General features: G+C 40.6%; 12 protein-coding genes, 1 long non-coding RNA gene and 1 other non-coding gene across 18 annotated transcripts; 3 read left to right on the plus strand and 11 right to left on the minus strand.

Moving 5' to 3' along the window:
• Positions 1–15,503: 15,503 nt before the first annotated feature.
• LOC110755200 (protein LATERAL BRANCHING OXIDOREDUCTASE 1-like) lies at positions 15,504–17,876 on the minus strand. 2 transcript variants are annotated; one of them, XM_021956372.2, is made up of 5 exons: positions 17,769–17,876; positions 17,213–17,605; positions 16,787–17,034; positions 16,363–16,690; positions 15,504–15,980 (listed from the first exon to the last, which is right to left on the minus strand). In XM_021956372.2, the coding sequence occupies exons 2-5, from the start codon at positions 17,486–17,488 to the stop codon at positions 15,741–15,743; spliced, it is 1,092 nt and encodes a 363-aa protein (XP_021812064.1). In that variant the 5' UTR covers positions 17,489–17,605; positions 17,769–17,876; the 3' UTR covers positions 15,504–15,740. The 2 variants fall into 2 exon arrangements, with proteins under 2 accessions (XP_021812064.1, XP_088107464.1); XM_088251338.1 differs by lacking the exon at positions 17,769–17,876 and having other exon boundaries at positions 17,213–17,670.
• Positions 17,877–42,591: 24,715 nt separating this feature from the next.
• Positions 42,592–43,541, plus strand: LOC148294946 (uncharacterized). The gene is made up of 2 exons (XM_088251704.1): positions 42,592–43,210; positions 43,498–43,541. The coding sequence occupies exons 1-2, from the start codon at positions 42,592–42,594 to the stop codon at positions 43,539–43,541; spliced, it is 663 nt and encodes a 220-aa protein (XP_088107830.1).
• Positions 43,542–57,302: 13,761 nt separating this feature from the next.
• On the minus strand, positions 57,303–59,188 carry LOC148294947 (uncharacterized). The gene is made up of 4 exons (XM_088252318.1): positions 59,011–59,188; positions 58,784–58,866; positions 57,866–58,135; positions 57,303–57,821 (listed from the first exon to the last, which is right to left on the minus strand). The coding sequence occupies exons 1-4, from the start codon at positions 59,186–59,188 to the stop codon at positions 57,303–57,305; spliced, it is 1,050 nt and encodes a 349-aa protein (XP_088108444.1).
• An 18-nt stretch (positions 59,189–59,206) lies between these two features.
• On the minus strand, positions 59,207–59,986 carry LOC148294948 (uncharacterized). The gene has a single exon (XM_088252319.1). It carries the CDS (start codon positions 59,984–59,986, stop codon positions 59,207–59,209), a length of 780 nt encoding a protein of 259 aa, XP_088108445.1.
• A 3,393-nt stretch (positions 59,987–63,379) lies between these two features.
• LOC110755215 (protein LATERAL BRANCHING OXIDOREDUCTASE 1) lies at positions 63,380–65,781 on the minus strand. 3 transcript variants are annotated; one of them, XM_021956394.2, is made up of 5 exons: positions 65,640–65,781; positions 65,139–65,548; positions 64,557–64,810; positions 64,137–64,464; positions 63,380–63,742 (listed from the first exon to the last, which is right to left on the minus strand). In XM_021956394.2, exons 2-5 carry the CDS (start codon positions 65,394–65,396, stop codon positions 63,506–63,508), a joined length of 1,077 nt encoding a protein of 358 aa, XP_021812086.1. In that variant the 5' UTR covers positions 65,397–65,548; positions 65,640–65,781; the 3' UTR covers positions 63,380–63,505. The 3 variants fall into 3 exon arrangements, with proteins under 3 accessions (XP_021812086.1, XP_021812087.1, XP_088108697.1); XM_021956395.2 differs by having other exon boundaries at positions 65,139–65,505; positions 65,640–65,779; XM_088252571.1 differs by lacking the exon at positions 65,640–65,781 and having other exon boundaries at positions 65,139–65,628.
• A 1,341-nt stretch (positions 65,782–67,122) lies between these two features.
• Positions 67,123–68,455, minus strand: LOC110755217 (uncharacterized). Its single transcript, XR_002526459.2, has 3 exons — positions 68,317–68,455; positions 67,458–67,694; positions 67,123–67,368 (listed from the first exon to the last, which is right to left on the minus strand). It is a non-coding gene; the product is annotated as an uncharacterized LOC110755217 (long non-coding RNA).
• A 4,716-nt stretch (positions 68,456–73,171) lies between these two features.
• On the plus strand, positions 73,172–74,182 carry LOC148294949 (uncharacterized). Its single transcript, XM_088252320.1, has 2 exons — positions 73,172–73,346; positions 73,434–74,182. Exons 1-2 carry the CDS (start codon positions 73,172–73,174, stop codon positions 74,180–74,182), a joined length of 924 nt encoding a protein of 307 aa, XP_088108446.1.
• Positions 74,183–80,723: 6,541 nt separating this feature from the next.
• LOC110755198 (protein LATERAL BRANCHING OXIDOREDUCTASE 1-like) lies at positions 80,724–82,916 on the minus strand. 2 transcript variants are annotated; one of them, XM_021956369.2, is made up of 4 exons: positions 82,378–82,916; positions 81,996–82,243; positions 81,548–81,875; positions 80,724–81,130 (listed from the first exon to the last, which is right to left on the minus strand). In XM_021956369.2, the coding sequence occupies exons 1-4, from the start codon at positions 82,636–82,638 to the stop codon at positions 80,894–80,896; spliced, it is 1,074 nt and encodes a 357-aa protein (XP_021812061.2). In that variant the 5' UTR covers positions 82,639–82,916; the 3' UTR covers positions 80,724–80,893. The 2 variants fall into 2 exon arrangements, with proteins under 2 accessions (XP_021812061.2, XP_021812062.2); XM_021956370.2 differs by having other exon boundaries at positions 81,996–82,269; positions 82,378–82,543.
• A 934-nt stretch (positions 82,917–83,850) lies between these two features.
• Positions 83,851–87,568, minus strand: DIT1 (dicarboxylate transporter 1). The gene is made up of 3 exons (XM_021956368.2): positions 86,200–87,568; positions 85,060–85,281; positions 83,851–84,516 (listed from the first exon to the last, which is right to left on the minus strand). The coding sequence occupies exons 1-3, from the start codon at positions 87,313–87,315 to the stop codon at positions 84,154–84,156; spliced, it is 1,701 nt and encodes a 566-aa protein (XP_021812060.1). The 5' UTR covers positions 87,316–87,568; the 3' UTR covers positions 83,851–84,153.
• A 494-nt stretch (positions 87,569–88,062) lies between these two features.
• TRNAS-GCU (transfer RNA serine (anticodon GCU)) lies at positions 88,063–88,144 on the plus strand. Its single transcript has one exon. It is a non-coding gene; the product is annotated as a tRNA-Ser (tRNA).
• Positions 88,145–88,478: 334 nt separating this feature from the next.
• Positions 88,479–91,830, minus strand: LOC148294950 (uncharacterized). Its single transcript, XM_088252321.1, has 9 exons — positions 91,260–91,830; positions 91,102–91,175; positions 90,522–90,744; positions 90,274–90,392; positions 89,801–90,126; positions 89,693–89,753; positions 89,545–89,644; positions 88,860–89,040; positions 88,479–88,776 (listed from the first exon to the last, which is right to left on the minus strand). The coding sequence occupies exons 1-9, from the start codon at positions 91,828–91,830 to the stop codon at positions 88,479–88,481; spliced, it is 1,953 nt and encodes a 650-aa protein (XP_088108447.1).
• A 14,647-nt stretch (positions 91,831–106,477) lies between these two features.
• LOC110747146 (uncharacterized) lies at positions 106,478–106,963 on the minus strand. Its single transcript, XM_021947345.2, has one exon. It carries the CDS (start codon positions 106,961–106,963, stop codon positions 106,478–106,480), a length of 486 nt encoding a protein of 161 aa, XP_021803037.2.
• A 3,289-nt stretch (positions 106,964–110,252) lies between these two features.
• Positions 110,253–111,233, minus strand: LOC110755227 (uncharacterized). Its single transcript, XM_021956406.1, has one exon. The coding sequence runs from the start codon at positions 111,231–111,233 to the stop codon at positions 110,253–110,255; it is 981 nt and encodes a 326-aa protein (XP_021812098.1).
• Positions 111,234–117,334: 6,101 nt separating this feature from the next.
• Positions 117,335–120,142, minus strand: MYB46 (myb domain protein 46). The gene is made up of 2 exons (XM_021956419.2): positions 119,709–120,142; positions 117,335–118,549 (listed from the first exon to the last, which is right to left on the minus strand). The coding sequence occupies exons 1-2, from the start codon at positions 120,014–120,016 to the stop codon at positions 117,838–117,840; spliced, it is 1,020 nt and encodes a 339-aa protein (XP_021812111.2). The 5' UTR covers positions 120,017–120,142; the 3' UTR covers positions 117,335–117,837.
• Positions 120,143–142,439: the final 22,297 nt, after the last annotated feature.

Below are 142,439 nucleotides of genomic sequence, written 5' to 3' on the forward strand. Positions count from 1 at the left end.
TAAACGTCTTTGGGCTTCTCGTGAATTTTTTGGGCCTCAACATTAGCCCCCTTGATTATTGGGGCCATGAAGTGGCAACGAGATGGGCCAAATAATCAATTTCAGCCCAGAATAATTGGCAGTGGCATGGCATGGCATGGCTGGTTCTTCAATATGCATGAAATATCCATGCTTGCTTGCTTGGCTGTAGTCGTTTTGTTTTTCTCAGCATGAAGATTAGCATGGTTTCGGCAACTATTAGCTTGAGTTTAAACGTAACGATAAGCAACTCAAGGATAACCAGTTAAGAGTCTTCGAAATCACAGCCAGGTCTTTTCCGGGAAGGTTGGAGGGGTCGCAATGGTCCCACTTAAAACCCAATCTTCTTAGACACCGAGGGTGTCGCCTTGAAGAACTTTCCTAGACACTGTAATGTCGGAGTTTACTTACTGAGGTTACCAAAAGTTGACTTATTTTGCGGCATGACATAGGAGATAAGGCTTGGTTGAATTTTAACCCAAAATAAGTTAGCTTGCATGATTGATGTGCTTGAGTGACTAGTGATGCTTGATTTGGCATGGTTGTGGTTTGCAAGAGTTGCTTAGTTTTGTATGCTTGATATTGGCTTGCATGCTTGGTTTTGATGTGTATATTTGGTATTGGCATGTATGCTTGATGTTGGCATGTATGCTTGATATTTGGCTTGGATGCTTGGCATTTGCATGTATGCTTGATATTTGGCTTGGATGCTTGGCATTTGCATGTATGCTTGATATTTGGCTTGGATGCTTTGGCATTTGCATGTACGCTTGTATGCTTGTGCTTGGCATTGGCGTGTGCGCTTGGCATTGGCATGTACGCTTGGCATTGGCATGTATGCTTGGCATTGGCATTGGCTTGTATGCTTGGTATTGGCTAAGGTGACATGGTTTAATATAGCTTTTGGGCTATTTAGCATGGTGGATGTGCTTGAGTGTTTGGGTTTTGGCATTTAGGAATAGGCTTTTTTTGTTCCGGCAGCTACTAACGGGCCTAGGCTGTTGTAAAGAGACTAATGTGTGAAAGTACCACCTTGTATCTGAGTTCGAGAACTGGGCCCCGGGAATGTTTCGAAAGGATAGTAGAGCCTTAGGAAACATCCTGGTTATCTTCACCAACAAAAATAACAACTGCTTACAGGTAGATTCTTAGCTTGGCATGAGAGGCTTGTGGCATGGAAGCAAAATCATCATGAGTTTAGCATAAACAGAGAAAGGGCTGTGAATCTTTAGGAGAAACATGGGGTTTTAAGATAAGGGGGAATGGATCCTAGGAGGGTTTGTTGAAGAGAGAGATGGATGGGGGATAACGGGTGTGTTGAGTAGTTTTCGGCAGCTTGACGAAAAGTCTATCAAGCTTTGGAATGACTTAGCAGAGCAGAAAATGGGGAGAGATGGAGGAATATGGCACGATTGCAGAGGTTTCAGATATGAGAGGTGCAGCTTGCTCTCCGAATGTGGGTTGTGTTGGTCTGCCTTGGGAAAGCCAATAACCCTTTCATTCTTCAGTAAGAGGTGATGGCATGTTAGTTTGGCAATATTTATTGGCCTGTTGTCTCTATTTTTTTTTTTGGCATGAGGTGATCCCACATGTTTTTTTCTTTTTCTTCTTCTTCTTTATCTCAGCACCCGTGCCCCTCATTTTTCTTCTTCTCCTTCGACTCTTTCTTCTCTCTTCAAGATTCAAACCCGTGGGTACTGTACATCAGTACATAAGTCATATTTTGGAAGCTCGGATCAGAAAACTTCCTTGATGAAAGTTGTTCATCTGCTCGAGTACTATAGCATGTAAAATTTGTAGAATTTTTTGAATTTTTCTGATGCCTCAAAGTCGGTCTGCAACTTCTGTATTCACCCATGGCTGGTGAGTTTATGCAGAGTGGCATGTGACAAATGGCATGGATTAGTTAGGCCCATAATCCAGCATGCCTTGGATAAGAACAATGCTGCTAAACAGTTATGTGAGGCATTCAACAGTTGCATTTTACCTACGAGAATTAAGCCAGTCTTGGCAATGCTGGAGAGGATCATAATGTACTTAATGTTATTAATGGCATCAAGAAGAGTGGCATGTGACAGATGACATGGATTAGTTAGGCCCATAATCCAGCAGGCCTTGGATAAGAACAAGCTGAATAGGCAAATGTGTATTCCTAAACCTGCAGGGTATGATAAGTTCCAAGTTTTGCATTGCAGTGGGAGGTCTTTTATGGTTGATTTGAAAGCAAGCACTTGCTCATGCAAATCATGGGACATTAGCAGGATCCCTTGCCCTTATGCATGTTATGCAATCAATTGGTCTAATGGAAATCCAGAAGAATATGTTCATAATTGGTTGAAGAAGCCTGCTTATGTAAGAACATACAAGCACATGATAAGTCCTATGGCAAGCCAAGATCAGTGGCCAAAGACTGGATTACCACCATTGATGCCTCCTTTGTATTATAAGCAGCCAGGAAGGCCAAGAAATAATAGGAAGAAAGCACCTGATGAACCAAAGAAAAACCACAATCTCACAAGCTTCCTAGATACCACACAACCCTTCACTACATCAACTGTGGTGTAGAAGGTCATAATAGATTGAAATGCAATGTAGCTTATTAATTTTTTGTGAGTTTGATGTATGTTAAATTGTGCTGTACCTAATGTACTTTTTCTTCATATTATAAGAGCCTCTAAGAACTGCCTTAACTGTAAAAACCAAAATCTTATATGTTTTTTGGTTCTAAGAACATATGTATTCCCATATTGAACTGCATGTTATTTTGAAAATGTGAGGAAACTAAGATCTAAAGGTGGGACCAAATCGAGTGCAGTCAGAAGCTGGACCAAGTTAAGTGTAGTCACAATCTGCTCCAAGTCAAGTGCATTCACAAGCTGCTCCAGGTCAAGTGCACTCACAGCCTACTCCAAGTCAAGTGTTCTCTCAAGCTACTCCAACTCAAGTGCACTCACAACCTACTCCACAAGTTCTTCACTCACAACAATCTCCATCTATTAAAAAAAAGATTCAAGTATCCAACAAATAGAAAGAAATAAGCACATAATAAGTTTTGGAGATTTATCAATGCAAGGTTGTAATTTCCTTTCACTGCTTGTTATGTATTAAGTTGCTTAGGGAGAAAATGACCAAACTGTTATGCAAGGTTGTAATTTACCAAATTGCTTCCAATGTTTCATTTCCATTTCTTTAACAACTAACATTACAAATGAGATCTACCACAAAACACATGAGATCTACAACAAAACACATGTGCTTCCAATGTTTCATTTACATTCATTCCACTGAAACACCTAAGATCTACCACAAAATGCATGTGCTTCAGATGTTTCATTGCCATTCCTTTCATTGAAACACATGAGAATCTACCACAAAACCCAAGCAAAAACCAGAAACCAACTAACAACCAAAACAACCCACAATTTTTTCTGCTTTGCTCGAAGAACAACCACTTCTTCTTCCAATTTTTTACGATTCCTCAGCAACCCTGGTATGATGGCCTTAGAACAGGGGCAAATATCAGGATTGTACCACTCAAAATGCCCACATCTGGTTTCCTCCCCTATATCAACATTGGAAAAACACACATTCAAACTGAAAAATCAACAAAAAAAAGAAGTCAATTCCTCACCCTTTGACATAATTGAAACCTCCTTCCTGGGTTAGCTTCAGTCCACGATGTCTCCACCTGACATGGATTCCCACACTAGCAAATAACCCTTTAAGTCCCCTCTTTAAGACAACACTAGCACATCGCCATATCAGCACCACCACGTGTGTGAATTGGCCTAATTTCCTTGCCACGCAAGCTCGTTTAACGGGTCAATGGGACCGTGTTGAGCGGAGGGGGTAATTTTTAGACGAAATGAGAGAATGGGTGGTTAAGTGTGGAAACTTCAATTCAAGGGGGTTAAGTGAGACCGAGCTCGAGTTCCAAGGGTGAAACAGTAAATAAGCCTTCATTTTAATCCCTTATTGTAACTTTCAGACAAAAACAGCTCGAGCTACTTTGGTAGAGACTTTGTCTATTGTTGCTTTTAGAAAGACAAGTTGATTTTGATATTTTGTAAGGCTATATATTATTAGCTTTTACTTTAGTTGGTAAGGGTTGGTGTGTGTGAAATGGGTGTACTACACACAACTCCTTTATATATAAATCAAAGAGAGGGAAATGCTTTTATCTAACAAAACTAAGCAAACAAAAAATCTGAAAAATATATCTGAGAACCAACTCTAAGTCTTAGACCTCAAAGTTCATTTTGTCTCTATTATTCTCTTCTCTCATCTTGCATAAAATCCAAAATGGTATCAGAGTAAGTTTGATCAAGAATAGAGAGATTGAGTGGGGCGTTGTCTCTACTATTCTCTTCTTTCATCTTGCATAAAATCCAAAATGGTATCAAAGTAAGTTTGGTCAAGAAGATAGAGATTAGTGGGGCATTGTTGCTTACGAAAAAGGAGAAATTTCCAGGTGAAACTCTAGAATTAAAATCTTCAAATCAATGGCTAGCTTAAGTAGCAATGGTGATATTCGAATTCCGATCTTCAATGAAGTGAACTATGACTTCTAGAGGATCAAGATGAGAACAATACTTGTGTCTTAGTAGTTATGGAGTCTAATTGAAGATGGCTATGAAGAACCAGAGAAAACTGAAGCTTTGTTAGAAGCTCAAAAACAAGAACTGGAGAACACCATCAAGAAAGATGCTAAAGCTCTTAGTCTCATCCAAAGTGCCATATCAGATGAAATCTTTCCTAGAATCTCATATGAAATAGTTGCAAAGTCAACTTGGGAGATACTTGAGAAGGTATACAGTGGTTCTGAAAAGGGTAAGAAGTGTTAAACTCCAATCTTAGAGAAAGGATTTTGAATACATAAGGATGAAAGATGATGAGTTGCTAGATGCTTACTTTAGTAGGTTATCATATGTAATTAATTAGACGAAAACCTATGGAGAACACCTTACCTGATGAAAGCATATTGCAAAACACCTCATTAGCTTTCCACAAAAGTATGATCCTATAGTTTCAATCATAGAAGAAACCAAGGATTTGTCAACCTTGAGTATTGGAGAAGTGATTGGTTCACTAAAAGGTTTTGATCAAAAGTTAAATAGGCATGCTAATGATGCTGTTGAGACTGCTTTCCAAACACTTAGCCTAAGTTCTGCAAAATCAGAACATCCTAGTTCTAGTCAAGGCTAACAAGAATGAGAAAGACAAAAACAAGAAGTGGGAGGGAAATAGTAACGTTGAAGAGAAGAACAAGGTGGAGATGTTTCAATGTAATAGGTTTGGGCATATATTTTACACTTTGTATAAGTGTAAAATATGTGATAAACCTCATTCTAGTGAGAGTTGGTTAAAGGGAAAAGTGAAAATTTTCAATGTAATAGGTTTGGGCATATGTGATAACACTTTATATAAGTGTAAAATATGTGATAAACCTCATTCTAGTGAGTGTTGGTTAAAGGGAAAAGTGAAAATTTTCAATGTAATAGGTTTGGGCATATGCAATTGGATGGCACCTACAAGGGCAATGAACAAGCTCACTATGCTGAGGAACATGGTGGAGATGGTAACACATTTTATGTGTGTCATGCTACAACTGAACAAGAAGAAGACAATGTTTGGTTTGTTGACAATGGCTGCAGCAACCATATGAAAGCAAATAAGAAGCTTCTGTGTGATATTGACACTTCCAAGACTACCCAAGTAAAGATGGGAGATGGAGATTTAGTTGATACAAAGGGAATGGGAAGCGTTGTTGTATAAAGACAAAGAAGGGAAGAATGTTCATCTGAGATGTCATGCTAGTACCTTATTTGTAGTAGAATCTTCTAAGTCTTGGACAACTCATTGAACATGGGTATCATTTAAACTTTGGTGAAAAAACTTGCAAGATATATGGATACTCTGAACCTACAAAAACAACTACAAAAGTTGAAGCACAAAGCTCAATTCCCTAACCCAGGTGATGGGCATTCAAATGAAGATTGCAATGATGAGGAATTCACGCTTCGCACAAGATGATTCAAGAGCTTTCTCAAGAATCAGAATTCAAGGAGTCATGATTCAAAGAATAATTCAGGTATAAATTCTAAAAATAGGAATGTTGACTATACTAATGATATGTCTATATCTCACAAGTAAAATGAATGAAAGAACCAAAGAGAAAATGACAAATGTTTTGAATGCGAAGGTTATGGTCATATTATAGCTTCCGAATGTGTCAACACACAAAAGAAGCAAAATAGCAAAGCTAAGGCACTGAATATAACATGGAGTGACAATTAATCGGAGTCTGAAAAAGACTAAAAGACTATTGCATTCATAACCACTGTAAGCACGGATGAATCACCAAAGAGTGATAATGATGATGAAGATTTGGATATTGAATATGTCTTGAAGAAATATGATGACTTGCTAGTTGCCTCACAAAAGCTCTTATTAGTCTCTAATTACATATCATTTTGCACCATCCTAACTTATCATTTGATCATAGTGTTGGATGAAACTTGTCCTTTTAACCATCATTTGGCTTTTCAGTTCATTAAGCTTTAGAACTCATTTAATGCGTTTTGAGTCAAGATAGCTCAAAAGTGTCTTTGCAGATCAGTTAAATTTACGGATTGAGCTGTACGTTATTTGGAAGAACCAGCTAGTGACCATACACCGTTGGAAAGATGAGAAAGTCTAGTTTCTGGAGCATTTTACAGTTCATAATTCTGAGTATGGTAGAAGAAGTTAACACAAGTTCGGTGCAGGATTGTTTCTTTAACCATTAGTGCAAAAAAATAAAAAAAAATAAAATTGTTGACAAGATGATTAGTATGGGAAGAAGAAATGGTGACAAACAAGGCTTGGGATTTGAACCAAGTAATAAGTCTTCCGTTGTGTCTAAAACAAAGTTTGTCAAATCCCCTTTACTTGTTGAACCTGCATATACTAAAAAAGTCAATAAATTTCCCCAATTTGTCACTTTTGTGGCAATAAGACCAAGATGCAATAAGCTTCAGAACGGATTTGTAAGTTCAAATTCTCATGTCATGGGTGGAAAGGTAAATATCCAACATAAGATTTGAAATCTTATGAAAAAGGTAAAACGCTTATCCAAATTATATTCTTCTCAATTCTTTGTCCTTAACAAAGACAAGGTTAGTTTGGACGATAAAAAGGAGGACGCAAAATGCATGCCTACTCTTTCTAATGTTGTGTGTGAACCTGTTGCTGCAAAAAATCTAAACTTTAAATGTCTTGTTGCTTCTACTGCTCTTTAGGATTGTAAAATGGACATTTTCACCAAACCTCTAGACAATCTTCGATTTGACACTCTTAGAAAGTCATTAGGTATTTGCTCTTTTGAATAATTGTTTGTGTTATAATGCATGCCAAAAGGTCCTCATTATTTTGGTTTTTCTTTTCGAATTTGCTTTTGTTTATGTTCTAAGTACCTTGTCCAACACGTGCAAGGATTCCTAAGGGCTTTCACTCCTACTGACGTTTGGGAGCTTTTGCTAATCCTAGATTAGATTTTTGGCGTTGGATCACTTTGAGAATATCAATATTGGGTTTATGTGAATGGTTTTTGACTGTCTTTGTCTTTGCTAAAGTCCTGTAAATGCTCATTGTATCAAATCCATATCTCAATTTTGGCACATACACTTAAATCTTGCTTAATAATCTTGAATGAATCCTCGCCTTTTCTTTGTTTGGATACTAGATTTTGCATTGTACTTCTTGGAATTGAGCTCATTACAAATTCATAATATCTCTTTAATTAAAGAATAATGCTACTCTTACCACCTTTGTGTACCACATTCTCATACCACATTATATGGCAAATGAGGTATACAACCACATCAATTAAAATTAATTTAACATTTGCTTTTCTTTTATGATTTATTGACACTTTTTAATTGTGAAAAGTTTTCTTGTTACATGCCTATTAGTTGGATTACTTGTGAATTTGATATTGAATAGGAATGATATCTTGGTTCTTTTGTTAGCCTTCAATGAAGCTGATTTTGTTTCGAATGTAGGACATTCTTCCTTGAGAAGAAAAACTTCTATAATATTAGGCTTTATGTTTTTTTTCTTCGACTCAACTTTCAAAAGAACATTTTTTTGGGTGCTTTAATGTTTAAGAAAGCTGCGTTTTTGTTTGAGATAAATCATCAAGTGTTCCATGTTTACTTGGTCATTTATCAAACACTTTTATCATTCATATTTGCATAGTTCGGTGACTCATACGGTTGAGGGCACCAAGACTGTGGTCGCGGTTTTTCTCATGCGAGTTTGAATTGATCACGACTAGTATCAGATTCAACAAAAGGAGAGTTGGAAGAACTCCGACGAGCTTTAATTAATTGTGACCAGTATTGCGTTAAACATAAAGAGTGTTGAAAGATCATCCCACGAGAAGTTGAGTTACGAAGAAGTTGGTAAACATTATTTAGAATGTCTCTAGGATAAGTCTGTGAGTACGTCTTGTAATCATCATTCTATAATGGATTTTTTTTACTGATTCTAGTGGATTTTCCCAAGAGGTGTGGTTTTACCATGTAAAATAATTATCTGCATGTTCATTTATTCATCTTAGCACAGTTAAGGATTGATACTATATCAATCCTGCTGGCGTTTTATTTCTTGTGTTTAATTTTTAAACACACTATTCACCCATTCTATTGCTTATTAGTTGTTATACAGGTATTTTCAAGGTGTCATGAGGGTTCGAACTTGACTACTGGTTTGCAAGTCAAGGATCTTTTCGAGTTGGCTAGACCGTTGGCAAAATATGTCATTTTAATTGTTCATGTTTGAGTTATATTTTAAGCTTGTTTGCGGATATTGAAGTACATATATTCATTTTCCACATCTTGTGTCACAAATTTGAAAACTTCTATTCCTCTTACTTGCAACACATACAATAATCTTTTTTTTACTACTTTAACAAAGAGTCATAGATCAAGACTCCGGTCTTCATCGAATCATGTTGCCATCACTTATAGAACTCATTTGACCGTCATTCATCTATCTTTTTTTAGCATCCCTACGCCCTTCTCTCGTTGGCATATGTTTGTACCAAATTTTGTACTTTTTGGCCAAATTCTTTATTCTAACCAAAATACATGGTTTAGAGGCCAAATCATGAAATATACAGTTTTGCCCAACATTATACAGAGGTTGGAGATCAATTTTAACAGGGAAAATTGGTGTGAGACAAAGGCATCATGGTGTGCATGGAAATTATTTGACATTCTTTGTGAGAAAGAATATTAAAATGAAGGAAAGATGGTAGTTTAAAGGCAAGATGGTAGTTTAGAGGAAAGCACGTGAATTGCTACACAAAAGAGAAGATGAAGGAGAGAGAAGGCAAGTGGAGAATAAAAGAATGATTAAACAAATGGGAAAGCACGCAAATGCATGCTTACGTTTGATACATTCCCTTCACTCATCAAGAATTTGTGGGTTATCCTTCTAGCTTTTTGAGAGTCAACATTCACCGTTGATTCATCCAAAAACAGGTTGGACAAGTACTATTTGATGTCCAAGTAACAGGTTGGACAAGTACTATAAGGAACCAACAGTGAAATGCATGGTAAAACACAGTTCTGCTTAGGTTCAATGGTTTTCTGCTGATCCCAATCCCAATTCTCAAAAGGGATGGCTAAGAGGCATTTAAGGAGATTGATTGACAAAGAGCCAAAATTAATCAAATATCTGGCTGTTGATTTTTATCAAATTTTGGCATTGAGGAGGAATAATTCAAGCCGAAAGGGGCTTTCTTCATCACCACTTATCTATCAGTGGTAAGTAGAGAATGCTTTCTAATTGTTATTCTTCAAATATCTAATGGCCATCATCAGGTTCTCCTATTCCAATTTGGGCACAAAGAACCATGAGCAATCGAAAGAAATGAAGGAGAAATAAAGAATGAGATGGGGGAGACAACAACCAAAGAGAAAGCAGATGACAACATCAGATGGAAAAGAAGATGTTACTTTCAAAGGAAATGATATAAAAACCGAAAGATGAGAGAGAATGACAAGAAGTGACATTATCTTTTGGTTTCTTTATTGTAAGAGAATGTGAGTACATCATCCAAGTGAAGGAATAATAATAGAAAATGCATGATAGGTGCGCACCAAAATATCAAGAAGGCAACGTGAAGAGATAGGATTGTCTTGGTGAAGCGATAAGATGGGCAGCTGACAGTTTTTGGTTACCTTCAAACCTCTATAAATGCAGAAGGCTCCAAACAGACAAAGGACATCCAACAAAACACACAACAAAATCCCCAACAAAACAAACACAAAATCAATCAGTCTTACTGATCAATTCAATGATTTAAACAATCATTCCAGCCTTTAACAGAAGCAAAGCCAGCAAAGGTGCCAAGGACCTCCAAAGCTATCTGACAAGACCCGCCCCAAATTCCTCGGAATCCATGATGAACCCTGTGGTCTTTCTGACATCCACCCGATGCCGAGCCCACTTACTAACAACATCCTCTTCTCCAAAAACAAAGGAAAAGAGGGTCGAGACTTTACTGAAATTTCGGCAGAGTCTCCCCTGAAAAACGAATTTTTACCAAATTCAACATGTCAAAACACAGAAATAATAAAATTCCAACCTGCAGCACGCACAAAGTAAAAGCACCCAATTTACAGAACATGCTAGAATCAATTATCAATCCAAACGGGTTTCAGACCCGTCATAACCACAAACACATTTTAACCACAACCATTCAGTAAAACTGAATATATAAACAAGCATTTAATCTCACCTTGACTGGGCTTCAAGCCCACCGACATAATCAAAACCAAACTTAATTCGTGGCTGCACCTAGATGAAACCCCGGGCTACCTACATACCCCTTGGTGAGGGATCAAGCCACATGTAGTTCTTCAATCAATAATCACGAACCAGATAATGTACAATTATTTTCAGTAATACCCACAAGTTAATTCTAGAATCATCTTTTTCCTTTAAGTAAAATCACAATATCTCAGCTCATGAACACCAACCCATTTTTCTTTACTCACTTCGTTCTTAAGACTCATAAGTTAACAACCCTTTCCCTATGACAATTCATATATGCTAAGCATAATTCTTTTAAACGTTAATCTTTTTCCCAACATAGTATAATAATCCTTTTCCCTCTCCCTGTTACTTTACTACATGCAGGAGAGTCCAACGCCACGCGTAGTAAAGTAACAGTAACCAAAGTGTCCAGATCCTTTACCACATGCTAGAAAAATCCAACGCCACGTGTGGTAAAGTAACCAGTATCCAAGTGAGCACACATGCCGGAAAATCCAACGCCATGTGTGGCTCAACCAAACCATGTTCTACGAGTGCATACTGCTTTACCACATGCCGGAAAATCCAATGCCATGTGTGAGAAAGTAACCAATATCCAAGTGAGCCCACATGCCGGAAAATCCAACGCCACGTGTGATAAAGTACTAACAATCAAGTGATCCCACACACGCTGGAAAGTCCAACGCCATGTGTGGGTAAGGTAACTAGTATCCAAGGGAGCCCACACGCCAGAAAATCCAACGCCATGTGTGGGTATAGTAACCAGGAAAGGTACATATGATGGTGAGATTCACAACTTATATATATAATATAAAAATAATATACCCACCCTTAATTCCATTTTCCCAAGTTCTCAATATTCCAATGTACCCAAATATTTATTCATAGTATAGAAAATAAATTCTCACAAGCATAAATTCCATAAAGACCCAAATTATTCAGTCTCAATAATCAAAATAATCCAAAGTATATATAATTATGCCAACATTATTCAACCAGTCAATAACACATAAACATTCCAGGGAAACCATTCAATTGTAACAAGAACATTAACCAAATAATCATATCATGAATAATATAGTGCTCACGAAATTTAATTAAATCAATCTTTGTAAAGGCCCCCAAGAAACCCCCTACCTTGACACTAAAGCTTTTGCTAGTATTGTAAGATGACTCCCTAAGTTCCACCGCATTCACACTCAAACTCTCTTCCTAGTATTTCCTTCCTTTTCTTTCCTATTGTTTCCCATGCAAACCATGCACATCTTGCTTTTCAAAATGATACAATTGTATTCCTATTTGTATTAAAGGAATATTGGCTTCACTTTCATTTCTATTGGATGAAGCAATTGGCGGATGTTTAAGGGATAACAACATATTGTCCAAGCCAAAATCAAATATCTATCAAACTTTAAACTATTGTATGTTAGTGGAGGTGTCAATATGATGAAAACTAACATGCCACCTCCAGTTTACATGACGCCACAATTATGTAAAGAGCCACCCAACTTGCTTGCTCCTCACACTTAGTTTAAATACAATCTTTCCAACAATATCAAGTAGACACCACATGCTTGACAGAAAAAGGGATATGCAAACTAGTGGAAAACTCCAACTACCATACAATGAATTAGATGAAAGATGAATATGCATGTCTCTAATGAGTACATATTTCCAACTTCTTTCAAAAAAAGTAGACACCCACTTTATCTTTTACTTACCCAACCAAAATTTATCTATGCATGACAATTTATAAAACACTTTCATAATCAAACCCCATATCACCCAATCCATATATTTTAATAATAACCATAATAATAATAATAATCCCTAGAAAAACAATATCACATTCCGATAAAATCACAGTCAAAACATATATAAAACATCAATAAACCAAATAAGCCAAGTTCTAAATCAAATCTCATTTATGCATGCAATTTCATATTGGAAAAGTAACGCTTAATTAAAACAATGTCCACTCACTTCCTAATAATCCTAGCTGAGTCCCAAGACTAGCTTTCACAACCAATCAATCAAGCATCCCATAATCATATATTCCACAACTTCAAATATCAATAATATAATCTCATAATTCCAACATAGTCAAAATAACTCAAATAACAATCAAGACTCGTTTAAGGTCATTCTAGTACTTTTCGAAGGGTGAAACTACCTTGGAAAACTCACGGTCAACTGAGGGGTCAAACTTCCCATATTGGTCAACCGAGCCCGTGGGGCCCACGACCTCTGATTTCCGATCCAAAAGTTCCTACGAGTTCAATAAAGTATACTAAATACATTCTGTAAGTTTGGTCTCGATCGAACGGTCGGATCACTCTCGATCCCTCTCGATCGAACGGTCGGATCGCTCTCGATCACTAGTTTAGGTAACCTTAGAATCAATGATTCGGAGAATCCGGGACTTTGATTCTCGATCCGTGAGTTCCTACACGATCTTAGAGGAACAGAAAACAACATACTCGGAAATGGAGCCGATCCAACGGTCCGAACATATCGAACCTCGATATTGCCTAATAGGCGTAAAGCCGTTCGACTGTCATACGATAACCAAATTCGAATCCGAGCAGCGCGTGGGTGGCTTTAGAAAATTCCGACGACAGAAAATTCTAGAAACATCCTACAATACCTATACCAATACGTTCAGACTAACAAGGGGAACACTTTTTGTTCTTGGACCGTGGCCAAAAACTAGCCTGAACTAGCCGGAACGGAGTCAAAATCGTCGGCCAAAAATGAGTATTTTGAACGATCTATAAAACCTCAAAATCAATTTACAATACCTACATAAACGGATAGATCACGAAGAGTAGATGAAGTTTCATACCTTACTCGACGAAAATGGCGGACGAAAACTTTGAAAATCACTCGAACTTCTAGTCATTCCATTTTAGCTGGGAAAATGGGTAGGTTAGATAGAGGACATTGATACGAAACTCTTGCAACCAATTTCACTTGAATCGGATTTGTCGTTGAAAAATTGCTGCTCCTCGCGGAGGAGAGAGAGAGTGTGTCGGAGAGAGCAGGAGGAGAGAGAAACTGGTCTGTTTTAAAAATCCAACTTCGAAATATTTACGATTGTGCCACTACACTTTCGTTGACCACAATTTCTTCGTTAAAACTTCAATTTGGGCCCACTACGTGTCTACGAACTCGTGAGAGTGAGCTGTACGCAACGGTGCCACTCATTTCCCCAAAATACTTCTGGATTAAAAAGTGACCAAAGTACCCCTACTCCCAAGGGCAAAATTGTAATTTCATAAAAGAATTAAATTGGGTAAGGGATGTTACACTATCCTTGAGATTCTGCTCAAAATTCCCAGCCACTCACGGATCAACCTGATTATAGCTCTGCCAATTTCAACATTGGTATCGATTTCCAGCTAATCCTTATTAGTTGAAGGTGCTGACGTGCAATTCCAGTATAGATACCTCCAGTCCAACCTAAGCAACAGACGTCTCTGCAATGGTATTGTAGGCAGAAATCGAAGTCCAATATTCTAATGTCTTTCCAAACTTGGCAGTTCCTTTCATTTGTTGTATTTCAAACAATTCTCCTTGTACTCGTTTGTTTTATTTTCAAACATTTGTATTTCGCTTTACTTACCAGTTTTATTTAGACAAATTGTGAAGTCCTCACCCTTATGAGGTATAAAAAGAACTTACTTGGGAGATATTTGTCACTTAAATTTCACAATCGTTTGTTCAAATCAATAGCTTGGGGCGCAAGTGTTGGAAAATTGGTTTACCCAAAGGATGCTAACTTCGGAGGAAGCGACCAGTCGCCGGGTAGGCACGACCGGTCGTATCAAAGCAGATTGGAGGACTCAGAAATCGCCAAAAAGCGACTGGTGGCTAGGTACTTGCGACCGGTAGTTTTCATGCCCAGAAGCGCGTTTTAGAATCTGTCTAAAAGCGACTGGTCGCCACTACCGTGCTGTGTTGATTTTCCACGCGTTTTCAAACATCTTTTCCATGTGCTATGCTTTCTACCTAATTGCAAGGACTTCCTAAGTCATTTATGAGTTCTAGGAAGGTTGGCAAACACTTGGAAAGCTGGGATAGCACTTTATGGTTGTTTGTTGACTTGTTTCAAAGGCTTTCTAGATAAGGTGGCTAAAGGTGTAGCCATTGGTGACTTGCTTTTGGTTCACTTAACTCAAAGTCTATGTTGGGTGGCTGAAGGGTGAATGTGCAGGAAGAAGAAGCTTCCTCCTAAGTCCAAGGGCTTGTCTATAAAAGGGAAGTAGATGCAAGGCAACAAGTGTGGCTGAAACCATCAAGGGAGGAAGAGAGAGCAATCAGCTCAAGCTAGGAGCTAAGAGTTGGAGTCTTGTAAGTCTAGAAACTAAGGAGGGAAAATTAAGTAAGAGAGTCCACAAGAGCATTAAGGGTTTGAGAAAGGGGTGAGAGAGAAAAAGAGAGCTTGGGAGAGATTAGTGTTCAAAGGGGTTTCCATTTGTAAACCAAAGTTGTAACCTATCTTTCATTAGTGAATTTTCTCAAGGAGATCACTAAGAGGATGTGGGCAAGTTGCTGAACCTCTATAAATTTTTGTATTATTTGTGTGCTTGCTTATTTTTCTTGTGAGTGTGTGAGTTCATCCTTTTGGGTTGTGAGAGTTTGTTACATAGTCCATCAAGAACAAGATCCTAAAGGGAGTTAAGTTTTGCACAACAACAAGTTATTACATCTTACAAGTCTGTTAGGGTTTTTCACCCTCTAACAGTGGCACACTCAAACATAAAAGAAAGTTGACTTATTGACCGCGAATGGTCAATAGGTCAATGGGGAACTTTATCCAGCTAGCATAGGTACAATAGAAAAACGGATAGTAGTACTCGAAATAGATGCCAACATAATTTTTAAGGGTAACTTTAAATTTTTGCTGCTTCTATTGGTCTCCTCCCCTGCTGGTAGTGGTATTCGAAAAAGATGCCTGAATAATCTTTCACCTTTTTGTATAATCTCGGCGTTGACTCATTGATCAGGCTTTCAAATGGTTCAATCTCTTTATCTGATTTAGGGATGCAGAAGGCAGCCAAAGAGATCCTCTCCTTGTCTGGATTTATCACTACCCTGTGTATAGGGCTCTTGAATTTTCCATTGCTCAATATCTGTGTATCACAAGGAAATGAACAATCAAGCTTCTGTAAGCTAAACCAACTGTATTAGAGTGTTAAAAATATTTGATGACTTGGTTTTAGGCATAACAACGGTGAGATACAAAAGGGTAAATTTTTTTTTAAATTTTAATAGAAGCGATATTGGAGAGGGGGTTTTTCTCACACACACTACAAAGGTGCCACGTTGTTTGAATGTGAGACCACGGGTCTTAAGTTAGGGCCATTTTCCACTATACAAGACCCCGTTGGCCAAAAGGGTACATTTTTAAGTTTTCAATTACTCACCAAATTTCAATTAAGCTTTACTCTTTAGGCATTGCTTTAAAAGTTAAAACCAATAATTGAACAGGTTGAGAAAGAACATTTTATTTACCTCTGCCTGATCACCAACATTAATGAGAAGCGCCTCAGGAACAATGGGAGATCTAAACCACTGATCGTCTTTAAGAAACTGAAGACCTTCCACTTGTTTGTCTTGCAAGAGAAGGGTGATTATTGTTCCATCCGCATGCGGTTTCACACCCAGGACGACATCAGGCCTTGAACACGGGGGATATAAGTTAAACCTCACATCCATTTTTCCGTGTTCTACATACAGGTCTCGAAAGCAATTATCATCCAAATTCAATAACCTTGCCATGGCCTCCAGGACAGTTTTTGTTACCACTTGTAACTTCATCGTATATTGGTCTAAAGTTTCACTGCAGTAATAATATATGTTGAACTATGAGGGATCATGATATGCTTATTGCTTCAATGTGAAGGAAGAAGATACATGTATAGCAAACACAAGTTACCTAAAAGATTTGGGATTTTGAGGCCAAAATTTGAACTTTCGGCGGTCTTCTGGATATACAGATAGGTATATTCGGTCAGTCCAATCAAGTGTTTGTTGTTCTGAAAAAACCATGTCGCTCCCATATCCTTCAGTATCATTGACTTGCCTCAAGTATTTCTGCTTCTCTTCCACTGGAAGTGCAAAAAATTGTTTTGCCATTTCGCGAACCTTGTCTAGGAATTCAAGAGTCATGCCATGGTTTATTACCTGGAACACCAAATTAAAAAATCCTCAAACATGTTTTACATTACATAAAGGTGGTTCAAATCAAACAAAAAGCAGGGAAATAAGTATAAACATCCTGGGATATGCTTACAAATCTAGACCTTTGTACCAAGTTTCCTGAACTAAAAATTGTTTACGTACAAGTTGTTTGAATTCAGACCTGAAAGCAACCCCATGTGGTAAGAGCTGATCGAAGTTTATCAAGTTGTTGTGCAGTGATTGAGGAAGGTGTGAGGAGGAGGCCAAGATCAATGACTGGAATATCCATCAACGCGGCAGAAGAAGCACTTGGGTTTCCAATGCCACCGTCTGTAACTTTATGGATGTATTTATCTGGCACTTTTTCCCCTTTGCCTTTGCCTTTGGCGAGCAGCTCTTGGACAGTTTTGGATCCTAACTCTTTCTTGGCAATAGTGGAAGACTCAGCCATTTCCATGTGGTTGGTTGGTTTCTTTCTAGCACCCCAAAAAAAGAGAGCTTCTGTAAATTCAGCTGCAAAATGTTCGGTGCTCACCTGCAAGGAAAGCTCATGACGGGAGCAACTTGGACGTTCCTGCAATTCAAGGTGAGATATTAAGGAAAGGCAAATGAGGAAAAAAACCCAAAATACTCAACAAAGACACAACAGCCCCTATCTTCAGCAACAAAAGACCTTTGAGTCCCACGTACGATTGAAAATAAAAAATCGGAACAGAAACATGAAGAGGTGTACGTACTTTTAACTTTATTTGAATGATTTGAAATGCATGCTTCGTCTTTGTGTGTGCATGTGAAGTGGTGTGTTGTTTGTTTGTATGTGAAGTAGCGTGATGTGAATGTAAATGTCTTACAGTGTTGTGCAATGTAAATTTATAAGGCAATTAATTGGGGCAAGCACATGAAGGTGTATACTATCGGATCAGACTAAACCGAAAAAAATCGTGTTGATCAAAAATCAGGTTGAGTTGACTAAAAACTGAACCGGATTGATTCAGACCAATTTCAGTTCCAATTTAATATCTCTAAATCAAATCGGACTAAACCAGACCGAAATCAAATAAAAAATAAAAATATGAATATATTTTGGTGGCCCAACTACTAATCCCATGATTTTTCTAACTTCTCAAGCCCAACTGTCAACATCTAACCTTACCTAAGCCCAACAACTAAAGCCCATTAACCAACACCTAACCTTAAAGCCATTTTTTCTTTCATTTCTCTCTCCTTTATCTTTACTTTTTCTTCCTTTGTCCGCCACTTCTCTGTCCTTTCTTCTTTCTCTTTATCTTTCTTCTTCTTTTTCTTTCTCTCTTTTTCTTTTTCTTTCTCTTTCTTCTTTCTCTTTATGATTCCGATTTTCTCTCTCTCTCTCTCTCTGTGTATTTTTTGGTGTGCTTCTCTCTACCTTCTTGCTATGAAGCCTCTTCATAAGCTGGTTTTGATGATCCAAGGACTAGATTCAAGCATAAGAATCTCATGCAAGACTATGAAGAGCTGCATGAATATGTCTTCTGTGAAGTTTTCATAATATGCCCAACTGTCAATATCTAACCTCACCCAAGCCCAAAAACTAAAGCCCATTAACCAACACCTAACCCTAAAGCCACTTTTTCTTTCATTTCTCTCTCCCTTATCTTTACTTTTTCTTCCTTTGTTCGCCGCTTCTCTGTCTTTCTTCTTCACTCTCTCTTTCTCTCTTTTTTCTTCTTCTTTCTCTTTCTCTTTCTCTTTCTTCTTCCTCTTTATGATTCCGATTTTCTCTCTCTCTCTCTCTCTCTCTCTGTGTATTTTTTTGTGTGCTTCTCTCTACCCTCTTGCTATGAAGCCTTCTTCATAAGTTAGTTATGACGATCCAAGGACTAGATTGAAGCATCAAAGTCTCATGCAAGACTATGAAGAGCCTCATAAATAGGCTTTTAAAAAAAATCACAAATGGTCCCTTAGGTTTACAAAATTATCACAATTCAACCCTAACTTTTTATGTGACACTAATGGTCCTTAAGGTTACCCTCCACACATCAAAATGGTCCCTACCGTTAGCTTCCGTTAAATTTTATGTTAAATTGCTGACGTAGCACATGTGTAGAGCCCACATGTCCAACAGTGTAGAGCCACGTGGTTTTAAATATAATATAATATTTTTAAAAAAATATTTTTAAAATTTCAAATTCATAAAAAAATAAATTAAAAGCAACTTAAATGTCGAATTTATTTTATGGGTTTCATTAGATTCATGTTTGTTTATGATTTTTTTATTTAGATTCATATAAAAGGATAAATGAAATATTTTGGATCTTCTTTATGTTTATGATTTCTTTTGGGTTTCTAATCTCCGTTTATTTCATTTCCTTCTGTCTACGTGACTTGCCGAAGAAAAATTGGAAAAAGGAATAATGAAATGGATCTTGTGATGTTTAGATGAAGGCTTAAAAATAAAAAACAAGAATTAAATGAAATGGGTTTTTATATATTTTAAGGCTAAAAAACCCAAAAAAAAATAAAAATTGCAATGGGCTCCGGTTTAAACCAAAACTGGTAAAATTGAACTGGAATTTGAGAGGTTCGGATTGGTTCGGCTCTCTCAGTCACTTTTAATAAAAATCAGACCAAACTGGACCAAATAAACAGTACAATTCTAATTCTAATTTTAGGTGAGAACGGAACCAAACCAAACCATGCCTGAATCTCTCTGAAGTGAGAAGTACATCATAGAAGAAAAAAATCATTAGTACTCTCCCCTTGTCTCTTAATCAATAAAACTTCCTTTGTTTTTCATACTCTTTCTTACTCCTAATACGAAGTTCATACATCGACCACTTTTAATACACCGCTATTATTGTTGATACGTGGTTCATACATCGACCACTGTTAATGCACCGCTAATACCTCGAGATTGCTAGCAATACCATCATCAGTTAAAAACTATTATAATTATGTTATTATCTTAATAAACTCATGATCATACTTTCTTAATGTAGAAATAATATTACAGATCTTTTAATTAGCCAATCAAAAAGTATTAAATTTGAACACAATAATCATAATAGAATTATTCTTAAGTTTTTGGATTATTTTCAGAAAAGTTCTGTAAAATATAATTAGGCAAAATTTAGACTGTATAACATCTCAATTATAAGATAATACTAAAAATATTCAAAAATTTCCTAGCATAAAATAAATAAAAAAACCTCACAAATCTTATAGATAGCAAGGCAAAAAGTAGTAGAATTTCAATCATTAGAGATAGTTGAGAAATTAAAAATAGAAGTACAAAAAACCTTGACTGAGCAAGTAGAAAAATTACATAATAAAATAGATAAACTATTAGTTTAATCACATATTTTATAATTAATAATAAATATATCAAGGACTAGCTGCACCCTGGTCCTCTTTCTCCTTGCCGACAACCAACCACAAAGAAGCTGGGGGGGAGGGGGGAGGTGGCCACTGCCCCACCTGCCCTCCGCCTATCTTCCCCATTCCTCTCCTCATCTCCCCTTCTTTTTCTCCCATCTTTTCCCCTCTTTTCCTCCCCTTCCCCTCCCTAGATAGTTTAGATCTGTTCGCATCTAAGTTTGTTTGTCTGTTTGTATTGTTTGGTTGTTTTTCAAGTGTTCTAGGTGACTGGTGTTGTCTTTGTCTCGTCAGCGGCGACAATAGTGACGTTGGATTGTGTCTCTCCTCGAGAGAGTTGTGATACCTGGTGGCTGATGTTTTGTCTCTTTTTCAACGATGGCGGCTTTAGCGATGCTGGTGATAATTGTTGGGATGTGTTGCTCTTCTTTACTCTGCGCCGACCGAAGAACTATACTTGGTAATAGGAGGTTTTCTTTGTCAGGTTTTGAGTTGAAGTGGAGCGCTTCTTGTTAAGCTCATAATTTCATACATATACATGCCCAAATTTACTTACTTCTTTTGATTAGTTTCCTATAATTTTGAGTTATTTGCCTCCCTTTGTGTGTTTTGTAGGCCAAAGGAGCATGAGAGCATAATTCATGCAATTCAAGCATGTTAAGGCCTAATTTGGATGAAGGGAAGAAGAGCTTAAAGACAAACTCATTTTTGGCTACAGCCCCCTGCCAGTCCAGTTCCGTAGGTCATATTGCAAGCTTTGTTTCAACAACCTACACAGCTCGGATGAGGCAGCATCCTTCATAAAAGTTGTTCCAATGGGTGTGTACTATTACATATCCAAAATTCAGCCCCATTGGATAAATATGGAGTCTGTTACCTAGCAAACACAGAACCATGCTCAGGATGGATTTTTGTCAGCGAGCAAAACGAGTTAGCAATTTGTTTTGGCCTTAACTTCTTCATCCGAGCTTGGATTGGGCCAATACTTGTGTGGTTGGATCAGACACATTCTGAACTTCAATTTGGAGTGCTTAAAGTCGTCATTTGCTTAAGAGAAGCCCAATTTGTAAGCCCTTGAAGTTGCTGGTCATGCTGACCTCAGGATGAGCTATTGTTTCTGGTTGGAAGCTTGGTCATGGTGAGCTAGGCATGAGCTATTGTTTCTGGTTGGAAGCTTGGTCATGGTGAGCTAGGCATGAGCTATTGTTTCTGGTTGGAAGCTTGGTCATGGTGACATGAAGATGAGCTAGGACTGCTGGTGGGATTTATTGGTGAAGTGCATCAACCAATTCAGATTTTATAATACAAGTGTTGTATGCATTAGTCATATTGAATTCAGATTTTCACTTCCCCTAGGCCTAAAAATACTTCTCATGGGTCCTTTTATTGTTTTTTATGTGTTCCTCCTCTGTATTCTCTCTTGGTTTTTGCTATGGTATGCCTTTCAGTTTGTGTGGATGTCAAAGAACTATGATTTTACTCATAGAAAGCTTCTTTTGACAGTTGGGATGTTCTGCGGTTCTCTCCTGTGGGTTTACTATTTGGGGTTTCTACGGTCCTCTCATGTGGGTCCACTATGTTGGTCTCTAGTTGCCACAGTCACCATTATTTGGTGACATTTGGTGACATTTGCTGGGTTGACTAACACCAAATGTCACCAAATAATGGTGACTGTTGCCACTTTTTTTTTGTAGTGTGTAGTTCTCGTTGGAGGTCTTTGTGTTAGTTTTCGTTTTTTATTTGTTCTTTTATTGTAATGGCCCAAAGTGACTTGAATTGGACTCTCTTGTTAGTCCATGATATGTGTGGTACTGTTTCCTCCATTGGGGTTTGTCCCATGAGGTTGTCCTAGGAAGGTTTTAATGAGGCCACTGTATCATGTCGCTCTTTGTACGTCTTTGGTTCTATCATGTCCCTATCAATAGTATTCCTATGATGAAAATTAATATCCTTATTCAACTTGTGATTGATTTAGCAGAAAAAGTAGAACAAATAGGATAAATTAATCAAGTAGTGCATAATACCTCTTCCACACTACCTAAAGGATGAATTAATAAATTAGAAAATTAATTCTTTTTAGTACAAGTGATAATCTAAACTAAAGGGGAGGGGGATTTCTCACACACACACACAAAACTAAGATGCCATGGGGGGTTTGAACTTGAGACCTCTTGTTTGCAAGTCAAGTCCATTTTTCACTAGATTGTCTTTTTTAGGGAAAAAAAAAAAGAACTTTAGAAACTAATAATCATACAAGAAAAATTAAAATATATCAATTAAAAAAATAGTAAATGGAACTTTTCAGGAGAAAAGAAAAAGAAATAATAAGACCTTAGTACCCAATTTGTGCAATTTCTCCCATTTATGGCCAAAATACGTGACGTAGGCCAAATATAGAAAAATTCAAGATATTATCTTGGTTTTATGAGATAATCCTGATATTGCCAAAATATGGCTAACATTAGCTTATTTGGAAGCAAATAAATATAAGTAGCAATTATCTTTTGGGAGTTTCACTAAAACACCCAAAATAGGGGCTGAAATTATAAAAAAAACCCAACACCCAAAACACTTTATAAACACACCCAAAACCCATCATTACACACACTCAAAACCCATTTATAAACATACCCAAAAAATATACAATTGTTGATTTTGGGGTTGATTTTGGGTGTGTTTCTATGTTTAAATAGTGTGTGGGTTTTTTTATAAATACATGTCTAGGATTGGGTTTATTTATAATAATCTATTATCTTTTTGCCAACTAATGGCGATTTGATATGATTTGTCAAGTATCTCCATGGAGCTATAGCATGAATTATTATGCGATCAGAAGTCTTGCACGCCAAGTAATCTTGCCCACCAAATAATGTTGGCCACCAAGGGATCATCCACTATATAAAGAGGGTCAAAAGATCAACAAAGAGACACATCCACTATATAGTGGTGATAGTTGTGGTTCCGACCAGACCTTGATGTTCTAGGACCTTTTGCTGCTTTCTTTTGCTTTGTTTTTATTCTTGTACTAGGAAAATAATAAAGTCCTCAATTGTCTTGAGGCATAGAAAAGAACCAATCTGATCCTGTTCCCCTCTCAGAGCACAGTTGTTAGATTATAAGTCAGTTTATTTGAGGGGCATATTATTAATATATTCATCTTTCTATTAGGCTATCTCTAGCACTAATGGTGGCACACTCGTGCAATTCAATCCTTGGCCTATATCTAAGGCTAAGGCAATTTAGGGGTTAACACTTGGCAATCATAGGATGCATTCCTAATTATGTTATGAATATTAGTGAATTTAGTCAACTTATTTTAAAAGAATTTATATTCACCTTTCATATTATAATATTTTGTTAATTAAAAATCATTCCATCTAAAGTATGTTCATGCCAATTCTACCTAAATATTGGAAAAAGTCTTAATTAGTATATTCACTTATATATTTTTGAAGCAAGGTATGAGTCAAGTAGTCAAACAGCCAATATAATGACTAGATACCAAGTCTAGAACATGCAGTGGCGGGACTAGGGCCCACTCTAGAAGTTTTGGGGAAAAAAAAAACTTATAAAGACTAATTTTAAATATTTCCCATTAGGTAATAACCTAACAAAGTCTTAAAAAGTCCAATTTTTTTATATATAAATTTTGTTATATGGCATTAAAATAAAAGAACGTGTCAGTTTAACATCCTTCTCTCAAACTTGTTAAAACATTTCTTCACAACAAGATAAAAAATGAGTATATAGTGAATTTTATGATTGTCTACATTGATCATTAGAATTTAAACTAATAACTTTAACTAGCCCACTCATTGAAATTTTTTTGGTTCCGCTCTTTAGAACATGGAACTGTAAAAATGCCAACTTACAGGGCTATGGGAGCAGAACTCAGAGGTTCCTTGACTGACATTTAGTTATTTTCATGAAAACCATCAAACTATTACTGAGTGCTCAAAGAAAGTGTGATAATTAGTTTCGCAAGATAATAACATAATCATAATAGTTTTTCCATGTTTCGGACAATCGTAAAATAGACGGCCATATGCTACTACAATATAGCTCAACCACAACACAAAATAGACGACGGTACACCTTAAAAACGTAGTTGTGTTTCAAAACACGACGGTTTTATAAAACGGTCATGGTATATCATCTTATACACTACTAAAATTGAGTTTTCTTGGTTGATTTTTAAAACACAACGCTTGTCAATAGCAAGCCTCGTCTTTTAAAACACGCTGAACAAAATCGCACGACACTTGCCAATAGCAAGCGTCGTCTTTTAAAATATGCTAAACAAAAAGGGCCGTTTAAGTGAATTTGAGACCTAAAATTTTCAAATATTCCTGTATTTGTGAAAACCATCTCTCTCCCTCCTTGAAACCCTTCCTCTCCCTAGAAAATCATCAGAAAATCGATCATCCACGAAGCAATGTACAAGCTCGGAGTTGTGAGATTGAGCTCTTTGCAGATCCACAATATGGAGAGGGAGACACTAGATTTGAGAATCAAGAGTTGTTTGATGCCGTGAAGATTTGGACCTTCACACTCTTCAAAGAATATCTCGATCTCAGGCGCTCAACTTGCTCATCAAACTCAATGACTCGATCTAGAAAGACTCAAGGAAATTGTTCTTTATATATATATATATATATATATATATATATATATATATATATATATCTCTCTCTCTCTCTCTCTCTCTCTCTCTGTTTGTTCATGTATTGTGTTGATTTCGTGGGATTTAAGTGAGTTTCTCATTTGGCTTGTGATAAATATGCACAGCCATCCCACCACGCCTTCGTAATCAAGAAGAAGCTGATGAAGAAGATGAGGCAGAAGAAGCCCATCCCTCAGTGGTTTCGTTTGAGGACCGACAACATGTAACATCTCGACCCAATTTTAATAATTCATTTAAAATTTTGACCTTGGGGGTACGGTTATTTTGGTCACTGTTGAGGCCCAAAAAATCCATAGTTGGGCCCGAATAAATTCCCAACCCAGTACAACACATTATTAAGAAAAGACTCGATTTGGAGCACGCAAGAGTTCGTCATACACGCTCGCACGAGCCACAGTCCATGTGCCATGCCAAATAAATAATCCGTCAAGCTAAGAATTGAGATGAGCCTATAAAATGCACTAGCTCTACGAGCCCATGCTAATTATCCTGTCGAGCCTCATGTCCCTTTTTAAAGGGGATAAAATTCTAGCACGCCAATCGACATGCCATGCCAAGCGGAAGATCATTCTTTTACACCTAGCCACGCACAAGCTTAAGTGGGCCCAAGACACGCAAATACCCGGGGCTTGCTGAGTGGGTTGTGGTATGGATGGTAACGAGCTTTCATGAGGCCCATTGATGAGCCAAGAAATGGAAGTTTTGGGCTGCTTGGGAGCCCCAAAACTCAAGCCCATTTCTTGAGCCCAAATATGTGGGCAAGCATAAAAGAGAGAGAGAAGGGAGCCAAATACCCTAGGAAATAAGCCCATCACCATAATAAGATAGCCCATCATTTAAGGAAATTAGCCCATTCTCTTAATGGGCTAACCTATCACATTAGCAAAACCCAAGCAGCCAAGAAAATATCTATAGTCTCCACCACTTAGCTGGAAATGTGAACCACGATGAAAGCCAAAGTGTATGTTGGTGAGTTGCTGGGAGGCTCCAGCACATGGGCAAATAACGAACATCAAGGTGGAGCACGCAAAGAACCAAGGGGTGTTAGCGTGCATAAGTTGCTAGGAGCCAAGACACCCTTCAGGCTAGTGTACATACCCATTTATTTTCCCCCCATCAGATCTAGCCATGGAAGAGGGGAGAAAAGAAGGAAGGAAGATGGCTGAAAATGGGAGTCCCCCACAGGAGCAGCCGCGGGAAGAGCCTAGGGCTCCTAAAACCCTGTTTTTATGCAATTGGCAGAGAGAATTTCACCAAGTAGGATGAGTTCAGGGAAGAGGAGAAAAGGGAGAGGAAAGACCTGGCCAAATTGGATAGAAACCATTAGGGTTTCTTGGAAAAGAGGAGTTTCCAGCGCCTATAAAAAGAGGCATTTCCTACCCATCATCTCAACCACATACAGAGAGCAAGCTTTACCTATCACATCTAAAACCTCTGCAATTTCGTGCCCTATTCCTCCATCTCATAGGAATTCATAGCCCTCTCTCTGTTTATGCTAAACTCATGATGGTTTTGCTCCCATGCCACAAGCTTCTCATGCCAAGCTAATAATCTACATGTAAGCGACTGTTAGTTTTGTTGGTGAAGGTAACCAAGGTGCTTCCTAAGGTTCAGCTACCCTTTCGAAGCATTCTCGAGGCCTAATTCTTGAATTCAGACACAAGGGGCAATTTTACACATCTGTTCATCCTTTATAGCAGCCCAAGCCCATTCGTCTGGCTGCTGGAAGAAAAAGACCCATACAGTCACTTTTTAATATGGAAGGATTTTGGGGAATTGAATGGGACCATGACATAGATCGCATCGATATGAGTTCGTAGACACGTAGTTGGCTCAAATCGGAGTTGTAACGAAGAAGTTACGATCTACGGAAGTGCAGTGGCACAACCATAAATATTTCAAAGTCCAGTTTTAAAAATATGATTTCTCTCTCTCTCTCTCTCTCTCTCTCTCTCTCTCTCTCACGATTTCTTCTCTCTCGCTTAATAGACCCCCCTCCCCCAAACTGTTCAGCTGGCTACATTTTGGGCCACCGCCGCCACCTCCGGGCCACTTCCCACCCTCCATCCATGCCATCCCCCGCTGCAGTAGCCGCCACTACTGCCATCGAAGTCACAAAAATCGACTGATTTTTATCCAAAACTTCCGGCGTTCATTCTGACGATTCAGACCACCGTTTTTGTCAATCTAGGTATGCTTTCTCATCCTTTCAACGTGCTCTAACTGATGGTTGGGTTGATTAGGATCGATTTTTGAGTTTTGAAAATCAATTTATGACTTTAAGTTTGGTCGATTTTCAGCTCGAGTTTCCAGCAAGTTTTGGTCACTTTTTGGCCATGGTCCAAGAACAAAAGTTGATCCACTCATTGCCCTGATCACGTAGGTATAGGTATTATCGGGTGTTTCGAGAATTTTCCAGTCGCCAAAATTTCTCAAGACACCTCTGCACTGCCAGCATGTGTGGCGGCGCGTGGGCCACGTATGGGTGGCCCATTTAGTCCTAAAATGGTCCCCATGTCGTCTTGAGCATGACGGTATGCTCGGATTTGAATTTGGTTATTGTTTGACGATGGATCGGATTTACGCATATTAGGCGTTATTCGGGTTCAATATGTTCGGACCGTTGGATTGACTCCGTTTCCAAATATGTTGATCTAGGCACCTCTAGGATCGTGTAGGAATTTGCGAATCGTGAATCGGAGTCGTAGATGCTCTGGTTCAATGACTTAAAGTTTGTGTAAAACGGTGACCGTTCAATGGTGCGATCGCGAGCGATTCGACTGTTCGATTCGGACCAAACTTGCCGGACATGTATAGTAAATCTTGTTGAACCCATAGGAACTTTCAGTTCATAAATCAGAGATAGCGGGCCCAACGGGCCCGATTGACCAAATTTGGAAAGTTTGACCACTCGGTTGATCGAACATCTCCTGAGGCTATCCCACCATTCGAAGCACATAGCTGGACCTTAGGAACGTCTCGTTCATCGTACATACTTTGAATCCCAGGAAACTAGGATTTTATTTTAAAGTCTCGTTCGAAGTATTTTATTTTAATCTAGCCCTCGTGTTCTTAAATAGGTACTCCAGCCCAGCATACCCAGCAGGCGTGACTCTCTCAGGGTCAAGCAACGTTTGATTATCTGTGAGTGGACTTTGTTTATATACTATAATCATTATTTTCAAGATGGAAAGCTATGCATAATGATATATTTGATTATTGAGTTTATCGTATAGTCAATTGTTGAAGTATAATATTTTTATGAAAGTATTTGAAATATATTTGGATATTTATTATCTTGAATTGATTTATGCTATTTTTGGGGAGTACTATCTATATTTGGATATATGTGGGGTACATGGGTTTGTTGGGAATGAGATTATGGAATGAGAATGGGTTGTGGTTTATGTCAGTTTAGAGTGCTATTAGCACTACCCTGTATGCCTTCTCAGAAATGGAATATTGGAATTGGATACTTGGATACGGTTGGGATACTTGGATATGTCGGAACCTGGGCACCCTTAACGGGGTGTTTCGTAGACCCTTAGTCTGCGCGCGTAGGACTTGTCATAGGCGTACGAGTATTGAGGATTCTGCTATACGTGCTGGTGAGCCAGTCCCCCGGTTGGACCGCTCGTTCCCTAGCCACATGGTCAATTGAGGATTCTTCCACGTGGTCTAGTCAAACAATCCCCCAGTTGGATTGTTTCCCCGGTACAAGTTTTGGTAGTGGTCATACTTATATATATACCTATACATTCATTCTTGTTTATCGGTGAGGATACTTCTTCGCTCGCCGTGCCAATGACCACACATTCTGAGAGAGTAGTATGGGGAAAATGGGAAAGGTTTTGAATGTGATGGATATTAATATATCTTTATGAGTTATGGATTTCACCTTGGTTTGGTCTTAGCTATATATATATATCTATGTTGGTTTTAAATGCATGTTTGCTGCATCATTTTCCAAACGGTGGGGTTATTATATGTTGTTTTCAAACATAACGAAACTTTGTTTTCGTCCACTCACACGTTTTTTGTTTTGCGCCCCCAGGCAATAGATAGTCTTGAACTGAGTGGCCGTACCAAGTTGTGAACTTTCGAGCCCGAGCTTGTGTGGGGCAAACTTCTACTTATTTCTACTCCATTGAACTTCATTTTCGTTTGTAACTGAATTTCATAGCTATGCTTTGTTATCGCCCACGTTAGGGTTAATTGTAAGGTCGGAGGCCTATTATGTAAACTGCATGATTATACATTGTGCATGCTTCTGGTTGGTGTATATTATTGTGTTTTGGCAGGTTTAAAAATTTGAGAAATGTCCATTTTTCAGGGGGGACTCTGTCGAAATTTTGGCAGAAACTCTTGTCCAGCTTAGTAAATGGGCCCGACTTAAGATTGATGTCGAAAATACCACAGGATTCGTCCCGGATTCCAAGGAATTCGAGGCGGGTCCTATCACAACACCATTAGGTCCAAATTAATACTTTTTGATTTTGTTGTTTGCTTTAATTATTTTGGAATTTCATTGTTAATTTTTTGAATCTCTGTTTTTTCATTGTCATTTTTTCTGACAAAGAAACAATAGTAAGGAGGAGCACTCGTACAACTCGCATATGGGAAAGCGCAAGCCTTTTCTTCCTTTTTGACATTCTAATTTGACCTTCTCGAAGGTGTTGTGGTTGTGGTTTGTGAATTGGGGTTCCAATTCAGTTTCAGGTTTTGCTTACATCAATTTGATTGCTTGAGATCTCAAATTTGCATTTAATTCATTTCTCTTTGGTTTTGTTGCAACAATTTTGTTGATTCTAATGGTTTTTGGAGCTCATGTGCATGGAGGTTTTGTTTTTCAATCTTCACAAGCCTGCAATTCATGTAGCAGTCACATTGTTAAAGCTGTCGAAGGTTCTTGAGTGGATGAGATTTGTGTTTGATGATTCTTGCATATCTAGCATCATTCAAAACCTTGCAGCAAATAATTTGAGCACAGAGATTGTACTTTTATTTTGAGCTCTATTGAACTTTGAGTACTTAAAGGTGGAACAAATTTGTAGTGTAAATTGTTGGAAAAACAACAATCAGTGACTAATTAGAATGATTATATATTAACAATATATATATATATAACAATAAAATTGTATTTATAACAAACTGTAATTCAAAATACAGTAAACAAATAATAAATGAAACTGACTTGGATTCGAGATAGAGGCTTGTAGATTTGATGCAATGTCCTAAAGACAGTAATTTCACCCCTTCTTGGTGCTTGAAGTTCTACAAGTGACTGTCTCCCAGGATTCAACTATCTGTATTCTAAGCCATAGCACTAGGACTTAGAATCTGGCGAACTTAGTTTGTTTTCCTCTCAGACAAGATGAAACGAGCTTGTAGAATGCTTTTTCTGTGTTTGACAAATGAGGCTTTGTTTGATTTAAATAAACTTCTGAAACCTTATCAGAAGAGTCACAACTATTATAAAACAGTTAATTAAACTATTCCGAATTAATAAAAAATTATTAATTCAAAACTAAAATGTTTTTAAATCTGAAAGTGCCCAAGTGCCCTAGCCCATCTTTTTGACAATTAAATATTAAATATTATTTATATAATATTCAATGCCCAAATCGATTTTGAAGCCCAATTGGCTTCCACTTGGCCCAACTTCCATTTACTAAGTGTGGGACTTCCACACTTACAAAGACGTCACCCTTTCTTCTTTCTACCAATGTGGGACAAATGTCCTTGAATTTCATTCAAACTTCTAATATACATCATGTCCTAATGTACAATACCCTACATTTGAATCGAAATTCTAGACCCCACATTTTAAATGTTATACTTATAGTGCTAAATGAATGTAATGTATTTGAGAGGAAGCATATGTTATATACATCAGGAAAAGTGTCTTTTGGACTTGAACTAACCCTAGTGAAAACATATCAGATTTACTTGGTGACGCAGTGGATATAATTGATCTTGAACTGTTCACCGCTATAGTAAACCTAGACAATATGTCTCACACATATAACATCTTAACAAATGTTAGTTCATACATTTAGTTCATTTTGGTCCTAAACATGTCCCGGGTTTCATGAGAGCTTTAGAGAACTTAGCCTTTTTTCGTTCTCATAAATGCAACCCCACATTTACTCCTATATAGGTGACACCAATTAAGAGTTTTCTGCCTAAAGTCCTCTTAATAAGTTTTTAGTGTCATTAAATGCAAAGCATAACCTACACATCAACAGACAAGACACGAACCATCATAGGAATGAGTTGAATTGTGTGTTCAACTTTTTGAATTTTACCTAACCAGTTTGCCTATTGAACGTAGACCATGGGATCTCCAATCAAATAGGTTAGGTTTCCGCCAGGTTTGACTTATTGGATTGGCTTTAATCCCATTCCCCTCGATGTAAATTTGATTTGCTCTCTTAGTAGGTCTTTTGTCAAAGGATCTGCAATATTTTCCTTTAACTTCACATAGTCAATGGATATAATTCCATTTCAGAGCAATTGTCTAATTGTATTATGCCTACTCCTGATATGTCTTGACTTTCCATTGTATACACCACTTTTGGCTCTTGCTTGTGCTGCCATAGTATCACAGTGTATACAAATTGCTGTTACAGGCTTAGACCACATTGGAATGTCCTCTGGGAAGTTTCTTAGCCATTATCCTTCTTCAACAGCTTTATCTAAGGCTATAAACTCTGATTCCATTGTAGAGCGTGCTATACACGTCTATTTAGAGGATTTCCAAGATACTGCAGCTTCACCTAATGTAAATACATATCCGCTAGTTGATTTGGTTTCTGTACTGTTAAGAATCCAATTTGCATCACTATAGCCTTCTAGAACTGGTGGATATTTTGTATTTCAAATATCTTAACACCTTGATTAATGCCTCCCAATGATCTGGCCTAGTATAATTCATTAAACACAAAAAGCATTCTGCAAGCACATTTCATCTTGTCCAACTTCCATTTACTAAGTGTGGGACTTCCACACTTATAAAGACCTCACTCTTTGATTAAATCAGCTGCTCCAAGTGACCATTCCTATGTCATGCACTTTTTTGTTATGTTGGTTTTGTTCGTGTTCTTTAACGGACTAAAATGATGCTTCCTTTTTTAATACTTCAAACATCAAAATGAGTCATTATACTTCTGTTAAGTTTGTTTTAGAATGAACACTGGCTGATGGATTTTCCTAAAATTTTAGCCTTGCCATTTCAGGTAGCATATTAAAAAGAGAGGTAATGCAATTATTTACACATTATAGGCTTGCAGAAAACAGAAGTACACTAACAACAGTCAAGATGAAAGTGCAAAAGAGCATATAAAAAAAAAAGGCAATCGCCATCCTGGACGACATGGGAGAAGTTTGTGAGTATCTCATTCACTTGATGTCATTCTAGTCTTGTCTAGACAGGGATTCTGGAGGATAGAGTAAAGATTGGTTGACTATGTAATAACTATTGAATCTTCAAGTTTTATGAAAGAAATAATTTTTTATTGTATATATTTGTTAATAAAGCATTATAATTGGTTTTCTAGTTAAAATCGTTGTATAGAATCATAGAAAACAAAAAACTAAAATGTAACAGCTTGGGAACTTATTAGACGACAGATTTAGAGATAATAAAACTATGGTTTTATTGGAAAAACCATCGTGTGTACATATAATCAATGACCATTATATACAATCAACGTTTTTTTAATAAAATACCGACGGTTTTAACAAAATACTGTTGTTTGAACAAAAATTGTTGTCTTTACCCATAAATAACGACGGTTTTTATAAACTGTTGACTATACCCATAAACAACGACGGTTTTTAACCAAGACTGTCGTCTTTACATCAGAAACCGTCGTCTTTATAGACAAACAACGACGGTGAAAAGTCGTCGTAGTTTAATACTCCAAAATATGGTAGTTGATTTAATGACGGTTTTCAAAGCATTACAACGACGATGGATCACCGTTGTCTATTTCATTTTTTGTAGTAGTTGCTTGGCCTCACACGACAACAAAGCTACAATTGCTTCTTTGATATCCAAGAGAAAGTTGTTGAACTAAGATAAAATACATAACCCAATGTGTCAACTCTGCAATGAATATCTGAATAGCAAACTAATTTTGCTTCTTTACCAAAATCATAGAAAAAGCTAAAATTGAGAGTGCCTTTACTATACCTTAGTATATTCTTAGAGCATCCACAATCATATACTCTCTATTTTTTAGTTAAATTTTAGCTAAAAACATATAAAAGTTATTTTATGAGCTCTCCATAAAATTTAAACTTCAGTCATGCTCTCTAATTTAGAGAGTCATAAATGCTAAAACTCTTTTTTGATTGGTCCATTTATATTTAAAAAAAAGAAAAGAATAGTTAGCATTAAATAAAGGTTTGAAATACTCATTAAATAAAGCAGCATTAAATTATAGGGAGCCACTAGGAGTCCTTTCTCTCTCATATTTAGGAGCTCCTAGAGGTCTCCCTATTTTATGAGGTGGATAGGGAGCAAAGTTGGAGTTGTATTTTTACAATTCCTCCTTAAAATTTGTCTAAGGAGGTAGTTAAGGAGGTGGTTTAGGGAGCCCATTGTGGATGCTCTTAGCAGTTAGCCAATGAGATTCCCTTGGTGTCTCCATATATTGACCTACCTATGAGTCCAAACGCCATAAACAATATTAGTTCTTGTGATTGTCAAATATTAAGCCTCCAAAGAGACTATCGCAGTCGAATTCACAAACCTTCTTTCTCTTCCATTAATCGTTTGAGTCATCTTGTAGCGGGAGTGTTGACAACATTACAACTATCCATATAGAATCCGTTATTTTCTTGCTTCACTTCTATCCTCAAGAAAATAGGACAACAGTTCCATTATTGGTCATCTCGAACTACAATGACTTACATTTGGAGAATTAATTCTCTATCAAAACACCAAAGCAGTACTTTCACCAACTTCTATTAGAGTTTGTATAGGAAAATTCACTATCACTTAGTCCCACATTGAAAGGGAGTGGTTTGCTTTCATATTTTATAACCACCAAGACTTTTAAAACACTAAGTAGGATATGGGCCTAGTGGAGGCAAAGTTGAGCCTCATCTTGGTTTGGACTTGAAATATATATATATACAGAGGTCTTCAAATAAGACCCTAAAGGGTGAACCTCAATAGAAGGGGACTATATATATATATATATATTTTACTAATAAATATATATTGAATTTTCAAAAGGTGGGCACTTTTGATTAAAATTAAAAAAAAATTATTAATTAGAAATCTCTATATAATGACAATTTTCACTCCTATCAAACTACAAGTACAAGGGGTATAGGAGAAATATTGCTTAAAATACAATGCAACTCTACAAGACTCTATCACCCATCCAAATCAGTATTTTCTATTGATTTTACTGTTATATTGAACATTGCTGTATTGATTTGATTTAATAATATTTATAGAATTTATTTTCGTGTCATATTCTGTTATTTGATTTTATTAAGATTGTTCTCCAACAACTTCTTATGTATGTTGTTGGTACCGTGACTAACTGAGCAACTAGCTAGGCAAGATCAGCCACGTGCCATGCTATGAGAGGTCATCACCTTAGCCAAAGAAGCCTTACAACAAGTCACAACTCGAAGCAAGGCAAGGAGTCCCACATTGGAAGACTACAAGAGGTGGAGACTCCCCCTCACCAACAAAAGAAGACCACTCTCCTCTTGCCAAGGGCGGATGGCAAATGTGCCAAGACTACACTGATTTGAACAAAGCCTGCCCAAAGGATAGCTTCTCATTGCCCCGCATCGATCAGCTAGTAGACGACACTGCCGGTCACGAACTGCTCAGCTTCATGGACGCATACTCTGGATACGATCAGATCTTCATGCACCCTGTCGACAGCAAGCACACGGCGTTCGTAACAGATAAAGGCCTATATTGCTACAACGTCATGCCATTCGGCCTGAAGAACGCGGGCACAACCTACCAAAGATTGGTCAACTGAATCTTCGCCAAGCAGATCGGCAGCACAATGGAGGTCTATGTAGACAATATGCTGGTGAAGAGCCGAACGGCAGGGGAGCACTTGGAGAATCTATCCCTCATGTTCGGCATTTTGAAGGAATACCGAATGAGGTTGAACCCAACGAAGCCTTTGGTGTATCTTCGGGAGATCCACAGTGGCGTCTGCGGCGATCATTCCGGTTCCAGATCTCTGGCCCACAAAACGTTCTGGCATGGCTATTATTGGTCATGCATGCATCGGAATGCAATTGCAATGGTGAAAAAGTGCGACAGGTGCCAGCAGTTCGACAACGTTCCAGACGTCCTTGCTGAACCACTTACGTCGATCGTAAGCTCGTGGCCATTCGCTTAGTGGGGACTTGACCTAATAGGACTCATGCCGCAGGGCAAGTGGCAAGTTAAGTACGCAGTCATTGCCGTGGACTATTTCACAAAATGGGTGGAAGCCGAAGCTCTGGCCACCATCACAACGGCAAGAATCGAGGATTTTGTCTGGACCCACATCTATTGCTAATTCGGCATCCCTTATGCCATCATCACTGACAACGGCAGGCAGTTCGATTCGGAACTCTTCACGCAATTCTGCATCCGCCTGAAGATCAACCTATTCTTCGCTTCCCCAGCTCACCCCCAGTCGAACCGTCAAGTTGGGGCAATCAACAAAATTATCAAGAAGCTTCTGAAATGGCAACTCTACAATGCCAAAGGCGCCTGGCCAGAGAAGCTTCCTGAAGCTCTGTGGGCCATCCGAACGTCCTACTGAACCTCCACCAGCGAAAAACCATTCTCTCTCGCCTTCGAATCGGAAGCCGTCGTCCCCGTAGAAATCTGTGAGCCGTCTTACCAAACAGAAAGTTTCTCTCCCGAGGCAAACGAGGTCGCACTCGCCTTGAATCTTGATATGGTGGAAGAGCGCCAAGCACAAGTCAATCTTTGGAACGAGGCATACAAGCAGCGCGTCTCTCGGTACTACGACTCAAGGGTCAGACCCCGCTTCTTTAGAATCGGAGACTGTGTCTTGCGCAAGGTCTCGCTTGCAACCAAAAATCCAACGGAGGGAACCCTCGGACCTTCCTGGGAAGGACCCTACGAGATCATCAGCATCCTCAGATCTGGGACGTACAAACTTCGGGATACGAATGGGAAGACCCTCGGTCACCCATGGAATGTCGAACACTTAAAAAGTTATTTCAAATAAGCACCCCAGCCAACAGCGGGGCAAATATTGTATCTTTGCCTACGGCATTATGGAATGACAAATATTGTATCTTTGCCTACGACATTATGAAATGAAAAAAAGGCTTATTTGTTCAAAACTTCTCTCGAATGCGTGCGTCAGCCTTCGGCGACTCAGTTGCTTAGCAGGGTACCGATTCAAAATTCACCTGGTTTCTGGTGTTCGGCAACGTATCTATTAGCCTATGGCAATCTTGTACATCTTAGGTGTTCGGCAATGTATCTATTAGCCTACGGCAATAGAAATGTCCACCAATCAAACCGATCAAACCAACACTTGGTTCACGGCAACGTATCTATTAGCCTCACGGCATGCAGAATTCGAACACAGATATAAACTCTACAAAAGAGAATTAAATATTAAATTTAGGGATGCCCTTGGCATCAATGTGTTCAGGATCAATCGCCTTATGGTGAAGTTAAAATACAATAACAAAATTACAAAGCTCAAACGGCAGTCTCCCCGTCAGCGCCCTCGGCGCCTTCACCGGTCTCGGCGTCTCCAGGACCATCGGCAACAGTGGAAGGACCCTCGGCAGGAACGGCATCATCTGCATCCTCTCCCTCATAATCTTCTACGATCTCTTCCATGATGCCTTCCAGTAGAGGAGGAAGATCATCAGCGAAATTCAAGTTCAATTTTTGCCCGGGGTTGAACCCCTTGAAGCGGTAGAGGAGATCCGCCATGTCCAGGCCCACTTCATGATCTAGCAGGGTAGTAAACTCCTGGGACGAATGGTATCCACTCAGCGCCTCCCGAACGGCAGCTTCGATCTCCGCAGCCTTTGTATGCTCAGATTCCTCCAAAGCTACACACACAGCTTCCTTGGCAGCCTCGGCATCTCTCGCCACCGTCACCGTAGCATCTAAAGTCGCCCTCATCTCGATCAGCTTGGCTTCTGAGGCCTTCACTTGCCGTTCGGCAGCCTCCTTCTGCTTAAAGAGGTTGGCGTGGTCCTGGAGAGCCTTCCCAGCTTCGGCAACCTTGGCGCGGCCATCCTCATAGGCCTTCCTCGCGTGCTCGGCAGTAGAGATGGCTCGCTTCATACAAAGCCACATGTCCATGGACGCCTGAAAGAAAGAAAGCCCCACGGTTAGTAAAGCCTTATGGCTAACGGGAACTACAATAACAGTATAAGAAACTTACCGAGGCCTGAAGACGGAAGGCACGCCCAGCTTCCTCCCGCAATAGCCTCTTCGGAAGCTCCTCTATGTCAGATAGCTCCATTTGCGAATCGAGGATCATGTGGTTCGCAAATTGAACCGTCTTCGACGAGTAGGCAATGGTGATAGGCTCTATAGGACCCTCCTCGTCCTCGGCAGCAAGGACAGCCCTCGGACGCTCTCCAGGTCCACGGTCATCGGTGAATTGGAGGTAGCAGCCTCAGTGCTTTGCCCACTCCTGGGCACAGATTGAGCTTCAGGCGCCCGCCTGATCGGTCCTCAACACTCAACTCCATTTGCCGATCGGCAAGGGTTTGTTCCTCTGGATCAACCGCCGTCGCCTGCACCAGAGCTACATCCGACTGCCGTCTCTGTTTTTTCACACCCAGGCCCATCATAAGGCCCCTCTTGGAAGATTTGTTCATCTTCTTGGCTTCGGAAGATCTTCTGCCGTCCGTCACTATACAAATGAAAGATCGGTAAGACAACGAAATATCATAATTGAGCATACAAAACAAACGAAGTGCACTTACTCTCGATAGGGCTGACAAGGCGGGCTCTGATCAAGTTCTTGGTAAAGAGGAACTCTGGGTACACCCTGGGGTTGGCTGCTTCAGTTTGCCTATGAAAAACAACATGAAATGATTAAGTCCCTCAGAACAGGCATATTAATGGCCTACCGATCGGTGTATTAGTGACCTACCAGCTATCTGGAAGGTGGTAGGAATGTGAAACCGAACAGGCACTCCCGAAGGTAAATCACCCGATAGCAGCACCCGTTGATTTCTCTAAGACTTCTGAGAAGTCGGCACGGCACTGACAAAGTGCCCCCGTTCGGAAGCCCTGAGGCAGTTGGCCTGAACCCAACCCCCATGATCGTTGCTCTTAGACTTCGTGACGCTGTACAGATAGGAGAACTGCTCATAGATAGGCTCCCCCTCTCCGGCAATACCGAAGGCAGCGATCACTCCCATCAAAGCCACCCAGAAGTTGGGATTGTACTGGCCTGGGGCATACTCAATCTGGGTAAGTATCCTTTGGACGGCAGGTTGCAATGGCAACTGAACCCCCTGAAGGAGGATGTCTGTGAAGAAGACGACATCACCGTCCTCTGGACTACTGAGAGATTCGGTAGGACCTAGGATCCTCTTCCTTACTGAATTTCGGATACCGTACTCGATACGAAGCTTAACTAGCTCCCGTACAGTCATCTTATTGGGCTCCAAATAATCTACCCCAAACAAATGTTCCTTCGGCACGCCTATGGGCACCCTAGGATTCCCCCGATGAACTATGGTCACCCTCGGTAGGGAAGAAGGCTCGGTAGTAGCCTCTTCGTGACCTGAAGTGGAGGTCTCCGATTGATGACTAGAATGCCGTTCCGGCACCCGAGTGTCCCCCATCTGGAGCCTACGATGCTGGTTCGCATCGGCATGTCTGCCGTCGCTATACACCACAGCCAACGGCATTGGCTGACTGGTCATCAACCCCTTCCCTATTCTGTGAGTGGGAACGGAACTACTCCTCTCACTGATGACCTCAACATCGGTATCTCCATCACTCTCGGCATCAAGACTAAAGGTCTCGTTGTTGGAATCCCCTTGTCCGTCCGATGATTCCTCATCAAATGTGTTGGGTTCCCTCTCAAACGGGGACTCGCTATCAGACATCTACAAAACACGGAAAAAGGAAACTAAGGGCCATGTAGAAGACTAGCCTACCGATACCTACATCGCTACTTATGGCAACTAGACTACTGAACGAAACCCCACTTACACAAAGTTCAGTCTAGTTCATGCCAAGGGAGGACGCATACAAAATAAAAAAAAGCATTTGACAGAGTGCCGAATGGTACCTTGTCACGAGCTGCAGACAAAGGGAATCGCCTTGACTACCGATTGATCTCGTCAGAAATCGCCTTGATTGTCGTTAACTCTCGCCGGGAATTGCCTAGACAGAGCTCTCGCTGCACTCACAAACGCAAAGTAAGCTTCTCATCCAGAGCCACTCCTATTTATAGGGCGAGGGATTGGAACGGTACACCTCGAGAAACCAAACGGCGCATTAACGGCACCGCTCCGCATGTGTGGTCGCGCCACGTGTCACACGGTGAATTGGGTTCTGACAGCATGCAGGGAACAGAAGACGAAGCGTCATTCTGTCCAATCTTGTCTCGTCCTCAAGCGCGCGTGCCTCTAACGAAAGATCCAATTTGTCCAAGTCAACGACTATTCGAAAAGGCCTAACGGTACCCATTCCATACGGCCTCTGCTACCGAACGGCAATCCCCGAAAAGGCAACCTTTGGGTTCCCAGATGTAAGTTTACCGAACGAAGATGCACTGGCGAGGACCAAGCACCACCCTCTGCTAAACTACCGAACGGTAGAACAACATTTTGATCATCGAAGAGGATATCAAGTCCCTATCCGAGGACTCTCAGATGAGAACTTGGGAGACTCCTGTTTATACCAAAATGAACAGCCAATAAGAACAAGACACGTGGACAAAATCGAGCATGTCAGGGTTGCCTTCGGCATCTTAGCCCACTGATCTGTTCATTAAGGCAACGCCCTCCTCCGGGACACGTGGCACGCTCACAATCGACGTCCACAGTCCCACATCGAAATTCTAAACAATATGCACACCTCCCAGGGCCTATAAAGGAGGGCAAATATCCCAAAACAGAGGTAATCAGAACTAACGGCTTACAAGCCTATTGATCTGTCAGTTTAATTTACTAAATCTGAACTTACTTAAGCATCGGAGAGCCTTCGGCCGGTACCACACCGGTGCCCTAGGTCTTACCGAGTGTTTCTCATTTTGCAGATTGCACGCTGTACCGAGGCCTAAATCATACCGAAGGCCCAATATCACTAAGTTGAGCCCAAAAAGTGCCGAACCACTTTTTCAAGTCAACAAATATTGTATACAAGCATGTAATATTTAAATAATTCATTACACTGTCCCATTCAACAATATGGATATTGCATATGAAAAACAGGAGCTATCCAGATTCAGTCACTTTGAAAAAGTTCCAATTTGGCAATTGCCCAATACTCCAATTCACCAAAAATATCATTTTTTGCATGGCTTGCATGGTCAAGGAGGCACACCACCATGCCAATCCAAAGGGCAACCCACATGGTCCATTTCCATGAGGTTGTCGCGTAGGTGTTGTTCAACACCTGTCAATTGCCATTCGTCAACACAATGGAATACCCATACTGAAGCCACCATAAACGCCTCTATCTGAAGACAAAATACGAGGACTAGATCGGCACCCAGTGCTCTAAGCTCATCTCCAATAAGTTAGCTTCAGCCAATGGCTTTCAGAAGCCATATCCACCTCAAAAATTCTACCCATTACCGTTCGGCAGCCCCAAATTGAAAAATTATCTCATGCTTGAAGCAAGATACCACACCCACCTATCTGTCGTACATTTGGAAAATTTCTCAGGGCACCCAAGGATACTGAATGGCAGCCACAGAAAACTCTACATGCCTCGCACCAAGGCTGATTGCTCAGAACCGTGTTCGGCAGCTCCTTCGTCGGCAGCTATATTTTGTCTTTTTCAGAAGCTCCAGATCTGCAACTCTAGGAGCAGCTCCAAAAGCTCCCAAGTTTGCTGACTCATGGGTGATCTTTGTCCAAATCACTGAACGGCACACCCATCCAAGATATTGCTCAAGACACCCAAGAGCCTTGAGAGATCACCATCTCCAAGCCGTTTGACCAGCTTCGGAACGGAAACTCAAAACCACATACCCAACTCTAGATTGTTCTTCATATTCCATATTGTCGTAACCAAACAAAAAAACAGAAAAGAGGGGGGCGGCAAGGCATTTCTCATGCTCTCATCTTCTTCAGTCTTCCGTCCATCTCCTGCTAGCCAGTGCCTCCAGACAAAGGCATATGCACTTGAAAAGTGGGGTGGCATTAAGACGTTGCTTCAGCTCATCGATAAATGTGAAACAGAAGGTATCTCTGCAGAAATCTCTGATGGCACCTAGCTGTCATTTTGCATCATGTGCCCCTCAAACAGTGGCGGATCCAAGAATTTCCTCTTCGGGGGTCAACGTATAAAAGCTCACAAATTTTTTTAGACAAATCTAGAATGCACCATATTATTATTAACCAATCTACAAAAATTTAAGACCATATTATTATTAAACAATCTTACAAAGATTCAATGCATAGAGTAAGCAACTTTAAATTTATTACGACACTAAGAAAATTTATAAATATTGCGGCTGTAGGACAAAAATATGTGATACCCTATGAGTGATGTTTCCTGGCTTAAAAAGGAGGAGCAAGAGATAAATGTTGAAATATGCAAATCATATCACAGATTATGTGGAGACAATTGTGATTTAGTTACCTTGTATAGGTCTTGATTATAGGATCTTGATTCTTTATAATTACAGCACTTGCCTTGTATAGCCTAGCCTAGCCCTATATTACTATGTAATGCATTCATCTTTGATATATGAAAATACAGGAGTCTTCTCCTTCATTAAACGTTGTCTAGCCTCTGTTTCTTTTCATGGTATCAGAGCGCCATTCCTGGTGACTCACACACCTTTAACACCTTCCGCAAACACTGAGACATGGCTGGTGACGATGAAACACCAAAACCTTCAGGCGTTAAGCCTAACACACAAGATACAGAGACCATTGATGCCTCTGATCCTTTTTACATACACCATGCGGATCAAACAGGTCTGACCCTTGTCACGCAACTTCTAGATGGTGACAATTATGCAACTTGGAGTCGGGCGATGTTGATCAACTTGGAAGCAAAAAACAAACTTGGTTTCGTTGACGGCACAATCAAGGCACCGCCAACAACCAGTGCCAAATACCTCTTTTGGAGGAGATGCAATCAGTTGATTAAATCTTGGATTCTCAATTCCATTAGCCCTTCATTGGCTAACACTGTGATTTATGCCAACACCACCGCTGAGGTTTGGTCAGATCTCAAAGAGCGTTTTTCTCAAGGGAATGTGTCTCGTATTTTTCAGATCAAGCGAGAAATTGCTGAAATGCGACAGCTCCAGCAGTCTATTTCAACATATTACAACATGCTTAAAGGTCTTTGGGATGAGTTGGGATCATATCTTCCCATGCCATCATGCCAATGTAATCCAGCGTGCAAGTGTGGAGTCATGAAGGAGCTTGCTGACAGAGAGCAACAAGAACAGGTACTTCAATTTCTTATGGGCCTAAATGATACTTATTCGGCTGTTCGTACACAGATGCTTCTGATGTCTCCTTTACCCATGGTGCGTAAGGCATATGCCATGCTCATGCAAGAAGAAAGACAGCGACAAATAACTGAGAATAGCACAATCAGTTCCGTTCATGCCATGAACACATCAAAGAGTACCAACAAACAACCTCGCAAAGTGCACGACGATGACAACAAGAATTTACATTGCACACACTGTAATGGTGACACCCATACAGTTGATCGCTGCTACTACCTTAATGGTTTCCCAACATGGCACAAACTACATGGAAAGGCAGTCAAGCCACCCAACAAGAACAAGCGTGTGGGCGCCAACAACACCACCCAGGAATCACAAAAGGGAACTGGTACTCAGACTTTGGATGATCTGAAATTCACCCCTCAAGAAGTTAATCAGATCAAGTCCTTTTTACGAGGTGATGGTAAAATTCAAGCCTTTGCAAATGCTACAGGTATATCACATGACTCTTGGATAATTGATAGCGGTGCAACAGACCACATTTCTTCTTCACCCAAATTGATTCCTAAGAAAACCATTTTGTCTAATTCTTCAGTCAACATGCCCAATGGTTCACAGGCACATATCTCTTGTCTTGGTTCTGTTCAAATCACTCCTCATCTAAAATTGGAAGACGTGCTTTGTGTTCCTGGTTTCCGAGTCAATTTAATGTCCGTCAGTAAATTAACTCGTCATCTCCATTGTCTTATCTCATTCTTCCCTACTTTTTGTATCATGCAGGATTTAACAACGAAGAAGATGATTGGGTTGGGGAAGGAGCATGATGGTTTGTACTATGTAGTACCGGTCACCGAAGATTTTCTTTGTGAGCGTGGTCCCCGAATAGCGGCTGCTGCGTTGTCCTCCACTTCTGATCTTTGGCATAAACGCTTGGGTCACTTGTCTACTGGTCCAATGCGTGTTTTATCTCAAACAGTCCCTTCCATTTCATTTAATTTTCATTCTCAATGTGATGTCTGTCCTCTTGCCAAACAGACAAGATTACCATTTTCTCTAAGTTCAATTTCAACCAATAAACCTTTTGAGTTAATTCATTGCGATATATGGGGTCCTCATCGATTACCCACTAGCTTAGGTGCTCGATATTTTTTGACTATCGTAGATGACAACTCACGTTTCACATGGTTGTTCCTCATGAATCTTAAATCTGAAACACAAGAAAAGATCAAACTTTTTTTTGCCTATGTTAAAACTCAATTTCATTGTGACATTCAACAGGTGCGCAGTGACAATGGTGCAGAATTCCTGTCCATGCGTTCTTTTTTTGCTCAAATGGGCACCCTATGGCAACATTCTTGCTCACACACCCCCCAACAAAATGGGGTTGTGGAACGCAAACATCGCCATCTTCTCACTGTTGCCCGTGCTTTATGTTTTCAAGCACAAGTTCCACTCAAGTTTTGGGGAGAGAGTATCCTTACTGCAGCCTATATCATTAACCGTTTGCCCACATTAGTGCTTTCCAAAAAATCACCCCATGAGGTTCTCTATCACACCCCACCTTCCTATCGTCATTTTCGTGTCTTCGGTTGCCTTTGCTACGCCACTCAAACAAATTCCCTCCACAAATTTGATGCGCGGGCTCGACGTTGTATCTTTGTTGGCTATCCCGCAGGGCAAAAAGCTTATCGTTTATATGACCTCACATCTCACCAATTCTTCTCCAGTCGCGACGTGGTCTTCCACGAACACATATTCCCATTTTCCACAATTTCTCAGCACACCCAAACAGCACTCCCTCACGGCCCAATTTTGCCATCCCACCCACATGACCCATTTCCTCCTGATGCCACTTTTGAGCAGCCCATCATCACCTCGGAAACAAATAAACCCTCCTCAGAAACAGTTTCCCTCTCCTCGGATACCCATCACCACCCTTCCGATACACATCCCAACGCTGACCTCAACATTGATCTCGACATCATCTCTGAGTCTATCGCTGATCCACCAGCAACCCTCGCTCCTTTAACATCCTCCGATATTCCCATCTCAATTTCTTCCTCTCCAGCACTTCGACGCAGCACTCGTTCTCGGCAACCCAACGTACGTCTCCTCGACTACGCATGCTCACTGGTGACTGCTCCTACTCCCACTCCATCATCTTCTTCGGTGTCAGGTACTCGCTATCCTCTCTCCAAATATCTCTCTTCTTCTCATTTATCTTCCTCATATCGCTCTTTTCTGCATAATATTACTACCTGTGTCGAACCCACTTCTTTTGCACAGGCTAACCTTGATCCCAAGTGGCGTGAAGCCATGGCAGCTGAATTGCAGGCTCTTGAACAAAATCATACATGGACTCTCACCTCACTACCTCCTAGCAAACGTGCTATTGGGAGCCGTTGGGTTTACAAAATCAAGCATAAATCAGATGGCTCTATTGAGCGCTATAAGGCGCGGCTGGTAGCCAAAGGCTACACCCAAACTGAAGGCTTGGATTATTACGAGACTTTTGCCCCGGTGGCCAAATTGGTCACTGTTCGATGTTTATTAGTAGTGGCTGCTCATCACACTTGGCCTCTTCATCAACTAGACGTCCAAAATGCTTTTCTCCATGGTGATTTGGAGGAAGAGGTTTACATGTTACCCCCACCTGGCCTTCGTCGACAGGGGGAGCACTTGGTTTGTCAACTCCGGAAATCTTTATATGGCTTAAAGCAAGCTTCACGGCAGTGGTTTTCCAAATTTTCCACAGCTATTCAACATGCTGGTTTTCGACAATCAAGGGCTGATTACTCTATGTTCACTCGTGTAAAAGGTAAATCCATCACTGTGGTATTGGTCTATGTTGATGATATGATCATAACCGGAAATGATCCTACTGCCATACAACAATTAAAGGACTTTCTCCATCATCAATTTCGAATCAAAGATCTTGGTTTGCTAAAATATTTCCTCGGAATTGAAGTAGCTCGCTCCAAGGAAGGCATCTCTATTTCACAGAGAAAGTATATTTTAGACATATTGGATGATGTTGGTTTGTTAGGGGTTTGTCCTGTGGATTTTCCCATGGAACAAGACTTAAAATTACAGTCGACAGAAGGAGAATTGTTGAAAGACCCCACTCGTTATAGAAGAATTGTGGGGCGTCTCATCTATCTCACAATAACAAGGCCTGACATTTCATATCCTGTACAAGTCCTCAGTCAGTTCATGAGCCAACCACGCAAACCACACCTTGCAGCAGCCATGCGTGTGTTGAAATATTTGAAGGGGTCAATAGGCCAAGGATTAATATTTCCATCCAACAATTCTTTGCAGCTACGAGGTTATTGTGATGCCTCGTGGGCGTCGTGTCCTACAACAAGGCGCTCCGTTACGGGATACTGCATCTTCTTAGGTAACTCCTTGATATCTTGGAAGACCAAGAAGCAGCATACAATATCACGATCTTCTGCGGAGGCAGAGTATAGATCAATGGCAGCAATTACCTGTGAACTCACATGGCTACGTTTTCTGCTACAAGATCTTCGAGTCCTTCATGCCGCACCTGCTCGGGTTCACTGTGATAATCAGGCCGCGCTACACATTGCGGCTAATCCTGTCTTTCATGAACGTACCAAACACATAGAGCTAGACTGTCATCTGATTCGAGAAAAAATTCAAGCTGGGCTTATCACAACTCATTTCACACCATCTAAACATCAGGTTGCAGACTTGTTTACCAAAGCACTTGGTAAACTCATGTTTCAAGCTCATTGCCGCAAGTTGGGCATGCACAATATCCATGCTCCAACTTGAGGGGAAGTGTTGAAATATGCAAATCATATCACAGATTATGTGGAGACAATTGTGATTTAGTTACCTTGTATAGGTCTTGATTATAGGATCTTGATTCTTTGTAATTACAGCACTTGCCTTGTATAGCCTAGCCTAGCCCTATATTACTATGTAATGCATTCATCTTTGATATATGAAAATACAGGAGTCTTCTCCTTCATTAAACGTTGTCTAGCCTCTGTTTCTTTTCAATAAATTCAAATCTGATGAGCTTTCAAGAATCGAAGGGAGCTTCATTTTGATTTTTTTTAGATTGAAATAAGTCATGGTAAGAAAATTGGTGGATTTTTCTTCAAGTTTTTTTCCCCCTAAGTTGTTATTTTGTGTTTTCCTCTTATTTTCTTTTATAGACGAAGTTGTCACTCAGGATTTGAGGAATTTGTGAGTATTAATTATAAAATATGGAAAATAAAGAAAAATATTATGAATATTATAAAAAAGGGTTTTTCATCAAAGAGGAGAAGGGAGAAGAGAGAAAGAAAAGAAAAAATAAAAAGAGAGAAGGAAAAGCAATAAAAAAGAAAGAGAGGGAGGAGAGAGAAACATGTACCTCTCCAAGCTGCACTCGTAGGTTTTATCGGGCAGCAGTTTAATTTTTTTTTAAAAACACCTTAGCCAAAACGACGTCGTTTTGGCAAGGGTTTTTTTTTATTTATAAAAAAACTCTTAAGTGGAACGACGTCGTTTTGACGTAGGGAGAAAAAAAAGACGACGTTGTTGAGCTCTGCGTGCTGCTTGTTGCCTGTGGTGCTGTGGCTGCTTCCTCTTTGTGGCATTTCATCAAACACCTTCTGGGCAATTTTCAGGGGTCAAGTTCTTGGCCTCCTATGGTAGATTCTGGGTTTGCAGGGGTCAATTGACCCCTCTTGCCCCTATGTGGATCCGCCACTGCCCTCAAATGCTAGTTATTAGAGACAGAGGAATACCCATCCATTAGAGACAAAGCAATACCCATCCCAATATTCCAGGGGGAACATCCCATATTTTAATGCATAGATTTAGGGGATATGTTAGGAATATGTGAGACATCACTCACGTGCTTGACTTATGTGCACAACACTTTTGAATAAATATCGGTTATTGTGAATACAACATCATCGGAGTTTTATCTCTATTCTTCTTCAGTTGTGGAAACCAAAGCTGCTGTTCGACACCCACAAGCTGAGAAATGACCCAAGACACCCTCATGTCTATTTTCAAAAATAGCCAGAAAGACCACATCCATAACATCAATGGATGCGTATCTATAAGGAGAAAGATTCAGATCAATCAAGGCTACCTTCATCGCAACGACTCAAGAGCCACCATATTCAAACAGTGGAGCCTATTGCCAAACGGTAAAGCCATCAATCAAGGTGTCACACCTGCCGTTCGGCAGGCGTCGTGCTTAAGGTAGGAGACGGCCCAAAAAACCATCAAATTTTGAAAAATCTTCCAAGGAAACCGAGTGACACCCCTTCGACAATTTACTTCAGCACGCTCCCTGCCAAACGGCAGGGATGACGTCGCACCTCCGGATCGGTAGGCCGTCGACCAAAACTATGGAACATCCCAAAACCAACTCCATACCTCTTGACCTGCAAGCTGACTACAGGGACTCAAAAGTGTCAAACCTTCTCTCTGTCAACATCTATTAAGACACCTAAGCCCACCAAACTGATTGCCAATGAGTAGGTCAACTACAGATCATGCGGACAACCCCCATCTAACCTCTAAACCATTGGCAACACCCTTGCTGATCGGCAAGTCAACTACGGTACCTCCGCGAGCACCCAACTGATTCGGTAAGATGACGACGGAGCTTGAAGACACCTTCCTAGCCCATCAATACCATCGGACAAGCCCTTACCAATAGGGAGGCGACAGAACGAGAAGGAGAGCCCTTATCCAACCTCCAAACCCATCGGCAAAGCCTTTGCCAATTGGCAGATGTGACGTCACACTTACCGATCGGTAGGCCGTCGATCGAAGGAATTGGACACCCTCCAAACCATCTCCAATTGAGTGACAACGACCTTACTGACCGGTACATCTACAAACCTATGCTTGCAATTCCTCAACAAACACACCGATCAATCGCGCAGCAATCAGCTCCTATGGAGGCCCATTTGCCGAAGCAAGCCCATCATTTTCTCTTCAGATATCCATGATTCAATATACTTGGGCCTTATAGAAAAAGAAGCTGAAACCTTGCATCCTAACAAGACAAATTTTTAAAGACCACTTAACTTGTGGCAATCGGCAACTTGCCACCAAAAATGGAGATATATTTATAAGGCCTACGGCACCCCCAAAAAAAAAAACAAAAACAAACACAAAAAAGAACCAAAAAAAAAGAAGAGAAAAAGCACATTTGCAATTCTTCCCTTTGGCCCCTTGCCAAGTTTCCTTGTAACACGCAAGTTCTTCACCAATGTCTTCGGCACCCCGTGCCCTTTGGAATCTTTCCAAGTTTCATGCCTTTTGGCAATTTCCTTGTGACACGCAAATGCCTTCGGCACCTTGCCAAGTTTCATGTCCTTTGGCAATTTTCCTTACGACACGCAAGTTTTATGCAAGTGTCTTATGCACCTCTTGCCCTTCGGCATTTTATCTTGCGACATGCAAGCTTTGTGCCATTGGCACCCCCGTATCCTTCGGCACAGTCATGCCTTCGCAAATTTCCTTGCGACGCAAGTCTCATGCAAGTGCCTTCAACACCCTCACGCCCTGGGCACTTTGTCTTGCAACTTGCTCACACGATCTGTGTGACGTCACCTCTGCCGATCGGCATGCACCGTGCCAATTGTGTAGGGGACTCTAGCACAACAAGTGCATGACGTCACCCTTGCTGATCGGCAAGCACCATGCCGATCAAGCAGAAGATGTTCACACAACCCTTGTGCCTAAGCACATTGCCTTGCGACATGCAAGCTTTGCGCCTTCGGTACCCTCGTGCCTCATGCCTAGGCACACTGCCTTGCGACACACAAGCTTTGCGCCTTCGACACCCCGTGCCCTTCAGCATTTTATCTTGCGACATGCAAGCCTTGCGCCTTTGGCACCCTCGTGCCTAAGCACATTGCCTTGTGACATGCAAGCTTTGTGCCTTTGGCAACCTCTTTTGCCTTCGGCACCCCGTGCCTAAGCACATTGTCTTGCGACATGCAAGCTTCGTGCCTTTGGCAACCCCCTTTGGCCTCAGCACCCTTGTGCCTAAGCACATTGCCTTGCGACATGCAAACTTTGTGCCATTGGCAACCCCCTTTGCCTTCGGCACCCCCATGCCTAAGACATGCAAAATTTGTGCCTTCGACACCCTCGTGACTAGGCACATCGCCTTGTGACACGCAATCTTTGCACCTTAGGCACTCTTGTGCCCAGGCAAACCGCCTTGTGACATGCAAGCTTTGTGCCTTCGGCACCCCATGTCCTTCGGAATTTTATCTTGCGTAATGCAAGTCTTATGCCTTCGGCAATTTCCTCACGATACGCAAATTTCATACAAGTGCCTTTGGCGCCCCGTGCCCTTCAGCACTTGTCTTGCAAACTACTTGGGTTTTTGTTGCAAGTTCCCTCCCTCCAATGTCCTTCTTGCCTAGGGACTTGAGGGACTGTAGGTAGTGCACTATACAACTTGGAAGATGAACTACGGTGTTACTTGGCCAGTGCACTTAAAATTATAAGTCCCCAACCAAGAAGTACCTTCTTACTCGCGAACTTGGGGGACTACTGTTGGTACCGTGACTAACCGAGCAACTAGCTAGGCAAGATCAGCCACTTGCCATGCTATGAGAGGTCATCACCTTAGCCAAAGAAGCCTTATCACAAGTCACAACTCTAAGCAAGGCAAGGAGTCCCACATTGGAAGACTACAAGAGGTGGAGACTCCCCCTCACCAATAAAAGAAGACCACTCTCCACTTAGAAGAGGGGTCTTGGGTCTTGGGTCTTGAATCTTGACCCTTGGTCCTTGGACTCTTGGGCTTTGTACCTTAGGCCTTGGGCCTTCTTCCCTTTATCTTTGAGTCTAACTCCTTGTACAAATGTAAACAAACATTATCATAATAAGAACATCCTTCTCCGTGGACGTAGCCCATCATTCGGGTGAACCACGTATACCTTGTCTTCTGCATGCTTACTTACTTTATTTACGCTGAATGTTACTGACTACCAAAGGCACATACACATGCTAAAGGCCCACGTTTTCACACATCGATATCCACCATTCCACATCTATCTAAGTTGATCCTCCCAAAAAGAGCGTCAACATATGTAGTCCTAATCTCTTATATATACTTGATAGACATACCAAAGCTGTCAATGTTGTACATTGGTCACCAACTCATGGTAGGCTTTGCTTGTTCACGAACTCTTGTTTGACACTTACCCTTTTGGATTAATGGTCTTGTGATATGAACTTTTGCTATAAAAATTGGTTCTTGGACGCCCTTATAATACTTCTGATGATTGAATTGGTTTATTAATTTGAGTAGAAGGTTGTTTTGTCCATTGTTTAGATGAAATCCTTCATTAATATTCTATTTTGTGTATGCCTGTTGCATTTAAAGCTCACTTAAAAACTCTCTTACTACTCAGACCATCTTCCAATTCTTATTCAGGTAGATCAACAGGTTTCGATATTTGAAGGGGTCTACGGATTTTGGCCTTTCCTTTCATTGGTTTTCGAGTCCACTCACTGTTCATGCCTATTTTGATGCAGATTGGGCAGGATGTCCTGATACACAACGCTCCACTACGGGTTTTTGTGTGTTTCTTGGCTCCAATCTCATATCTTGGAGTGCGCTAAGAAACAACAAGCAATTTCTCACTCCTCTGCTGAGGCTGAGTATCACTCTCTTGCTCATGCTTGTGCTAACACTATATGGGTCTCTTACCTTCTGAATGAACTACAATTTGCACCGTCTCGCCCTGTCACCTTGTTGTGTGACAATCTCAGCACTACCTACATGGTGTCTAATCCGGTTTTTCATGCTCTCACTAAACACATTGAGCTTGATTATCACTATATATGACAGTACCTACTTGCTAATGCTTTCACTGAGGGCCTTTCTACACATCGGTTCCAACTTCTCCAATCAAATCTCGTGTCTCTTGGATCGTCGAATTTGCAGGGAGTGTTAAATCATGTATTTTATCTCCTCAGTCATCTACTTTGTTGACGCCAAAAAGTGGTTCTTTGACTTAGAGGGTCAACTTAGTAATTTTATGCCTTCGGTATCCTTGATGCCTCGGTAGTCTGCGCGATCTGCAATATAAGCAAACGCAACCTTGATGCCTCGGTAGTCTGCGCGATCTGCAATATAAGCAAACGCACGGTAAGACCTAGGGCACCGGTGTGGTACCGGCCGAAGGCTCTCCGATGCTTAAGTAAGTTCGGGAATAGAGAGTTCAACTGACAGATCAATAGGCTTGTATGCCGTTAGTTCTGATTACCTCTATTTTGGGATAGTTGGCCTCCTTTTATAGGCCTTGGGAGGTGTGCATTTGTTGATAATTTCGATGTGGGACTGTGGACGTCGCTTGGGAGCGTGCCACGTGTCCCAGGAGAGGGCGTTGCCCTAATAGAGAGATCGGTAGGTGGGGTGCCGAGGGCACCTCTGACCAAGCCCAATTTCCTCCACGTGTCTTGCTCTCATTATCTGTTCATTTTGGGTATAAACAGGAGTCCCCCAAGTTCTCGAGCGAGATTTCTCGGTCGGGGACTTGTTTGTCCTTCGGTAGCCTTTAGGTTGCCCTACCGTTCGGTAGCCTGTCAAAGGGGCGTCCTGGGCCTTTGTCCCAGTTCCGATTCGTTCGGTAAACTTGCCTGGGAACTCAAGAGTCGCCACTTCGAGGGTTGCCGTTCGGCAGTTTGTGGTATGTTAAAGGGTCCCGAGAGATGCTTGCCGATTTCTTGTTAACTTGGGCGAGTTTGATTTTCTCTCATGTGACTACGTGCACATCGAGGGGTAACGATGAGACAGGATGACGCTTCGTCTTCTGCACTCAGCGTGCTATCAGAGGTTCCACTCAGCGCTCGACACGTGGTGTGTCTTATCACGCGGAGCAGCGCCATTAATGCGCCGTTTGGTATCCCGAGGCGTACCGTTGCAACTTTCGCCCTATAAATAGGAGTCGTCTCAGAGGCGAAATTCACTTTGCATTTGTGATTGAGGCGAGAGCTCTGTCCAGGCGATTTCTGACAAGAGCGAACGGTAACATAGGCGATTTCCGGCGAGAGCAAACGGCAACACAGGCGATTTCCGGTGACAGCAAACGGTACTAGAAGCGATTTGAGCCCTTTCACATCCAATACACACAAGGTACCGTTCGGTAACTTTGCCATTTTTATTTCTTCTTCCATTGTGCATACGTCCTTCCATGGTTTGAACTAGACTAGAACTTTATGCAAGAGGGATGTGGTTCGGTAGTCTAGTTGCCATAGGTAGAGACGTAGGCATCGGTAGGGTAGTTCCATGCATGGCCCTTAGTTTCCTTCCGTTGCTTTTGTAGATGTCTGATAGCGAGTCGGGATTCGAGAGTGAGCCCAACGCTTTTGAGGAGGTGTCTCCAGATAGGGGAAAGACTACCGATAGTGAAGAGTCAGCCCAGGATACCGATAGCAATAGTGGTTCTGAGGTGGAAGTGGTTGGCGAGAGGGTTAGACTTGCGCCCACTCATGGAATCGGTAAAGGGCTTATGACTAGTCAGCCCTTACCGTTGACGGTCGTGTACAATGACGGTCGACAAGTTGGCTTGGGCCTGCATTCCGAGCCTGAAGAGAATGTTCGGACGCCGGAGGCATCTTCCAGTCACCGTCCGGAGGCTTCCACTTCAGGCCGTGGAGAGCCTTCCAAGTCACTTCATATGCCGAGAGTGACGATAGTAAACAGCGGTAACCCAAGGGTACCGATGGGGGTAGCGAGAGAGCAGCTCTTTGATGTAGACTACCTGCCGCCCAACAAGCTGACCTACCGAGAGCTGGCGAGGATCAGGGAGGAGTTCAAGATTCCCCAATCAGTAGGGATGAGGATCCCAGGCCCTACCGAATCCCTGAGCAACCCCCAGGACGGTGAGGTTGCGTTCTTCACCGACGTCCTTCAGCAGGGCGTTAGGCTACCGTTGCAGCCTCCAGTTCAGCGAATCTTGGCCCAGATTGGATATGCCCCTGGGCAGTTCAATCCGAACTTCTGGGCCATTCTGATGGGGGTAGTTACGGCATTCGGGCTTGCCGATGAGGAGGGGCCTTCCTACGAACAGGTCTCCCATCTGTATAGCATCACCAGATCGAATAGTACCGATCATGGTGGCTGGGTCCAGGCGAACTGTCTCAAGGCTTCCGAAAGGGGCCATTTTCTTACGGCAGTGCCAACCTCCCAGAAGTCCTGGAGGAATCGGCGGGTTCTCCTCTCTAGCGATTGGGAATCACCCTCAGGAGTTCCCGTTCGCTTCCACATCCCAAATACTTTTCAGATTGCCGGTAGGTTGCTACCATGCCGATCGGTAGATCAGTTTTTTTTGTTCAATGGATTAACCTCTTTCGTTATTTTTGTAGGCAAACTGAAGCAACCAACGGCAACCCAATCAGAGCTTCGGCAGATTGATACGGTGAGGCTAAGAGTTCTTGCCAGTGACAGGGAATACCCACAGTTCCTCTTCACCGAGAACCTCGTCAGAGCCGGTCTTGCGAACCCTGCCGAGAGTAAGTTCACTTCACCTCTTTTTTTTCTTTTTTTCTTTTTTACTTCTTCGGCTAACTCCACCGTTCCTGCAGTGTCAGAGGCCAGGAAGACTGCCGAGGCTAAGAAGATGTCGGAGACCTCGAAGCGGCGCCTCGGGGTGATTGCAAAGGGGAAGAAGCAGAAACGGCATCCCGAGGCTTCGGTAGAGAGGTTCTCGGAGGCAGTCCCTGAGGAGCAGCCCCTTGCTGAACGGCACAGGCAACGCCATGCCGAGCCCGTGAGCAGAAGGGATCCTGTCAACGAGCCGGCACCCACTCCGAGCCAGGGTGCCGATGCCAACTCGTCTAAGGCGTCCGGGAAACGGCCGTTGACGGTGGACCTGGATGCCGCTTCGACCCCCAAGCGGGTGCGACTTGCCGATTCCTAGAGGGCCATCTTCGCGGTTGAGGACGAGGAGGGCCCTACCGAAGCAGTAACACTTGCCTGTCCATCCAAGACAGTTCAGTTTGCGAACCACATGATCGTGGGTTCGCAGATGGACCTGTCTGAAATCGACGAGCTGCCGAAGAGGGCTCTTCGGGAAGAGGCGGGGCGCGCCTTTCGCCTCCAGGCCACGGTAACCTTCTGACTCCCATTGTGTTTTTGTTTTTGTTATCTTTCGTTCGGTACTAACTTGCGACTTCATTTTTCAGGCGTCGATGGACATGTGGCTGTGTATGAAGAGGGCTATCACGGCTGCCGAGCGCACCAAGAGGCTGTATGAGGACGGCCGCTCCAAGGTTGCCGATGCTGCGAAGGCTCTCCAGGACCACGCCCATCTCATGGAGGATATGGATGCTACCGAACGGCAGATCCGGGCGCACGAGGCGAAGCTTGCCGAGATGCGCGAGGCTCTGGATGGCGCAGAGCAGGCGGCTAGGGATGCCGAGGGAGCCAGGGCGGCGGCGCAGACGGCACTGGAGGCCTCCGAGCGGACTAAAACGGTAGAGGTCGAGGCTGCCGTTGGTGAAGCGGTTAGGAACTACCGTTCCTCCACTGAGTTCACTTCTCTGGTGGACAATGAAGTGGCTGCTGAGATGGCGGACCTCATCTACCGTTTCAAACGGTTTAACCCATGCCAGAAGCTGAACCTGGATTTCGCTGCCGATCCCCCTCCTCTACCGGAAGGCATTACAGAAGAGATGATCGAGGAGTATGAGGGGGAGGATGCTCCCGAAGATGCCGATGGTCCTGATGCCGAGGGTGCCCCTGATGCCGAGGTTGACGCCGTAGTGGAGACTGCCCATGACCAGGAAGATCGGAATGCCGAGGCCTGAGCTACTCGACATTTTGTAATTTTATTTTGTCTGATTGCCGTTGGCAAAATTTCTGGACGCCTTAATGCCGAGGGCATTTTTTATTCAAGTTATTATTATTTTTATTTTTTTCACTTGGTGTTTTGATTGATTCATGTTTGAATTCTATCCATGCTTGTTACTGCCGTAGGCTAATAACTGTTTTAGGATAATTACCGATTGGGTCGTTGGCTACTTAGGAATTTGTTTGCTTTGGATTTAGCCAAGTGTCTCCATTATCGGTAGATAACCCAAAGGAACAAGGCCCCTAATAGCCTTTCGTCCATAGAGATGCCGTGGGCAAGTCTAGGGTACCGTATAGTTTTGTAGTCTGCTCGATGAGAATACCGTAGGTAATTTCAGAGCGTGGTACTGCCGTTGGCTCGTACCCAATGCTTGTTGCCAAAAGGCATCTCTGAATCGGTAGTCAAGGCATCTCTGAATCGGTAGTCAAAATAAAGAGCGTAGCTTTTGATTGCCGTAGGCAATGTTGCTGTGGCTCGCAAATAATGAGCCCTACCGAAATTTTTTTTTTTGAAAAAGGTGCCGTTTAGGCTATAATGTTTCAAACACATGCAACTCTGAATAATCTCATTTTATACATATAAGTGCCGTAGGCAAAAATACAAATTCCTCCCTGCCGTTGGCTAGGGGGCTTCATTTAAAATAACTCTTAAGATGGTCCACATTCTATGGGTGACCGAGGGTTTTCCCATCTGTGCCTCGGAGCCTGTAGGTGCCGGATCGAAGGACGCCGATGATTTCATAGGGTCCTTCCCAGGAAGGTCCGAGGGTTCCTTCCGTTGGGTTTTTGGTTGCAAGCGAAACCTTGCGCATGACCCAGTCCCCAATTCTGAAAGAACGTGGTTTGACTCTTGAGTCGTAGTACCGAGAGACGCGCTGTTTGTAAGCTTCGTTCCGAAGGTTGGCTACCGTTCGGCGTTCCTCGATTAAATCCAGGCTCAACGTGAGTGCCGCCTCGTTAGCCTTTGGCTTGAAGCTTTCCGTTCGGTAAGAAGACTCACCGATCTCAACTGGGACAACGGCCTCTGAGCCGAATGCAAGGCTGAAGGGAGTTTCCCCCGTGGAGGTTCGGTAGGATGTTCGTATGGCCCACAGAGCTTCGGGAAGCTTCTCCGGCCAAGCGCCCTTGGCACTGTTGAGTTGCCGTTTCAAGAGCTTCTTGATGATTTTATTTACAGCCTCTACCTGACCGTTCGATTGAGGGTGAGCTGGGGAGGCGAAGAAAAGGTTGATTTTGAGGCGAGTGCAGAACTGCCTGAAGAGCTCCGAATCGAACTGTCTGCCGTTATCAGTGATGATGGCGTAGGGGATGCCGAAGCGGCAACAGATGTTGGTCCAGACAAATTCTTCGACCCTTGCCGCCGTTATGGTGGCTAAGGCTTCGGCCTCAACCCATTTCGTGAAATAGTCCACGGCAACAATTGCATACTTAACCTGTCCCTTGCCCTGCGGCATTGGTCCGATTAGGTCAAGTCCCCATTGGGCGAACGACCATGGACTTACGATCGGTGTGAGGGGTTCGGCAGGCAGGTGGGGAATATTGCCGAACCGTTGGAATTTATCGCACCTCTTCACCATTGCTATTGCGTCCCGATGCATTGATGGCCAATAATATCCCTGCCGGAAGGCCTTGTGGGCCAGGGATTTAGAACCGGAATGATCACCGCAGACACCACTGTGGATCTCCCGAAGGACATACTCGCCCTGCTCTTCGGTGATACATTTCATGTAGGGGTCGAGTAGCCACGTTTGTACAGAATGTCGTTGATGACAATGTACCTCGTCAATCGGTAACGCAGCTGTCTGGCCTTGGCCTTGTCCGCAGGGAGGGTGTCGTTGGTTAGGTAAGCATGAATAGGCGACATCCATGTGTTGTTGTACTCTATAGTGCAGATCTCGGCAGTGGCGGTGCTCGGAAGGGCCAGTATCTCGACGGGGATCTTTCGACCTACCTTGTCGTTGATTGCCGAAGCCAGTCTAGCGAGGGCGTCGGCATGACTGTTCTCGTTTCTTGGTATCTGCCGAATTTCATATGCTTGGAATTTGTTTAACAGCTGGTGTGCTGCCGTGAGGTATGCCGTCATTGACACGTCCTTTGCTGCGAAATCGGCAGTCACCTGGTTCACAATTAGCTGCGAGTCACTGTAGATGCTGATCTGAATCGCCCCATGCTTCTGGCGAGCCGTAGGCCGGCCAAAAGCGCCTCGTATTCGGCTTCGTTGTTGGACGTTCGGAAGCCAAACCTAATGGCATATTCAATTTTGGCTCCATCGGGAGCGGTGAGTACCAGACCAGCTCCACATCCTTGTTGGTTTGCCGAGCCATCAACGTGTAGGATCCAGGAAGGAGCTGACTGGTTGAGACGACTGCCGTTCGGTAGGTCTTCCTGTGGAGGGGTTTTCTCAAGTTCTGAAGCCTCCGAAGGTGTCAGTTCAGCGATGAAGTCTGCCACGGCTTGTCCTTTTTCGGCAGGCCTGGGCTTGAACTGTACGTCGAATTCTCCTAACTCGATCGCCCACTTCACCAGCCTACCGGATGTTTCTGGTTTTTGAAAAACCTGCCAAAGGGGCTGGTTGGTTAGCACGATGATGGTATGGGCCTGAAAATAGGGCCTCAACCGTCGGGCAGAAATGACCAGAGCCAAAGCCAGCTGCTCGAGTGGGGGGTACCGAGACTCTGCCCCCTATAGGGCCTTGCTCGCGTAGAAGATCGGTAGTTCTGCCTTCTCTGGTATTCGTATTAACACTGAGCTGACGGCAGAGGTAGATACCGATAGATACAGGGAGAGTATTTCCCTAGGAAGAGGTTTTGACAGTAACGGAGCTCTGCCCATGTAGTCCTTCAAGTCTTGAAATGCCTTATCACATTCGGCAGTCCACTCTATATGATGTTTGCCCTCTTTCAAGGCTTTGAAGAACGGTGCACACTTGTCTGTGGCTTTGGAGATGAAGCGAGTGAGGGCTGCCACTCGTCCGGTAAGGCTCTGGATGTCCTTTTGTGTCTTCGGCACCTCCATGTCGATTATGGCTTTGATTTTGTCGGGGTTCGTCTCGATGCCCCTCTGGCTGATCATGAAACCGAGGAATCTCCCTGAAGATACGCCGAAGGCGCACTTCGTAGGGTTGAGTCTCATTCGGTACGCCTTCAAGATGCCGAACATGAGGGATAGGTTTGTCATGTGTTCCCCTGTCGTTCGGCTCTTTACTAGCATGTCATCCACGTAGACCTCCATGGTACTGCCGATCTGCTCAGCGAAGATTCGGTTGACCAGCCTCTGGTATGTTGCCCCTGCATTCTTCAAGCCGAACGGCATGACGTTATAGCAATATAGACCTTTGTCAGTTATGAACGCCGTGTGTTCGCTATCGGCAGGGTGCATGAAGATCTGGTTGTATCCAGAGTATGCGTCCATGAAGCTGAGCAATTCGTGACCGGCAGTGGCGTCCACCAGCTGGTCGATGCGAGGCAACGGGAAGCTATCTTTCGGGCAGGCCTTATTGAGGTCGGTATAGTCCTGGCACATTCGCCATCCGCCCTTTGCCTTCCGAACCATGACTGAGTTTGCCAGCCATTCCGGGTATATGGCCTCCCGTATGAAGCCGATGGTCATGAGTTTGTCCACTTCGTTCTACCGTTCGGCATCATAGGATCGGCGTTTTTGCCTGATAGGTTTGAATGCTGGCGAGATGCTCAGTTTGTGGCTGATGATGTCAGGGGATATGCCCGGCATGTCGTTGTAGGACCAAGCAAAGACTTCTGAGTTCTGCCAAAGGAACTGGATGAATTCGGCACGGAGGGTGGTGTTCAGCATGGTACCGATTCTTACACACCGGTCTGGTTGGCGCTCGTCCAGCGCCACCGTTTCGAGATCTTCGGCAGGTTGTGCCACCGGAGTGGGCGTTTCCTCCCTTGGATCGTCCACTGGTTCATTGCCGTTCGGCAAGTCTGCGACCGTGAAGGTTTCCTTTTGCTTGTGGGGAGCTGTCGATTTCAATGCTGTGGCGTAGCAGTTCCGAGCGCTCAACTGATCGCCCCTGATTGCCCCCGTGCCGTAGCAGGTTGGGAACTTCATGAGTAGCATGTGGGGGGACAAGTGGGCCTTTATTGCCGTGAGCGCCGTTCGGCCGACAATAACGTTGTACGCCGTAGGACAGTCTACCACAAGGAACTGGTCGTAGACCATGGTCCTTCGTGGGGCTGTGCCGAAGGCGATTGGCAAGCTGACATTGCCGATTGGCTGGACCAGATCTCCTGAAAAGCTAAGGAGAGGCGAGAGTTGCCGATTGACCTGGCTGTCAACTATTCTGAGCTCTTTGAATGCATCGGCGAAGATGACGTTTACCGAACCCCCATTGTCGATCAGGATTCGTCCGACATCGAACTCAGCAATCTCGGCTCGGATGATCATAGGGTCATTATGTGGGTAGATGATTCATTCCTCTTCTTCCTCGGAGAAGGTGATGGGTTCCCACCTGACCTTCGGCATCTTTGTGTGGCGGCTACTTTCAATGCCGAGGACTTGGGGGTACTGTGCCGCCCTGACGTACTGCTTTATCGATCGGTTGGATGCCCCGGCCAGGGTTAGGCCTCCGCTGATCGTGCTGATCATGTTGATCTGCCGATTGGCGTTCGGCACGGGCGCCTGTTGCGGCCTGGCTATGTACTGATCCAGTTTACCTTCCCGAATTAATCGCTCAACGATTTTTCGCAGACTTATGCAGTCATCGGTATTGTGGCTGTTCTGCTGATGGTATCGGCAGAATTTCCCTGTATCCCTGCCGTCTTGCCGGTTGGGCTTTCGGAATGTTGGCTTCGGGATGATCTCGTTTTCGTTCATCAGCACTGCCTCGTATGAGGTATTGAGCATAGTGAACACCTCTGTCCCCTGGTTATGTGCCGATAGTGGGCCTCGGTAGTTGTCCCTTCCGTACCTACTCTTGTTCTTCTTGGAATGCCCTTTTTGGGAGCTTCCGGCATCTTTGCGCTTGTGACTTTCAGAGTACGCAGCAGTTTGGGTTGCTGGTGCGAACGGCGATGCCTGTGCCGTGGAGGAACGCTGTATGGGTTCGCTCTGCCGAGCCGTGGGCTCGGCCCTTGAGTTGAAGTATTCAGCCTTGGCGTGGATTGCCGCTTGCTTCATGAGTTCATCATACGTACGCCAATTGCTGCTGTGTACCAGATACCGAAAGTGTGAGGACCGTAGGCCACTCTTGAAGGCGCCGTAGGCTGCCCTGTCATCGGTATCCGGACATCTCGAGTATTCATGGCTGAATCGTGCGGCATATTCACGCAATGGTTCGTCATCTCTCTGCCGGACGGTATACAGATCATCGGCAGAGTACAATCTGACCGTCTGAATCATGAAGTGGTTCAAGAAGATTTGCTTCAGCTCGTCGAAGGAATCGACCGTCCCTAGTTCCAAACGGTAGAACCAATTCAGAGCTGCTTCTGTGAGTGAGGAAGGGAACAGAAGGCACAGGCCTTCGTCGCTTAGCTCTCGGCACCCCACTGCCGATTGGAAAGAATGAAGGTGCGTCAGTGGATCTTCCACCCCTGTGTAAGGGGTTATGCGGAGGGGCTGTACGTCCCTATCCTGCCGTGAGTGCCTTATGCGCTCGGTGAAGGGTCCTGGCCGAAGCCTTCCCCAGTCTGGCTCCTGTGAACGAGTCCAATCGTCTTCCATCTTCTGCACCCTCTGAAGGAGGAGGCGAATGACAGGGTCCCTGTCCGGTATCTCCTCTGCAATCTGGTGTGCCGATCGCTGTTGGGATCTAACAGGATTGGCCTCAGAGAACTTCGTCGGGGTTGCCGAAGGGTAGGATGATGACCGATTAGTGGAAGGAGCGTACTCTTGGTCAGACTCGGCCGTGGATTCCAGGACCGGTATCCTTCGGATCAGGGACTTCCTCCCCAGGCTTCTCAGTCGGGGATCGTCCAGGCGGGCATTTATCCTGATCGGCGATTCCTGCCGTTCGGACTGCCGTTCGACTTCCCGCTCCAACAGCCTATGTCGGCAATCGGAATAGACCTTCTTCGGCACATGGGGCTTATTTTTGGGTGCCGGGACCACCAATTGTTTAGACGGCGCAGGCGTTGCCTTTGACACCTTCTTGCCCTTCTTCTGCCGACGAGGAGTCTGTAGGCTCTCGGAAGATCGATTGGTCTGGATATTTTGTGTTTGCTGTTGATTGAGCAACTGTTGTGTTTCGTCCACTCTGGACGAGAGGAAGTTGTTGTGTTCCTGCAACCTAGCCATGTCCTGCCGAAGGGACACGACTTGGGCTAAAAGCTCCGCATTTTCGGCGGGTTGGAGCACAGATGGATTAGTTGCCGGGGTGCATGGGGGTGGCGCTGGGCTAACCCCACTAGGCATGCCGAACGGCATCCCCTCCTGTGGTAGGAACGTGGTTTTCGCGTTGGTCCCCATAAGTTTTGGGATAAAGGGTCGATTTTATCGATTCCCACAGACGGCGCCAAACTGTTGACACCAAAAAGTGGTTCTTTGACTTAGAGGGTCAACTTAGTAATTTTATGTCTTCGGTATCCTTGATGCCTCGGTAGTCTGCACGATCTGCAATATAAGCAAACGCACGGTAAGACCTAGGGCACCGGTGTGGTACCGGCCGAAGGCTCTCCGATGCTTAAGTAAGTTCGGGAATAGAAAGTTCAACTGACAGATCAATAGGCTTGTATGCCGTTAGTTCTGATTACCTCTATTTTGGGATAGTTAGCCTCTTTTTATAGGCCTTGGGAGGTGTGCATTTGTTGATAATTTCGATGTGGGACTGTGGACGTCGCTTGGGAGCGTGCCACGTGTCCCAGGAGAGGGCGTTGCCCTAATAGAGAGATCGGTAGGTGGGGTGCCGAGGGCACCTCTGACCAAGCCTAATTTCCTCCACGTGTCTTGCTCTCATTGTCTGTTCATTTTGGGTATAAACATACTTAATTTCCTCTTGTAAAGGTCAACTATAACTGTCAATTAGTTATGTGATTACTCAATTTGAGGACTTTAATTTTTCAGCCGTTTGTTAGCTGTACAATAGACCTTTGTCAACTTTTTGTATTATATATCTCTTCTCAATGAGAATAATATATCAAGAAATTCCAAACCTTTCAAGTAGGTAGGAGCAAGTCAGAAAGATTGAGAAATCGAATCATCTAATTGAAGGTGCAAGAGATGCATATTTGCATCACTCTCATATTTTCATGTAGTGATATTTATTTATTTATTTTTTTTAAAGTTGAAAGAGATTTCGAATCATCTGACTTTTTGTTGTTGTTGAGAAAAGATGGTATTTCATTAAACCGAGAGGAACATTACATGGTAAAAACTAGCATGTTAACGGCGGTCACGTTAACCTTCCCAGAGAACACAAAACCTCAGGGTAGGAAGGAGTACCACCCATGTTATTCACTAAACAAAAAAGTCAAATAACTTATACGAAACAAACAAACCTAAAACCCAACCACAAAACCCTTAAAACAACATCCCATCACTACGAAGCAGATTATCAGTCTCTACTTATACAAATCATCTGACTTAAAAAACATAATGTTATAGGGGCTGTTAAAATAAGTTATTTTCTTGATTTCGAAACCATTCATTGGAGCCAGATTTGATCACTATCTATCTCTACTTGCTAAGAAGAAGAAACAGAACCACAGGTGTGCCAAGCACTTGGAAGCAGATTATCAGTCTCTACATCCAAACTTAATAGTCAAATTAACAGCCTTCAAGTTGATCAAAACTCTACTAATTATCGAGTACTTTCGGTTCAGTTTTCTGGAACTGCTGTCATGATTCTGAGAGGAAAGGTCAACTTAGTTTCACTAAGAAATTTAATAAGTATTTAATGTGTTTTTGAGCCTAACACACACAATGACCAAATTGTGTTTTACCCTCAAATTAATATATTACAGAGTAAGTTTAAATTTTTGATGCTTCAATTGGTCTCCTTCCTTGCTGGTAGTATTCGAAATATATGCTTTCATAATTTTTCATCTTCTTGTACAATCTCTGCGTTGACTCATTGACCAGGCTTTCAAGGGGTTCAATCTCTTTATCTGATTCAGGCATGCAGAAGGCAGCCAAAGAGATCCTCTCCGTGTCAGGATTTATCACTACCCTGTGTACAGGGCTCTTCAATATTCCATTGCTCAATATCTGTGTATCACAAGGAAACCAACAATCAAGCTTCTATAAGCCAAACCAACTGTATTAGATTGTTAAACTTCGCTCAAAGGGTCTCATTCAACAAATTATAAGGCATATTTGATGAGTTGTTTTAGCCATAACAACAATGAGATACAAAAGGGTACATTTTTATACAAGCGATTGGGGAGAGGGGTTTTCTCACACACACTACAAAGCTGTTATGGGGTTCGAACCTGAGACCACTGGTCTGCAAGTTAAGGCCCTTTTCCACTGGGCTAGACCCCGTCGGCCGAAAGGGTACATTTTTAAGCTTTCAATTACTCACCAAATTTCAATTAGTCATTTCTTTAAAAGTGAATTAAAACCAATAATTGAACAGGTTGAGATATAACATTTGATTTACCTCTGCCTGATCACCGACATTAATGAGAAGCGCCTCAGGAATAATGGGAGCTCTAAACCACTGATCGTCTTTAAGAAACTGAAGACCTTCGACTTGTTTGTCTTGCAAGAGAAGGGTGATTAATGATGAATCCGAATGTGGTTTGACACCTAGGACAACATCAGGCCTTGAACAAGGAGGATAAAAGTTAAACCTCAAATCCATTCTCCCTTGTTCTCCATACAGGTCCCAAAAGCAATTAACATCCAAATTCAATGACCTTGCCATGGCCTCCAGGACAGTTTTTGTTACCACTTGTAACTTCGTCGTATATTGGTCTAAAGTTTCACTGCAGTAATAATATATGTTGAACTCTGAGAGATCATGATATGGTTACTGTTTCAGTGTGAAGGAAGAAGATGTATGGCAAACACAAGTTACCTAAAAGATTTGGGATTTTGAGGCCAAAATTTGAGCTCTCGGTGCTCTTCTGGATATACAGAAAGGTATAGCCGGTCAGACCAATCAAGTCTTTGTTGTTCAGAAAAAACCGTGTCGTTCCCATATCCTTGAATATCGTTGACTTGTGCATGTCTCAAGTATTTCTGCTTCTCTTCCACTGGAAGTGCAAAAAATTGTTTTGTCATTTCGCGGACCTTGTCTAGGAATTCAGGTGTCATGCCATGATTTATTACCTGGAACACAGAGTTAAGGCAGGAGCATCAAACATGTTTTACAAATACGTGGATGGGAAAATTCTTCAGTAAGTATTTAATGTTAAACATTAGTTACATATTTCTAATCTCGGCCGTTCGATTGTATTTATGTTGCTTATTAAATCTACCAACACATCTAATGAATGTAATCCAACGGCCAAAATTAGAAATATGTTACCAAATCCTTAACTTAAATACTTACTGGAGAATCTAGATAGATGGATGATTCAAAAGTTTGCTAATTCATTACAACTTGTACCAAGTTTTCTCAAGTAATCACAATTAAATTGGGTATTTGAATTCAGACCTGAAAGCAACCCCATGTAGTAAGAGCTGATTGAAAATTGTCAAGTTGTTGTTGGGTGATTGAGGAAGGTGTGAGGAGGAGACCAAGATCAATTACTGGAATATCCTTCAACTGGACAGAAGAAGCATATGGGGCTCCAACTTTATGGATATAGTTCTCAGGCACTTGTTCCCCTTCGGCGAGCAGGAGCAGCTCTTGGACAGTTTTGGATCCTAACTCTATCTTGGGCTTGGCAATAGTGGAAGAAGATTCAGCCATGTCTGTCTATGTGGTTGCTTGGTTGGTTGGTTTCTTTCTAGCCTCACCCCCCGAAAAAAGAGCTTCTGTAATTTCAGCTGCAATGATCTCTCTTCTGTTGGGTGCTCAACTGCACGGAAAGATATTAAGAAAAATATCACCTTCGGACGTTTCTGCAATTTCAAGGTGAGATATTAAGAAAAATAAATAGTCTCCATCTATCCTTTTCTTTTTTAATCATGAGAAAAATTTCATTAAGCTTACAACAAAAGCACAAACGGCCAGTAAGCTAAAAGCGGAGCCTCCTTAAAACCTTGCCATAAAAAACCCAAAAAACAGGAAAACCCTTTATCTATCCTATTGAAATATAGGAAGCTTGCTTGTGGTATATATTTTTAGCTTACCTAATATTCAATGTATGCACCTCCGCTATAATTATGCAGGTGAAGAAAAGTAGCTCATGTTTCACTATTAATTAGTGGGGCCTAAGTATTGGAAAAACCAAAACAAAACAAAACAACAAAAGAAGATGAAAGGACATAAAATTGGATTCTTGTAAGGCCATCTCCAATGCTTAAGGAGCTAAACCCAAATTTCCACCCTTCAAAATACAACTATTCATGTATTGCACGGACTCAAACAGTTTTTTCCCTCAATCGCCTAGACTCAAATTTTGAGTCCGTAGCCTTATTCAATTATTTTTAAATAGTTTAACTTTATTTTTTTTTGTGGTTTTGTTTTCTTGAGCTAATTTTTGTTTATAACTTCATGATTTAATTTTCTAAACCTTTTAACCTAAAAAAAAAATTAAAATTCAACAAACTTAATTTTAATTCAATTAATATTTGTAGGCCATTATCCTACATGGCTTGAATTATTTTCTGACGTGCCTATCTTCTTCTTTCAATTATTTCTGACTTTGTGCCCATCTCCTCTATCTCATCAGCTCTTCCTTTCTTGAATTCTCTGCCTTTCATCTATCTCCTTATCTCTCTTCCTTCAATTATTATCTGACATGGGTCACATCCCCTTTTGTCTTGTTGCCATTATTTTCTGAATAATTGTCTTTTTGCCATTATTTTATGAAAGAAAATCTTCCTTTACCCAACACCATATCAAAGTGAGAAATGAAAAAAAATAAAAATGGTGGGTTATTTAATAAATGGATGGGTATTTATAGAATTTGAGTTGTGTTTTGGGGTTTATTTAAAATATTTAATTATTTTTTTTTACCATTGGATTTGATATTTGAACATTGAATCTACTTTATTTCCGTTGAAATTGTTAAGAATTAATCATGGTCTTCTATCATATAGCCGTTGAGAACAATTAGAAAAAAGAAAACAAACGCAAGTTTGAATCACTACACCAGAACACATCTATTATGGCGCACAAAGCTCGTCGTGAATTATCATTCACGATGCGAAACATGCAAGCAGTAAAAGCCCCCGTCGTAAATAGTGTTCCTCAATCACGGCGTGCATGAACGTCGTAATAAAAAACTTAAGACGACGTTTCCCGTGAGCCGTAATTCAGTTAAAGCAATTACGACACGCTTTGCGCGCCGTAAAGGAGTAATTAATTCTCATTTAAGACGTCTAATGCACGCCGTGTTTAACTTTAAATTTTTTCTAAAAATTATTAATTCCCTGCCTGCTCCTATTTCATATTTACAATATACTTATATCATCTATTACTTCCCTGGATACAAAATTTCACAAAAGAAAAAGTAGTATTGCAACCAAACTTGAAAGAAAGAACCATTTTATTGAAAACTACACTAATCATAATCAATTCCAAATACAAACTCCATAAAGTATTAAAGAAACACATAATAGTGCAGCCAAATTTACAATTAACTTGTACACAGCCTCCAACTCATTCACTCATAATAGTGCTGCCAAAACTACAACGTAACCTATGCAAAAACCTCATGATAGCACTGGCAGTAGACATCATCTAACAAGAATCAAACTGACACTTGATCTGCCACCTGCATTTTGTTTGAAAACTCATTTTAGCAACTTAACCATTGTAATTTGCCAAAGGAAAAACCTCATTACAAATTAATATGATGGTTACCTCAATCAAGAAACTTTGAGAACCCCAGTCGTTTCTTGATGAAACTTTGCCATTCTTCCATACTCTTTATATTATCAGGCTTCAGTTGCCTTGCAGCGCATTGAATACCAACAAGCTCTCCTCATTTCCGCACTTCTTTTAGTAATTTACATCTATGATCTCGCCAAAGCTTTGCCGTACTCGTAGAATAGTTGCAGCAAGAACAACTGCATGTTGTTTTTTTGCTAGCTTGGAACCCTGTTTTGAGCACTTTAAAATGATTATATGAGATATGATCCAAATACAGAAACCACCAAGTACAGAAACTAAGAATAATGATCCAAATAAATTGACAAGGAGTAAAGAAAGTAGTATAAAATATCTAAAGTACAGTAACTAAGAATAATGATCCAAATAAATTGACAAAGTAAGAGCTTCCTTTAACTTGATAGAGTGTTATTGAGCCCTTGGCAAGTAAACCCAAATTCCAACAGTAAAGATCCCTATACATAAAACTTATTACTTTGCCAAAACCACTACATATTAAATTCCAGAATAGGTCAGCATAATTCAGGAGGCTGCATACATATATATCACAAATACCTTTGATTTAATTAAGGAGCAGCACACTCTTTGTAAAGACCAAATAGAAACCCTGTATGATTTACCAACAATTGACAATCATGCATTCCACAGGCTTTATTCCAACAGAAAATAATACTTTGAAGAAATATAGAATGAATCGACATATATACAAAAGCTCAGTATCAGTAGCATGCTGATGCAGTATATTAGACAGTAGAGTAATAAACATATACACAATTCATAAACCGAGAACAAAGTCCTCTTTCCAAGAAAAATCCAGAAAATGAACAAGTACCCAACGGAACAAAGCTGAACACTCATGGATCCCAACTTGCTGAACAATTAATTGTGGTATCTCAACTTGCTCAGAAGAATAAACAGAACCACAGATGTGCCAAGCGCTTGGAAGCAGAGTATCAGTTGTGAGAGCAAATATTTCGTCTCCAATCATAGCACGCCACGTGGAAAAGAAGATTATTCCTTAAATTAATTAATTAAACCAATTTATTTGATTAATTAATTAATAGGTATAATATCTTAATTATAAGATATTATCTTTATTTAATAAGATAATATCATTAATTTGGATATTATCTTAATAAGGGGATAATATCTTAATTATAGGATATTATCTTATAATTAATTAGATAATATCATTCATTTAGATATTATCCTAATAAAGGGATATAATCAAGTCCGACTCAATCTTTACAAATTTAGGTAAAGAATAAACTCTAATAAACTCCTCCTAATAAGAGTTTATTCTTTACGAAACCCTAGCCCCAAGGCTCCTATAAATAGACGACTTCATTCATCATTCAAGGTACTTCAAAAAACCTACTTCTAAATCTAGCCCCAAAACCCGAGAAAAATACCCGTAAGTCTCTCACTCTCCACTCTCCACTCTCCACTCTCCATATTTACTCCACACGGCTCCGGCCACCACACACGGCCCTGGCCACCCAGTTCTCACCCTAGAGAAATCTCCGTACCCTTTTTAGCTATTGTTTCACCTAGATTCAATCGAACTAACATAGGCATCGGAGGGCCTTTGACCAACACCCCCCGTGTGTGGTCTATTTACTCCGGTCTTTTTTACAGGAATCGAGGAAGAGAGAGAAGGAAGATCAAAGGGCGAATGATCTAGAAGCGAATATTCTCCCGCGAGATTATTTCACAAACATTTGGTGCTTTTATTGACAGCACGAGTTATACTCAACGCAGCTCAAGGAATCCGTTCCTCCTATTTTCCAATCCACTGAAGCCTTCCAAACAACCATGGTTGGAAGCAAGAAAACAAGGGGCAAGATTGTTGCGATGGCCCAATCCACGACGGGCACGAACTGCCACGACGTCGTGGCTCCAACACAATCCCACACCTCCGCCGAGACTGTGGCACGTCCTCACGACATCGCGGCCGCCATCGGTCCTCCTCCTCTCAGTCCCGTGACAAGGAACACCATCTTAACGAGCACCACCGCCCTACTACAGCAATGCCTCTCAACTGGAACCACCGTGCCACATGTTGAACCCGCAGTTGGGACCACCGCACTAGCCTATGCCGTCGTTGTACCATCTCAAGGCCTCGTGGCTAGATCTAGCCACCTTCATAGTGCCGCCGTTGAGCATGGTGGAACCTCCCATCATGGTGGGCTCATGACCACCACCGACTTAGCCCGATCTTGGAGCAACTTCAAACATTCCCTCCATCAAGGATTAAAATATCGGCCGTGCAGATAATATCGGGCCTCCAATTTATGGATATTTCGGGGGATATATCGTTATCGTTTTAGGTATCGGGAAAAAATTAACAAAAATGATAGATATAGGCATTGAAACACATAATTTTGGTGGAAAACTTTCATAGATGTTATTTACATTATCAATGAATGTATTGAACAAATAAAACTCAAAATTTACTAATAATAAGATATACATATGATGAAATATAAGTGGTATGTAATGCGCATTAATGAAAAGTTTGAAAATAAAATGTTGATTAGAATGAATAAACCATGTATAAATCCTTAGTTTGTTTAAACATTGGATTACAATTTAGATAAGTGTCCATCTACATAAATGAAAAGCTCCTATGAGGTTGAAACAATGAGGAACAACTTTGTAAGCCATGTGTTGAACATGGTGCACATACGTCTCTCTTGAGCTCCCTAATGTCCTCCTATATATGAGATAGTTAGGATTAACCAAACTAGTTGGTCCATAATCGGTTTCATCATCTTGAGCTCCATAACTAGTTCCACTATAATCAGACATGACATAACCATAGCCATCATAAGATTCATTTGAGTTAGTACTAGGTCTAGTTCCTATGCTCATAGATACAAAACTGATCGCCATGTCCTCTTTAGATGGATTGGAGGTATGTGGGCAGTGGACTGTGCATAGATTCTTCATATTAATAAATTATAGGGTTCTGGGCAAGGATTAGCTATTTTTGGGTTCTAATTTGCTTCAATTACCTTCAAAAATTCTGATTTTTTTTTGGGTTATGTTATGGGTATCAGGAAATATCGGGGATATCGGCAAAATATCGAGGATATCACACGTATCGGGGATATATCGTCGATACAGGGGAATATATGGCCTTACCCCCCAACATCGATGTCGACAGTTGAAAATAACGATATATCGATATTTCAATTCTTGCCCTCCATTGCCTCCACGCTCGACGTACGCTCCCGCGTACACCTCCAATGAAACCCTAGCCCATGTGCAATTGGGCTCCTCACAATTCTCTCCTCCCGGTCCACGAAGTCAAGTAGACCTCAATCTGAGAGTTGACCAGCTAACTCAGAGAATGGACGACCAAAACAATTTGATGAGGCAGCTCCTCAACCAAATAAACTTGGCTCAAAACCTTGGCCTTGGACAACAGGGCGAAGAGAGAATGATGGACGAACGTGCCTATGGGCAGTTTGATGGGTACCAGGCAGGTCGAATAAGGGTAAGCAAATAAGGAGAGGGACAACAACGTGGTCAGCTTGCCAACATGTCACAAGCATCTGCAAGCCACACTCAGAGAAAATGAGGTCTCTCATCTAAATTGAGCTCAAGGACCAATGTGCATGAAAGGCTGGGCCCACGACTTCACATCCAAGCCCGCCTGGGTCCACAGGGAAATGTTCACGAAAGGCTAGGTCCTCAGGGAGGTCAACCTGACAACCCTCACAATGAGGACAATGAAGAAAGGCGCTCAGCTGCCCGCTCTCGAAGAACCAATTTTTGTCGACAAGCTACAAGAAATCCCTCGCAAGCGCAGTCCACCAACATGCCGCCTAGGAAGCACAGTCGATAAGATCGACCCTTGCGAACCAACGAGGAAGTCAATCAGCGTCGCCCAAATAGCAAAGGTCGCCAACGTGACCGGCCAACCATGTGTGCGGAAGACGTTGAGAAGCTTGGAAATAACCGACTTCGGGACTTACAGATTATAGGAAATTTTGAAGATGCAGTACGCATGGAGGTAGATCGAGCAAACTCCTCACCTTTCACCACCGAGATTGAGCAGGCTGCTCCCCTTAACGATTCTCAATGCCCTCTCTCACATACTTCAAAGGGGATTCTGATCCCGAAAGCCATCTGAAGCATTTCAAGAGCATTATGATCCTCTACAAAGCCGAAGACGCGCTAATGTGCAAGGTGTTTGCAATGACTTTGGAAGGAGCAGCTCAAGACTAGTTCCACACCCTGCCATCCGGGTCGATCAGCAGCTTCAAGGAGTTGTCTTTCGTCTTCACCAAGGAATATACTTATTACCAGACAATCAAAAAGAACCCTGACCATTTGTACCACTTGTGCAAGAAGCCCGATGAATCCCTTTGAGATTACATCAAGAGATTCAAAGCAGAAAAGGTCAACATTGTAGGGTGCTATGATCGAATCGCGTCCTCTACTTTGAAGAAAGGTCTTCCAGTTGAATACGACCTATACCACGAGTTGACTATCACTCCCAGACTCTGGCAGAGGTCTTTGCGACCACGGAACACTATGTGCTCTAGGATGATGATTGAATCGCCGCGAAGAAGTCTACCAAGCAGGAAGATCAACCAACTAAGTGGGCAGGGCAAAGAAACGACAGGCTTAGTAGCAGGGACTAAGACAAACGCAGGTTGCGCCCACAAGGAGACACTACGGCAAGGGAGAACTACACCAAGAACTACACCAAATCTTAGCCCAAGTGAAAGACAAACATTGGGTAAAAAGACCGCCACCCTTGAAAGGAGATCTGGACAAGAGGGATACCAGAAAATACTGTGCCTTCCATGGGACGCATGGGCACAATACAAATAACTGCTTTGCTTGGAAAGCGCACCTCGAAGAACTTGTGAGAGAGGGCCACTGCATGGAGTTCATCGCGAAGCAAGCCATCCATTAGATTGAGGACTGTGATACCACCAAGGAGCCATCCCAGAAGGTCATAAGGATTAACACAATCCTAGCCGACTCCGAGGAGTCCGAGTTGACCAGCAAAGGAGGGCCTTTGGCCACACCCCTTAGGTATGATCTATTTACTCCTATTTATATCACAAGGATCGAGGAATCAACGCGCAAATATTCCCTATGCGGAATTTGCTCAAACACTGAAGATAAGGGGCTTTTCCGTCTTTTTGAACATATCATGGGCATGTTTAGAGTAGAGCAGCATTTTTTGGGCTTTTTACTAGTTTTCCATTCAAAGGTGGTAAATGGTGGCGGTTCAGAGTTCCTATCTAGTCGATCAAATGGAGGTACTTAATACTATAGCCTATCAAAATTTTATCTTGTTTCATTATTTCTTCTACAACAAATTATTCAATCCTTCTGTGTTTAGTTTGAGTTGGTATCAAAGCCAGCTAACCCCGGTCTCTCAAATAAAAATACAAAAACCCTAGTCATCCGTAGCCTCTACCGCCGACGGCAACCAAACACCAAAAATAAAAATAAAACAAAAACAAAAACTGTTGCAAAACAGAGAAAACATCGTCACAAACCAAGGGCGACAAAAGATCCTAAAATCACAAACCCGCCAATCTTAGCCAGCGCAACCTACCTTCCAAACTTGTTCTCTCCCCATTGTTTTTGAAGATATCCTAGACACCCCTACCACCATCGCAAAATCCAATGCTTCAGAAACCCACAAAACTCTTAACATGGCGCAACCAATTGTTACAATTTGCAATTATACTTCTGATGCCTTATTCACCATACTGTTGAATGGGAAAAACTATAGCACTTGGTCGAAGATGATGTTGCTTCATGTGTCATGCCAAGGAAAAAGAGATTATCTGACAGGAAAGGTGGCTCAAGTGGAGGAAGATGCTCCAGGCTTAGATTAGTGGTGTATTGAAGACTCCATTGTTAAATGATGGTGGATAAAAACCATAGAACCTGATTTGGTAGAATTATTCTTAGATCTACCAACAATAAAAGATGTCTGGGAAAGTGCAGCCCAGGTGTATTATGATGCATCTGATGAGTCGCAGATTTATGAATTCCGGTGTAAAGCAACCTGTATTACTCAAGCAGGTTGCGATATTACATCCTACTTTGCTAAGCTCAAGAGCATTTGGTCAGAACTAGACCGTCATCGTCCAATCAACATTAAGTGCCATGATGATGTGAAGATTCTACAGGCTGAGATACAGAAAGATTGCATTTATGATTTTCTAGCAGGTCTAGGTGATGAGTTTGATAAAATTAGAGGTGATTTGTTGAGGTTGAGTCCATTGCCAAAATTGGAGGAGTTTGCTTTTGTTGGTAAAGAGGCCCAACGCCGTGAGACGATGCTCAAGAAGGATGGAAAAACTGAATCATCGATAGTAACGGTTTCCAAAGCCCTTGCTGCTAGTTTTTCTTTTCCCCTTCCAACCCCTGAGGAAAAAGAAAACATGCATTGCACTTACTATAATGGGAACCGTCATACAGAGGTCATGTGTTTTCACAAGAGTGAGTTTCTGGAGTGGTTCCTTGAACGTCAAAAGCAACGAAAGATGGCGCATGGGACGAAAAAGAATGACAGGAGTGGTGTAGCTGTTGTCTTCACCGCCAGCCATTCTTCCGTCGACTCGGTCACCGGCACTACCTCTAGTGTCTCAACCTTGCCCATGGCAGGTCCTTTAGTTGATGATTCTCTTACTGTTCTCTCTCAATTATCCATTTGAGAGCCTGCTGACTATGAAGGTAACCAGGAAAAAGCTTTGGTGCTTTCCGACCAATGAGATATGGGTTGGATTATCGATTCCTGTGCTATGGATCATACGACCTATGATAAATTCTTTTTTCATTCTATGACTGCTCCTGCCAAAACAAGTGTGGTTATTGCCTACAGTGAATCTAACTCAGTCACTAGGGATGGTTCCATTACTCTTACTCCTACCCTCTCTTTACATAAAACTTTTTAGTTCATGCTTTGTTCCATAATTTATTATCTGTTGGGCAAGTTACCGAATAGTTAGATTAGTGCGTGCCCATATTCTCTTCCTTTTGTTTGCTTCAAGATGTTTAGACCAGGGAGATCATTGGGTGTGGTACTAAGAGAGGAGGGGCTTTACTATGTGGATGACATTGCACCGAGTCGTGTTCATTAGATTTAAGGCGTTGTCAGTGAGAAGCATAAGAAGATTTGGTTATGGCATCAGCCATTGGGTCATGTTTCCTTTAGTTATTTGCAGTCTTTGATTCCATCTCTATTTAGTGGAGTAAAAATTTATGATTTTCAGTGTGAGACTTGTATTCTTGCAAAAAGTCACCAAATGTTTTATCCACCTTGTTTGAATAAAAGCACATCTCCTTTTGATTTAATCCAATCAAATGTTTGGGGTCCATCTCTGATTACTACTGTCTTTAGTGTTCAGTGGTTTGTGATGTTCATTGATTATTGTACTTGGTTAACTTGGCTTATGTTATGAAGCATAAAAGTGAAGCTGGTTCTTTATTTAAGAATTTTTAACAGATGATTCACACTTAATATTCTTTTTCGATTAAAGATGTTCATTCAGATAATGGGGGGCAATTTGTTAACCACACACTTGCAGACTTCTTCACTTAAAAAGGCATTCTCCTTGAAACTATGTGTCCGCATACTCCAGAACAGAATGGTGTGGCTGAACCCAAAAATCATCATATTCGTGAAACTGCCCGAGCTCTCTTTATTGGTTGGGTGTGTTCCCCAAACCCTTTGGACCGTAGCTATTTAGTATGTTATCTACCTTATTAATTGTATGCCTTCACGTGTTTTGGGTTTTAAAACACCACTCCAAATATTGGCTGCTCATGTTCATATTTGTTCCCATCTTAGTCTCACTCTACAAATTTTCAGTTGTGTGGCGTATGTCCATCTCAATAAATCTCATCAGACCAAGTTGGATCTGTGTGCCCTCCGCTGTGTCTTTGTGGGTCTTTCACCTCAACAAAAAGGTTACCGGTGTTACCATTCCTACAGTCGCCACTTTTATGTTACCATGGATGTTACGTTTGTGGAGAATGAGATGTTTTTCTGTCAGCAGTGCCCAATCATGCCAAGGGGAGAATACAGTAAAGGAAACACATAATTGGTTTGAGATAGAAATAAGGGGGAAAGAAGCACAAAATACTGCACTGGAACCCAAGCCGCTCATCTCAGCCAGCCAAGTCAAGTAGCTATTGGAAGCAAGTTGCCAACCAGTCTAGCCAAGCCGAACAGTCGAGCCGAGACGAATTGGACATCAGCAATCCCGAACTGCACAACAGTGACCCCCTCTCTCAAACATACCAGCTCATGCTCCACTGAACATCCCTAAGGTAAGTCCTTTAGATCCCAGTGCTTCTCAAAATATTGTTGAAATTGTGAAAAAATTACATGCACGAGCAAACAAGGGACTACCACCAAACAGATTCTCACCATAAGGCAAGGTGAAATATGCCATTGCTTATTATGTCTGCACACAGAGATTCTCTCCTCAAGCAAAAGCATTTGTCAGTCAAATGGAAGGAATTAAAATTCCTAAGGGATTGGAAGAAGCTTTGCAAGAGCCAAAATGGGTGGAAGCAATGAATGTGTAGATGGAGGCCTTACAGAAGAATGGAACATGGGAGACACTTCCTCAACCTAAAGGAAAGAAACATGTTAGATGTTGATGGGTGTACATAGTTAAGCACAAAGCTGATGGCACAATAGACAAATATAAAGCAAGACTTGTGGCCAAAGGGTATACGCATACGTGTGGAGTTGATTATCAGGATACGTTTGTACTGGTGGCAAAAATAAATACAGTGCAAGTTCTATTGTCTTTAGCAGCTAATTTAGATTCGCCTCTCAAACAATTTGATGTGAAGAATGCCTTTCTACATGGAGATCTAGAAGAAGAAGTGTACGTGGACATACCACCTGGTTATAGGTTGTCTAATAACAGTGGAAAGGTGTGTAGGCTTCAAAAGGCCCTTTATGGATTGAAGCAGTGTCCAGGAGCATGATTTGGACGATTCACTGAAGCAATGAAGAAGTATGGATATCATCAAGGTAACTCAAATCATACCCTATTAATCAAACGTAGGGATGGTAAGATTACTTTGCTAATAATATATGTCAATGATATGGTAGTTACTAGTCATGTTGTTGAAACGGGTAAATTACAGACATACTTAGCCTCAGAGTTTGAGATGAAGGACTTGGGGGCTTTGAAGTACTTTCTGGGAATCGAAGTAACTCACTCCGCTACTTGTATTTGTCTCTCTCAAAGGAAGTATGTTCTAGACATGTTGACAGAAACTAGTATGTTAAGGTGTGCACCAGCCGAAACCCTTATTGTGCGGAATCATCACCTAGCAATCTATCCTGATCAAGTGCCATCCAACAAGGAGAGATATCAGAGGTTAGTGGGAAGACTAATTTATCTTTCGCACACTAGACCAAAATATCACATATGCAGTTAGTGTTGTTAGCCAGTTCATGCATTCTCCTAGTGAGGATCACTTAGCAACACTTATGAGGATTTTGAGTTATTTGAAGAAAGCTCCAAGTCGAGGCTTGATATTTAGAAAACTGGGACATTTGGATGTCAAGGGTTATACAAATGCATATTGGGCAGGCAATATAACAAATAGACGTTCTATATCAGGTTACTTCACTTTCATTGGGAGTAATTTGGTTACATGGCGAAGTAATAAGCAGAATGTAGTGGCTTGATCTTCAGCTAAGGCAGAATATAGGGGCATAGCACACGGAGTTTGTGAGCTTCTTTGGCTAAGGATACTCATGTTCGACATTGGTTTTCCACCAAAGAAAGTCATGGAGTTTTACTGTGACAACCAAGTTGCGAGAGATATAGCAAATAATCCAATTCAACATGGCAGAACTAAGCATGTTGAAGTGGATAAGCATTATATCAAGAAGAAGCTGGTAGATAAGCTAATTGTTTGTGCCTGATAAATCACGGCCATAAGTTGGCCGAAGGAGCCCTTTCTCTCGGCCCCGGCACTTGTTCGTAAAGGCTGAAACGCAGCGTTTCACCAGGGTACTTCGCCTTTCTAAAGACAAAAGAAGAAATGCTAAGGCATGATCATCTCGGCCTCCAGCGCAGGCCGAGGCCGAGGCCAAACAAAATCGCGGCTAGAAACATTAAAGTCTGATCATCACGTGATAGCAGGGACCCAGGCTTCATTTAATGAAGTAGTGCCTGTTTAATGCAGCAAACCCACTGGCTACAAGAAAACATTTAATGCATGAGGGAAGGTGGGAAGTGACTGAAGTCAGAATTTGGTGATGGGGATCAGAGCGATTAGACGTGGACATTCTCACAAGAATTCTGACAGCCTGAGATATTGGTTCACCAGCTATCCAGGCCATAAATGCGTCTCCACGGCCAGAAGCTCAGAACCCGATCAGAAGCGGCGGCCGAGATTCACCAGGATTTCTAGGGTCACACCACCATACTTCACGATCCCAAATGTCGATTGGACTGCCCACTTGCTCCAATCCAGCTCCACCATGCAGATTTTTAGCCTCGATTACTCCTCCAGGGACTCTTCCTATAAATACAAGGCTCGAGCTACATTCAAAGGGTTCAACACCAAAACAAAGCCTCCCACGGAGCAACTTATTTTTTCCTGTAATGCACTTTCAATATCTTTACTTGCTTTCCTAGGAGTAGTGGTAGATTGTAAGGAAAACTCATTCATCAATATATCATACGACCCTTGATTTTCAAGGCACCGGAGCACCATCCTTGTTGTTCGCTCACTCACCCCATATATCATACGACCGTCGCTCCCTGAGCAGCGCGCCGGAGCACCGCCCAAAACCCACCACCTACACCATCACTCAACGGCCTTGTAGTTCAGGCCGTGAACCTAACAGCCGAGACCATTTCCTCTCTTGGCTACAATCGTTTGATTAGGAAGACGAGTTCAAACAGGCGCACCACTCAACCATCCAACACTCATCAATTCATCGACGCACGGTAAACCGTGCTGGCACGCCCGCGCACAAACCGCACCGCACCCAAAAGCAGGAAACCGCGTGTTAACGCATATCCCCTCGGCCCGGAACTCCAGGCCGTGAGATTTGCGCGGCAGACACTAATCGATATACCATTTGTAAAGTCAGAAGAACAGCTGACAGATATCTTAACGCATACGGTGTCAACAAAGGTTTTTCATGACTCACTTAACAACTTAACAAGTTGGGCATATGAGATATCTACACACCAACTTGAGGGGGAGTGTTGGTGTGAGCCATAATTCAGGGATCTCGTGATCCCTGATTTCCTGGTGTAATTCACGTTACCTAATTAGAATAATTACCTAATTAGGATTCCTTGTAATTAGCTAATTACTTTTCCTTGTAGGAAAAGTCAACTTGTACTTGTATATCTATATATCCTCCTCATGGAGAAATATAAAATCATTCACAATTATTTAATCCTTTTGTGTTTAGTTTTAGTACCACAAGCCGATGAACTTCCACCAAACTCCTCCAAATAATAATATTGACAACGGGTATAAGGAATCCATGGCCCCACCAATTGCCAAGCGGAACATAGTTAGCACCGTAGAAAACAAGTGTCGACCCAATACCACAGTGGGTAAGGCCACCCATGAGGTTGGAGAGGAATGCAAGCACCATCGCTCCAAAGTATGGTGGAGTACCAAGAGTACTAGCAACAGACAAGAATGCTAAAAACATTGCACCAATATGGGCAGCTCCAACGGCAAAGAAGTAGTGAGAGTAGAAATAGAGAAGAACCAGAATGCCAAAAGACAGCTGCCATGAAAGACCCAATCCACCGACAAACTGTAGAAAGAGCAGAATAGTTTTTAGTGACAACCAAAAGTAAAACATTGCAGTTAACATCATACAGCTGAATGTTCATTAAGGCTTAGTAGAAGTCACTTTTGATCCCTGTAGTTTACCACTTTTACCACTTAGGTCCCTATAGTTTCAATCTGATCAATTTTACCCTTAAAGTTTCAATTCCAAGCAATTCAAGGACAACTCCCAATTTCTATCAAATTATTCCAACTTCCGTTACTTATTCAACATGTGCCTCTCACGTGGTGGGGCATTTCGGTCCAATATTAAAGTTGAAAGTGAAGAGCTTTGCTTTTTGTAGAGGCTATGGGGACTTCAAAACCCAAGTCACAGATCTCATAAAAAAATCCCAAGAAATAAAAAGAGAAAATTGCTTGAGCCTGGAGGGAGGAACTTGGACACTTGAAAGGAAGAAAAGCTACAAGAAGGGCTCCTGGGTGGCTCTGGGAGTGTTTGGGGAGATTGGACAGAAATGCCCTTCCATGTGAGGGGCACATGTTTAATAAGTAACATAAGTAAAAGTAATTTGACAGAAATTGAAGTTTGTCCTTAAATTGCTTGAAATTGAAACTACATGGACAAAATTGATCAAATTGAGACTATGGGGACCTAAGTGGTAAAAATGGTAAACTACAGGGACCAAAAGTGACTTTTTGCCTTAAAACATTGGTTGAGATCATTGAGGCCTCTTTACAATGTCTCTACTATGGCCTCTTTTGACTTCTTCCTCAGGTATTATCTTTGGCACTCCAGTTTACGCTTCCGACTTTAAAGTGAAACAGTGCAGGATCTGTCTGGTGGATGCTCAAGATGCTGAGAAATTTAATGTCTTGTCAATCTTTAGGGAAGGAAAAGTTGAAGAAAATGGTAAAACTAAGAGAGTTGAGTCTGAAGCAAGTGACATAGTCTGTCGCATGCCCCGACGAGGCAGCCACTCAAATCCGGGTTGGGATGATGAGCAATCTAGATGGTGAGGTGGGGTTTTGTAAAGATAGTGTGGTGCCCCAAGAAGCCTCGAAACCATAGTCTATCGAAAAACGCTTTCCACTTCCTTCGTTCAGGAACAAACACTTCACCTTGGCTCCGTAGGAGCAAGATTGAGAAATCGAATCATCTGATTGAAGGTGCAAAAAGATGCATATTTGCATCACTCTCAAATTTTCGTGTAGTGGTATTTATTTATTTATTTCTAATGTTAAAAGAGATTTCGAATATCCTCTCCCACATTACATTAATTGAAAAAAATTGACTTAAAAGACATAATGTTACAGGGGCTGTTAAAATAAGTTATTTCCTTGATTTCAAAACCATTCACTGTCTGCAGCCAGATTTGATCACTATCTATCTCTACTTGCTCAGGCAGAAGAAACAGAACCAAAGACGTGCCAATCACTTGGAAGCAGATTATCAGTCTCTAATAAATAAGCATTTTTAAAAAATAAATAAAAATAAAAATAGTAGATTTGACAATCAAAAGTTAATTACCTCAAACAAAAAGAAAACGTAACAAATAGAGTGCCAAGATCCACCCCATAAATATATATATATATATATATAAGGATAAGAGAGAAATGTAAGGGTAAGTTTAAATTTTTGATGCTTCAATTGGTCTCCTCCCCTGCTGGTAGTAGTCGAAATATGTGCGATCATAATTTTTCACCTTCTTGTACAATTTTGGCGTTGATTCATTGACCAGGCTTTCAAGGGGTTCAGTCTCTTTATCTAATTCAGGCAGGCAGAGAGCAGCCAAAGAGATCCTCTCCTTGTCTGGATTTGTCAACACCCTGTGTACAGGGCTCTTCAAGATTCCATTGCTCAATATCTGTGTATCACAAGGAAACCAACAATCAAGCTTCTGTAAGCCAAGCCAACTGCATTAGATTGTTAAAATTCCCTCAAAGGGTCTCATTCAAATTCCATTGCTCAATATTTGATGAGTTGGTTTTAGTCCTAACAACAATGACATACAAAAGGGAACATTTTTATTTTTATTTTTTATACAAGTGATATTGGGGAGGGGGCTCTTTCTCAAACACACTATAAAGCTGTCATGCAGGTTCGAACCTGAAATCACTGGTTTGCAAGTCCAATGTCCTTTTCCACTGCCCGTTGGCCAAAAGGATACAATTTCAATTACTCACCAAATTTCAATTAAGCTTTACTACTCTTCTTCAGGCCTTGCTTTAAAAGTTAGTTAAAACCAATAATTGAAGAGGTTGAGAGAGAACATTTGATTTACCTCTGCCAGATCACCGACATTAATGAGAAGCGCGTCAGGAACAATGGGAGCTCTAAACCACTGATCGTCTTTAAGAAACTGAAGGCCTTCGACTTGTTTGTCTTGCAAGAGAAGGGTGATTATTGTTCCATCTGCATGTGGTTTGAGACCTAGGACAACATCAGGCCTTGAACAAGGAGGATATAAGTTAAACCTCACATCCATTTTCCCTTTTTCTCCATACTGCTCCCAGAAGCAATTATCATCCAAATTCAATGACCTCGCCATGGCCACAAGGACAGTTTTTGTTACCACTTGTAACTTCCTCGAATATTGTTCTAAGGTTCCCCTGCAATAATATATATATATATATATATGTTGAACTCTGACTGAGAGATCATGATATGCTGGTTGTTTCAGTTCAGTGTGAAGGAAGAAAATACATTTATAGCAAGCAAACACAAGTTACCTCAAAGATTCGGGATTTTGAGGCCACAATTTGAGGTTTCGATGCTCTTCTGGATATACAGAAAGGTATAGCCGGTCAGTCCAATCAAGTGTTTGTTGTTGAGAAATAACCATGTCGTTCCCATATCCTTGAATATCGTTGACTTCTCTCGAGTATTTCTGCTTCTCTTCTAGTGGAAGTGCGAAAAATTGTTTTGTCATTTCTCGGACCTCGTCTAGGAATTCAGGTGTCATGCCATGGTTTATTGCCTGGAACACAGAGTCAGAGCAGCAGCCTAAACATGGTTTACATATGAATTCAGGTGGATTATTCAAAACTTTGCTAATTCATGTACCAAGTTTTCTCAAGTAAACACAAGTAAATTGGGTATTTGAATTCAGACCTGAAAGCAACCCCATGTGGTAAGAGCTGATCGAAAATTCTCAAGTTGTTGTTGAGTGGTTGAGGAAGGTGTGAGGAGTAGGCCAAGATCAATCACTGGAATATCCTTCAACTGGACAGATGAAGCATCTGGGGCTCCAACTTTATAGATATATTTCTCAGGCACTTGTTGTTCCCCTTTGGGGAGCAGGAGCAGCTCTTGGACAGTTTTGGATCCTAACTCTATCTTGGGCTTGGAAATAGTGGAAGAAGATTCAGCCATGTCTATCTATCTGGTTGCTTGGTTGCTTGGTTTCTTTCTAGCCTCACCCCCCCAAAATCAGAGCTTCTGTAATTTCAGCTGCAAATGAAAATGATATCTCTTCTGTTCCAAGGAAAGCTCGTGATGGGAGCAACTTGGACGTTTCTGCAATTTCAAGGGGAGAGATATTATAAAAAATAAAGTATCTATCTATCCTATTGAAATATATGAGGCTTGCTTATGAAATATCCAAAGTATGCATGCTCATCCACTAGTTATGCAGGTCTAGAAAAGTAGCTCATGTTTGTCTATTATTTAGTATTAAAAAAAGCAAAAACAAAAAAACAAAAGAAGAAGAAAGAACAGAACATTCTCTTGTAAAGTTATAAAAAAATAAAAATAAATAAATAAACAAAGCTAAGAGCATCTCCAAAGGCAAGAGGCAAAAGGGTAGGCAAATCTTATTTGCCTTGCCACATTAGCATTTTTATGCTCTAAGGAAATAGGCAAATGGGTATTGCCGACTTCAATAGATTTGCCTTGCCACATTAGCATTTTCATACTCTAAGGAAATAGGCAAATGGGTATTGCCTACTTCAAAGTCTATATTGGATCCACATATTTTTATTATTTATAAAATACAAGTTTCTTTTGTTTTTTGTGGTTGGTGAAATGAGGTAAATGTAAAAGATGAAAATAAATAATATAATATGCATTACCTAGTTCCATTGAAATCAATTTTTTTTTCCCAATAGGCAATTGAATAGGCAACATGCCAATCCTTGGAGATGCTCTAAAGTGCCTAATGGTGATTTACTTGTGTACTAAAACAGAGCTAACAAGATGAAAAGAAAGGTTAAACCCAACACATCGTCTTCCGCTTTTCAAAGATGCTACATGGTCGCGGTTCAGAGTTCCTATAATACCCCAGGCTCTTATTGTCAATCTAGGTGATCAAATGGAGGTACTTAATATTGTAGCCTATCAAAATTTGATCTTGTTTCATTATTTCTTCATCAACCTTTCTTTATATGTTTTGGCAGATAATGAGTCATGCAATATTCAAGAGCCCACTGCACAGAGTCACTACAAATGCGAAAAAGATAAGTGTAATGGAATATTCAACCAATTATTATCCAGCCCAAGCACTCAAAACCTACTGATCTAATCTAGCAATGTAAAAGGTAATATGGTGAAGTGATATGAGCCCTAGTGTTGTTCTTGGTACACCACTGAGAAAATAAATGTGGCATTCAACAAGCATAAAACAAATTATATCATGAATTGAAGACAGCTCCTGTGATGCTACATCAAAATTTGGGGGTACATTATCTAATTTCTGCTCTAAAATAGACCTGCTATGTATACCAAATTTCACCCAAACGGTCTCCCTGAAATGACCAAAGATTATTTCCACGTGAAAGAATTAAAGGGAAAGATCAAAAGTGTGCCTCAGCAAAGAAGTGAAACAGCATCTGAGTGTAATCAGAAACAGTGCCGGATTTTAAGTCGGCAGATTTTCATGGCCAACTCCCTTTACCACAAGCCGATGAACTTCCACCAAACCCCTCCAACTCCTAGCCAAATAATAATATTGACGACGGAGATAAGGAATCCATAGCCCCACCACTTGCCAAGCGGAACATAGTTAGCGCCATAGAAAACAGGTGCCGACCCAATACCATAGTGGGTAAGGCCACCCATGAGGTTGGAGAGGAATGCAAGCACCATCGCTCCAAAGTATGGTGGAGTACCAAGGGCACTAGCAACAGACAAGAATGCTGTAAACATTGCACCAATATGAGCAGCTCCGCTGGCAAAGAAGTAGTGTGAGTAGAAATAGAGAAGAACCAGAATGCCAAAAGACAGCTGCCATGAAAGACCCAATCCGCCAACAAACTGTAAAAAGAGCAGAATAGTTGTTAGTGACACTGACAACCAAAAGTAAAACACTGCACTTAACAACATACGGCAGAAGATTCATTAAGGTTGAGGTCATATAGCAGGACATATAACATTAGTGCACTAACGCAAGTGCGGTAGTTTACACCAGTAAAAGGAAACGTCCTGAAATCAGATGATGGATAACTAGCAGAGTGACTTGTAAGCTAGTTAACATTTCCCAGTAAATGGAAAAGTCCTGAAATCAGATGATGGATAACTAGCAGAGTGACTTGTAAGCTAGTTAAAATTTCTTATTGATTTGTAAGTCTCAAGCCAGTTATGGAAACTTGCGAAACTGAAATACATACAAATGATAACTATGAAAGGACCATAAATTAAGTGAGGATGAACCCACTTTTATGCAAGTAAGGTCTGCATTTGCTAAAAAAATTTCACCACAGAAACAAAGAAAGAAAAATGTAATGCTCATCTAAACTGCCAACCTACATTTATAAGCATGCACATCTAGGGGACCAGTAAGAGAAAAAGAAGACAAACCTTAACTACAGTTTGACTAAACCAGGAGATAAGACCGTATTTGTTGAGATACCCAGCCATTGCAATGAGTGCAGCAAACCAAGTAAGTGTGTCCCAAGCAACTGATTCAGCTAAGCACTCCTTCCATGTAATAACACCAGTAACAAGGAGAACAGATAATCCAAGAATGGCAGCAGTAACAGCATCCACATTCAAAACTCCTCCAAAAATCCAAAGTCCAACCTGATATATCACAGAGAAAAGGAGGTAAACTATGAGCATATATATTTTCAAGTGACAATATAGATGCATCCACAGAAACAGCATCAGACATTTGTGTACAAGTGTCAGTAAAGGGAAATAGTTTTACAGCATCAACTGAGTTATTACAAAAGTATTTTCAAGCTTAGGCTGCTACAACAATCAGCATGGCATAGGAGAATTAAAAGTGTAGTTATGACCCCTATCCACCCAGCTGCAAATGTCATACAGTAAATGCTAAACTCTGAAAACATACGCCATGAAAAGTTAATGGCAGGTGTTATCATCTACCAGTGCAGGCAATTTCAATATTTTCCTATAAACATTCAGTCCATTGAGCAAATCATATATTATTCATCATCTCTTTTGCATTTTTGGATCCTTCGCATTTCCTATCCTATGCTGATTTTAAACTTTACATGTACAGGAAACTTTACAATACAGGAAATTTCAATAATCTTTTAAGAAATACTTCATTGCATTCAGTAAGTAATATGAAGCTTGTAAAATCCCCATGTGACTATACTTCGTCGCTTTTTACTAACCTATACAACCACTAGAGGGGAAGCAAGATGAAAAGGGGATAATTAGTTGGTTAGTTAGAAACACGGTTGCTTAGAAAGGTGACTTTATCCTTCCATCATAAGTATTAACCTTTCCAAGAGGAGAACCTATCTTGACACGAGCTTTAACAGTGTCCTAAACTGAAGAGGGATGATGCCTAAGAAAGAAGCTGCAAGGAACAGCCTACAAGAGTTCCCACCCAACACACTGAGTTGGTAGACAATTCGAGAAATTTAAAACCTACAACCCCATAAAATACAATTCTCCAAACAAACCAAGAAACTTCTAACTACATTTGGCTAATTATTGCATTAGCAACTAAAAAGAAATGCGTACCGTAAGAAGCAGAGTGCCAGCCATTATAATCTCTTTGTTAGACAAAGGGCCCATCTTCTCCAGCCTCTCCCTGGCAAGCTTGGGCGCGTCGGGGCTACTCTTCACCTCCGGCGGGTAAATCACATACAACAACAGCGGCACCACAATCAACGACACCAAACCAGGCACAATTGCAGCTTTAGCCCAATCCGTCCACCCAATCGTCTGCTTAATCGTGTTGAAAGTCAAGTTGGCGCTCAATGGGTTAGCAGCCATGGCCGTCAAGAACATGGCCGACGAAATCACCGAAGTCTGGAAACACGTAAGCATCAACCACGACCCCAACTTTCCCTCTGTCCCGTCCCCGACATTGCTACCGCACGCAACGCAGAGCGACTTCACCAACGGCAAAAAAATTCCTCCGGCTCGGGCCGAGACGGATGGGATCGCCGGAGCCAACAGGGCTTCACTGAAGACCAGACTGTACCCTAACCCCAGAGAGGAACTACCGAAGAGGGAGACGAACTGGTACGCGATTCGATTTCCGAGGCCGGTCTTGATGAAGCCTCGGGCGAAGAAGAAGGCGAGGGCGATGAGCCAGGGGATTGGATCTCCGAAGGCAGAGAAAGCCGCCGCGAAAGTCAGCGTCTTAGTGAGGACGGAGGCGCCGAGGCCGAGCAAGGCGACGGCTCCGAGAGGCAAGGGCTGGGTGATGATGCCGACGATGGTGGCGAGGAAAATCGCTAGAAGCTGCCACGCGTTCTTGGTGACGCCGGCAGGAGTGGGCACGAACCAGAGGATTACGCCCGTCGCAATGGACGCGAGCAGAGGCTTCATGGCCGCGCCTTGCCATGGTTCCTTGGCCGCCGGAGTGATCGAAGAACCGCCGGTTGTCGCAGCGGCTTTGACGGAGAGGCCACGGCGGGGGGAAGAAAAGTCGCGGGTTAAATTTGCGAGTTTGGGGGAGGAAATGAGGGTTTTGTTGAAACCGAGACCGAGAGCGGCGGTTTTAAGGGAGTTTCGGCGGGTTTGGGAGACTGAAAACGGTTTTAGAAGTAGCGCTTTTGGGAAGGAAGCGTGGGATCTGAGAGAGGGGAGGGTGGGGGAGAGAGTGGCGGTGAGGGCGAGCGACGCCATTTTCGGGAAGGGGCTGGGATCTGCTGCGGCGGAGCTCAGAGAAGCAGCAGCAGAAGAAGTAGCATGTGTCGAAATGGAGGCGTTGAGGAGGAGGGAAGGGTATTTATGTAAAAGTAGAGGAGTAATGTGGGCCGTTGGATTTAAATCCGACGGAGTGGATTGGTGTTGGAATATACTGCTTTTTTTTCAAAACGGCGCTTTGGAAATGTCGTCTGGAGTGGCTGGTAGTTGATGGTTTGAAAATCGAAATCTCCGTCTAAAGTCTCAAGTCTCAACAACATCATCGACAGTGGCTGCTGCCTACTGAGTACTTTCGCTAACATGCGCCGGTGGAGGGGGTCCACGTGGAAGGATCTGAGTGGACTGGGGGCGTAGCTTTTCTCGTTGATGACGTGGGGATTGGGTCCACGTGGAGCGTTGGGATTGGCGGTGGAGTATTTGTCCCGCTCGTGGAAAAAGGCAAAGGTTCTGAGTGAGAAGCAGATGGCGCCAAGGGAAAGTGGAGAGTTGGAGGCGTGTAGGGAAGCGGCAGAGGAGATCTGCCTGCGCCAAGGGCCAGGGGTTTGAGGCGTGTGAAAAGACGGAAATGCCACTGATCAACAGGCACCACACAAGTGCACGTGGGCTAAAACGTAGCCTGGATCCTGCTGTCCCACAGTGTCTCTGCGTAAGCGCGAGGGCACTCGAGCGAATCTCCGGAACTACATAAATATATATTTCAATATATTGCAAGAATAAAAACAAAGTGTCGCTTTGGCCGAGTGGTTAAGGCGTGTGCCTGCTAAGTACATGGGGTTTCCCCGCGAGAGTTCGAATCTCTCAGGCGACGTATGCTTTTTCTTTTTTCATTTTTTCAGGTACTACCAAAGTGTGGCATCCAGCCAATTAGCAACGAGTTGTCTCAGTTTTCCTTAATTACTTTAGTAACACAATTTTTTATTTTTTTATTTTATGCCCTAACCAATAAATAAATCGTTAATGTTTTATTATATTTCATTGTTTTAAGGTTTCAATTATTTAGCAAACGGAGTTTGAGTGTGTGTGAGAAACTCCCCTTTGATTATATTTTAGACTACTACATGTACTAAAAAAATTAATCCTCCTCCTTTTTTTTTCTCTTTTTTTTTTGGTGAGATGGGGCCAAGAAGGCCAAAACAAAAAGACTAAACAACTACAACTTTAGGCCTAGCCAAGCTGCAAACATCAGCAACAAGGCTATTACAAACACAAGGAGGCGCCAGCTCAAACCGATGAAAGCCAGGAACCATATCATGACTCATGTGAGCCAAAACATCAGCAACAGAGTTTTGCTCACGAAACACATGAGTGAGAGAACAAAACCAATCCTGCTGCATCTTCAAATTGCAACAATTTATCAAGCTAAAAAGAGGATGAGTGGAAGCAATGGGACCAGCAAGAAGAGACACCACAGAGCTAGCATCACATTCCACCTCAACATGTCTGCAACCAATATCCCATGCCAAATGAAGCCCCCAAAAAAATACCCCAAAGCTCAGCCTCAAGAGTAAAACCAACACCCTGACTGACAACAAAGCCCGTAATCCAATCCCCCAGCATAATTTCTAATCAAGCCACCTGCCCCAATAGCACCAGAATCAAACTTCCGACTCCCATCAGTGTTGAGCTTAAAAATACCAAGAAGAGGGGCATGCCAATGCACCTGCACGACACACTTCTTAGGGGAGCTAAGCATAGGCTTACAAGCTGTAAACCAGTCCATAGCATACTACATAATCAACTTATGAGGCTCAGAAGGCATAACAAACCCAGCCTCAAAAACAACTTTACAGCGCCACTTCCAGATGAAACAGAGACAAACAGCAAAAACTAAGGACCAAGGCAAATTATCACAAACAACTTGTTTAGACTGCAGATTGTGCAAAAGCCAAACATCAAAATCACCCACATGGCAGTTAACCAACTTATCACTAAACCCTAAGCCACTTCAAATATCCATAGAGCAACAACAACCTATAACTAAATGCTCAATAGATTCTATAGGATAAATGCACCTGGGACAAGGAGCACAGGAAGTAAGGCCCCTTTTCTGCCTTTGATAAATGGTAAGCAACTTCTTATGGCACAACAGCCAAAGAAAGGTTTTAATCTTAGGAGGAATTTTAAGCTTCCAAAGAAAAGCCCGCTGCCACGACAGAACATTCCCTTCAAGAAAAATGGTATTATAAACTAACTTAATGGAGAAATCACCATTTGGAGTGCACTTCCAAATTCTTTTATCCAGACCACTCCCAAAAAAACCAGAATGAATGCTTAAAATCATCTGGACAATCTCATCAGGCAAACATTCCTGCAAACAATTCATATCCCAACAACCATCTTCCAAAAAATCACTTACGTTAAGTTGGAGCATTTCCTCAGATAAATCAATTAGAGCATGACTCTGCAAAGGACCACAGCTTAACCAAGAATCAGTCCAAAATAAAATATTATCACCAGAACCTACCCTCCATTGAAGACCATGAGGGAGAAGCTTAGCTTAGCACCATATAAAACACCCCTCCAAACACTAGAACTGCAACTTAAATGAAGATCCTTAGCAGCAAGAAGATCATACTGCCTCAAATACTTAGCATTCAAAACCTGAGACCAAAGGCCTTGATCATTCTGAAGCAATCTCCAACCAGTCTTAGCCAATAAAGCTTGATTCATCCAGGCAGTTTTCTTGATTCCCAAACCACCAACAGACTTAGCTTGACAAAAAGTATCCCAATTAACAAGATGAACCTTATTCTTATTTGCAGTATGGCCCCAAAGAAAATTCATATTTAACTGATCAAGTTTATCACAAATAGAGACAGGAAATTGAGCAGTTTGCATTGAATAAATGGGAATGGCAGAGGTAACTTACTGCATCAAAGTGATCCTACCAGCCATAGAAAGAGTATGACTCTTCCACGCAAACAACCTTCTTTGAACCTTATCAACGATCTCAAAATAAGTAGCCTTAGTAACTCTTTTATGAATCAAAGGAACTCCAAGGTATTTACCAAGACAATCAATAAGAGGAGAACCACTAATAGAAGCCACTTGGCGACCTAAATCAGAGCAAGTATTTGGAGAAACACAAATCACAGATTTCTCAAAACTAACCCTTTGACCAGAGAGATTACAAAAGTCATCTAAGCACTGCTTCATAACCTTAACTTGAGTAACAGAAGCTTAACCAAAAAGGATCATATCATCGGCAAAGAATAAATGCGACACCATAGGACCCTCTTGATAAATCTGAACAAGCTTCCAGATTTTATCCTGAACTCTTTGCTGAATAAGATGAGAAAGTTTCTCCATGCACAAGACAAAAATATAAGGGGAAAGAGGATCACCCTGCCTAATCCCACATTTAGGAACAAATGCCTCCGTTAACTCACCATTCAGAACAGCTTTATACTGGACAGAACTAATACAAATCATAAGAAGCTCAAGAATCCTGCCTCTAATGCCAACTTCCCAAAACACTTCCCTAATAAAATTCCAGCTCAGACGATCATAAGCCTTGGATAGATCAATTTTCCAAGCAACAAACCCTTTTTTCCCTTTCGAAATTTTAAATTTATGCAACATTTCCTGAGCCACAACAATATTATCAGTAATATATCTGCCTGGCACAAAACTCACTTGAGTGGGACTAACAAGCTTAGACATAAGAGGTCTAAGTCTTGCAACAAGGATCTTAGAAACCACTTTGTAAAGAGTGTTACACAGACTGATAAGCCTTAATTAAGGCATAGAAGTAGGCCTCTCAACCTTAGGAACCAAAGCAATCAAGGTATCATTGAGATGCTCAGGAAGAGAAGCAGTTATAAAACAATCCTTAACAACTGAGATGATATCACTAGAACAAAGATCCCAAAAATTCTGCTAAAAAATAGCAGGGAAACCAACTGGCCCAGGGGTTTTAAGACCTCCAATAGCAAACAAACTATGTTTAATTTCTAATTCAGTGACAGTGCCACTTAAACCAGCTAAATCATCACAACCAAGTTGAGGAAACAATTGAGGAAGCGAAGAATACTCACCAGCTGAAACAGAAACATTAAACAACCCTTGAAAATAATCACAAACAATCTGCTTCATACCATTTTTCTCAGTCACCCACACTCCATCATCATTATTCAACCCTTCCAATTTATTCCTTCTCCTTCTGATGACAGTAGAAAGATGAAAAAACTTAGTGTTCCAATCGCCTTCCCTCAGCCAAAACATCTCTTCCTGATCAAGAATGAGATTATACTCTTTAGTCAACTCAACCTCAAGATTACAGAGATAAGGATTGAACTGCAAACACAACTTTCGCTGAATACCCGCAAGCCTAGCTAAAAGACTCTTTTTCTTTCGAAAAAGACAGCCAAAAACATGCTTATTCCAATGATGGAGAGAAGGAATAAGACTAATAGATTTATGAACAGCATGGCCCTCACTAAAACTCCAAATATAAGAAATGAACTCAGAGAAATCAGGATGGCTTAACCACATAGCTTGAAACCTAAAAGGCAAAGAAACTCTGGATGGGGCATGATTTGACAATAATTTCACCAAAAGAGGGCAATGATCCGAATTAACCCTAGGAAGATGAGATAAATGAGCTTCAGGAAACAAAAGCCGCCACTCAATGTTGCATAAACCTCTATCAAGCCTTTTCCAAATAATACCCTCAGAATTCCTTTTGTTACACCAAGTGAAATTGGCTCCAGAGAAGCCTAAGTCAACAAGATGATTACAATCAATCCAATCAATGAAACTGTTGGAGCAGGATTTCTTTCAAGAAGAAATACCTCCACAGGTTCTTGACTGAAGTCCGCACGCTTCCTTAGTCGAAAGAGAACTCCGGATTACGTTCCCGGAATCGAACGATGGAAAGGGGGTGAGTACCTGCAAAAGTCACTCCGACGCTCAAGTCAGTGTTTGTGCAACGTACTCTTAGTGTTCGCTTCAATTTCACGTACCTTTGCTGGAGGTCTAGCTAGGTTTTTATAGCATTCCGAGGTCGTGGGTTTAGCCCCACTTCCCTAGCTTTGCGCGTCCCGTCCTCCACTTCGTGGTAATGGAATCAGACGAGCAATTTGAGTCTCCCTTGTTCTGCACTCCTCTAATGGGAGGGAAGTTTGCTCATCCCACGTTCTTTAGTTGTGGCATATGGGTTATGTTAGATTTTGTCCCCACAGTGCCCCTCTTTTTTCCTCTCTACACGCTTCGCGGGTGGATAGGGAAAAATGATCAAAGTAAACATTCTCTCTCCTGGCCGATCCCATCCCCACTTGGGCTTGGGCTTTTGCCAATCCGTCCAATCCTATATTCTCTCTTACTCTCTCTCCTGGCCGATGCCACATTCTCTCTCTTGGCCGATCCCATCAAGTTTGAGCTTTTGCCAATCCCATCCCATGTTCTCTCTCCTGACCGATCTCATATTCTCTCTCCTGACCGATCCCACATTCTCTCTCCTGGTCGATCCTATCAAGTTTGGACTTTTGCCAATCCGATCCCATATTCTCTCTCCTAGCCAATCCCACATTCTCTCTCCTGGCCGATCCCATCAAGTTTGGACTTTTGCCAATCCGATCCCATATTCTCTCTCCTAGCCAATCCCACATTCTCTCTCCTGGCGGATCCCATCAAGTTTGGACTTTTACCAATTCGATCCCATATTCTCTCTCCTCGCCATTAAGTTTGGACTTTTACCAATTCGATCCCATATTCTCTCTCCTAGCCAATCCCACATTCTCTCTCCTGGCCAATCCCATTAAGTTTGGACTTTTGCCAATCCGATCCCATATTCTCTCTCCTAGCCAATCCCCACATTCTTTCTCCTGGCTGATCCCATCAAGTTTGGGCTTTTTTTTTTTTTTTTTTTTTTTTGGCTTCAGCTATCCATACAGACCCCAAATACCCCTTAGCTGTCCTTCCGGACCCGTGTGCCTTCGGTCTCTCCGCCAATCCAAGGTGTTCACGACTTTTTTTTTTTCCTGCTTCAGCTATCCATACAGACCCCATATACCCCTTAGCTGTCCTTCCGAACCCGTGTGCCTTCGGTCTCTCCGCCAATCCAAGGTGTTCACGACTCTCTTTTTTTTTTTTTTTTTTTTTTTTTTTTTTTTGGCGTGGTTCGCTTTAGCTATCCGTGCTCTAGTCTTTGCGTGAAGGGGTGAACAAGCTTAGCTCCGTAAGTGTACCTTGCACTACTTATTGTCTGCATCTACTAAGTGCATGCAGCTTTCTGCATGCGTTGGGTAGAAATAAATTCGAGCTATCATATCATACTAAGCTTTGTTGTCAGAGCCTGAAGCAAATATCTGAACCAGCCACATCCAGCCTTATCCTTGCTTTCGACAGACTTTCCCGTGACTTATATGAATTATCTTACCAACCCTTCGCCTCCGCTATAAAAGTTCGGTTGATGGGGGTACATTCACTCGCAAAACCATGTGCTCTTGTTCCTCATATTCAAGCCTCAGGCGTGAAAGGAGAGGAAAGTGTTCTGTGCATTTGAGAACTCCGCCGAAGGGATCTTGTTTCTGCCACCACCAAGTAAGTACTATTTTCATCTTTGCTATTTTTCATGTGGAGCCACGAGATTTGGCCCAAATCCGGTGGCGTCCCACCGAACTATGAGATACTTAAGGCTCGCACCAAAGGATGTGTTCCCGACAACATAGGGGTCGGTCCTCTTCCTCTGGGGGCGAATATGTACACTGGTGCCGGTATCCCTCAGGGTTCCTTAATTCTCTCGCCGGCCCACTTAGAGTATGTTAGGTTCCCGCTCCATCCCCTCTTTCATATGCTCTTATTCTACTTAGGCCTTCACCCCATGCAACTAAACCCGAATTCTTACCTTCTCATATCTGGATTTCTAGCCGTCGGTTTGAAATGGGGTGTGTCCCTTAGCTTTAAGGATTTCTAGCCGTCAGAGGGGAAAGTCATTATTTCTTCTTTACGTCCGGATCGGGTAAAAAGGTATTTACTTGTAAGCCCACTTCCGCTAAGTACTGGAAAAACCAACCTCTCTTAATCACTGGGGAGTGGGCGGCGCCAGAGATGTCTAACATGCCTATCCCGTCGACATTTGGCCCAAAACCTGGTATATATATTTATGTCTTTGAAACATAGCATATTGTGTTTTTGCAGGTTTAACTAACCTCTTATTTTGGCAGAACTTCGTTTGGATAAAAGATATCTGATTCCTGAGGACCGAATTGCTTGGTTGGAGGACAATTTGGCTGGTCAAGGGTGGGACATTACGCACTTTGTCGATCCTGCGACACTCGTTCGTCTCTCCACTGCTCATCGTACGTTGATTTATTTGCCGTTCACTTTGGCCGATTCGAACCTACGCGAAATAGACTTGTTCAAGGACATTTGCTCCGTCGACATTGAGCTTTGTTGTACCGAGGATTCAGCGTCTCTCATCCAGGCCAGCTTTCAAGAAAGGGAGGTTGAGTTAGCTCAGCACAGCATCTCCGAAGACTACGCATCCAGGTCCGAGTCTGACCAGTCAGATATGTCGGCACCACGCTCATTGTCAGTCCCAGGCCGTAGGGAAAGGAGATCGAGAAAAGAGCCCGAGTCCTCTGGGTTTGCGAAGAAATCACGCCATGCTTCACAGGTCGTTTCGGGGTTTGGGTTCACCCAATGCGTCTGCTTCGAGTACACCATCCCGACCTCAGTAAGGCCCTTGTGCCCCCACTCCTGCTAGCTCATTGGGAGAGAACGACCTCGCGTCCATGACTGACGAACAAATGTGGAGTTATCAGTCACTGTGCTTGAACGCGGTACGTTTGAGATTTGTACTTGTGTCATCCAATTGCCATGTCCTATCATAATTGCCTGTTTAACGCCCCACCTTTTACTTCTTGCAGATGGCTGGAATTCGCAACAAGCAAATGGCGAGGTTTCAAGCTATGAGCCGCGAGATATGCGAAAAAACGGCAACCCTCGAACTTAGCGGGAAGCGCATCAAGGAGTGTGAGGATGAGCTCGAGCAACAGCAGGGCGAACTGCGAACTCTGAAAAGTGGCCAAAGCACTGTACTGATGGAGGTTAACCGTCTTAAACAAGAACTGGTGGATGCCGCACGCAGTAGGGACGAGGAGTATGAAGCCAACACCAAACAGATCAAGGTGGAGGTGGCCAGGCAATTCAGATATGGTTGGGTTCAAGGTCAGCAGCTTCCTGAGCACTGGTTTGTGGTGAGCCCAGATGACTATGATGATGAGTTGAGCTTTGACCCCGCTGGTTACGAACTTTTTCAGGGTATGCACCCTGCGGACCGTCCTCCGGCGGATTACGTCCCCCATCGCAGGATCTCACCAGCGGCCTTTCATGGGTCAACCCCCTCTGGGTCGGTTGAGAGCATTGTCCCTAGCGCTAATGTTACGTCGTCTATGGCCAGCATTGGGCCTGTCCTTGGTTTTATTGGCTTCACCTCACCTGCTGGATTTTCTACTTGTGCTGGGCCTACCTCGGGGGTCGTTCCTGACCCATTTGATGACACGCCCTAGATTGTCTTGTTTCGTTCACCACTTGTTGTATTTTCTTTTCAATTTTGTCTTTGTTTTGATGTACTCAATTATCACGTCCCCAGAACTCGCTTCATCAAGCGTTATGAATTATCCTCTTGATTCGAATTTTAATCCTAACGTAAGTACCTGAGGCTTAGCGCAACGGTTTTTCAAACTTGGCCAAGATCCTCCCAGGATGTATCGTCATTTTCAAATTCAAAAAGTAAGGGATTGGATATCCTATCGTTACGTCCCTGGGTAAGCCTCTATATAAAGGGTAATTTGGTTTTCAAGTAAACATACCTATCCCCGTTCATGGCTCATAGACGTAAGCTAAAGCTCCACTTCCGCCTTTGCGCAGATGTTCCAAAGAAAGGAGATTCCCCGAGGGGGAGGACTTCGTCTCTACCAAGGAGGGATTCTCCTAAGCGGGATTCCAAGAGCCCTAATGGAATCATTGAGATATGCTCTCAGGATTCCTCTGCCGGCTCCCCGACGGATGTTTCAGATTACTCGGCAGTTCCCGATTCGCTCCGTGGGTCCAGATCCCGATCTGGTGACACCAGAGGCGGAGGAAAGGCTACTATGAGAAGGAGCACTTCAAGGGCACGGGATGAAGCTGGTCCGTCTCGCGTTCCCCGCTGCTCCTGTCACTTCGATCATAACATGCTGCTAATGGAACGTAACTTACTCAAGGAGGATCTGGCATGCGTCAATGCCCAAGTGACTCGCCTCCGAAGTGGTCTTGCTGATGCAGATCGCGCCGTGTCCGCCGCTCATTCTGACGGCATACGTGATGGGTTTAGACAAGGTATCCACCACTTTCGCAGCAAGGCCAAAATGGTCTATCCTTACGTGGATTGGGACCGTCTCCCCTTGCCATCAGATTAGCCTATGCTACTGTAGACTCAATAGCATTATGTACTTTCCAGCTTTTAATAATTCGGAGGCCCTCCTCCTATAAACATTTCATGTTTTTCCTTTCACGGCCATAGAAGCCTAATGTTATTGTTTCGGTTAACCATGTGGTCTTCGACCTTGTCACATGCGCACTTTTATTTATGTTGTTTGATCTCTAACCATATCACGGTCCCCAACCATGTCGTAATCTCCGATTACTTTTATGCGTGATTTCCAATCACTTCTTTGTGCGCCATTTTCAATCGCTTTTTATGCGCGATCTCCAATCGCTTCTTCATGCGTGATCTTCGACCACGTCTTGATTGCGATCTTGAACCGTACTTTTCCTTTTGCCTTTTGGCCAAGCACCTTATGTGCCCATGGATTAGTATACACATTTTCTTATTTACAAGGTCTTCGACCAAGTGGATTCTGGCGATGCTAATTTAAACAGACGTGGCCTTCGACCAAACTTTTCGAATGTGAAGAAAACATGTGTTCCATTAAGCGTTCATCGAACGAAGAACAATTTATGGAAATTTCACAACAGAAAAGATGAAAGCAACAAAGAAATGAAAACTATAAAATCAAATGAAATACTTCCTCAGATGAATTGCATTCCAAGGGCGTGGTACGTATTGACCGCTCTCGATATGCCTCAGCATATATGCCCCTTTTCCATAAGCCTCCGTTACCTCGTACGGTCCTTCCCATGTCCTTCCGAATTTCCCTGCGTTTAGGTCCTTGGTGTTCTCCATAACCTTTCTTAGTACCCATTCGCCTACCTTGAATTTCCTCTGCCGTACTCGTTTGTTGAAGTAATTGGCTGCTTGGTTCTGGTAGTTCGCAAGCCGTAACGCCGCAGTCTCTCGTTGTTCTTCAAGCATGTCAAGGTTGTGAGCTAACTGTTGCTCATTATCATTGCTCTCTACCACCAATGTCCTGATTGTGGGTAGCCCAATTTCTGTGGGGATGACGGCTTCAGTTCCATAAGTGATCGGTTCATAATTGTATATCATTTTGTACCCTTCTAGCTTATGATTTGGTTATGTTTTTGAGTTAAACTTGTGCTTTTAATCCTTTTTGTGTTTATCTTTCAGTTCATTGAGCTTTAGGTAATAATGATGGCTTTAGAGAGCATAATTCATGCAATTCAAGCATGTTAAGGCCTAATTTGGATGAATGGATGAAGAGCTTAAAGACAAACTCATTTTGGCTACAGCCCCCTGCCAGTCCAGTTCCGTAGGTCATATTGCAAGCTTTGTTTCAACAACCTACATAGCTCTAATGAGGCCACATTCTTCATGAAAGTTGTTCCAATTGGTGTGTACTATAACATATCCAAATTTCAGCCCCATTGGATAAATCTGGAGCCCGTTACCTAGCAAACACAGAACCATGCTCAGGATGGATCTTATCAGCGCGGAAAATGAGTTAGCAATTTGTTTCAGCCTTAACTTCTTCCTCCGACCTTGGATTGGCCCAAATAACATATGGCTGGAAAGAAGACATTCTGAACTTCAATTTCGAGTGCTTAAAGTCCTAATTTGATTAAGAGAAGCCCAAGTTGTAAGCCCTTGAAGTTGCTGGTCATGCTGACCTCAGCATGTGCTGGTTGGATGCTTGGTCATGGTGAGCTAGGTATGAGCTATCATTTCTGGTTGGAAGCTTGGTCATGGTGACATGAAGATGAGCTAGGGCTGCTGGTGGGATCTATTGGTGAAGTGCATCAACCAATTCAAGATTTTCTAATACAAGTGCATCACCCAATTTAGATTTTCTAATACAAGTGCATCAACCATTTCAGATTTTATAAAACAAGTGTTGTATGCATTAGCCATATTGAATTCAGATTTTCACTTCCCCTAGGCCTATAAATAGGGAAGTTCTCTAAGCTTGTAAACACACCCCAAGGGGGGGAGCTCTCAAACACTTCTCTAGAGCTCCCTTCCCTTCTCTCCCTCAAATTCTCTTAGTTTCATTTTCTAGTTTTCAATTGTAGTAATGAAATATTTGTGCTGAAATTCTCCTTAAGTTTTCCAAGTTCTACTTAATTTTCATTGTTATGTAAATTCTTTTCTTTAGTTTCAAGTTTTATTAGTTTCCAAGTTTCAATTATGATTTTTGTTCTTATTCATTATGCTTATAAGTTAATATGCTAGTTTGAATGATTGATCACCATTTAGGCTTGCATGTTAGCTATCTTGGTTTGAATTAAGAGTAGACACCATACTTTAATTCGAATTGAACTATGAATAGGAAGAGTATGTATGGACATTCGACAACAGGGATTAGATACATGCTTGGTTGTTTAAATTGTTCTTCTATGCTTAATGGGTTCCTAATGCTTAATTTTAGGTTAGACAACAAATGATCAAATTAGGGAATTAGGAACACAAGGTTATGACCACACACCATGGCTTAATCATACATTAGCTAGAATCAATCCGTTAATCTAATTGAACTTGGGAACTTATCTACTTGAGTTAGTTATTTTCTTTCTTCCTTGTTTTATTTATTTCCTTTCTTTTTCATTTCTATTTTGTGTAGGGAAAATGAATTGGATCATTCAATCACCAATCCTCGTGGGATCGACCTCGCACTTACATATGCTATACTACCAAACGGCTCGTGCACTTGCGAGTATCACAAGTTGAGGATGCAGCTGAATCCATTTTGGTGCAGCTGTATCGACGCAACAAGTTTTTGGCGCCGTTGCCGGGGATCGGTAACATTGTTTGATTCTATTTGGCTTTCCTACCTTATTTTTTTCGTAACTGGACAATTTCAAGTTTTAAAGTTAATGACATTAATGGACAAGTTGTGTTTGTAGTCCAACAGAAAAGGACAATTGCCCAACAAGCAAGAGAACTGGGTTTAAGTCCCAGCTTACACAACCCATTGGTGCTTGTTGCTTTGAAGCATGGAATTGGACTTGTGTTGATTTTTCCTTTTCATTTTTAGTTTTTATTTTATTTTTATTTTTATATTTCGTAATCCTTTAATTCCGTTTCAAGTTTTTGTGTGTGTTTGTTTTAGCAATGTAAATAGCTCAATAAAAATGGAGAGAGATGGCAACTTCAAAGATAGGAAGTGTGGAGTAGTGGGAGAAGTCGCGACCTCCAAATGCATCACGCTCGACCTAATCGCTTCAAGGGGGAGCATTTCAATCCTTTCTCTTTACTTGTTATTATTTTAAATTTCTGTTTTTTTTTTTTTTTAAATTTAAAAAAAATTTTAAAAATTTAAAAAGATTTTTCATATAAGCTGACTTATGGTAACTCCAGTGAGCACTTCCGTCAATACAGTGTCTAGGAGTTTTTTAGGCGACACCTTCGGTGTCTAAGAAGTTTGGGTTTTAAGCGGGACCATTGTGACCCCTCCAATCTTCCCGGATCCCCTGGCTGTGTTTTCTGAGGCCCTTAACTGGTCATCCGTGAGTTGCTTATATATTCATTTTTATTTTTTTTTCTTTCTAAACCTTCTTCTTAACTTTTCCCCTTATCATTTACATGTTCTCAATCATCTTTACTTTGCTTTAACATTGAGGACAATGCTTCATTTAAGTTTGGGGGTGCTGGAAAGTTTTTAGCTTTTGTGTTTGTGTCTGAAAACGTAGGCTTCTTCATTGCTACAATTTTTTTTTCTGCTACTGTTTTGAAAGTTTGGTCCGCGTTGTGTTCTTCATTTTTTCATGCTGAATCCAACGACATAAAGAACGTTAAATTTGACCAAGTGGTTTGAAAGTTACATGTCAAAACAGATTATATGTTGAAATTGAGCAAAACAGCAATTTGAAACCTCACGTTTTTCTTTTCTGTTTCTTTTCTTTGAGTCATTTTCAGTTTTCCTTCCCACACCAATGATAAATCATGAGTCTAACTTCTAATATGGCTCTTAGGAATTTGATAAGCATTGTGTTAGGTCTGAATCTTATTCTTTTGCTAGCTAAAGTCTCACATAATTATGCTTGAGCTTTCTATGCACTTTAGCCATGATTATACAACTCTTGCATGTCGTACCCAATTGTATGCATTTTTGCTTGTGTGATTCACTGGAATGTCAAGTTTATAACTAAGATATGATTTAGGCCATCTTTGTTAAGCCTCTTTCTTTTTCCTCCATCAACCCATACAATACATATTCCATTGTAAACTCTTTTGTGCCCAAACACTTAGCCATTTCTTTCTATCACCTTATCATCCATTAAACATCCTACCATCTAGGGGACATGTAGAGTATGATTGTATTTGAGATTGTAATGTATTCAAGGCAATAAATGAGCTATTAAAAAAAAAAAATTCAAAGAAAAAGAGAAAAGAAGTGTGGCCAATGTAGTCACGACCCTAGGGTGATATAAGGAGAAATCAAGGTGATCTAGGGTAAAGAGCCGCAAAATTGGGCCAAATATTATACAAAGTGTGTAAATGTCAAAATCAAAATTGTGAAGTGATTCAATTGCAAAATCTGGAGTTGTGAGCTATTCAATTTATGTGCCTTACATTTCAAATGTCAATGATCTTGTTTATATGACATGCTCTACTTTGTTCCTTAGACTTTGTGTTTCAATATCCATTCCTTTTCTAACCATTACATTACATCCATGAGTAAAGTCCTATTGATTTTGGTTTAGCTTGGCAAACTTGTGTTCATTCTTGCAGGAATTCATATCGTTGTTTGAGAAGCATGAGTTGTATCTTTATGGCTATTTCACACACACACCTTGAGCATGATTTTTTGTGAGATTGTGGTAGCACTTGAATAATGTTTAGAACTTCCTTAGTGCTTGTTTTGTTCCTTGTTGAGCCATGTCTACGAAGTTAAAATTTTTGTCTGGTTGGAAGGGTAACGTTTTTGTATTTTGTTTTGTTTTGTTTTGCTTAAGGACTAACAAATCTATTAAGTTTTCTAACCATTTCGTTTTCTAGAGTTAGAAAAACGTTTGTGGGTATCGTATCTGTTAAACCCTCAGGAGACACAACTCCTCCTACTAGGGATGCCTAGAGGTTTAAAGGCTTGTTGCATTCGCTCAATGCAATCGAGTTACCTACGAAAGTGGTTTAGTTAACTTCTTATTTTGTTTTATTTTTCTTCGTTTTCTTTTTGTTTTGCTTGAGGACTAGCAAAATCTAGGTTTGGGGGTATTTGATCGGTTCATAATTGTATATCATTTTGTACCCTTCTAGCTTATGATTTGGTTATGTTTTTGAGTTAAACTTGTGCTTTTAATCCTTTTTGTGTTTATCTTTCAGTTCATTGAGCTTTAGGTAATAATGATGGCTTTAGAGAGCATAATTCATGCAATTCAAGCATGTTAAGGCCTAATTTGGATGAATGGATGAAGAGCTTAAAGACAAACTCATTTTGGCTACAGCCCCCTGCCAGTCCAGTTCCGTAGGTCATATTGCAAGCTTTGTTTCAACAACCTACATAGCTCTAATGAGGCCACATTCTTCATGAAAGTTGTTCCAATTGGTGTGTACTATAACATATCCAAATTTCAGCCCCATTGGATAAATCTGGAGTCCGTTACCTAGCAAACACAGAACCATGCTCAGGATGGATCTTATCAGCGCGGAAAATGAGTTAGCAATTTGTTTCAGCCTTAACTTCTTCCTCCGACCTTGGATTGGCCCAAATAACATATGGCTGGAAAGAAGACATTCTGAACTTCAATTTCGAGTGCTTAAAGTCCTAATTTGATTAAGAGAAGCCCAAGTTGTAAGCCCTTGAAGTTGCTGGTCATGCTGACCTCAGCATGTGCTGGTTGGATGCTTGGTCATGGTGAGCTAGGTATGAGCTATCATTTCTGGTTGGAAGCTTGGTCATGGTGACATGAAGATGAGCTAGGGCTGCTGGTGGGATCTATTGGTGAAGTGCATCAACCAATTCAAGATTTTCTAATACAAGTGCATCACCCAATTTAGATTTTCTAATACAAGTGCATCAACCATTTCAGATTTTATAAAACAAGTGTTGTATGCATTAGCCATATTGAATTCAGATTTTCACTTCCCCTAGGCCTATAAATAGGGAAGTTCTCTAAGCTTGTAAACACACCCCAAGGGGGGGAGCTCTCAAACACTTCTCTAGAGCTCCCTTCCCTTCTCTCCCTCAAATTCTCTTAGTTTCATTTTCTAGTTTTCAATTGTAGTAATGAAATATTTGTGCTGAAATTCTCCTTAAGTTTTCCAAGTTCTACTTAATTTTCATTGTTATGTAAATTCTTTTCTTTAGTTTCAAGTTTTATTAGTTTCCAAGTTTCAATTATGATTTTTGTTCTTATTCATTATGCTTATAAGTTAATATGCTAGTTTGAATGATTGATCACCATTTAGGCTTGCATGTTAGCTATCTTGGTTTGAATTAAGAGTAGACACCATACTTTAATTCGAATTGAACTATGAATAGGAAGAGTATGTATGGACATTCGACAACAGGGATTAGATACATGCTTGGTTGTTTAAATTGTTCTTCTATGCTTAATGGGTTCCTAATGCTTAATTTTAGGTTAGACAACAAATGATCAAATTAGGGAATTAGGAACACAAGGTTATGACCACACACCATGGCTTAATCATACATTAGCTAGAATCAATCCGTTAATCTAATTGAACTTGGGAACTTATCTACTTGAGTTAGTTATTTTCTTTCTTCCTTGTTTTATTTATTTCCTTTCTTTTTCATTTCTATTTTGTGTAGGGAAAATGAATTGGATCATTCAATCACCAATCCTCGTGGGATCGACCTCGCACTTACATATGCTATACTACCAAACGGCTCGTGCACTTGCGAGTATCACAAGTTGAGGATGCAGCTGAATCCATTTTGGTGCAGCTGTATCGACGCAACAATAAGCCAAGGAAAAAGGGCTTTCGCCGGTTGGTTTCCGTTTGGTACTACGGTATGCCCATAGTACGTTGGGCAGCTCTTCTGACCATTTGCCTTTGCGTTGTTCAAGCCTTCTCTTCAAGCAATCAAATATCGTACGATTAGTTTTCTCGGCTTGTCCGTTTCCTTGAGGATAACTTCGGGACGAGAACTGCTGAATGATCCCTTTTTCCTCGCAATTGGGTCCCGTTGTCCATCACTATGGCCCTTGGTATCCCAAAGCGACAAATTATATTCCGCCATACGAATCTTACCACATCTGTTTGGGTCACTGTTTTGTAAGCTTCGGCTTTCACCCACTTGGTGAAGTAATCAGTGGCCAAAAGGACGAATTTCTTGCCCCCCACTGCGGTGGGAAGTGGTCCCACGATGTCCATCCCCCATCGGGCGAATGGCTAAGGCCCTACAACAGGGTTGAGTTCCTCGGCTGGTTGCCTGATAAGGGGCGCATGCCTTTGACATTTATCGCATTTCCTTGAAAATTGCTCTGCATCGCGGGCCATATAAGGCCAAAAATATCCTTGGGTCAACGCCTTGTGGGCTAAGCTTCTCCCACCCGTGTGGTTCCCACATGTCCCTTGGTGAATTTCTTTTAGCACCCATTCGGCTTCACGTGGATCGAGGCATCTGAGATACGGCCCTGAAAAAGACTTACGAAAAAGAGTATCATCTATAATGGCATACCTTGCGGCCTTTATTCGCAATTTCCTTGCCTCGATCGGGTCATCGGGTTGGGTTCCCTTCGTGAGATAGTTCATGATTGGAGTTATCCACGTTTCTTCTTCGACATCAATCTGCATAACTCTAGGATCAATTGGAGTTATACTAGGACTCGATAAGAGTCCTACCGGGGCGACCCTCATGTCTTCCACCGATGTTGATGCAGCGTGGGCCAAGTGATCTGCCTGAACGTTCATTTCTCTCGGTATTCGTTCAAACTCTACTTCCTCGAACCCACTGGCTAAATCTTTTACCAACTGTTGATATGCCCCCATTCGTTCATCCTTAGTCGTGTACTCCTCAGTTATCTGGCCGACTATGAGGAGAGAGTCGCTATGGACAACTAGGCGTTCCGCCTTCAGTGTCCTAGCTAGTTGGAGTCCTAACACTAGGGCTTCGTATTCCGCCACGTTGTTTGAGGCAGGGAAGTCTAATCGGACGGAGTACTCCAGGTCCACTCCTTCAGGTGACGAGAGGACGATCCCGACTCCGGCTCCTGCCTGATTAGATGATTCGTCTACATACAATTCCCATTGGGCCTTGTCCGGGTTTGGTGCCTCCTTGGCCTCATCACGGTTTTCCTGCTGTTTGTTAGATGGATAGCATTCCACTATGAAATTGGCAATTACCTGGCCCTTCTTGGCTGTCCGAGGTTGATATCTAATGTCGAATGCTCCAAGCTCGATGGCCCACTTTGTAACTCTTCCTGAGAGGTCTAGCTTGGACATGACTGCCCTGATTGGTTGGGTCGTCAATACGATGATCGTGTGTGCCTCGAAGTATTGTCGAAGTTTCCGCTTGGCCGTTACTAAAGCTAACACGAGTTTCTCAGTCGGTGGATATCTCTTCTCAGCCTCAATTAAGCTTTTGCTCACATAAAATATGGGTTGCTGGATTGAATTTTCCTCCCTTAATAGTACAGCACTTACAGCAATCTTAGTGACAACCATATATAGGTATAAAGGTTCACCTTGCTTTGGAATAGTCAAGGTCAGGGGACTAGCGAGGTACTTCTTCAGCTGCTCGAAGGCTTCTCTTTGTTCTAGCCCCCATACGCTTCCGTCCTTGTTTCTAATTGCCTGGAAGAATGGCTTACAATGATCTGACGATCTTGAAATGAATCGGCTGAGAGCTGCTATTCGCCCAGTCAGAACCTGCACATCTCTAGGCGTTCTTGGATCAGGCATATTCCGCAGCGCCTCCACCTTCGATGGGTTGGGCTCGATACCTCGCTTGTTCACTATTTGCCCCAAGAACTGTCCTGACGAGACACCGAATGCGCACTTCTTCGGGTTAAGCCGCATGCGGTATCTTCTCAGTATATTGAAAACTTCTTCCAGGCGCCTGACATGTTGGGATTTTTCTTGGCTCTTGACGACCATGTCATCGATGTAAACCTCCATCGTTTTGCCGATTAAGCCTTTGAACATCTTGTTCACTAATCTTTGATACGTCGACCCTGCGTTCTTCAACCCGAATGGCATCACTGTGTAACAGTACAAGCCCCGCTCGGTGATGAACGCCGTCTTTTCCTGGTCCTCAATTGCCATTGGGATTTGATTATATCCCGAATAAGCGTCCAGGAATGAAAGAAGCTCATACCCGGCAGTAGCATCTACCATTTGATCAATCTTTGGTATCGGGTAACAATCTTTCGGGCACGCTTTATTCAGGTTGATGTAGTCTACGCACACGCGCCACCTCCCATCCTTTTTACTTACTACCACCACATTCGAGACCCAGGTTGGGCACCATACTTCTCGAATGAATCCTGCCTCGAGCAATCGGTCCATTTCATCGCTAATAATTTGGTTCCGCTGAGGTGCGAACCTCCTCTGCTTCTGCTGATACGGGGGGTGGTTTGGGTCAACGTTCAACCGATGACACGCGATCTCCGGATCGATTCCCGGCATGTCCGCATGCGACCACGCGAACACGTCCTTATTCTCTCTTAATAACTTCATTATTTGTTCTACCTCATCTTCAGATAGGAGGGAGCCCACCAACACCTTTCTATCAGGATAAGAAGGATCCAGAACTTCTTCCCTAAGTGGTTCGATCGTCGGAAGCTCTGAGTTATCCTCCTCCTCTCGTTTTGGTGAGTCCTCCATTAATTGCTATAAATCCTCGCTCTGCTGCGAAGTCGCAGGCTTAGGATTAGTTGCTATGCTGTAGCATCTTCTGGCCTCCACTTGGTCCCCCTTGATATCAATTGTGGTTCTTCCATCCTCAGATATGCACCTCATCACTTCACAACGTGTCGATGCTTCTCCATCCATTCGATGAATCCAATTCCTTCCCATTATAGCATTATACGCGCTCGGCGCTTCCACAACTACGAAAGTAATGAATAAGGTCTTACCTGCGGCAATGACTGGCAGGGTCACGTCTCCGATTGGTTGCGCTTTCGTCCCTTCGAATGCGTAGATCGGTGTTGGGTTTGGTTGAATCTCCTTTTCATCTAGCTTCATTCTCTTGAAGGTGCTCCAGAATAACACGTCTGCGCTACTTCCCCCGTCAATCATCACTCTTTTTACCATCGAATTGGCAACGCGGAGGGTCACCACCAGCGCGTCGTTGTGAGGGAATTCAATTCCTTCCATGTCTTTTTGCGTGAATGAGATGACTCTAATCTTTTCCAGGGATTTGGCAGATTCAGAGGCAAACGCGATCCCGTTTATGCGTCTCACCTTTTTAGCTTGTCTTTTTTCGAATCGGGATCGAGCCTCTCTTCCTTTCGCGGGATTTGACCGGCATGGATGGTGTTGATCTCCAGCAGTGCTTCATTTGCGATATTTCCGGTCATTGTTTTTGACCCGCCCTATTCTCAGGTTCGACTCGGTATTGGGATAACATTCCCTTTCTCAGCATTGCCTCCACCTGATACCTGAGACTTCGGCAGTCATCAGTAGTGTGTCCAAAGTCATTATAATGGGCGCACATCTTGTTCCTGTCGCGCTTTTCTGGGGATTCGCGGATCGCAGGTGGTGTTCGGAATATACCTTTGCCCTTGTTCTCGTGAAAGAGTTTAGCTAAACTCACTGTGAGCCTGGTGAAGGGCGGCTCTGCTTAGGTCCATTTCTGAAATCTTGTCTTGAGGAATATCGCTTTGTCTCCACCTTTTGCTCCGGTGGAGGCTTTGGGGTTGCAATGGTGGAAGTGGTGCGCTTTGACTGGGTGAGCTCTTCTTCTTCTAGTCTGATGATTCCATCCGCTCGGGCCATCACTTCCCTCATATCCACTGGTGGGGTCTTCACTAAAGACCTGTGCATTTTTGTTCCATGTATGAACCCCTCACGAAATGCCAGCGAAGCAGTATGAGAATCACATTCCTCAAGAGTGGACATTTCCTCCGTAAAACGCCTCAGGTAGTCTTTAAGGCTTTCTCCAGTACTTTGCTTCGTGCTGAATAGGATCGTGACGTCTTTCGTTCTTTTCTGATTGCAAATGTACTGAGATATGAACATTTCACAGAGTTGGGTGAAGCCGACGATAGACCTTGGTTTCAGCTGTCTGAACCAAATCAGGGCCGATCCCGACAAACTTGAGGGGAACAACTTACATAACAGGGCCTCGTCGTCTCCTTCGAGCACCATTTGTTGTTGAAAATGGTAGATGTGTTCAATGGGATCAGTCGTGCCCTCGAACAGCTTAAACTTGGGTTGGGTGAACTTAACTGGCTTCTTGGCTTTCAGGATATCTTCCGTGAATGGCGATTTGCAGATTCCCTTCGCCGCCTCCAAAGCCAGTTCAGCGGGTGTTTGTGGCTTGTACCCTCTGATAATCTTCTCGATTTGACTACGCAAATCAGTGTCCTTCGCCCTTTTCGCCATTTTATGCGGGTCGGGATCTTTGTCTTGACCTTCTACTTCACGGGTGCTCGAGTGTGTGCTGCTAGAGGAGTCTCCCTCAGAGACCTCATGTCTCTGCTTCCTCTTGCCCTCTTTTGAGCCCTCACGGCAAGCAGTGTTCTGCGCCTTCTCCAAAGCTTTCTCCGCTACCTTTCTTGTTTCGCGCAATTCTTTCATGATTTCCCTCAACTGGATAACAGCAAGACTTGGTTCCCCATCCTGGGCGTTGGACCTTGCGCTTCCTGGTCGAGGAGTGGACATCGCATTCCCCGGGATGGAGGTGTTTGGAGTTCCCTGTGCAGGTTCAGTCATATTTATGATCAACTTTGCGAGATTCCCACAGACGGCGCCAACTGTTGGAGCAGGATTTCTTTCAAGAAGAAATACCTCCACAGGTTCTTGACTGAAGTCCGCACGCTTCCTTAGTCGAAAGAGAACTCCGGATTACGTTCCCGGAATCGAACGATGGAAAGGGGGTGAGTACCTGCAAAAGTCACTCCGACGCTCAAGTCAGTGTTTGTGCAACGTACTCTTAGTGTTCGCTTCAATTTCACGTACCTTTGCTGGAGGTCTAGCTAGGTTTTTATAGCATTCCGAGGTCGTGGGTTTAGCCCCACCTCCCTAGCTTTGCGCGTCCCGTCCTCCACTTCGTGGTAATGGGATCAGACGAGCAATTTGAGTCTCCCTTGTTCCGCACTCCTCTAATGGGAGGGAAGTTTGCTCATCCCACGTTCTTTAGTTGTGGCATATGGGTTATGTTAGATTTGGTCCCCACAGAAACTCTGACCTCCAGTATCCAAATTACCACCACATTTCTCCTTAGCACACACAATGTCATTAAAATCTCCAAGGACAAGCCACGGAAGGTTAGAAGCTTTAGCAAGACCATCAAAATAACGCCAAAGAGACTCTCAAATCCCAGGACAAGGATTAGCATAAACCACAGTGAGCAACCACCATTGAGTCCCTAAACAAACAAGAGCAGTAATGGATTGGCTAGAGTGGGCAATGACATTAAGAGTGACAGAACTCTCATTCCACAAAAGCCAAACACCCCATGAAAACCCAACAGCATCCACAATATGGTAATGAGAAAAACCCAAAGTCTTAGCTACGTTGAGAGCCCTAGGCCCACTAATCCTAGGCTCAAGCACAGCAAAAATATCAATGGCATAAATCTTCTTAAGGTCCTTAATAGTACTAGCACATCTATCCTTACCAGCACCCCTCACATTCCAAGACACAATCATCATAATAAAATAAGGAAGAAGGGAAGAACTTAGGGAAAACCCTAAATATGCAATAGCTCTGCCTCAAGAGCAGAGACATCATGCTCACAAGCCATACCAGTAGGCAGACCAACATCAGACACACCAGCATCAGTGAAATCCCCTTGTTGATCCATATCATCAGAGGCAATACTCACACCAGAAGACTCATCTTCATGCAGCTTCATTTGGCTAATATCAGGTGGGTCATGACCATTAACCAGACCAGCCTTGCCCAAAGAAGAATCATCGAAAGGAGAACCAAAAACATTGAACGAGAAAACCCTATGAACGTCATCTTGAACCTCAGAACCACTTATTTGCAGCCCCACAGTATCAAACCCTTGGGCATTAACAAGTTTAACCCCCACTTTATTCCTCCAAGGCTTCCTCAAATTAGGGCCACCCTTAACCACAACACCTCCCACTTTGGGCAATGGAGCATTAGTGATATCTTTCAAAGGCTTTTTAAAAACCCAAGGCGAAGATTCACGAGGATGAGAAGGCTGCTTCCCATAAGATTTAGCCTTAGAAGATAAACCAGAGCCAGAAGGAGTGGCAGACTTCACATTCCCCCTTGTGCTAATAGGAGTAAACCCCTCCATATCATCCTTTCCACTGTTCTCCTAAAAAAGAACATTGAACCTAGACCCAGAGAAGATACCACCATTCTTAGATCTAGAATCCTTTGTATTCACCTTACCTAACTCAGAAACCTTCCCTGAATCACTCACCACCTTCTTTTTATTAAAACTTGTTGGTTTCATTAACATCTACTGCCCATGCATTTTAGCTGGAATCTCAGCATCTTTAGTAACAGGATTATTAACACTGAGATCATCACTCTTATCTGAAGTATTAACCTCCATATTCTCAGCATGACCTGAATTTGACTCCTGTTTTTTGGCTAGCAATATAACAGGGCAAGAGTCTCTACCATGACCATAACACCCACATTCAAAACAGACTAATTGAATTCCCTCATACACAACCTCATAAGAACGACCTTCCACCTCAATGAAAGGGGTTAGAGGTTTAGCTAAATCAAGTTCAACACAGACTCTAGCAAATTTACCTCGGGCTTGACTCATGGTATGAGCATCTACCTTTACAGTGATACCAATAAGATTCCCAATCTTCTCCATAACATCAAAGCGAAAATACTCCACATTCAAGCCATTAATTCGAACCCAAGCAGTCATATGAGTGATTTTTTCCTCTTTGGCATTAAACCCAGGCTTCCATTGTTGGGTCACCACATACTGCCCAGCAATTTGCCAAGGACCCCCCGAGAGAACATACCGCATATCTTCCGCTAACAGGAACTTAGCAATGAAATAATTATTCTCCAAATCGATTAGGCTCATTGGCCCCTTAAGATCCCACTTCTGAAGAAGACGAGTCCTTAAGAAAGCGTAAGACAGAGGCCGACCCATGAGCTTAAGAATTACAGCAGTGCGCCATGGCCAATACAGACAGCTCTTAACTTTATCAAAAAATTGGATTGAAGGAATCTCCCCTTGCTTGATGACAAAATCATCATCACCAATCACCAATTGATCCTCAGCCATGCCAAAATCCCCAGAAACTTTATCTTTGAAGCTCATGGAAATTGGAGGCAAAGGGGGAGGAGGGTCATCTGAATCCACTCCACCAACATCCATCATCTCCTGAGTACAAGCTCTCTTCTCACCAGCAACTGGGCCCTCCATGACAGAGCCACCCACGCAGGCAGAGAAGACAAACTCCGGCATCGCAGACTCCACCTTGAGCGATGGTAACGGTCACAAAGAGAAGCAGCAAGAAAAGCGTGAAAAAGAAAGGCCGGGCTTGTTTCGTTTCGTCTTTCTGTGGATTAAATCCAATTTTTTACTAACCTCATTTTCTACCATTATTAATATAAAGAAACACTAAATCATTGAAATTAGAGAACAAAAAAACCCAAAAGTGGACAGTTGTCCACTTCCTTAGTTTGATTAGTTTTTGAAATACAATTATGCCCATTAGTATAGATTTCAAAGGAAAAAGCCAATAACTCGCGAGCTGTCCATTTCGATTTTAATTTTGGTGGTGAACTTACCTTGTTGCCCTCAATCGAAGTTGAGTTTTGTTGCTTTCTTCATTACATAGCTCCCCTTTTCCTCTTCATTCGAATTTGTGTTGCTAACTGCTACAATTTCTTTATCTGGTTTTAATTGCTTTGATTGATTTTGATCTCTATTTATTTCAAGGCTTGCATTGACGGTTTTCTGATGGTGTAGACCTATGTTGTTTCTTGGCGATACTTTTATCATGAACAAGTACAAGAGTACTCTTCTAGGAGCTACTCCCAAAAATGGAAATGAAGGTATGCAATTCTTACATGCATTCTTTGTAATCTATAAAATATGGGTGGCATTAATACATTATTTCAACTCATTTTTATTAATGTTAATAAACTGTTGTTGGGGCTTTTTCATTTCGGTAGCTCCAGGCGAACTAGGCTTCTGCAAAAGCGCAAGTGGATAATGTTGCCTCTCTACCTGAGTTCAAGAACTAGACCTAAAACACTTCAAAAGAGAGTGGATCTTAGGGAGTGCTTTGTTTGGACTCCTCATTAGCTCCTTGAGTTGGAAATGGAAATTAGATTCAATGCTTGAGAAAGAATTAGAAAAAGGCTTGGCATGAGGGGCATAAGCGGCATGAGTTGTGGGAGCTAAAGGCACACAAGTTTAGCAAATGAGAATGCTTGTTCTTTGCTTGCTATTGGCTATGGTTAAGTATAATTAAGATGAGGGCTTTTAAGAGATTTTAATAGTGAATGAAGTTTTTGCTATGGTGATGGAAGACATAACTTGAGATGTGGCTTGCGACAACTCAGATTTTCTTTAACTAAGTTTTGGACTGAAGATGTGGCATGATGATTCACATGTTTGAGAAACGAAAGAAAGTGGGAGTTTGGGTAGTGGGTATGGAATTTATGGATGATTGAGCCTAGGTGCATGGCTCTCTAAAAAGGGTTTGAAGCTTGAGGCTCTAACTATGGTGTTTAAGGGTTTCATATAGCAAGGTCATGGAAAGAAAAGCTTGAGACTTTTAAGGCTATGTAGTTTGTAGCTATGTAACTAGAGAGATTTATGAGTTCTAGAGGTGGGAGGATGAAGGAGTAGCTTGGGATTATGCTTGAGGTGAGGCTTATGCCAAGGAAGGAGTTGATGGTTGCTAGCTGCATGCAGCAACCAAGAGGAGAGTGATGGCAACTGGGATGCTTGCAACAGCCAGGGGAATATCTTTTGCTTGGGTCATGGACGCCAATTTATAGAGGATGAGGGATTTCATTTATTTCTAACAGGTAAAAGGAGGTGCTGGAAATGTCTTGTTTTCAACGGATAAAAGAGGGTGCCAATATTTCGAACGAGTAAAGAAAGGCGTTGGAAACAAGGAATTGCCAGAACATGCTTATTTTCAGCAGGTAAGTGGGAGTGTCGAAAACAGTTTGTTTCTAGTGGGTAAAGGGAATGAAGAATATGAAGGGAATATTGTGGGAATGGTGTTGTGTAGAGATTTCTAAAAACTCTACAACCAAACTTTGAGAGTATAAATCACATAGCATGCCATATCTAATATGAAATCAAAGTAAGAGCGGAAGTATTAAATAAACTAGGGATTCATGCAAGTCTCATTTGGTCCCAATCTTTATAAGTCTATGAAGGTGTGCACCAAAAACTCTCTAAATCCTATTTGAGAGAAAGATAAGATGTTCATACCCTTGGAGCGAATCTTGAAACCAAGAATGGTGTTCAAGTAGAGGGAGTGGTCCCTTTGTTGTTGGCTCTCCCTTTGATGTTGATTCTCCGCCTTGTAGCTATCCAAATAGGTACAAAGATATATATGCACCTCCCCAAAGCTCTTCACCAAGGATTGAATGGAATGAGAGAATGAGTAGACAACAAGTGAAGAGTGGTGCTAGCACCCTCACTTGATGTGATAGATTCAAGGGGTTAGGGAGAGAGAGCTTGATGTTTTCTCTCTTCCAATTTCACCAACTTGAAAACCCTAGGATGATAGGATTCCATAGCTACACACTTATAAGATCAAAAATGTCACAAGAGTGACAAAAATGCCCCCAAGCCCTAGTGTAGCCACACCCCTCCTTTTGTGTGTCATCTTTTCCTATCTTGGTCCAACACATTAATCCTATAATGTGTCACATATGTGCCTAAGTCCATATGGTCAAATCCCTTTTGAATTTCCAAGTCATATGGGACCTTTAATTAAAGTTTCATAACTTTAATTGAATAATTAATTAATCTAATCAATTTAATTACTCTAGTGACTTGACTAATTCAATCACTCACTTGTCTAACGAGTGTTGGTCCCAGTCATCCTTAGTTGACTGTGTCAAGTGTCGGGTCAACCGTTTGACATTTGGCCTTTGACTTTTGACTTTGACCTTTGACTTTGACCAAGTCACAAAATCATTCATTCTCTTCATAATTTCCCAATCGATTCCTTTTTAGTATGCGATCTTATAGGTTCTAATTAGCAAGGCAGTGGGTATGAATGATTCACTCTAAATCAAGTGTAAATTGTATCCCTCCATACAATTCTCCCTATTGGCGAAGGCTAATTAAAATTAGTCCTTACAGGGCTTCCACAAGCCATGAGTGACACTTAGCAGTATGTCATGACTACCCTAGCTAAAAAGAATTCATTTAGAGAACCTAGTCAGTTTGTGATTACAATGCAATTCGATCCTTCTCTAATTCAATAGTCTATGTCATATTCTTGGGATATGGTAAACTTGTGTCAAAATCCCTAATATGACATCTCTTGATTATATGATTCAATTTGATGAAATTGCAAATGATCTTGTTTCAATTTTCATCCAATACTTTGGCCAAAGATTCACGAATCATATCTTTAGAGTATTCTCTCTTCTTACTTAGAGTAGAGATTCTTTGTTGTACATTCACCTGTCTCTGCGTACACGCTGAGAATCCTGAGGAACACCTTTAAGTCACATCATTTTGATATGACCGTATAGTGCTCTCAAATAGAAACAACATATACACAAGACAACTGTGATGTCTCAGGTCTAAGGATTAATTTGCATTATCAGAACTTAGAATTCTTTGTTTGACACTTGTGAGTAAGACTTCCATACAAGAATTCTAGAGTTGATCACGTTTAGTGGACTCCATCATCTATAGAGCACCTACACATCTGTCTTAGTGTCTTTACATGAATGACTTGAGACTAGTCATCCTCCCAATTGAGCAGACATAATGTGTACCAGTCTTTGCGGGTCACCATTGTCCAATTGGTGATCCTATGACCAGGAACATTTTAGGATACGATATTTATATGTATAGAAAGGTCTCGTGCATCTAACTTCTTTAGACCACTTTCCATTTATATCTTAATCCATGGACTTGTTACTTTGTGTAAAGCAACGTTCTTGCCCCTTTGATTATTATATATTATTTCCTTAGAATTATCCATTTTATATTGGCTTCTAGGGCATATATCTAATATAATATCTCATGTGCTCACCCACATGGGACAACTAAAGGAATGGGCTTAGACTTTGGTGCTCCCAATTAGTCCAAAGTCTCCATCATCCAATAGTTCTCGTGGACCTTGTGACCTTCGTACCCATCCACACCACAACCCGCTCACCTAGCCATATGCATGTATATGGCTTTAGCCCACTTAAGCTTGTCAAGTGGTCTGGCACTAAGGGAGACACTTGGCATTGCATGTTTATACTCAGGATACGTTGTATTGTAGTGGATTAAGGCTGTATTAGATAATGTTTGAGAAAGTAGTGGGAGCTTGGGCATGTGAATTTGGTATACCCGTACCATGATCTCCCCACATGCCAAATTGTAGTCTCACTTGGCATGGTGCAAACATCAAAGCTTGTATAGGCACTTCGTAGCCATATTTGATGGGCCTCCACGTACCTTGGCTAAGTTTCTTTTATAGCACGATAATGTATTGGCCCTAAAATATGCATAGACCTTCCTTAAGATTTTTTGGGCCACAAGAACTGTTAGTGCACTCAATCGCAAGATGAACTGATATGAACTGGTACACTTCATATGACTCAATGACATGTAGTTAATACATTGTCTCATGTCATTTTGCTTGATTTGTTTTAGGATGAAATGATGCAGTTGATTTGAATCAATATCAAGTTTGGTGTGTCTTCTTGTTATCTTCTCTTTGTTCTTAAGCATGCCTAGCCCACTCAATTTTTAAAGATTATGGCCCGTTTGATAACCATTTCATTTTTAGTTTTTAGTTTTCATTTTTTGTTATAGAATATAGAGAAAAATGAGAGTGAGGATGAGATTGAGAGAGATGATGGGAGGGTGTAGTAACAAAAGTAAAAACAATTTCAAATATATTTCAATTTTTAGTTTTAGTTTTCCCTTTTGGTACTCCTCTCTCATCTTCCTTATCAATCTCATCTCTACTCTCATTCTCACTTCCATTCTCCCTCATTTTCCTCTATACTCTAGCACAAAAAATGAAAAATGAAAAAATGAAAAATTGAAATAGTTATCAAACTAGCCCTTAACGTGTATTTCTTAAATACTCAAATTCAGAATTCAAATTATAATAAGACAAGCAATATCCCAGATCCCTCTAATGGCCAAAATTTTCACTCTAATTTCAAAAAGAAAAGAAAAATGTTGAATAACACAGGTACGTAGTTCACTAACCAGCTATGCTGATTGGATAGGGCCCATGCCAAAAACAAAAAACTGTATTCGTCCATAGACCACTGAACAAACGATGACTATAATCGTGACCCATCAAGTTGGTTTGGGTCGATATGCTAAAATAAGGTTGGGTTGGGCCACAGACTATTGAATTACCTTATGGTTTTATGAGATACTTAGTAGTGAAACTATGTTCTCTCTTTTTTCATCCTCCTTTTTTCGTTTTTGTCTCGTTCTAAGCTTTTTTTTAAAGACATTTCCTGTTAAGATGAGCGATAACATACTAAATTCACACACACTACACGAATGCTATGACTCAAATCTAGGACCTTTCTAAAGAAGCAATTACTACAAACCACTGCACTAGTTACAGAAAAGGAAACAGATCTATGGCCCCAACAAATTACATAAATTTCTGCAGAGATAAAGTCCAATAACAGTTTGATATCTTTTAGCATGTTACATGAAATTAATAACTTGGGCGTAATCATCGGTCACACATATGTCAGTCTCAACTTTGAAGAAAAACAAAAGCTTCCTGATAATGAATACAAAAACAAACACATGTTAGTTATGCGAACGGTACGTTAAAAATCTAAAGGCAAATGATAGCTATGAGAAGCACTCTCATCATCTCGATCATCATCTGTCATTCAAAGTGAAAATGGTCACCTTGTCTTTTTCTTTTTGCATAACTAAATTAGTATATGCCATCATCACAAGCCCAAATTAAAGTTGCTTTCTATTCACTTCTTGGAATAAGTTGGCCAAATTTTATCTTTGCATTGATTGTTTTTTAGGTACAGTAATTATGTGAAGCCATAGCATCTTGGTGAACATGTATAATTGCTCTTAAGAAACCCAACCATACAGCTTAACTAACTAATTTAATAATGGAAGAAAAAAGTCCATGCTAGAATGAGAGCTAGAGCTTACTAATTACTCTTTCATCAACGGTGATAACTTCGTTACTCACGTTGGCTAAAGCAGTGTGCCTGTCTCATTGCACTCGATTGAATTTGATCCCCTCCCACTGCATTCGAGTAATTTAGAATATATATATAGCTTAAATTTGTCAAAAAAGATAATTGAGAGAGAGAGAGAGAGAGAGAGAGAGAGAGAGAGAGAGAGAGAGAAGTCTATTATATCAAATGTGTAGTACAACCTACTTATCTCCCACTGAAAACAAAATTCCACCAGCCATTCTTTTTGTACATATCTCATAATAACTACAATTCATATCTGTTATATACCAACTAATTATTATTAATTAATCTTCATGTATCATCTCTCTCTCTCTCTACATTTATGTAGCTATTCACATCTTCCTTCACAAGTATGACACCATTGAAGCTTCTCAGCGCCATACAAAACTGCCCCAGCTGGTCACTTTATATATACGCAAGTGTGACCTTTATTTCAGCCCCATTCCCACCACTTCATCTAGGTCTTCTTATACCATGTTGTAATACAAGTAGAAAGAAAACACTGTTTTTTTTACTTGATTCTACGACTAGGAAGTCTTCTGGAACGAAAGGAGGATCTCAAATGTTTGAAAAATGAAAAAGAAATCAAGAAGTATGTGAAGAAAAAAAGAGAAAGAAAAGAAAAAAAAGATCGTTGGAAAATATTGGAAGGCAAAGATTCAACTCTGATAGTCAAGAAAAGGAAAGGAGGCAGAGGAAACATCTTTCATCAGATCCTCCAAGTCCCACTCCCCCATTGTTAGCTCTTCCTGGTCATCATAGTAATTTCCCGCCCCAATATTCTCAACTTTAATATTATTATTGTAATTAGTGCTGGTGATACTATTTATATTATTGTAGTAATTGTTATGGGTGGTGTTCCTATGATCGTAGATGGGTTCAGTTTTAAGATTTTGATCTTCAGCGCTCACACACTCTAGGGCAGGAACAAATATCTCTCCTTCTACCCCAATATCAACACCCCCACCAACCCCAAACACTCCATTGTCTCCAAAACAGCAATCACCTCCAACTCCATTGATTTGTGTGGTGCATGGGGTGGAATTGTAGTATCCACCTGCACCGCCGGACAAGGTTAGGCCGGCGTGATCAAGCATAGGCAACGGATCGAACATGTGGTTGAGGACCGTAGACTGCATCAACGACGGTGATGAATCCATGTAAAGAGGCATCATGCCATGTTCTTGGCCAGGAATGAAGCCTCCGGCCAGCATAGCATGATGATCTTTAGGCTCTGAGGATGAATCGCTTGTGTTTGGTGAGGCATTAGAGGATGACAAATTCTTTAGCCTTTTCTTTATTGTTGAATTCCAGAAGTTCTTTATTTCATTGTCAGTTCTCCCTGGCAAGCGTGCTGCAATTTGTGACCACCTACATACAAACAAACAAACAAATAAAAATAAATAAAGTCGGTTTCAATTATAAAGTGGTTTGATGGGTTATACTTTCTTAATAATGCATGACTTGCATGCCTACACAAAAAGATTTTGAGTGTCTTCGACTCGAGGCAGAGATGTAGACATTACATTGCGGTATAAGTTTCTTTATTAATTTAACTATAGTCGCCCAGAGCAGGTAGGAATCTATTGAAGAAGACAAATAATTGAGTTATATATTCATACATGGCTAATTTGCATGGACTCTAATATTTTAAAACAATATGGGAATTGAGCGTCTTTAACTCAAAGAGAATAATATACACCGTATGAGACCAATCCTTTTCAACTTACATATATATTCCAAAAAATTAATAGTTTCTACATTACCATTATAGTCAAAGTTTGACATAAGTAAAGCTTGACATATGCATACGATCCGTATTAGTAACAACGAAAAAGTGCATATATGTGGGCTTAGCTAAGTTGGATAGCTCGGATGTGCTCCCGACTCTGCACCCGAGTTTGAATCTCCCTCCCCATAATTTTAGATTAGATTAAAACAGAATAAAGAAAGAACAAGGAAAAAAGTATTTGTGTATGTGTATTAATTGATGCAAAGCATGCAAAACCGTATATTATGTGTACTTTTGTTGGAGTATATGAGACATAAGTATTTTTTGATCACCTTCCTACAAGTCAATTTAGCCAAATTTGGGTGATATGTATATGTGTTGTATGTGTATGTCAAAATTTGCTCCACTAGCTTGTTGAAATATTGGAGTGGTCCAAAATTCCAGTGACTATTAAAATAGGGATTTTTATATATTTTCAACGACTTCCCTAATTAAACTTGTCACATCAGCCTTCTCATTATTGTTTGACGTCATTTTGTTCTTAAATCTTAATGTTTACTCTTTCAAACAAAAGATTTAATATAGAGATTATTCCAGCTTGCTTGTCTTAGGGAGAAGAACATTTTTAGTTAATTCAACAACCACAACAACATGCAGCTGCAAAAAAATAAAAAATAAAAATCACAATAATACATAAGTGTTATGGAAAGTGACACCAAGCAACATATCATATATGTATGCATGAATTCAAAATCAAACAGATCGTAAAAGTAAAAGGGGTAGGAAATGAATCAAAACCTGTTTCCAAGGAGAGAATGTAAATGGATGATGAGTTCTTCTTCTTGGGGGGAAAAGGCACCTCGTTTCAGGTCAGGCCTCAGGTAGTTGATCCAACGCAGCCTGCAACTCTTGCCACACCTCTGCAGGCCAGCATTTCTGGCTACATCGCTCCAGCAGCCTTGGCCATTGTTGATCATGTAGCTCATCAGCTTGTCATCCTCTTCTGGTGACCACAAACCCTTTCTCAGCTTACTGGTGTTGTTGGAATTATTGTTGTTGCTCTTTGCTGCTGCTGCTGCTGCTGCTGAGGGCTCTGGCTTCCTCATTGTGATGAGAGAGAGAGAGAGAGAGAGAGAGAGAGAGAGAGAGAGAGAGAGAGAAAGAGAGGCTGGCTTCTCTGATGAGCCAATTAATAATTTTGATGTCTTATTCTCTCCCAACTGGTTTGATGTAAATCTGTGATGACTTTATAGAGAAAAAAGAGAGACAGAAGGCTTCATATGGGGGGAATGATGATGGTGATGATGATGGTGATGGTTGTGGGGTTTGCTTACAATATAGGGAAGAGAGAGAGAGAGAGAGAGAGAGAGAGAGAGAGAGAGAGAGAGAGAGTATGTGTGTGTATGTGTGAGAGAGAGGTTGGTTGATGGGTCTGAGTAGAAAACGGTTTGGAGGGGGACCTGCTATGAGAGAGATAGTTGGTCGTCTTGTCTTTGACTCCATGACCTTTGTCTGTTTTCTATACCTATTTTCTTCATTCTCAAGGTAATGATCATATTATATGAATCATATAGAGCATGAAATAACAATATAAATATAAATATAAAGTTCTTTCCTTTTCCTTTTCTTTTATTGAACCAAGCCAACATATAAATTTGCTTCCACTTCACATAATCTCTCTCTCTCTCTCTCTCTCTCTCTCTCTCACTACACGTGTAGTTGAAGATAAAGAATAAGATAATTCATTCTGTGTATTGATTGGTCCAGTTCATTCAGCTTGAATGCTGATTGGCCATGAGATATCCCACATGTTTAAGTTTCATGTGTGTGCATACATGAATTGAAAGATAAAAAGTAGAAAAGACTCCAGTATGTGGAATTTTATCCTTAAATTATTCTAGTCTGGGAAAGGTGACAAAATAAGTGGTTTGGAGCTTTCATGCATCACTAAAAAAAATTATATATAATATATAACTTGCATATATACCATGCATCAGAGTAATTTTCCTTTAGATTGGTTAGATTTAAATTTGACTTGTATAATCATAAGATTCTTTTTGCCTTAAAAAAGTATTTCCAATTGGGTTCCGTAGCTAATCGGACACATATCTCATTCAGACATCACATTAATACTGTGCGGATGCTATTGTAAATATATGGAGGAAAATATGACGTTCACACGGTAATAATATCCAAACGTCCGTATAAGAGAATATATATAGGCTTGAAGCTGATAGCATTTAAGAGCAGCTATCTCCGCATACGAGATCATGTGGTGGGGTCAGAGCATTTTTTGCATGTTCCGGGTACACCACGTGGCTGGTGTACCATCCAATACACATGGAACATGTGGATATATTGTACAATACACATAGGACATAAAAGTAAAATATTTTCATATGTCCTCTGTGTATTGGATGGTACACCAACCACGTAGTGTAACCGGAACATACAAAAATTTCTTCTATGGTTGATACAGTCCGCTTTATATTCACACTTATGAATGTGATGCCGATCAAGAGGTAGGTAAAAATTAACCTAAATTTTAGCGTTAGTCAACTTATAATCAGTCCCTCAAGTCTATTTGAGGGGCACATTATCTTTTAAGTCTTCATTTAAAAATCATACTTGCAAAAAAAACTGGAAACTATTAAAACATTTAATTGTGACACGTGCTCGAAATTTTTGGGAAGTGACAAAAACCCATAACCTTACACTAGTTTACAAATTGTGACAAGGAAAATATAGACAAACACCGTGCCGCCTAAAAACACTAGTAAGATGAACTTATAATCAATCAAATGATATTTGGTTCAAGTAATTTTTTATAAAAATAATATTTGAGAAAAGACTTAAAGATTGTCGATTCAAATCAGTAAACTCCAATACATAATGGATCCTACAACCTCAAATATTATTTGAGTGATGCCTCAATCGAAATTATATAATTATTATGTATTTATATAGGCTAAGATTCTAGAGATTTGTTGCCAAATATTCTGGCAACCTAAGATATTAATATTGTTGGATTGTTCATCTAAATCACACATTCAAACAAGAATCAAGAAACTAATAATTTAAATGTAATCTACCAATTGTTATTCTCTTATTATCCATATATTATCAAGTTTCAATTGGGTTAGCTCTTAATTAAAGTTTCTTAAACTTTCTCCTTTTTTTCATATATTGTTTTCTCTCCACCTATAGTTTGTTTGAGTTTGTGAAATTTTGATTTATTTTATGTTGATTTTAATGGGTCTTTGAATTTATATGTAGGTAAATAAAGCGAAAAAAGTTGTAAATATTATATATATATATGATGTTTTGGTCCTCTTGATTACTTTGGCATGTATTGCGAGTTCGAATTCATAAATATATATTTTGTGAGAGGCCTCCCTAATATGTTTATGTTGTCAAACAGTCTCACAAACTTTTGTATATACATATATACATGCGCACCCCTAATAAGCTTCATGATTACATATCAATTAATTAGATTTAAAGATCACAGGAAGAGAGCTCAAGTTGAGCAGTCACTCTTGAAATGAACAATATAATCTAATCCTTATCTTGAATTACCAATTATATGTGCCCACTCTGCAGGTTTTGATTTCTCAGTACTTAATTAGCCACTAACTATATAGTGAGAGCAATTTGCCTAATCAGATCACATGTTGCACGCGTGGATAAAATGGATTCGTTTTCTCTAATTTTATAAACCTACAATAATTTAAAGGCATAAAGACTTAAATGGATTGTAATTCAAGTAAGTCAGGCTTTTTTGCCTTAAATTGGCAGTTTCGATTTGATATATTCCATGTAGCGTCAAGAAAAGATGTGAATCATGTGAAAAAAGAAACAGAAGAAAAAAAAATATATTAATGGTGCAACAACATATCATTGACTTATCAGACCATCTTTAATTTAGAAGCAACATATATAATTATTTTCTAATTAATTCTCTCAGAAAATAGTAACTAGCATATTTTAAGATTTTATAGAGACGGTTCAGCGACTCACTACTAACAATTTTATAGAGACGGTTCAGCAACTCACTATTAGCAATATCGATATTGTCCCCAACTGAAACACCTACAAAGCCCAGTAAGAATGATGCCATTCATTATATATTCTATTTTTCAAAGACGACAAGCATGCAAATTAAAGACATCACTTTACCATGCGGTAATTTTCAACGAAAGATCAATTACACTTGGGTAAAATTAGAAGACCAAAAGTGCAATAATATGTTAAATAATGCCAAAGCCACCCTTCTTCTAGAAGGAGGACAAATCTGAACAAGGACTGCAATTAAATTAGCTACTAATTATTTGTCAAACTGGGCTCTACACTTTTTTTAAAATTAAGGAAAAAAAAAAGCTTTTCAAAAGGTTCATAATTGGAAGCCACTATAGTGGATTTCATTACCTCACACGTAAAAAAGCCATAGGTGTTTACTAGCCAATAGAATTGTGCTTTGCTTCAAACACTAAATTTCAGAATTAGCAGTGATTGGTGAGACTAGACACATCTGCATGCATGGCGATTGCCGATTGAACCTTCTTCTACACACATAAATGCCGCATATTTCTAAATTCTAATATTTGCAAAATAGTAGCTTTCGAAAAAAGGAATAAAAGGCAAAAGGCACAAAGTACCTCTTTGAACAATACTTAGAACCCAATGGAAAATGAAGGGAGAGAAAAAGAGTTAGTGCCTAGAGAAAGGTGGAGTTATTTGTTTCTTTGTTTTTAACACATGCACATATCGAGAAAGGGGGGAGGCTAAGAGATGCTTTGGTATTGTCGTCTTCTTCCGTAAATCGACATCAAGAGGGTAACTGGTAATACCAAATTGGGGATCTTGAGCTTCTGCATTTACAGTTTACGAATCATTCTAATAATTTAACAATTTAAAGACATGACAACAACAAAAGTGTTTAATTTTCCTTTTCATCAAAAAATTTATTTAAATTTAACAATTATTTAATTGTTTAAACCAAAAAAAAAAATCCACTCTGCCCTTTCCAGGAAAGGTGAGGGGGCAGGGATATAGGTTTCTTCATGAAAGGTGAGGGGTAATTAAAGGGGGCCTGCAAGGAATACATAGAGAGATTATCAAAAGAGGAAGGGGGTTGCGAGCAATACAGAGAGAGAGAAATGGTGAATGGTGGATGTTATGTTTGCTTGGGTGTATCGGGGTTGGTAAGGGCGGCAGGGATAGGGGTGGGGAGGGGAAGTTGCCTCTCTGGTTTTTTAATTCTTAGATGATGTAATTTTTTTAATCCTTTTTTTTTTAGTTTTAAATTAAAATTTTAAATATTTGAAGTTATTAGATTTTTTTTTTAATTAATTTTTTTAAGATTTGATGATGTGTCTTGTTTTAAACGATTAAATTATTAGGATGATCAAGATTTTTCGAAATTCGGGTAAATGAGTAGAGGCTCGGGATCCCCAAATTGGTATTATTATGTTAAGTGGGTCTTGACAAAATAAAAAAAAATTATAAAAAGAATTAAATGCCGAGCTTGAAGGGGGCTCGGGCCAAGCACGGCTCATGACAAGCTGTGAGCCGGTCCGATTCACTTGATTTAATTTTTTGATTACTACAATCCACCAATAATCGTACTTGGGTTTTGTTGTGCCGTGTCCTATTTGAACAGACTAGACTTGTGCCGTGCTGAGATAGCCTAACCCATTTGACAACTCTTTTGTACTTAAAAAAAAAAAATATATATATATATATATATATATATATATATATATATATATATATATATATATATATATATATATATATATATATATATATATATACGTTGTATTGTTGTTTGAGATAAATCAGTCCTTGTTTGAGCTCAAAAAGTGGACACTTTTTGTATGGCGATCAGAAAAACGTCAATTTCCAAGTGAGAGCTGGAATCCAAAACCCAGTTCTACTAATCACATTAAGTAGTCATGATCGAATTCCATGTAGGTGGCAATCTACAATTTGTTTTAACCCTGCAGTTGAGTCGAATCAGAATAAATTTAAAAGAAAAATTCAAACCAAAAAATTATAATAAAGACCAAATCACAGAGATGTTTGTTTTGCTAATATGATGAATGCCACTTTATATTGAAGTCAAATCGCATGATTAATTACAGTAATTCCAGGGAAAAGCAATTGCAAGCTGACCTTCAAAATAGTTAATTAAGAAACTAATAATTGATCAACCGTGTCGGCAACAGAGACGACTCAATACGGGTTGACAACCTAAGGGGTGATTATCAATGAAGTCTTTTCGATGTTTAGACTAATCAATGCTATATAAAGAACAATATTAAATAACTCATATATTAGTTAGTGATATTTCTCTCCTTAATGTTAAAAGACTTCGGGTATCACCTATATTAGGCTTCCATAACTTTAGCTTCTTGTTATTTTTTTATCAATAGAAAAGGAGGAAGTTGAATTTGAGAATTCTTTCAACATTAGAGAGATAGGTAAATTAAACCTATAATTCTCAAACCAAAAAAGAAAATTGTATTCTAAATTATTTTGTTAGTATCGAGCTCACGCTATATTGACAGTGGGGGATTCATGTATTTTTGTGTGGAGCGATATGAAGAGACACTCAAGAGAATATTTGTTTGTTCATGCCTCAGCCTCTTTGAGGCATTTCCACAATGGTTGTTCAATAATTCAATAATTGAACTATTTTGGCATCTATTGAATTGGATTACAGTTTTACTTGTAATGGTACCGTTCAATAGCTTCAGATAAATAATTATATCTTCTTATATGTTTTTTTTACATACTCAAATAAAATAAAATGGATAGATTTAATAACACTAAAAAATTTATCATTGAAATATTCTCAAAGATATTTTAAAAAGAGACGAATTTTGAATATATTTTAAAAATATATATTAAGTACTGTATTTTTTCTATTGCATTGAACTATTGAACAACTATTGTGGATGCTCTTAATAATATCAAATGATTAATGAGTTCTTTGGGTAATATTAATGAGGAGAAAGAAGGTTGATGGGGGCAATTGCCTTCAATTGGCCTCACTCATGAATATGGGGATGCATATATTTATATTTATGGGTATATTTTTGAGTGTTTTTGGTAATGACAAAAGTTCTTTTAGATAACCAAAAGTTTCTTAATGTAATTTTTTTCTTCTTCTTAGATTAGAAAGCACTTTTCGGATAAATATGATAAATTAATGTTCCGCTAGAGTGCACCTTCTGGTGGAAACAAAATAAAAACAAGCATGATGGTTTTTAATGAGCATAATAGTTTGTTATTTTGACTTTAAAATTGTTTTTCTTTTATATTTCATGGTTTTATATTTTGTTATACTATAAAATGACGGGTGGTAATATATATATATTTGTCCTATATTAAGTAATTATGATAATAATACTTGTTATCATGTCTATTCCCGCACTGCTAAGAAAACTTACAATGGGCGTGGTGTCGGTGCCCAATATATTTGCTCAAAAGGAGTTTGAATTGTCACTTTTGATGTCCAATATATTTTTTTAGTTGGATAAGGAGTGCTTTTTAGTATGTTGGGGGCCTAAAGTGCCAATACTTTTTATTTGGTCGAAAGCAAACTTCTTAGGAGAGGTTGTCCCCTCTGCCTCTATTGGCCAAAAATCCCAATACAAACTCCTTTTGTGGACGCCAATACTCACGTCCATTGATAAAGAGGGCCAATGAGGCGAGGATAAGAAGCACAAAATCCAAACCCTCCTCGTCATGTTTATCATTGTTCCTTCACATTTCTTAGGCGTCTTACTAACAATTTAACCCTACATTTATAAATCCTAATATGATTTCTGTTCTTTATCCTGAGAGACCTAAGATTTGTGAAGGAAGGTCTAAAATATAAAGAACATAAAAATAAGATTATAGCTTAGCCTTAGCCCCAAAGGAGAAACCTTGGAAGTACTCCAAAGGGCTCCAACTTTTTCAATGCTTTCTCTTTACTGTTTTGTTGCAAAAGCTTAGCCCCTGCCGACTTTGCTTACCACCACAATAAGCAAATATGGCTTTAGGTTGATGAGCCTGGCCCAACTCACAATGTCTTCCTATTTTTGACCAAGCAAAGGAATGTGGCATCCATCATTGGATTTCGATCAGCCTATCTTCAACCTCAAGGACGCTTATGATAGAAAATTATACTTTAATTATTTTATAAAAATATTATTTTCATTAAATTATGATGTTTGGATTATATTATATTGGACTCAGATGTTCATCATTCCAAAAATATTTATATTTGAAATTTTTTAGATTTAGAGAGTATCGAACTCAAACTCAATTGGTAATAGGAGAACAGAGAGATCTGAGATCTACAAGACATCCAATCTTCAATGTGAGACATACTCTCAATACGCCTCCTTCCTCACATATGACATCTCGCGTGTTTAATTTATATTGAATAACATGGGACCACGTGTAGTTAGACCATCTGAAATCTCTAAACAAGACTCAAATAATTCTAATATTCGTGCCAGTAAAGTAAGTCAAACGAAATAATACAAGATCCAATGATATCGATCTGCATGTTCCCTACTAAACAAAGTATACAAAGAACTCTCCTTTCAATATGAAAAGAACAGAGGGTTCTGTCAACGCTAATTACTATCTTTTTCAGGCACATTGACATTACACTAGTGGAAGATTTAGCCTAAATAGAAGAAGCATGGATGGAGGCATAGGAATTGATTTCACACTTTTTTGAGGGCCTTTATCTTTTCTGGGCCTCTGAGAACCTTTTCTTCCAGCAAGTATTAGGATCTAGCATATGCATGCATGATTGCAATAGGAGTATTATATATATGTAAAAACTTGGAGATGGATGCATCGATCCCCTCAGAGGTTTACCATTATAGACAGATAATCACTGCTTTACTTTGTTTCTTCTCAATATGTTCTTCCAAATTAAGGCAGCAAGATAATGTCGTCAAATCAAATAAAGTTGGTCGGTAATGCCTCAAAGTCCACTTTGATATTACAACAAAACAATTAATTTTCTTTTATGGACTCACGAATTTTATAGTAAGATGAATTTTGGAAGACTTGACAGGGTCGAAGATCTCACATTCAACTATGTTTCAATAATGGAGGCAATATTAATGGCTTGGAACAATGAACACAGTACTTTTTTTTTGAAACGGTTTGATCATATGACGAGCCCAATACCCTGTACACAATGAAAATTCTCTAGGTCTGAACTAATGTTACGTAGTGTTATTAATTCACGTTTTATAATATAGTTAAATAACAGACTTATATAATATTAACAAATAAAGAACGTGTCATAATATGACTAAATTGGTAATATATAGTGACCATGTTAGATAGAGTCACACAATAATGAGTTTTTACTTCTTTATTTTCATACCAAATGAATTAAGTTACTGTATATATATATACATTCAGAGAGCTTAAGTTGAGAGACATCCTTGTAGGGCCCATTAAGCATTGTATTTCAATTATTCGAAGCGTCTAGCTTTCAAATATTACCTCAAAGATCATCTTTGAAAAAAATTAATTGAATCCGAAACCATTTGACCACTCAATTAGATGGTTGTTATTATAGTATTTTATTGAAGCAACGTGTTCGTCTATTTTGTTGGTCCCAATTAAATGCCTTATGGATTTTTTTTCTCCAACAATCCAAACCCAGGTGAAAATCATTAAGGCATCTAATTGGAAACAACAAAATAGACGAACACGGCGACAGTGCCAACAAGGTAAGGGCAACCTAGGCTATAACCCAGGTGAGATTGAAGTTCTATATATATATATATATATCAGTTCCCCTTCTATTCAGAGACATTGTACGAAATTTTTTTACACAATCTAACCCATCTATTTTCATATCTTCATGCACGGATTATCCTTGCAAAAAATCATGCAAATTGAAAATTATTAAGGCATCTAATTGAGACCAACAAAATCAATGAACATGGTGCTTCAAGAAAGTATATAAATTTCAATAATTTAATTGAGTGGTTAAATGATATTGGATTCAAGTGAATTTTTGTAGAGATGATCTTTGAATGAATTTCTACAAAATAAACATTTGGATTAGTGAAATACAATGTGGGGTAGGTCCTACATGGGTGTTCCTTAAATAAGCTTATTTGAAGAATCCCTCAACGAAAGCTATATATATATATATATATAGAGAGAGAGAGAGAGTTTTTCTCTAATGCAGACGTCCGCATTTTGTTAAACTACGGTTGTCCACTTTGCAACTTGTTTTTTTTTGCAGAAGAGGTGGATTTGATTCATGCAATTCCAATTAGCACTAGAAAGCTGTTGGATTCATTGATTAAAAATGGCAGTTCAGTACGAAGTGCTTAACACATTGCAAGAGCCTTGAGAGCAACCAATGGTACTGCTTCTTCTTCTGCATCTCCATATTCCCACATTTGGGATACATTTTAGAGGGCCCACAACTCTGCCAAGGTGAAAGTAATCTGGTAGCATGTAAGCTTTTACTTGTATATACATATATATTGGCAAATTTGTGGACGACCGTAGTTTAACAAAATGCAGACGTCTGCATTAGAGCAAAACTCTCTATATATATAAAAGAAGATATGAAAGAAGATATGTTCTTCACTCCCATATCATTTAAGCCACTTGGTACGAGTTAAAGTTGAGAATGATATTCTACAAGTGTTTTTTCATTGACTTATGGCAAATTTTTGGGTGAGGTGACAATGTCACTGCGGTCACATCAAGAAGTTAGGTATACGAAGGGAAGGCATGCAGTAAAATTTGGGTGATGAAGATGGTTGGGCCTCTAGATATTATGCAAATCTAAGTTTTGAGTATGATTATATACAAGTGGCAAGGAAGTTAGGTGAGCCACATAGGTTCTATGAGATCTACTTTTTCGATTGCATGCAGCAACCTCCTGCTAAGGCGAAACCTTCATTTAATGTGTTCTTGCTTACAAAAGAAATTAGAATCCACAACCCATAGGCCTTCTTAATCCTTGGATATATTCCTGCAACAAAAATAAGTCAAAACTACTCCAAGTGCTCCAACATTAGCCAGTCTGAACACAAAGATAAGCTCTATGTAGAGCTGCCCTAATAACTTCAACTCAAACAATGACCACAAAATGCTCAAATTAGGTGATGTATCCTCCTTAACAACTTTTTTTATTTTTAGGACAAAAACTAATATAACAACAGAAAAACTAAAAAGAGATAGCCACATGCCCCTTAGGACTCCAAGTGTGTAGGTCGCCCATTTCTTGCTGCAATAATTTTTATGTAAGGTGATTCCCAAGTTGATCGCTAATAGATTCAAGATTATAATCAGCCCTTATCATTAGTTTTGCTAGTGCTAGCTAGGAGAATTGGTGACAACTACGTCTTGCTTGTTCAAGAATTATTACAAGGAGGAGTGGTTGAGGTTCCTATATGTGCCATCAAAGTCGTTATTGATATTATGAAATGACTACTTAAATTGGAATTTTGTTCTTCAATATCTAATACATTTCCATGTTTCTATGATTATGGATTAAATATTATATCTCCTATCCTGTGTTCTCCATCTGACTTGTTTGGAAGTAAAAGAGGACTTAGGCAAGGGGATCCAATGTCTCATTACCTGTTTGTCATCGCCATGGATATGTTTTGGCCAACCTAACTTTTTCTGAGTTTGGTTTACGCTTGTATTGTGAGTAACGCGTTGTACCTTTTATACGATTCATTTACTTACCAAGAAAATGCACATAACATTTTTCCTATAGAGAATGATTGATAACACCTTCGTGTTTAGTTATTTTATATTAATTAATAACTATAATTCACGAGATTTCAACTCAAGACTTCCTCTAAAAATACAATATAAAATGGTTGCCACTGAACTAAATAGTCATATGCTTTTTTGGTTTTCATTTTACGCATCATTCCATCACATTTTGTCCATCATCCATTCCTCCACCCTGTCTTTCTTCTCCCCTTTATCCCATGCATTATTTTCTCTATCTTTGACTAAAAACGAAAAACGAGGACGTGCGTATTTTATATGTTCTCCCTACGTTTTCTACACATCTCTCATATCTCCCTACTCTCTTCATTTGTATACAATTTCTCTCTCTCTCTCTCTCTCTCTCTCTCTCTCTCTCTTATAATATTTTAATCTCTTTAGTTTAACAGAAAGAAATTATAATATCTGAAGGAGAAAGAACATCAATCATTCTGTCATACAAAGATACGTACATATCACTTATAGTAAGTTACCTTTTCTTCATGAAAGTTGTTTTGAAAATGTAAGCCGACGAGGAGTAAGCTTTCAAATATTTCTACATACATAAAGTGTTGATAATAGATATTGCTCTCACACCTACCCTACATGATGGCAAACCCACTAATTAAGGGGAATATCATGCCTTTATGCCATGGATCCCCAAATCATGTCTAATAAGGACGCCAAATTAAGGGGCCTTGTCCATTTTTTTGCCCTACAAAAGGTGGCAAGGGGAGGCATCGTTCATTTCATTCTTCCAAAGAGCTCTCCCCTTTTTGCATTCTGTCAAAAAGGCTCCCATACATCACAATTTTAAATTGTGTACATTGACTAAGTGGAGGTAGCCCGATTACAGATGAATCACGTGTTCGTATGTGATTGTGATTTCATAACTTTCATGTTGTTGATCTAAAAATAGTCATCAACATACTACAAAATTTTACTGTATATTATGAATAATTTGAAGTACGTATATGCATTTCACATGTTGTACTTCCCAAATACCTTTTCTAAAGTAAGAGTCCTTGTGAATGAGTACTTTTTGTGTAACGTTTTAGTTGTTTATACATAGACAACCAATCTTTTACGTTTCTTAGAGTGCTTGGGTGTGTCACAACTCAGCTTAGAGTCCTAGGTTCGATTCCCTCCTTTCTCAATATTATTTGTATTAAACATTTTTTAAATTTTTTTTAAAACTTCTTAACTAGTGAGACACTTTTTCACCGTGAATCGAACAAAAACTGCTAATGGTGCAGCTATTCGATATAGTAGTTAAAGTGAACGCTAGGATATATATTCAGAACAAATTGAGAGACTCCAATTCAATTCAGCTTTGTAAACTTAACAAAAGAAATCCAAGTAAAAAAAGTAAGGGAACACAATGAAACCAAGACCCGTGAACTTGAAAGAAGAAGAACAAAGGCTTGCCAATGAGAGTGTAAAGACCTAAAGCTAAATTTTCAGCGTTGGCTGCCTTGAAACGTCTTCAGAACCTCCTTGTCTAGATTGTGATGACTTTCCTAGTTTCTTCCCACTTAATGCAAATCTGCCCCCTCCCGTCTTTTTTTTCCTCAACGCCAAGAATACCTCTTTTTTCATGACATTTGCAATGGGCCCTCAATTTGTAGCCAAGTTTTAGGTCCTCCAATCTGGTTTTTAATTTTTAGCACCCTTCAATTGTGTCATACATGGCAATTTTGTAACCCGTCCATATGATGCCAATTTGAGGAGTAGAACCATCAATTCATGTAAAAATCACTCCTAAAATAACCTACCCATCTGCTTCGCATTCCCTCCATAACTCCCTCCATAACGTACCAACAATTTTGATGAATTAGTATAGAGAGGGGAATTGGGGCTTCAATTAGGGGAATTATAATAGGTTGCATGAATGGACATTTGTACCCCTCAAATTGATGGCTATATTGCAGATGTTTGACAAAATGATCAAATTTAATAAATGTCGAGTATTGACAGAAATTCGACTGACCAAATTTAAAAGGTAAGAAAAAACCAAACATGCGTTTCAATTTTTTTTTGTTAGAAAAGATGTTTTATTAGAACACCATAAGAGTATACATCAGAAAGGATGAAAACATCAGAAACCCAATGTGAAAGCCAAGAACAAGAGTGTAATCTTAAAAAGATTCGCGGCTTGAACCAATCACGAGGAAACAAAGAAAAAGAAAAAAAGAAGACTACTATCCAAAACAATACAACAGTGGAGTCTAGTGATGGAGCAATAGTGGCCTACTTAAAACCTTGCCTTGAAAAACCTCCAAATGGAGGAAAATCCAGTCAATGAAAAAGAGTACCACTCTAAAGTTTGCTCATCAACAACAACCAACATGCAAAACTTAGGCTAGTGGACACTGAATAAATGTTGCACAAATCGACCCAACAAAGCCTAGCCTCGCAAGACCAACTAGAACGATTGAGATAAATGAAAAGAACACCAACTACAAAATCACAATCAACTGGTAATTGCTTCACAACAAAAATGTCTTGTAACTGCTACACTGTCTATGTAAGGTGGCCTCTATGGTTCTCCAAGATTGACGAACAAATGAATGATCCTCGCAACCAACACCACAAACAACATAAGATTTTGTTAGAATGCTAAACAAGAGGGAAACTATTGAAGAGAAGAATTAAAATAACAAATGGGTGGCTAAAACTAAAACTTAGAAAAAGAGAAAAGAAAAAAGACAAGGAGAAAATAGAATGACTTGCATTTTAAGTGAGTCACGAACAAGTAGATGAAGTAAATAACACCACAAAGAAAAGAAGAAGAAAACAAAACTAGAATCTGAGGCAAAAAACAGAAAGAATAATAAAAGCAGAAAACTAAAGACACTTGGAAAAAGGAAAGCAAATAAAGAAAAATAGTAAATTGAACTTAGACCCATAAAATTCATTTTAAATCACCTAAAACCCTTTCATTTAGTTTTCTATTTAAAATACCCAATTTTTTCAAATAATACCCGATGACTAGGATCCAACTAAGCAAGTTACCTAATATAACTTAAAATCTTATTTTTTGTATTTTTTGGATTCCAAAACTATCCCTATTTATGACTTAATGTGTTATGGGGGGTGTAACTAATGACACACGTTGAATTTGGAAAGATTTTCAAATGGTTGTAATGGATGTAGGAATTAATTTAGAAACTTATTTGAAATTAAATATTAAATTCAACATTAACGTATTAGAGCATCCGCAATGATGCTCTCTATTTCTTAGCTAAAAATATAAGAAAGCTATTTTAGGAGCTCTCTAAAAAAATTCAACTCCAACCATACTCCCTAATTTGGAGAGTCATAAATGCTATAACTCTTTTTTGATTGGTCCATCTCTATTAAAAAATAAATTAAAAAATAGTTAGCATTAAATAAAGGTTTGAAATACTTATTAAATAAGGCAGCATTAAATTATAGGGAGCCACTAGGAGTACTTTCTCTCTCCTCAGATTTAGGAGCTCCTAGAGGACTCCCTATTTTAGGAGGTAGATAGGGAGCATGGCTATTTGGACATACAACATTGACACACTTAGTTGACACCCGCTGATGTGTCAATATATCATTCGCTGAACAGAAAACAAGGAGAAAAGAAGAGCAAATGATACATTGACACATGAACGAGTGTCACTAAGTGTGTCAATGTTGTGTGTCCAAATAGTATTACTCTTTTACAATTCCTCCCTAAAATTTGTCTAAGGAGGTGATTTAGGGAGCCCATTGCGGATGCTCTTAGTAATCTATTTTTGAATTAATGTTGTTTTCTTTTTATGAATTACGACTAGTAATATATTTAATGTATTAGTAATTTAAATTCAATATTAAATTTAGGAATTAATATTGTTTTCCTTTTATGAATTATACGACTAGTAATTGAAAAATAATTTGATAATCTATTAAATTTTTTTTTTTGAAAAACAATTTTTTTTAAATGAACCTATTTTTTCTCTAAATAATGTACCTTTTTTTTTCTCTAAATAATGTACCTTTTTTTTTTTTTTTGTAAATAAAGCACCTATTACTTGTTTTATGAAAAATAATTTGATCATCTTTTTATTGTTTGTTTTATGAAAACAATTTTTTTTAAATGAACCTATTTTTTCTCACCAAATAATGTATCTACTTTTTTTTTCTCTAATAATGTACCTAGTAAAACAATTTATCTAGTATAATGAGCCTATTTTTTTGCTAAATTTTGCATCTATTTTTTTTCTCTAAATAATGTACCTATTTTTTTCTCTAAATAATGTACCTTTTTTTTTCTCTCTAATAATGTACCTAGTAAAACAATTTACCTAGTATAATGAACCTATTTTTTTGCTAAATTTTGTATCCATTGTTTTCTCTAAATAATGTACCTATTTTTTTTTTCCTCTAATAATGTACCTAGTAAAACAATTTACCTAGTATAATGAACCTATTTTATTTGCTAAATTCTGTATCTATTGTTTTCTCTAAATAATGTACCTTTTTTTTTCTTCTCTAATAATGTATACCTAGTAAAACAATTTACCTAGTATAATGAACTTATTTTTTCTTCTAAATAATGTACCTATTTTTAATTTATAAAAAATGTGCATAAATTTCAATTATACAACGCACCTATTTTCTATAAATTATTGTGTACTTATTTTTAATTTATGAAAAATGTACGAAAATTTCAATTACAAAGTAACTAACCTATTTTTTTTAAAAAAAATTGGTAAATAATATACCTATATTTTTATATGTATATATTTATATTTATATTTTTCATATGTACATTATTGGATATGTAATTTACATTTTTTTTTTTTGGTTTGCAATTTTAGGGCGCGATATGTTAGAGGGTATGACAACCAAAAGAAATGGGGTGATTGATATGCTATTAATAGGGAGTTTTAATTACAATTATGGCAGTTAATGAAATGCTTAGAATAAATTATAAATAAAATATAAACTCTAATGGCAAGGATGTAAAAACATAGGAATACTATGACCTCTTATATCCTACTGGTCATTTAAGTTTGAAATTGGGTTTTACACATAGATTTATAGAATGATGGGTATATGTCTAGGAAATAGAAATTGTAGGGACCTATATTGGACAAGCCCAAAGAAAAACTACTCCCTGAACTGAAAGAGGAAGTGGACATGGGTGACAACTGATCGGTTCATAATTGTATATTATTTCTTACCCTTCTAGCTTATGATTTGGTTATGTTTTTGAGTTAAACTTGTGCTTTTAATCCTTTTTGTGTTTATCTTTCAGTTAATTGAGCTTTAGGTAACAATGATGGCTTTGGAGAACATAATTCATGCAATTCAAGTATGTTAAGGCCTAATTTGGATGAATTGATGAAGAGCTTAAAGACAAATTCATTATGGCTACAGCCCCCTGCCAGTCCAGTTCCGTAGGTCATATTGCAAGCTTTGTTTCAGCAACCTACATAGCTCGGATGAGGCCACATTCTTCATGAAAGTTGCTCCAATTGGTGTGTACTATAACATATCCAAAATTCAGCCCCATTGGATAAATCTGGAGTCCGTTACCTAGCAAACACAGAACCATGCTCAGGATGGATCTTATCAGCGCGGAAAATGAGTTAGCAATTTGTTTCGGCCTTAACTTCTTCCTCCGACCTTGGATTGGCCCAAATAACATATGGATGGAAAGAAGACATTCTGAACTTCAATTTAGAGTGCTTAAAGTCCTAATTTGATTAAGAGAAGCCCAAGTTGTAAGCCCTTGAAGTTGCTGGTCATGCTGACCTCAGCATGTGCTGGTTGGATGCTTGGTCATGGTGAGCTAGGTATGAGCTATCATTTCTGGTTGGAAGCTTGGTCATGGTGACATGAAGATGAGCTAGGGCTTCTGGTGGGATTTAGTGGTGAAGTGCATCAACCAATTCAAGATTTTCTAATACAAGTGCATCACCCATTTCAGATTTTCTAATACAAGTGCATCAACCATTTCAGATTTTATAATTCAAGTGTTGTATGCATTAGTCTTATTGAATTCTGATTTTCACTTCCCCTAGGCCTATAAATAGGGAAGTTCTCTAAGCTTGTAATAACACCCCAAGGGGGGGGAGCTCTCAAACATTTCTCTAGAGCTCCCTTCCCTTCTCTCCCTCAAATTCTCTTAGTTTCCCTTTGTAGTTCTCAATTGTTGTAATAAGATCATTCTATTAAATTTTCTTTGTACTAAATATCAAACACTTTTCCTTTCTCTTCTTCTAATTCTCTAAAGCTTTCAAACACATGTTCTTCCAAAATCCTCAAAGTTCTCAAACATCTCTCTACTTCCCTTCTCTTCCAAAAGTCTCCATGTCTCAAACACTTCACAAACACATTTCTCTTCCTTCCCTAAGTTCTCAAATTCTCCAAGTTCACAAACATCCTCCAAGTTCTCAACCACTCTCTTCCAAATTCTCAAAGTTCCTAAACACTCTCTTCCAAAATCCACAAAGCTCTCAAAACACCTCTCTACTTTCTTCTCCAAATCCTCCAAGTTCTCAAACACTCTCTTCCAAATTCCCCATGTCTTAAACACATTCCCTTCCAAAATCCTCAAAGCTCTCAAACACATGTTCTTCCAAAATTCTCTAAAGTTCCCAAACACTTTCTTCTCCCTCCTCAAAGTTCTCAAACACTTCCTTTCTTCCTCAAAGTTCTCTTAGTTTCCTTAATGTTTTCTTAGTTGTAATTTATTTTTCTTTGTTATGTAAATTCTTTTCTTAAGTTTTCAAGTTGAATTAGTTTCCAAGTTTCAATTATGGTTTTTGTTCTTATTCATTATGCTTATAAGTTAATATGCTAGTTTGAATGATTGATCACCATTTAGGCTTGCATGTTAGCTATCTTGGTTTGAATTAAGAGTATACACCATGCTTTAATTCGAATTGAACTATGAATAGGAAGAGTATGTATGGACATTCGACAACAGGGATTAGATACATACTTGGTTGTTTAAAATGTTCTTCTATGCTTAATGGGTTCCTAATGCTTAATTTTAGGTTAGACAACAAATGATCAAATTAGGGAATTAGGAACACAAGGTTATGACCACACACCATGGCTTAATCATACTTTAGCTAGAATCAATCCATTAATCTAAATTGAACTTGGGAACTTATTTGCTTGAGTTACTTATTTCTTTCTTCCTTGTTTTATGTTCTTTGTTTTTGTTTCTATTTTGTGTAGGGAAACTAAATTGGATCATTCAATCACCAATCCCTGTGGAATCGACCTCGCACTTACATATGCTATACTACCAACGGTTCGTGCACTTGCGAGTATCACAAGTTGAGGATGCAGCTTAATCCATTTTGGTGGAGCTAAATCTACGCAACAAGTTTTTGGCGCCGTTGCCGGGGATCGGTAACATTGTTTGATTCTATTTGGCTTTCCTACTTTATTTTTTTTTTCTTAACTGGACAATTTCAAGTTTTAAAGTTAATGACATTAATGGACAAGTTGTGTTTGTAGTCCAACAGAAAAGGACAATTGCCCAACAAGCAAGAGATCTGGGTTTAAGTCCCAGCTTACACAACCCATTGGTGCTTGTTGCTTTGAAGCATGGAATTGGACATGTGTTGATTTTTCCTTTTCATTTTTAGTTTTTTTTTTATATTTCGTAATCCTTTAATTCTGTTTCAAGTTTTTTGTGTTCGTTTTAGCAATTTATGATAGCTTAATAAAAATGGAGAGAGATGGCAACCTCAATCATAAGAATGGGGAGTGTGGAGCAGTGGGAGAAGTCGCGACCTCCAAATGCATCATGCTCGACCTAATCGCTTCAAGGGGGAGTATTCCAATCCTTTCTCTTTAGTTGTTTTGTTATTACTTCAGTAATTTTAATTTTCTATTTCTTTTATTAAAAAAAAATTAAAAAAGATTTTTTATATTAGCTGACTCGTGGTAACTCCAGTGAGCGTCTCCGTCAATACAGTGTCTAGGAGTTCTTTAGGCGACACCTTCGGTGTCTAAGAAGTTTGGGTTTTAAGTGGGACCTTTGTGACCCCTCCAACCTTCCCGGATCCCCTGGCTGTGTTTTCTGATGCCCTTAACTGGTCATCCATGAGTTGCTTGTATATTTGTGTGTTTTTTTTCAAAAAAAAAAAAAAAAAAAAAACACAAAAAAAAAAAATTAAAAAATTAAAAAGTTTAAAAAAAAATTGAAATTTGAGTTTTTATTTAATTTTCCTTGTAAATTGCAATTTGGAACTTCTTTGTTGTTTTTTTTTTCTTTGTGTGGTCAGTTAGTTGTAAATAATAATAAATAAAAAAAAAAAAAATCAATTTGGAAGTTCTTTGTTTTCTTTTATGTTCTTTTTTTTGTTTTGTTAGGTTAGTTTATTTATTTACGTGGTGTGGTTAGTTAGTTTATTTCTGAGTGTTAAAAACACATTTTTATTTCATTTCAAACATTACAAACAAAGAAAAAAAAAAGTAAAACAAAAAAAAAACAAAAAAAACAAAAAAAAAAAAAAACATTCAAGTAAATTAAAAATAAAAACAACTTCTTCATCTTCATCTTCATCTTCATGGCATGCCTCTATTGTCTCTTACTTGCAGAATCTGCAGCAGCTCCACATGGTCCTCGTTTTTTCTCTGCAGTGCTTCCACGTGCTGATTGGCACAGTAGAGCCGCTTCTGCAAGTCCGCCACCATAGCCTTCAAGGAAGTTATTTCCTCGCTCATCGCGGCACACTCCCGTGTTCTCGCCAGCAATCGCATACCCAAATTGGTAGCCGAGACCGCATGGAGAACAGTTAAATTATTGGACTCCTCCACCGCTGCTTTGTCAGACCTCTGTGCCACATGCAGATGATCTGTCGGTGTGAGCTTGCTGCCAATCATGCCTCCAAGCAGCGCTGCTCTGTTCGGCATTGCCTCAGAAAAGTTCGGTATTACCTCAGCAAAGTTTGAGGCCGTACCGTGATGATATGTGGAGTTTGGGAAGACATGGTTTTGAGGAGCCCTTATCTGCGCATTCGGTGGTGCAAGGGACAGTTCAAGGCTAAGATCATCAAGGTGAGTGCATGAGGATGCCATTGTTTTGTTTTTGGATTTTTTGATGTTTTCTCTAAATTTGCAGGAAGAAATGTGGGGTGCTCTTCTACTTCACTGAGATGAGTTTAAATAGACTTATGCAGATGAGGGAGCCGAAAGCACTTCGGATCTCGAGGGTGCTATCCTGTGCTCTTTTCTCTCGGATCCCTTCATTTCTGGCGCAAATTGCGAGCACGTTTTTTTTTTAAAGGGAGCATGTCTACACTTTCACTTACTTTTGCCTCCCTGTTTTCTGATGTTTGTGTTTTTGCTTTTTCAGTTTTTATTTTATTTTATTTTATTTTCAATTATTTTCTTCTTGTTTGACTGGTTTCTTAATAATGTAGTTGGAAGAAGAGACAAAATTAAAGATGCGTCTTGGACACCTGGTGCAAGAATCCCAACTCTTCTTTTAAATTATTGTTTGAATTGCGTGTTTATTTCAGTTTATTTATTTATTTATTTATTTTGTTTTTTTATTTAATTAGGTAGTATAATTTAAAACTCATAGGATATTCTTTGAAGGAGCTAAATTTTTGGTAACTCCAGTGAGCAACCGCAGTCTATACAGTGTCTAGGAGTTCTTTAAGGCGACACCTTCGGTGTCTAAGAAGTTAGGGTTTTAAGCGGGACCATTGTGACCCCTCCAACCTTCCCGGAACCCCTGGCTGTGTTTTCTGAGGCCCTTAACTGGTCATCCTTAAGTTTTTCTCTTAAAAGAAGAAGCAGTTATTTGTGTATTTACTTCAAGTTACTTCAAGTGGTTGTAGGAAAACAATAGCTAACTAAAAGGGTGCGAAGATGTATGTAAAGTGTGAATAGGGTGGCCGAGCCGTGTGTGGTGGCCGGAGCCTTGTGTGAGAGGGAGAAATAGTTATGACGGCTAGGGTTTTGGAGATAGAATTTCTGCAGTATTTTGAGACAGAAGTTTAGACGTAGGTCTAGAATTACCTCAAGCGTTGGTGTAGCCATGTATTGATAGGAGTCTCGGAGGCTAGGAAGAATAATTCCACATATGGAAAGGAATTATTCTTCCCCAATGTGGATAGATTGACGTAATTAGGGTAAGAATCGAATAATGATTAAATCAAATAACTCCCAATTAGGCCAAATAATCCCCAAATGGAAGGAAACATTTGACCTAGGGTTTGGCTAAAACTCGGTTCCCATAAATGCCCCCCAGCTTCTACATGGCGCGTGGTGGCATGTAGGAGATGTGGATTGACCGTTGGACTGGGCTTCTTTCTGTGAGTTGGACTCCTTTTGTAGATTGGATTCCCAATTGGAGTGGGCTTCTGACTGTTCTTGGAGTTGGTTTCCCAGTATGAATGGGCTTGCGATTCGTTCTTGACCTAAGATGCCCAACCTATATAAATGCAGGGCTTCTCTTCACTCTTCTTCACATTGCAAACTTAACTTCTATACTTCCTAGCTTGAGAGAGATCTTGGAGAATTTTTACTGCTTGTCGAAGAGAGGAGTTGTCGTGCATCCCAAGGTAAGTCTAGCACATATATTTTTCCTTTGTCTTCTTTTTCGCGGCAAGGAACAGCTGGGTGAGACCAGGCTTGTTGTCGTTTTGACTGGCGGCCAAAGACGGTTGGAGCGGAGGTGGCCACTAGTGGCTGTTGAGCGAGTATCGAGAGGAAGTTGGTGGTTTGCCCCTTGCCTAGGATGTTGAGAGGTGGAATCTGAATGGTCTAGACTCTGATGATTTGTCAACTGGGAAGGAGGAGTGTTCTGCCGGACCCCTCCTCAAAAAGGAAGGTTGATGTTAAGTCTTCAAGGAATGAAGTTGCAACTTCACGAGTGAAGGATGTGTCTTCGTTTGAGGAAGAAGCCAAGGATCCCTTCTGCTGAGAAGACTCAAGTAGGAGCTGTTCCCCTATCATAAGCTAGTGTTAACATCTCGTTGGTGCAGATAACAAGAAGATTGGCGGTAAACGCAATATTTGGGATGTTCTATTCAAGCCTTTCGCAGACAAGCTTAGAGACCGTGATTTGCCTCGTGAAGTGGTTCGCTCACGAACTATTTCACTTGTTGAGAGGCAAAGAGATGTTGATATTCCTCTCAGAGTTTCAAGTCATCTGCACCAATCAAAGGATGGAGTCGAACTCAGAGGTCTGCTCATCTATCCAACCATCATGATCCAACTGTTGAGTTACGAGCAGTCAAGGGTGGAGTTGATTCAGCGTTATTGACTCCTTTGGAGGTGAGGTTGGCGGCGACTAAGAAAGCGAGAGAATCATCTGCTCGAGTGAGGGGTTCTTCTATAATGTCAGCGGCTGATCCCAAGGTGATCAAGTCCAGCCCTGTAGGGGATGCAGACGTGTCTGATCTACTCAAGGCAAACTTTCTGTCAAGCCTGTACACTTGTGCTGAGCTGGTTAATCACATCCGTCAGGCCGACGATCTTGGTACCTTCTCGAGTCTTTCCTTGGAAAAGCAAAAGGATGCGACATTTCATCTGCTTCAAAAAGGATTAGTTTTTGCTGCTGAGACTATCCGGAACTCGTCTGCTGTTGCCCTATCTCAGATTAGCGAGTTGGAGAAGAAGAATGCCGAACTGACCAGAAAGCTTTCTGCCGAGCAAACCCGTTATGAGAAGAAGACGTCTGATTTGAGGGCGATCTTATTTGAGCAGAAGAGTTCCCTTGCCGAGAAGGACTCTAAGCTTAGCTCTTCTGCTGCCAACTTG

Source organism: Prunus avium, chromosome 4 (genome assembly GCF_965620075.1).
Source record: "Prunus avium chromosome 4, drPruAviu1.hap1.1, whole genome shotgun sequence".
NCBI lineage: Eukaryota > Viridiplantae > Streptophyta > Magnoliopsida > Rosales > Rosaceae > Prunus > Prunus avium.

Coding starts and splice junctions, on each gene's coding strand:
- LOC148294950 (XM_088252321.1), bottom strand. CDS start 91,830: ATGTGGTTAAGCCATCCTGATTTCTCTGAGTTCATTTCTTATATTTGG. Junction 90,745..91,101: donor TGATTGCTTTGGTTCCTAAG/GTTGAGAGGCCT, acceptor AGTTCTGTCCAG/TATAAAGCTGTTCTGAATGG. Junction 90,393..90,521: donor CGATGATATGATCCTTTTTG/GTTAAGCTTCTG, acceptor GCTCTGATTTAG/GTCGCCAAGTGGCTTCTATT.
- LOC148294946 (XM_088251704.1), top strand. CDS start 42,592: ATGCTTAAAGGTCTTTGGGATGAGTTGGGATCATATCTTCCCATGCCA. Junction 43,211..43,497: donor AGCCTTTGCAAATGCTACAG/GTATATCACATG, acceptor TGTATCATGCAG/GATTTAACAACGAAGAAGAT.
- LOC110747146 (XM_021947345.2), bottom strand. CDS start 106,963: ATGGAAGGAATTGAATTCCCTCACAACGACGCGCTGGTGGTGACCCTC.
- DIT1 (XM_021956368.2), bottom strand. CDS start 87,315: ATGGCGTCGCTCGCCCTCACCGCCACTCTCTCCCCCACCCTCCCCTCT. Junction 85,282..86,199: donor CTGGCACTCTGCTTCTTACG/GTACGCATTTCT, acceptor GTGATATATCAG/GTTGGACTTTGGATTTTTGG. Junction 84,517..85,059: donor TTAGTCAAACTGTAGTTAAG/GTTTGTCTTCTT, acceptor CTCTTTTTACAG/TTTGTTGGCGGATTGGGTCT.
- LOC110755227 (XM_021956406.1), bottom strand. CDS start 111,233: ATGCCGGAGTTTGTCTTCTCTGCCTGCGTGGGTGGCTCTGTCATGGAG.
- LOC110755198 (XM_021956369.2), bottom strand. CDS start 82,638: ATGGCTGAATCTTCTTCCACTATTTCCAAGCCCAAGATAGAGTTAGGA. Junction 81,876..81,995: donor CAAAATCCCGAATCTTTGAG/GTAACTTGTGTT, acceptor ATATTATTGCAG/GGGAACCTTAGAACAATATT. Junction 81,131..81,547: donor ATGTCGGTGATCTGGCAGAG/GTAAATCAAATG, acceptor TGTGATACACAG/ATATTGAGCAATGGAATCTT.
- LOC110755215 (XM_021956394.2), bottom strand. CDS start 65,396: ATGGCTGAATCTTCTTCCACTATTGCCAAGCCCAAGATAGAGTTAGGA. Junction 64,811..65,138: donor CTACATGGGGTTGCTTTCAG/GTCTGAATTCAA, acceptor TCTGTGTTCCAG/GTAATAAATCATGGCATGAC. Junction 63,743..64,136: donor ATGTCGGTGATCAGGCAGAG/GTAAATCAAATG, acceptor TGTGATACACAG/ATATTGAGCAATGGAATATT.
- LOC148294948 (XM_088252319.1), bottom strand. CDS start 59,986: ATGATCATCCGAGCCGAGATTGCTGAGTTCGATGTCGGACGAATCCTG.
- LOC110755200 (XM_021956372.2), bottom strand. CDS start 17,488: ATGGAAATGGCTGAGTCTTCCACTATTGCCAAGAAAGAGTTAGGATCC. Junction 17,035..17,212: donor CCACATGGGGTTGCTTTCAG/GTCTGAATTCAA, acceptor TTGGTGTTCCAG/GTAATAAACCATGGCATGAC. Junction 15,981..16,362: donor ATGTTGGTGATCAGGCAGAG/GTAAATAAAATG, acceptor TGTGATACACAG/ATATTGAGCAATGGAAAATT.
- LOC148294949 (XM_088252320.1), top strand. CDS start 73,172: ATGGCGCAACCAATTGTTACAATTTGCAATTATACTTCTGATGCCTTA. Junction 73,347..73,433: donor AGTGGAGGAAGATGCTCCAG/GCTTAGATTAGT, acceptor AATTATTCTTAG/ATCTACCAACAATAAAAGAT.
- LOC148294947 (XM_088252318.1), bottom strand. CDS start 59,188: ATGACCATCGGCTTCATACGGGAGGCCATATACCCGGAATGGCTGGCA. Junction 58,867..59,010: donor GCTGGTGGACGCCACTGCCG/GTCACGAATTGC, acceptor TGAAGAATGCAG/GGGCAACATACCAGAGGCTG. Junction 58,136..58,783: donor TCTACGTGGATGACATGCTA/GTAAAGAGCCGA, acceptor CCCCTTTGGCAG/GTTTTTCAAAAACCAGAAAC.
- MYB46 (XM_021956419.2), bottom strand. CDS start 120,016: ATGAGGAAGCCAGAGCCCTCAGCAGCAGCAGCAGCAGCAGCAAAGAGC. Junction 118,550..119,708: donor CATTCTCTCCTTGGAAACAG/GTTTTGATTCAT, acceptor GTTTGTATGTAG/GTGGTCACAAATTGCAGCAC.